A 120,404-nucleotide genomic window follows, 5' to 3' on the forward strand; every position below is an offset into this window, starting at 1 on the left:
GAATTCTGACCTGCTCCCCTTCTGACCTGAGCCAGTTCTCCCATCCTTAGGCAACCCGATGGCCCCCTGTTCCCAGGAGGTCACCATACTGATACTGAACTTAGTGCGGACACCTTGTCGGCATAATGACCGACACAAAATGCTTAAAAGGTAACCTGACTCTTTGTTCAGGGCTCAGTCCTTTAGATGTTAATCTGACTGGGCCAGTGCACCTAATAATATATATCCTCCTCAGTCTCTCTGATTCCTAAATTATGCTGCTGTACGGGGAGAGAGGCAGCAGGGTAGTGGAGTCATACCAAGCAACAAGACAGGGTAGTGGCCAGGCATGGTGGCTCACACCTGTAATCCCAGCAATTTGGGAGGCCAAGGCGGGTGGATCACCTGAGGTCAGGAGTTCGAGACCAGCCTGGCCAACATGATGAAACCCCATCTCTACTAAAAACACAAAAATTAGCTGGGCATGGTGGCAGGTGCCTGTAATCCCAGCTACTCAGGAGGCTGAGGCAGGAGAATTGCTTGAACCCAGGAGATGGAGGTTGCAGTAAGCCAAGATTGTGCCATTGCACTCCAGCCAGGGGGACAAGAGGGAGACTTCACCTCGAAAGACAGACAGACAGGCTAGTACGTTTTCCACAAATTTCAATTTTACTCTCTTCCCCCACCACACACACACACAAAGCATTTGAGGGATGGGAGGAAGAAACTGAGATCACAGGAAAAATTGTAAGAGACATTCAGAAGGACAGGTCTTAGAAATTTACTAGTTTTGGGGGGAGGTCAGAACAGGTGTATATAAAAGAATATTAAGACAGTTCCCAGGTTTAGGCATATGTGACTAGATAGAGTGCTAGGAGATGGATACGTGAAAATTTAAATATCATCATTTTGAACACCCATGTCACTCCAAGTGAGATTCCCTAAATATATGATATACAGACAGATATATGGGTTTGAAACTCTGGAGATGAATACAAATTTAGGAGTCCCTGGAACACAGGTCATGACTTAAGTAATGGGAGTCAAAGATTACTCAGAGAAAGCACAGAATGAGAAGAGAAGAAGTAGGACAAGGAAGAAGAGATCGGAGGAGACCAAGAAAGGGTGATAAGATCAAAACAGGAGAAAAGAATCCGACAGAAGTCTCATTTGATTATCATGTCCCTTCCCAGAGGACAGGGACATGTCTTTTTTGTCTTTTATACCCAATTATCACAGGTCCTGGTGCAGCAGACACACAGTTTTTTTTTTTTTAATTGTGTTGTACTATTCACAGTTTCCTGTATTCACCAGGGGAGAAAAAAGTAAGTATAAAGAAGCACAGACACAGATGTTTTTACACTGTGTACTAAAGGGGTCAGATTATACACAATATTTTATGCCTTACTTTTTTACTTAATATATCTTAGAAGTTTGCACGTGCTCTTATGGAAAGACTGGCTGCATTTTTTGGTCCACAACAGAACAACAGAATATTCTATTATAAAACGGTACACTATAATTTTTATTTAACCAACTCTTTATTGGTGGACATTAAGAATGGAGGAATGTTTCAACAAAGGAACAATCAACAGTATCAAAATACTGCAGAGGGGTCAATTTGGGGACTAAGAGGGGAGCCACTGGATTTGACAACTAGGAGATAAATTTTAGTGCAACGATGAAGGCAGAATCCAGAGTATAATGAGCTCAGTGAAAAAAGGTGAAGACATGTAGCTTATTCTCTCAAGAAACTAGGCTATGATAAACTGGCAGAGGCTCTAAGAGTGGGAGGTGAGTTGTTTTCTCCTTCATGTAAATATATTTACCTTTTAAACACTAGGCCCAATTTTATATCCTATTTCATTTAACTTTATGAACATATTTATGTATGTATGCATGTATGTATGTATCTCATGTGATGTTTTAGACACTGAAAAATAACTCATTTCTATTATAAAACTGATATCTTTAGATGTTCAGAAGCAACTTCCTAAAAGGAGGTAGCAGTAATGGAGCTATGTCTATCATTCTTTCCCATCAACCCCCTTGATGGAGATGTAAACATGTGTCCATCAAGCCTTTAATTTTTACCTCTTATCTTCATGGCTCTCCATACAAAACTTAACTCTTTTTTTTTTCTATTTGTATACGTATATTTATATGTATATCTATATCGAGAGAGAGAGAGAGAGAAAGAGTCTTGCTGTGTTGCCCAGGCTGATCTCAAACTCCTGGGCTCAAGCAATCCTCCCACCTTGGCCTCGCAAAGTGCTGGGATTACAGGCGTGAACCACTGTGCCCAGCCTCAGCCTTAACTCTTAAAATATCTTCAAACCAATATTCTTCTGTTCTAATTTTTAAGAATAGATGTGTTTAAACCAACTAACTTATTTTGACAAAAATTGGAGTTAAGACTCAGACTTCCTCAAATAGTTCTCCTAAAACCATTTACAGAATAATCTATCTTTTCAGTATTAAGTTAAAATACCACCTTTTCCTTATACTAAATTCTCGTTTGCATGACTCTGGTTCTAAACTTCCATTGCCTTTATCTGTCTGGCCCAGGGATAGTCCACAATATTTTATTTACTATCTGGTTGAAAGAGTCTATACTTTATTACTTTTTATTACTTATTCTTCTAAACAAATTTTAGAGTCGTTTTGTCAAGTGTCAAAAATAAATCTGCCAGAATTTGTACTGAAATTTGTGTGTGTGTATATATATAATACACACACACTATATATAAAATATAAAATGTATATATACAATTTATATATATAAATATTTATAAAATATGAAATATATATATATATACACACACACTTTTCTAGTTCTTTTTTTTTTTTTTTTTGAGACAGGGTCTCACTCTGTCACCTAGGCTGGAGTTCAGAGGCATGATCTCGGCTCACTGCAACCTCTGCCTCCCAGGCTCAAGTGCTCCTCCCACCTCAGCCTCAGAAGTAGTTGGAAATACAAGTGTGTGCCACAGACACCCAGCTAATTGTCATCTACCCGCCTCAGCTTCCCAAACTGTTTGGATTACAGGTATGAGCCACTGTGCCCAGCAGAAATTACATTTACAAATTAATATGAAGACATGGTGATAACTAACATATTTATAACATGAAATCTGCTCATCCAGGAACATAGAATGCAAATCTTTCATTCCACTCAGCAAAATTTTGTCCTGTCCTTGATAAAAGTCCTGCACATCTAAGTTTATTCCTAGGTATTTAATTTTTGCTGAAATACCTGAAAAAATACTTCATCACTATATCTTCTACGTGATTATAGCTAACACTGGGGAAGGCTATTGATTTTTATATAAAAGAACTTTTAACCACTAATCTTAAAAATTGTTTTTCTCAGTTGGTTCCTTTGGATATTTTTAGGTAAACAATCATGTCAACTGAAAATAATGATAAATTTTCTATAAAGACTATGACATCACAGGAAAATACAGTAAATACTTTTTAAAAGAATATAAAAGGGCCAGGCACAGTGGCTCACGCCTGTAATCCCAGCACTTTGGGAGGCCAAGGTGGGCAGACCATGAGGTCAGGAGATCGAGACCATCCTGGCTAACACGGTGAAACCCCATCTCTACTAAAAAATACAAAAAATTAGCCGGGAATGGTGGCGGGCGCCTGTAGTCCCAGCTACTGGGGAGGCTGAGGCAGGAGAATGGTGGGAACCCAGGAGGTGGAGCTTGCAGTGAGCCGAGATCACGGCACTGCACTCCAGCCTGGGTGACAGAGCAAGACTCTGTCTCAAAAAAAAAAAAAAAAAAAAAAAAAAAAAGAATATAAAACTATAGAGAATATGACCTCAACTATTAAGCATATGTGTAAGGGTTATGTATTTTAATAGCAAAGAAAAACTATATACTGGTAGAAAATGACCATCATGTCAACAGTCAATAGTGGTTATATTAGATAGAGAAATTATGGGAGACTTTAATTTTTTTCTTTTATCTTTTCTGTACTTTACCAATTTTCTCAACAATGGTTGCTTATGAGTTTTAAAATTAAAAAAAGGTTTTAAAAATTTTTCCAACATGGAAAGTTATATTTCTTTATATACTAAAACAAAAACAAAACTTTCTATTTGAATACCTATGGCAAAACCCTATCTCTACAAAAAATACAAAAAATTAGCAAGGTGGGGTAGTACACACCTGTAGTCCCAGCTACTCTGGAGGCTGAGGTGGGAGGATCACCTGAGTCCCCAGAGAATGAGGCTCCAGTGAGCCGTGATCATAGCACTGCATTCCAGCCTGGGAGACAGAGAAAGACCCCATCTCAAAAAAAAAAAAAAGAAAGAAAGCAAAAAGAAATATCCATAATGATCTGAAATGCCTATCTGTATGAGACTGTCCTTTGTTCACATTTTTTCAAGCAAATATCACACAATAAATTGAATGCAGGTACAAATGACATATCAAACATCAAAGAAATTTGCAAAGGACGTAAGACTGTACTACCTTGGGTTTAGAAATTTTCTTATCATAAAAGCATTTATAACAATATTTTGTGAGCTTTTAAGGAATATTTTAAGTATTTCTGATTTAATTTCTAGTGATAAATACCAATAGATATAACCTACATACACAAAAGCTCCTTGGGCCCTCAATATACTTTTAAGAGTGTAAAGGAATCCTGACCCCAAAACTTTGAGAACTGCTGCCTTCCCCTCCACTTTATTCCTTCCCTAGAATTTCTTCCTTGGAAGAAACATTCCTTTGCCATTCTATGTTAACTTACATAGTTCCATTGAGGCCAGTTTTGCTACCTCTCTCCCATCTTTCCACATCCCTCTCTTGACACAAAACCTGACCAAAGGACTCTACCGGCCCACCCCATTTCCAGTGATTAGCTGTCAGGTGGGCTAAGCCAAGAAAATCTGGGTTTTCCCTGACACTAGACCTCTCTTTCTGGGAGATACGGAATCACAGGGACAAGGCTGGCCCTGTCAGAACTCATCTTGTCTAAATGGGAAGAGGTTAGGCAAGTTTCTAGAATGCCAGACTGCTTTCTAGAAAGTCAAAGATAATTATACTTTCTGCCACGACTGTGAAAATGCCCATTTCATTGCACGCTTTCTAACATTTATACCAATCTGATAAATAAAAGCTGGTACCTAGAAGAAAAAAAGGCTGGGTATGGTGGCTCATGCCTGTAATCCCAGTACTTTGGGAGACCAAGGTGAGTGGATCACCTGAGGTCAGGAGTTCGAGACAAGCCTGGCCAACATGATGAAACCCCATCTCTAGTAAAAACACAAACATTAGCCGGGCATGGTGGCAGGCCCCTGTAATCCCAACTACTCGGGAGGCTGAGGCAAGAGAATCACTTGAACCTGGGAGGTGGAGGTTTTAGTGAGCCAAGATCATGCCATTGCCCTCCAGCCTGGGTGACAAGGTGAGACTTTGTCTCAAAAAAAAAAAAAAAGTTTCCATACAATATAATTTGTTCCATCTCTAAAAACCAATTCAGCAATAACTGAAAGCCACCACTTGGAAGGTTTCAAGGATTTAGCTCTACCTGTTGATGATGTCCAAAGCATTAGTTAAGGTAGAAAAAAAATATACACACACACACACACACACACACACACTCACCCCTATGTAGTCAGTACCAGGAAACACGAAAGACTAGATGGTACAGTCATCCAACACAAAGCACACAATAACTGAAGGCACTGTAGAGGAGTAACTTATGACACAGATCTACAATATTGAGTGAAAATGCAGATTACAAAAAAAAATCTGATTTTTTAAGGGAGAGGGAACACATACAAGCAAAGGAGAAAAGAGATGAGCAGATGACTGAAAGATACAAAATTCTGATAGTGGTACATTCTGAGTGGTAGAATTATCAGTATTATTTTCTAGTTTTGCCTAAAAATTTTCTAAATTTCTTAAGAACTTTTTGTTATCCATATTATCAAATATCCATCACCCCAGGAAACTTAACCTTGAGCACAAACTCTACAACAAGTTCAATGTTTGTTCAGTTTAATATTTAAGAGACAACCTATTTTGAAAGACATCTAAAATGATGACCAATATTTAAACCTATGCATTAATATTTTTCAATCATATCCTTCACATTTTGTAATTTTGATAAGGTTAAGCTTTAGATCCATCTTGAAAAGATAAGTTTTCTGTTTGTCTTTAAAATATGACCCACAATATGCCTGTTTTTAAACAGTGAATGATGCTCTAAAATCACAATATAAATTCAGGCAGTGCTCCTTACATGGAAAGTTTAAGTACTTCTAACACTGCTCTTTTTCACTTGTTATGAAAACACAGAACAATTATCTAAGCATCTAATTATTCAGGTCCTTTGTTTCTCCTCCAATCTATTAGTTTTATAGTAATTTTAGGGCCTGTGAGGATGAAGCTGTCTGTGACAGCTACCACAAAGGTTACTATAGGTGGACAAATTTCAAACAAGTTTATCACCACTACCATCCCCACCATAAAACTGTCTCAATCAAGGGCAACACAATTCAATATTAGCCAAGACAACCTCTTTACCTGTCACTGCTTAAGAAAAGGATTTTTGGTCTTATTTAGAAATAACTTTCTGTACCTATTTTTCTCCATAAATCCACTGAGACCAATGTGTGGCTCTATCTCAAGCACCAGCAAGCAAAACTGCCTGCTAGAAGGTTCAGTTTTTGTATCTTTCCAAATGTAGAACACAGCTATCTTCAAGGATTTCATAATTTTTTGAAAATTGATGCACAAACTTCTTGAAAGTTCAGAGACACAGCAGCTGTAATTCTTCTGAAGGCTGGTTATGGGACACATTACCTTCATACTTTGCTGTTTAAGAAATGTGGGGTGGAGAATCAAGTAAACTGATAGAATTTCCATATAAAATTCTAAGTGCTCTGAGAACAAAAGAAACTTAAAATACACACACACACACACACACACACACACACACACACACACACACACACGGTTTTCCCTACTAATCATTTTACAACTAAACAACCAAGTTGCTAAACCAGAGCCCACAAAAGCAGAGTCAAAGTTCTAACACTTGGTAAAAGAAAAATGCACACATACCCCTGTGAGCTAAAAAAAAATGCTTAAGTATTCAAAGACAGCAATTACAGCTACTGAGAACATCACTGTAAGCAAACTGAGGCAGAGAAAACAAACGTGCTGATGAGGATTTGAACCACCTAAGCTGCAGAAACCCACTGGATGGTTTCCTAGGTTCCGAGTTGGCATTATCTTTCAGAACAATCTTCTAGAAGAGATCACATAACACTGTTACAAAGGATCTGGAGAAAGGGACCCTGGCTTCATCACTGTGGCTCTCCAGTCATGCTTTACATTTGGCAGTGACTATCTCCATTCAACTCAATTCCCTAACCCTAAACTAGCTGACATTTATCAAATACTGCCCTTTACCAGGTCTAAGTAAGTTTAACTCCCCCCACCCCCACCAAAAAAAATTCAAGATACTAAGGGATATACTATTCACAAAAGGGAAACCTGTCTCCTCTTCATATACCTGTTCCTTTCAAGGAAGGGTATAAAAATGGGGATGAGGGAGGATAACCACTAGGAATTTGACCCTATATTATAAATTGGTCAGATAAATGAAAATAATTCCTCTGGACTCAAAGTGATATGGCTCTGAAAACGGGAGAAACATCGGGGTCCTTTGTCTCACGCCAGTTAAACGACATGGACACACAGGAGTGGTTTTAAGGAGCAGAAAGTTTAATAGACAAGAAAGAAGAAAGGCTCCCTGCGGTACAGAAAAAGGGGGTCTGAACAGAGAAAAAGCCCCGTGTGTGGCAGAACAGTACTCGGTTATATTGGGAGGCTGGAGGAGGTGGTGTCTGATTTGCACAGGGCCCAGGGCATTGGTTTGACCAGGCAGGTCATTCATGTAGCCCGAGAAAAACGTGGCCCTCCCACCCTAGCCTTTTAATATGCAAATGTAGGTCACCATGTTGTCCTGCACACATGGGGTCATCTGGAGGTGTCACCTTGAGGTGGTGACTAGAAGAAGAGGGTGGGAATCTCCATGTTGAATGGACACAGTTTCTAAGCGCTGGCATTTGCATATCAAAGCTTGGCAGCCTGTAGTCCCAGCTACTCAGGAGGCTGAGGCAGGAGATTCACTTGAACCTGGGAGGCAGAGGCTGCAGTGAGCTGAGATCACACCACTGCACTCCAGCCTGGGTGACAGAGCGAGATTCCGTCTCCAAAAAAAAGATAAAAAGAAAAGAAAAAGAAATGTTTCTGGAGTTGTTTCTATTAAAAGGGAAAGCCTTACTGAGGCCTCCTTACCCTCTCTATCTGCCTAGTATAATTTCTGAATAACTCCTCTATTAAAAGTACCACTGAGGTGCTTAATATGACATTTCTGATATTTCCCAATGCTCCTCCACAAATTCAATTTGGAAAGGTAATCTGTTCCAGGAGGGCAAACCAAAGAAAAAGTCCTAGGCTCCTGAGTCAAGGCTTGTTTCTTTCCTTTGTACAAGCTGACTACTTTTTAATCATAGTAAAAATGAGAAAAATGCAAGATGAAGTTAACAGCATTGCTTTATTTCCCATGAAAAGCTGTTATAAAGCATTCTCAAAATAAACTGTTATTCAGCCACAAATGACACCATCACTTTTTTATTCATAGGGCACAGTATCGCTGCCAAAGAGCTTTCCTCTATATGCTCTCTTGCAGGGCAAAAAATATTATCTATGTTATACAGAAACACAGTAAAAAAAGTGATTTACTTAAGGTCCTAACTACTAAATAAAAGCTAAACTACTCACTTCCTCCTAGATTCAGAGAGAGCTCCAACATTTTCTAAAATTTGGTATCTTGTTGTTGGGGTAGGCACTTTTTGGCAATAATGAATAGACATTTAATTAGCCAATCAAAAAAACTTATTAGGTACAGTAAGTTCCTCTTCAAAGGTTTAACCTGTTCAACTTCCTTGTTCTTTGTTCCTAAGAACAATTTCCCTGTACCTTCTCACCCCTATTTACCTGCTTAGTTATCTGCTCAGTTACCTGCCTTGTAAACAACTCTTCCCATCAGTCCCAACCTGTAACTCACATTCCCTCTCCCTTCCTTATTAGGGAGAATATTCGCGATAGCAAATCAAGTCTGCTTAGATTGTGTAGTCCGACTCCAGCCCATGTGGGAATGACAGAGAGGTAGGGACTGCGTTAGGGATATAAACTCCTGCTCTATCCCGCTCGGTGTGCTCTTGCATTCGTGACTAATGCAAACAGCACTCTTTTGCAGAAGTAAGTTGTCTTGCTGAGAAAACTTTTTTTCCTGAGTGCTGGTTCTTCCTTGCAGCACTGATCATTTGTTTCTTTTTTCTTTCTTTTTTTTTTTTTTTTTTGAGACAGAGTTTCGCTCTGTTGCCCAGGGTGGAGCACAGTGGCTTGATCTCAGCTCACTGCAAGCTCCACCTCCCAGGTTCACGCCATTCTCCTGCCTCAGCCTCCTGAGTAGCTGGGACTACAGGCACCCACCACTGCGCCCAGCTAATTTTTTTGTATTTTTTTTTTTTTAGTAGAGACGGCATTTCACCATGTTAGCCAGGATGGTCTCGATCTCCTGACTTCATGATCCGCCCACCTCGGCCTCCCAAAGTGCTGGGATTACAGGGGCGAGCCACTGCGCCCAGCCTGATCATTTGTTTCTAACAATCTGGGGGCTCGTCCGGAATTCCCATTCTCCTCTGAGAAAAGGGTCTCCAGTCACCAATAGTGAGGAGAAGCATCCCACTGCCTCATTGAGGTGGCCTCATGGTGAGGGATCAGGACCCACCCAGTGTGATGAATAAACCCGGACTCTCAGCAGTCTGGAAAGGAACAGACCAACAACTTAAGAGAAAAGGATCCTCACATACCATGGTGACCAGGTAACTATGTGCACAGACCAACGTAAGAAACATCACAAGAGCGACAAAGTATTTTCTTGGTGGTTGGGATATCTTGGAGATTGAAAGTGTGTGTTGAGACTCACAATTGAGTGCAAAGCAAGTGTTCAGTCCAGATCTGCAGTTCTGTGGTCACCTTATACAGCTTAAGGTAGCCCTTCTGTAAAGGAGTCTGGGTCAGGGGTTTCTACTGAAACAGCCATTGCTAAGAGGAAACCAACGTTCCCGTGAGGGAAGCAGCCAGAGAAGGATGAAGCGAAAGGAGAAAAGTGCAAGAAACCTCCAGCAGGGGGGTTGAGCCTCTAGGAAAGGAAAGGAAAGGAAAGGAAAGGAAAGGTGAGAAATCTCCAGTAGGAGAGGTTGAGCCTTATACAAACCTCTCGTAACTGGGAAGAAATTTCTAGTAGGGGAAATTGAGCCTCACCCCAATCCCTTTTCAAGATGGGAAATACCTCAAGTAATGCAGGGGAGAAAAAGGATAAAGCTAGCAACAATAACATTCCTCCTGATAGTCCCCTAGGGCTTATGCTAAAATATTGGAAAGAGAGTGAAAGGACTAAATACAAGAAAAAGCAGCAAATGATAAAATATTGTTGTTTCATTTGGACTCAGGAATCAATCCTGAAAAGCAAGTCAGAAATTAACTCCTCTGAGAAAGATAAGGTCCCTGTTCCTAGACAGCTCACCAACACATGGAACTTCCTCCACCACCTTCCCCCGTCCAATACCCCTAACCTCCCTCCCCCTCAAGCAGAGGCAGTTGTCCCAGACCCTTCTCCTACCCACATTGTTCCCCCTCTTTATAACCCTGCCTCTTGGGAATTGTCCCAACAGCCTGCTCACTATCACCCTAAGTACTCTTCCCTGAAAGGACTTCAATGTGAGATAGAGCAATGTAAAAGGGATATTCAGAACTTCCCCTTCCCCTCTACCTCGGGAGAATTAGCTCCACCTCTCTTCCCCTGAAGAGAGGTGTCCCTACGAGGAGGAGGTATTCACTTTGTAAATGCTCCTTTAACCAGCTCGGAGGTCCAAAACCTAAAAACAGAGTTCAAGCCACACTATTAGACAACTCCAGTGGAATAGCAGATCGAATTAACCAATTTCTAGGACCACAGTTATATATACTTGGGCTGAGTTAATGTCCATCCTAGGCATCCTTTTCTCAGGGGAAGAAAGAAGCATCATCTGTAGAGCTGCTATGGTAGCCTGGGAACATGAACACCCTCCTGGCCAAAACATTCATGCAGCGGATCAAAAATTCCCCAACCAAGACCCCTGCTGGGACAATAATAACGCAGCCCACTGAAGAGGATACGCAAGAACTTAGGGAAATGATAATAAAAGGGATTCGGGAGTCAGTACTCCGAACCCAAAATCTTACTCGAGCATTCGACATACAACAAAGGAAAGATGAAGGGCCTATCGAACTTTTAGACAGGTTGAAAGAACAAATGAGAAAATATGCTGGCCTAGATTTAGAAGATCCTCTTAGGCAGTGAATGTTAAAGCTTCATTTTGTTACTAACAGCCAGATATCACAAGGAAATTACAAAAGATAGGAAATTGGAAGGACCATCCCACGAACGAGCTTCTTAGAGAAGCTCAGAAAGTGTGTGTAAGGAGGGATGAGGAGAAGCAAAAAGAAAAAATGAAAATTATGTTATCCACCTTCCAACAGGGGGCCCCAAAGGATAAAACACACCAGTATTACTCTCTGTTACCCAGAGACCCACACACTCCCAAACAAAGCCTCCCGAGAGCCAAAACCTATAAAGATCCTAGGCCCCCACTTCCTAAGCCATATAAAGAACATAAGGAGGCAAAGCCGAGAAACCCAAAAATAGAGAGAAGAGACAGAATCAATGCTTCAATTGTGAGAAAGTAGGCCACTTCAAGAGGTATTGTCCCAAATTAAAATCAGAAAGAGAAGTCGTCCCACTTACGACCTTTGAGGAGGAATAGGGGGGTTAGGGGCTCTGTCTCTTTTACCTTGAATCCCACCAAGAGCCCTTGATAAATTTAGAAGTGGAACCCAAATCTGAGCTTATGACCTTTTTAGTAGACTCAGGAGCAGCCTGCTCCTCTGTTTGTTACCTTCCCCCACAATATAACCTGGTCCTCAGAGGAGCTTGTAGTCTCAGGGGTAAAAGGAGAGGGAATCAAACTAAAAATTTTAAAAGAAACAGAAATTAGATGTAAAAACTGCTCAGCTAATGTTGAATTTTTGTTAATTTCAGAGGCAGGAACTAATCTATTAGGAAGAAACTTAATGTTAAAATTAGGTATAGGTTTACGTATTGGCTCAGAAGGATTCTACACTTCATTAAACCTGCTCACCACTGCAGAAGAAACATACATTCATCCTGATGTTTGGGCAAGGGAAGGAAATTGGGGAAAACTCCAAATTCCCCCTATACATATAAAGTTAAAAACCCCTGGAGAAATAGTAAGAAGAAAGCAATATCCTATTCCTTTAGAAGGCAGAATAGGCCTGAAACCTGTAATTGAAAGCCTCATCAAGGATGGGCTCCTTGAACCCTGTATGTCCCCTTATAACACCCCAATACTGCCTGTGAAGAAACCAGATAGGTCATGTCGACTAGCATAAGACCTCTGGGCCATCAACCAGACAGTCTAGACTACCCATCCTGTTGTCCCTAATCCTTAAACCATTCTCAGTAAAATTCCATATGAACATCAATGGTTTACAGTAATAGGTTTAAAAGATGCCTTTTGAGCATGCTCCTTGGATGAGGACAGCTGAGACATTTTTGCTTTCGAATGGGAAGATCCCCATTCTGGATGACAGCAACAGTATCGATAGACAGCTCTACCCCCGGGCTTCACAGATTCCCCTAATCTCTTTGGTCAAATTCTAGAACAAGTGTTAGAACAAGTTTATACCCCAAAATGTATATGTCTGCTCCAGTACGTAGATGACTTATTAATATCCGGTTAGGCTATAGAAAAGGTATCTGCTTTCTCCATCCATATCCTTAACCATTTGTAAGGAGAGGGGCTATGGGTTTCAAAGAGAAAGCTTCAATTCATAGAGCCTGAAGTTAAATACCTAGGACACTTAATAAGTAACGGCAAACGAAGGATAGGGCCTGAGAGGGTTGAAGGGATTGTATCCATACCTTTGCCTAAGACTAAACAAGAACTCAGAAAATTCCTAGGGATAGCCGGATATTGCCGCTTATGGATTGACTCATATGCCCTTGTCATAAAGCCTCTCTACCTAAAAATCACCCAAGAAAAGCCTGACCCTCTCCTCTGGACTTCTGAAGAACTCCACCAGGTTGAGGAGCTAAAACATCTGCTTATAACTGCCTCTGTTTTAGCTTTGCCTTCCCTAGAAAAGCCATTTCACCTTTCTGTTAACATAAATAAGGGGGTAGCTTTAGGGGTCCTTACCCAAGAACACGGAGGTCACCAGCAACCCATGGATCTCCTATCAAAAGTTTTAGATCCAGTAACCTGTGGATGGCCTGAATGTTTCAATCCATTGCAGCTACCGCCTTGTTAACTAAAGAAAGCAGAAAACTAACCTTTGGGGGAAAGTTAGTTGTAAACATGCCCCATCAGGTTAGAGCCATCTTAAATTAAAAGGCAGGAAGGTGGCTTACTGACTTGAGAATTTTAAAGTATGAAGCTATCCTGTTAGAAAGAGATGATTTAACACTAACCACTGATAATTCACTTAACCCAGAGGTTTCCTGACTGGAGATTCAAATCTAAAGAGACCTGAGCATGAGTGTTTAGATTTAATGATCATACAAAAGTTAGGCCTGATTTAAGAGAGACCCCTTACAAAACGGGGCAGGGCTTCTTTATAGATGGCTCTTCCCAAGTAATTGAAGGAAAAAGGCGTAATAGGTACTCAGTAGTAGATGGGGAGGCACTTGAAGAAGTAGAGTCAGGAAGCCTGCCAAATAATTGGTCTGCCCAAACATGTGAATGAATTGTTTGCATTAAATCAAGCCTTAAAGCACTTGCAAAACCAAGAACGGACTATTTATACTGATTCCAAGTATGCCTTTGGGGCAGCTCACACCTTTGGAAAAATTTGGACTGAACGAGATCTTATTAATAGCAAAGGCCAAGACCTGGGCCACAAAGAATTAATCACCCAAGTATTAGATAACCTGCAGCTGCCAGAATAGCTATTGTCCATGTTCCAGGACATCAGAAAGGTCTTTCTTTTCAAAGCGGAAGGAATAACCTAGCAGATCAAATAGCCAAACACACTGCCGTTTCCTCTGAAAATGCCTGTTTTTCACTTAGCCCCTTGCCTTCCTCCCTCGACTGCAGTCCCCATCTTTTCTCCCGCTGAAAAGGAAAAATTAATAAAAATAGGAGCCAAAGAAAATTCAGAAGGGAAATGGGTGTCACCAGACCAAAGAGAAATGTTATCCAAACCCCTCATGAGGGAAATCCTCTTTCATCTGCATCAAGGGACTCATTAGGGACCTCAAGCTAAGTGTGATGCAGTCCTCGGGGTCTACAGATGTATAGGAATTTACATTTTGGCAAGACAAGTTACAGATAGTTGCCTAGTATGTAAGAAGACTAATAAGCAGATCCTCAGAAAACCACCTGTTGGAGGGAGAAATCCAGGATTAAGGCTGTTCCAAATTGTCCAAATTGATTATGCCGAAATGCCCCCAATTGGTCACTTAAAATATTTATTAGTGATAGATCACCTTACTCATTGGGTAGAAGCTATTCCCTTTTCAAGTGCAACTGCTAGTAATGTACTCAAGGCATTAGTTGAAAATATTATACCCAGGTTTGGATTAATAGAAAATGCTGATTCAGACAACAGGACTCATTTCACTGCACATGTTCTTAAGAAACTAGCCCAAGTACTAGATATAACATGGGACTACCATAACCCCTGGCACCCACCTTCATCAGGAAGAGTAGAAAGAATGAATCAGACTCTGAAAAACCACCTAACCAAATTAGTCCTAGAGACTCGGTTGCCATGGACTAAATGCCTCCCCATGGTCTTGTGAAGATTCCAAACTGCCCCTAGGAAAGATGTCGGCTCACCTCCTTATGAAATGCTGTATGAGTTGCCTTATCTACACTCCACTGCTGACATTCCTCGTTCGAAACAAAAGATCTGTTTCTCAAGAACTATATACTTGGTCTATCCTCCACTTTCTCTTTCCTTAGGACTAAAGGCCTCTTGGCACATACACCACCCCTTGAATTTCCAGTTCACCACCACCAGCCCGGACAGTGACCACATTCTCATCAAAGGTCAGAAAGAAAGGAAGCTCAAGCCCACCTGGGAGGGACATTATCTAGTGTTTCTAATGACTGAGACAGCCGTCCACACCACTGAAAAAGAATGGACTCACCATACCTGAGTCAAAAGAGCACCACCCACTCCAGAATCATGGACAGCTATTTCAGGGCCAATTCCAACCAAGTTAAAGCTAAAACGGGTTTGATCCTCTTATGCTATATTTCTTTTCCCCTTCTATTGCTAGTCCTCTCGTTATTAATGTAACTAGGTCGAGCTCACCCCAAACTATTACCTTTGATGCTTGCCTTGTTATATCCTGTGGAGCTCTCCAAAGTCAAAAGCAACTCTCAGCCTCAGAGAAGTATCTCCGTCCCTTTCAGACAAAAGCCTCCCCCATTACGACTCTTGTTCCTTAAGAAATGTAGGGAAACAGGCCTGCCACAGCTGGAATGATATTATGTGGACAACTGAACATCAGGGCTTTGTCAACAGGCAGTTGTAAGTCTCTAAAACCATGTTTGCTTTGTTAAAGGAAACATTCCCCACCCCCTGACTGCCAGTATAACCAATGTAATCCAGTGCAAATTTCTATTCTTATCCCCACTTCTGCCAACCCTAAACCTACTTTAAGTCGCTTATACGGCATAGGAGCCAAAATAGCAGGGACACATCTTATAGAATCCTTTGAAATGCATTTCATTACTTTCTCACCTCCTCCACCTCCTTCTACACTCTCTCTCAACGAAACCGCTGTTCTTCCTTCAACCAAGGATAAAATCAAGGTAAGCCATTGTAGAAGTTAAAAATTTGAAACAAACCATAGCAACTGAGACAGGGTACCAAGATGCAAATGCTTGGTTAGAATGGATTAAATATTCTGTCCGCACTCTAAACAAAAGCAACTGTTACACTTGTGCGCACAGTAGGCCAGAGGCCCAGGTTGTCCCCTTTCCACTCGGATGGTCTTCCAGCCAACTGGGCATGAGCTGTATGGTAGCTCTTCTCCAAGACCCCACAGCCTGGGGTAATGAATCTTGCCAAGCTCTCTCTCTGCTATTCCCTAAAGTCCAACACCCTGCAGGTCAGTCCCTGAGGGCCATCCAGCCTCCATCTATTGACACCAATTTTTACCTCGGGTCTCTCACAACAAGGGGAAAACTTGGCATTTCATGAAGACCTAAAGGGATGCGGTGAACTTAAACTCTCCCAAGAGCTTACCAGTCAGTCTGCCCTTGTTCATCCTCGAGCATACGTATGGTGGTATTGTGGTGGACCCTTACTGGACACTCTGCCAAGTAACTGGAGTGGTACTTGTGCTCTAGTCCAACTGGCCATCCCTTTCACCCTAGCATTCCATTAACATAATAGAAGAGAAAATCAGAAGAGAAGAAGTGACCTTCATGGGTCCTTTGACTCCCACGTTTATAAAGATGCTACTGGAGTTCCACGAGGGGTACCAGATAAATTTAAGGCCCGAAATCAAACAGCTTCAGGATTTGAATCTGTGCTGTTTTGGTGGTCAACTGTAAATAAAAATGTAGATCGGATAAACTACATTTATTACAACCAACAAAGGTTTGTTAACTACACAAGACATGCCATTAAGGGAACAGCCTCCCAATTAGGTCCCATTAACTAAATAGTCTGGGAAAACAGGATAGCCCTAGATACGATGCTAGCAGAAAAAGGTGGTGTCTGTGTCATGATTGGAGTCCAATGATGTACTTTTATTCCTAATAACACAGCCCCTGACGGAACAGTAACAAAAGCTTTGCAGGACCTAACCTCCTTATCCAATGAGTTAGCAAGCAATTCTGGAATAAATGATCCCTTTACAAGTTTAATGGAGAAATGGTCTGGAAAATGGAAAGGCTTAATGTCCTCAATATTTACTTCTCTTGCAATCGTTATAGGTGTGCTTATTCTTGTTGGATGCTGTATCATACCATACATTTGTGGACTACTGCAAAGACTCATAGACACAGAACTTACCAAAACCTCTCTTAGCTCTCCTCCACCCTATTCAGATAAGCTTTTCCTTCTAGAAAACCAAGCAGAACAGCAAAGCAAAGACATGCTAAAAAAGTTTGAAGAGGAAGAATTACAAAAATTAAGAGGGGGGAATTGTTAGGTACAGTAAGTTCCTCTTCAAAGGTTTAACTTGTTCAACTTCCTTGTTCTCTGTTCCTAAGAACAATTTCCCTGTACCTTCTCGACCCTACTTACCAGCTTAGTTACCTGCTTAGTAACCTGCCTTGTAAACAACTCTTCCTACCAGCCCCAATCTGTAACTCACATTCCCCCTCCCTTTCTTATTAGAGAAAATATTCACAATATCCAGCTGAGTCAGCTAAGATTGTGCAGTCCTACCCCAGCCCATGTTGGAATGACACAGAGGTAGGGAGTGCATTAGGGATAAGAACCCCTGCTCCACCCCGTTTGGTGTGCTCTTGCAATCATGACTAATGCAAGCAGCATACTTGCAGAAGCAAATTGTCTTGCTGAGAAAACTTTTTTGCCTGAGTGCTGCTTCTTCCTCACAGCACCAATCATTTGTTTCTAACAATCTCGCTAAAAGCAGCCTAGAAAGCAGCCACTTATGCAGAAAGAGTAATAATTTATGCTCTACAAGTCATATAAAAAATGAAGTTTCATTTGTTTACCGGCTAATTTACTTCCTGGGAGACATTTTTCATTCTAAAACAGTGATTCCCTACCAAGAGTTCATAGATGCCAAGAAGTCCATAAAAGGCGTAATGGAATTGCCAAATTATGTTAAATACTTCAAAAGGACTCAAAGCCATATACTAGTTCCCAATAGGCCTGCACAAGTTATTAGAACAAGCTGCTTTGCATTCTTGTGTGATCAGAACCAGTAACTAGATGGCAATCAGGTCTGTTACTGAAGATGGAAAAACTATACTTAAGTTTGTATAACAATCTTTCATAACATGGCTTCACAGAAAAGAAGTATAAAAAGGATTCCTTGGTTGAAAAAGAGTGCTCTTTTCCCTTCATTATTTAAGATTAGGACAAATTTATAAAACAGGAAAAAAATAGCACAAATCCCTTGGCAAACAGAGTAAAACATCTACTCTGTTTTGCTTTTTTTCACTTCTTACACTCTCTTTCATAGGAAGTCAATTTACAGACTTCCATCAAGCCCTTAGAGACCTTTTTGTACTATCCATGACAAGCTCTTGATGTTATCTCTGCACTTTTGACAAATTCTTAGCAGTTAACTTACAAGGCAGTTAAGATTTTTGTTCAAGCACAATATAGCTAGAATAGGCTCATACATTCAATAAAACAAATATTTACCAAGCATTTATTGAGTGGAAGATAAAAAGCACAAAGCATAATTATAAAATATTTTCCCCTGCCACCATAAAAAAATTAAACAGGCTTACAGAATACAGTGTAAGAAAACATGACCAAAGCAAAAATAGTAAGGACTAAAGAAGGGAGGAAGGGGAAATATCAACATGGACTGAATATGACCCAAAAGAGCCTTGATGGATGGTCAGACATGTAAAGGCAAATTGGTTAGGGTTAAGGGGTGGAGGTCAGGGCACGTTCTATAGGGAAACGGCAGCTGATACAGAAGCCTGAAAGGAAAAGCGGGCAGAGCACCTGGACAGGACTCTTCAGGAACGAGCACGCACGTGCGTGAAAAACAACTTAGTGAGGTACCGTTCACCCAAACATTAGAGAAACCGCGTAAAAATGCTTCTTGGTAAGCATGAAGAAGGCAGGGCTCGCCCTGTAGAAGAACTCAATAAACATTTGAACTGTCTAAAGAGTAAAAGTTAATGAATAGGCCAAACTCACTCCTTTCTTTGTTTTAAGAGCTACAACTTTAGAGAATAACAAATCACAAACCCAGTAGACAGGTCCTGGCATTTCAAATCCAACCCCATTTTTCCCTTAATCTTTCCCCTCTGAGCAAATGGTATCGACATGAACAAGCCATGTTGATTTGATCAAGACACTCATCCATGGTTAAAAGAGTCTTTACTTTCAAGAGATACAAACAGAAATATTTACATGGGCTAATTTACTGGGCAACAAGAGAGAAACTCCGTCTCAAAAAAAAAAAAGGAAATAAAAGCATACAAAGTGAAAACAAAGAAATTAAACTGCCCTTATTTGCCAGTGACATTACTGTCTATGCACAAAATTCCAAAAATCTACAAAAAAGCTTCTAGTACTAAAAATGAGTTTAGCAAGGTTGTAGAATCCAAGGTCAGCATATAACATAAAATCACCTTCCTATATACTAGCAATCACCAACTGGAAATTGAGAAGTATCATTCACAACAGTACCACAAACATGAAATAAATGTGTAAGATTACAAAATACAAGCAAGATCCAACTGCTAAAAACTACAAAACACTGACAAAAAATCTAAGAAGGTCTAAATAAATAGATATACCATGTTCATGGCTCATTATTAAAATGTCAGTTGCCTCCTAACTGATTTCCAGTTTCAATGCAATGTCAATCAAAAACCCCAGCAGGCTCTCACGCCTGTAAGCCCTACACTTTGGGAGACCATGGTGGGAGGATTGCTTCATCCCGGGAGTTTGAGACCAGGCTGGGCAACATAGAGAGACCCTGTCTCTACAAAAATAAAAAAATTAGCCAGGCATGGCGGTGCATGCATGTGATCCCAGCTACTTGGGAGGCTGAGGTGGGATAATCGCTTGGTTCAAGGCTGCAGTGAGCAGTGATCCTGCCACTGCGTTTCAGCCTGGGCAACTGAGTGGGACACTTTTTTTTTTTTTTTTGAGACAAGGTCTCGCTCTGTCGACCAGGCTGGAGTGAAGTGGTGCAATCTCGGCTCACTGCAACCTCCATCTCCTGGGTTCAAGTGATTCTCCTGCCTCAGCCTCCCAAGTAGCTGGGATTACAGGTGCCCGCCACCATGCCCAGCTAATTTTTCTGTTTTTAGTAGAAACGGGGTTTCACCATGTTGGCCAGGCTGGTCTTGAACTCCTGAACTCAAGTGATCCACCCGCCTCGGCCTCCCAAAGTGCTGGGATTACAGGCATGAGCCACCGCACCAGGCCATGAAACACTTTCTTCCACCCACGGCTTTCTCTTCTCTCCCCATTTACAGCAATAAGACAGCCTAACCTGGGAAAGAGAGAGAGAGGGAAGCTACTTCCAAATGGATGCCTGTCCCCATCAGTAATAACCAAGTCTATTCAAGTGCTAGATGTTAACTTTAAAAGAAGGAAGCATCAAAAGTCCAAGATTCACCCGGGTGCAGTGGTCCCACTCACGGGGGTACCAGCACTTTAGGAGGCTGAGGTGGGTGGATCACGAGGTCAGGAGTTCAAGACCAGCCTGGTCAATATGGTGAAACCCCGTCTCTACTAAAAATACAAAAATTAGTCAGGCATGGTGGCGTGTGCCTGTAGTCCCAGCTACTCGGGAGAGGCAGAAGATTCGCTTCAACCGGGGAAGCAGAGGTTGCAGTGAGCCAAGATCGTGCTACTGCACTCCAGCCTGGGTGACAGAGCGAGACTCCGTCTCAAAAAAAAAAAAAAGTCCAAGTGTCTTCGCCTAGCTTTGTCAGGAATGTTTTTACCCTCAGTCTGTAAGTGTGACCAAATATATTTTTTAAAGGTTTACCCTCTCAATCTGTTAAGTTCAAAGGTTAACTATAATCTCTTCATAAGAAAACTATTGGAAAGATGGAATAAAATACACAGAAATGTCCTTAACAGGTAAATATTTATTTTTCTTTCTTATTATTATACTTTAAGTTCTGGGGTATATGTGCAGAACGTGCAGGTTTGTTGCATAGGTACACACGTGCCATGGTGGTTTGCTGCACCCATCAACTCGTCATCTACACTAGGTATTTCTCCTAATGCTATCCCTCCCCTAGCCCCCCAACCCCCAACAGGCCCCAGTGTGTGATGTTCCCCACTCCCTGTGTCCATGTGTTCTCACTGTTCAACTCCCACTACAGGTAAATATTTCTAGAATGTATCTACTCCATCAGCTAGTGTAAGTATTCTAAACTGTGCTAGTATAGCTGCTTTAAATCACTGCTTTCTTCTGCAAATGGTGGCACCTTTAAAGTGTTATCTTGAAGGGGAAGTGAGTGATTTGCTCATGTCTCTGCTGAACTAACACTGTTAACACCCAGTCCAGTTCTACCTTAAACAAGTCTGAGAAATACAGACATAATCCATACTTGTTATTTGTCAAGACTAAGGTAAAATAAGGAAAGTTGGAACTCACTCATATCCTCTTATGACTGATGTACTGAAAACAATCCATCTCTCACCATTTCCTAAATAGCATAGTCACAAAGAGCTCTACCCTACCAAGTACTCTGCAAGTCCCACTCTCAAAGGAAGACTCACAGGTGACTGAGAAGATAAATTTGCTATTGTTTCCATTATCCTTCAGTTCATCTGACACCTTTGAAGAAACGCATTTGGATAAGACTCACAAGTCTCAGGGCCCCTTCTTTATGAAAGAAATAGCTAAGCCTCCATACTCAGAAGCATCAGACTTTTCAGAATGCTTAAGTCATGTAAAAACGTATCAAAATTATTATCATTACAGCTACCAGGAAATAGCTACCTACTCCATGTTAGATACTGCAGTTAAGTATCTCACACAGTTTCACTGATTCCTAACAACACTGCAAAGCATGTTACTAACCCTTAAGGAGTAGGAAGCTGAAGCTCTGAGAGGCTATGCAACTACTCAATGGAAATGTGGGGATCTGAACTCTACCTAGCTCCAAAGGGCGTACTTTTTTCTAAAATTTCTAATTTTTTTCCAATTTCACAATGGAGGCAGAGTTTTCACTACAATTTTAATAATTTCACCAGCTGGGTGGGGTGGCTCACGCCTGTAATTCCAGTACTGTGGGAGGCTGAGGTGGGAGGACGGCTTGGGTCCCAGGAAGACAACTGGGCAACAGTGAAGATTCTGACTCTAAAAAAAATAAGAATTTCACCAAAAGGGGGAACAGATTTCTAAATCGGAATCTCTTGTTAAAATCCTTAGAGCACTAGTTAAGCCCCACTTCTTTTCAAAAAATAACCGACAGATTAAAAAAAAGGTTAGAAGTCCTTTTAAAGTAAATTTCATCAGAGATCTGCAAGTGAATTGTCATTTTGGACAAGTCCCCAGAGTTGGTGGCCCTCTCCTGTGTACACCAGCTACCACTAGGCAGTAAAAGTAATTTACCCAATTCAAACACATACCGTGCCTGCACTATGTTAAAACCACTGGCAAAGAGGGTACAAAGTTAAATAAGGTCTATCACAGCCCTCAAGGAGTTAAAGGACTAGAGGAGGAGTCCATTTATAGTATAGTATGTGTGCAGTTACCATTTAGTCAAGGCAAACAAACTGTGAGAAATCCTACAACAATAGTACCTACAGTATAACATGCCATCACCGCCCACAGAAGGAAAGCAACTGGTGCCCTCGTCACGTTATGTTGTTAGTACTTGCTTACATGATGTCCCTCCCTGACAATCCCTTCCAACCTCTGTCAGCCTCCTTCCCCACAATCACACACACACACAAAACCACACTGCCAGGAAGGGAAGCCATTGAGTGAGTATTGTGAATCCTACAAGTGGCTCTGTAGTTTAAAAGGGCAATGCCTGTGCCTGAAGAAAATTTGTCTTTAGCTTCATCAGGTGAAGAAAATTGGTTTTATAACACAAGGCCCACCAAACCAGAAAAGCCCAGGAACGCTTCTCCAAAGGACTCACTTAGCACGAGAAATCACTCAGAGCAAACTGACGCACACAGTATTTGTCAAATTTTTCTTTTTCATTTAGCAGAAGGTAAGGTAAAGGACTACAACTGAAGTTAATAAATGACACTCTAGCCATTTTGATCATTTGTCACTATAAATGATAGACATTTAAGCTAGTTCCATCTGGGGAAGTGAAACAGAATCATGTTCATATAATAAGCCAGACGAACCAAATTCAGTGGAATACGTGCACCCAAAACTGGACCAGACTTGTACTTAATGCAGCCTGCAAATCCCCAAGAGTCCACGACAGAATACAAGAACAGTAACACTGGTTTATCTCAACTCATCTTAGCTCCCTCACAAACTTGCCAATAATGACCTTTCAAGAACTGCACCGTTGGTCCTCATCTGGGCAATCCCGTGGCTTAGAAAAACTGAATAAAGTGCTTCTTCGAAAAATAAAACAATGCGGGGAGGGGGGAGTAGTAACAAAAAAAAAAGGCACACTGGTTTTTACTGTACTGAAGCAATAAATTCTCCAACTAACTTCATTAATGAGTATCAGCAAAGAATGAACACCAAAATACCGCTCAATCCAACTTTCATCGTGAATTCTTGAATTCACAGTAGGATCATTAAATGTGACGGTATCACTCTGCTATAAAAACTATTTCCAAAACAAAACAAACCTATCTACCCCCTTTCTTGATTTAAAAAAAAAAAAAAAGAAGAAAGAAGGAAAATTTGAGGGTTTTTGCTTTTTTCAACTTCACATACCGGTTTGCCTTTGCAAAAAAAAAAAAAAAAAATGTTTAGTCTCAAAGTATAGCTGCAAGGTGGACCGGCTGCACGGGTCCCAGAGGGCCGCTCGCCTCCGACGGTCGCAGTTTCAGCCGGGCCGCGCCCGCGAGAAACAGCGGAGAGGCCCCAGCAGGCGGGCGCCGCCGGACAGGTTTACCGTCCGCGTCGGCCCCGGGGAACCGCTCCCTCGCGCCCGCAGCACTTGTTCGCGGCGCGGACTCCACACCGCGGCCGCCCGCCCCAGGGGAGGAGTGAGTCCGCCCCAGCGGCGCCAACCCGGGGACCCGGGGCAAGGGTTCGGGGCCATCCGCCGCCGGGCGCGCCCCCCATCCGGAAAGCGGCGACGGCCCCCAAGTTGGGCTGCGGAGTGGGAGGCGCGCCGAGCCCCAAGCAGACAATGCGGGAGAAGGGTGATGCGCAGGGAGGAGGGGTCCGCAAAGCTGAGGTCCCCGCGCCGCCCGGCTACCCATCCGTGCCGCCCGCCCCTGAAGCCCCGCGCAGCCCCCGACCCTCCTCTGGGGCCCGCCCCACCGAGCGGCCGCAGGGGACGGGCCGCGCTCCGCACCCCGACCCCTCCTCAAATCACAAAACTTCCCCCAACTCCGCCAACTAAGTTGCGCTCTCACCGTGCGGCTCCCGGGGCTCCCCCGCGGGCCGAGCCGAGACAGCTCCTCACCTTCGCCGCGGAGAAAGACAATAGGCTGCCTCTCCCCCGGCGGCGGCAGCAGCGGCTGCGGCTAAAGCGGCGGCAACCGAGGCGAGCAATGGGCACGGCGGTCTCGGCCGAGCCGAGGGGCTTCACCGCTGCTGTTCCGGCTCCGCGACAGCTCTGCACGTAGCCCCAGCCACCCCGCGCACCGGCTACAAGCCGCCCGGGGGTGGCCGGGGCACGCAAGAGGGCAGTAACGTCTGCGAGTCCTCCCGTGAGTACACGCGGAGCAAGGGCTGCGAGCTGGGATTGCACGGCAGAGCTGCCCATCCCGCTCCACGAGACCAATAGTAAGGCACCTGGGCGGGGCGCTCAGGTTGCTAAGGGAGGCTGAGGTTGACCGCCGGGGCTGCTCTGTGGCAAAGTGATCACAGCAGGGTGGCTGGCAGAGACTGCTCTGGGAAATGCCCACTCACGGTCTCCTCTCCGCCCTGTTTCTAGAAACTGCCCTTTCTCTGTGTGCTCGTGGTTACCTGAGCTGTAGCATTTAACCACACATCGTGAAATGATTTACTCCTCTATTTCCCCCACTTCAACTCAGGAAGTGGGGTTTAGTCTTCTGTGTCCACAGCCTAGGACAGTCTAAGGTATTAGGTATTAAATATAGGTATTAAACAAGTGTTGGATGGATGCACGGCGCTATGGCGGAATCACAATTGTGACAGTGCATTCCGTGAACTTTTGGCTACTCGATCACCACAGTCGTTCCGTGTTCAAGCTGCAAAGGACCTCAGAAATCATCGGATTGCTTTGAGAAACAAAATGTGGTCCGTGTACCAACGGCGGCCGAGGAGAATATATTAGCTGGTACACGGAGAAACTTCTTTTTTCAAATAGTTAAGTGTTTTAGTGCTCATTAGGAGGGAAATGCCTATCACGTCAAATCATTGTTTCATTAATGTTACTTCTTAGGTCAAATAAAAAGTGGCAAAAAACAAGTGTATTTCAAGAAAAGTGTTAAGTGAAACTTGAGACACTTTATATGCAGTTCAAGAATGTAAAATACTAGTTGACAGTGATTGAAGTAAGAACAGTTGGTTAGGTAGGAGGAGAAGATTATTGGCTGGGAAGGAGGAGGAGGGAACCCTCTGTGGTGCTGATTCTGTATTTTGACCTGGGTGATGGATAACAAAAGTATGTACATCAATAAAAAATACATCCAGTGCACTTTAGATTAGTGCACTTTACACATTTTATACATGTATTTTTAATGTCAATTTTTAAAAAATCTGGTATGGTATATACCCCCACAACCCCCCCCCCAAAAAAATGCAAAGATGCAAATGACTGCCATTTGGGAAACACTGATCCAGGCAGGCTCACTAGCAGTGACCAAACACCTGAGAAAGGGTATTGTGAATACCTGATGTATGTGCCAGGAACTTCCATGGTTGAATAGCTCCAAATCTCAGAAATGCTCCTAACCTAGTGTTGAGCTCTGGTGCATAGATATATTTTCTTTTCTTTCTTTCTTTTTTTTTTTTTTTTTTTGAGGCAGAGTTTCACTCTTGTTGCCCAGGCTGGAGTGCAATGGCACGATATCAGCTCACTGCAACCTCCGCCTCCCAGGTTCAAGCGATTCTCCTGCCTCAGCTGCCCGAGTAGCTGGAATTACAGGCACATGCCACCAATTCCAGCTAATTTTTTGTATTTTTAGTAGAGACAGGGTTTCACCATGTTGGCCAGGCTGGTCTCAAACTCCTGACTTCAGGTGATCCACCCACCTCGGCCTCCCAAAGTGCTGGGATTACAGGCTTACAGGTGTGAGCCTCAGCATCCAACCCAGAATAGCTTAAAAAAAAAAAAAAGCCAGGCATGCCCAGTTCTTCATGTGAAATTATTTCTGTATCACCTCATCATGCTGCTCACCCTCTTCCACTGTTCTCTAATTTGTCCTTGTTGATATTTAAAAGCTGGCACAAGGCCGGGCGCAGTGGCTCACACCTGTAATCCCAGCACTTTGGGAGGCTGAGGAGGGTAGATCACTAGAGCCCAGGAGTTCGAGACCAGCCTGGGCTACAGGTGAAACCCCATCTGTACTAAAAGATACAAAAATTAGCCAAACGTGGTAGCCCAAATCCCAGCTACTTGGGAGACCGATGTAGAAGGATCACTTGAGCCCAGGAGGAGAGGTTGCATGAGCCAAATCAGCAGGGCAGCTGCAGAGTGGGGTGCAAGGTCCTCAACCCAGAGGTTCCCTAGGCCCCACTTGCCCCAGCTCATGAGAGCCTGGTTCTGAGCTCTGCCAGGACCGGGGCTCAGCACTGCCCATGAAAACAGGCGTGGCAGGGAAGAAAATCATAACCAAATATTTGTAGTCATTCCAGAACCTCCCTTCTGGAAAGGGAGGTTCCCAGGTTTGTGGGCTCTTTGCCTCCTGGACATTATTGTGTAGTGAAGGGAGAAAGGTTGAGATGCAGAGTTGGAGAAACTAAGAGAGGCCGAACTGGTCCATTTGAGGAAAGATGACTGATCCCAGAAGGGGAGGAGGGGACACCCTGGGGAAGCAGGGGGCTTCCCAGATGGTCCAAGAAGGGGAGGGCAGGATATAGAAAGTCAGAGCATGGTTTTGAGTTTTGGAGACAACAAGAGAAAAGAGGGAGGGATTTGGACAACTATGGAGAGGACTGGGCTGTGGAGAGAAATGTTTAGAGATTTGGAAGATGGTGTGTCATGCGATGTATTGTGAAAACCCCTTCTTCATATCCCTAAAAGACCACCGCTGATGGTGATTCATGGTACAATTGATGATTGTATCATGATATAATTCAGTGCTTTTGCAGAGGGATTGGTGCCTTTTTAAAATAATAATGATGCTTTGGCTTGGCTCCATCTGAATTAGTAGAGACAGACATCTTGAGCAGGTTTTATCAGAGTTCCATTAGCTAAATATTGGGTTTCCTATTTTGTGGCTTGCTTTAAACCACTTTGTAGGCCCTTCCGCACTGAAAGCCACTACAGAAATCACCTCTTTGGTCTGCAGCTCCACGTCCCCAAGCTCTGGGCTTTCCTGAATGAGTGGCCTCATTCAGAAGATAATACAGCATCCCTCATCCGAAAATCCAAAATCTGAAATGCTTCAAAATCCAAAACTGTTTGAGTGCCGACATGATGTTCGAAGGCCAGATTCAAAGGAAATGCTCATTGGAGCATTTTGGATTTCAGATTTTCGAATTCCAAAATCTGAAAAAAATCCAAAATCTGAAATACTTCTGTAATTTAACCTGTAATAGACATTTGGTCCTGACCTTCCAGCTGAGGCAGCAAGCAGTCAACAGAGGCTCACCATGCATCCCTCCTGCTCCTCACCCTCCCACGGGCTTGTGCCTCACCCCCCAGCCTCCCTTGCACCTGCTGGGGAGGGGACAGGATGCTCCTGCTCTGCCTTCTTGGATCTCGGGCTACTGTGATAATTGCAGGATTCCAGCCAGGGAAAATGCTACAGGTAGAAGTACTTGGTACTCTCCATAGAGAAGTTTCCAGCAATGGCACATCTGCCCCAGGAAGTGTGCTGCCACACCCAGCTAATTTTAAAAACTTTCTGTAGAGGTGTGAATTCACTATGCTGCCAAGGCTGGTCTTGAATTCCTGGCTTCAAGTAATCCTCCCACCTTTGCTTGCCAAAGTGCTGGGATTACGGCATGAACTAGAGCTCCCAGCCGAGAGTTTAGTTTTGTTTGCTAGTGGTGTTCTTGGTATCTTTTCATATTTGAGGCTTTGGTGCTAGTGCTGAAGTATTACACTCACCATCCGAGGTTTGCAGGACTTTTGTTTCAGTATTGAACAGATGGAACTGTTTAGTTCTTCATCTTTGCAGGTATACCAAATGTGCCTACCAGGAGTCTGCTTTATAGCCATTGAAAAGCAAGAAGTAATATAGTAAAATTTTGCCTGGCTAGAGGCTTTGGAAGACAAGTATTTTGGCTTAATTCTATTAACGTGGAAGGATGAAGGTGAAAAAAATTCAAAACTTTAATATCCTGTTTATTGCAATTTGAAAATATAGCCAATGATTCCACTTTTCTTCTCCAGTAAGTTTGGACATTCTGATCTACTTGGTGTTTTATTACAGAACTGCTAGTGTGCCTGAGTCTTACATTGTGAAGATCCTTCTCTAAAACTTCACATGTAAGAGAATATAAATGATATTGGATAAGATCAGGCTGGATGAGAACTGATACCTGTAAATATGCGATTTAGACGAAATCTCTGATTGTTTTCTTATTTAACTCATAAAAATAAAACACATTGGCTGGAAGGTGGGAGCAGGAAGGAGATTTATGTCTTTTAATTGCACGTCATTGTTTCATATAGAGAAAACATATAGTATCCCTGGTTTTGGACCTACAGAAGGAAACACATTTTTCTACCTGCTGTATGCCAGAGGTTCTTGAACACCTGGAGGGATTACTGCAGCACAGATTGCTGAGCCCTACTCCAGAGTTTCTGATTCATCAGGTCCAGGGTGGGGCCGGAGGATGTGTATTTATAAGAAGTTCCCAGGTGCTGCTGGAGCTGCTAGTCCAGAGACTACATTTTTGAGAACTGCTCTCATATACTAACTGTAAGTTGCAGAGCTCTAGAAAAAAAGCTTAGTTTGGTGTGGGATAAGAAGCACACAGGTTATGGAGAAAATCATGAAAGATTCAACCCTTGATCCCAGCCTAGTGTGGATTTCAGGTAACAAGCAATACACAGTGACATAACAAATTCTTGGTTTTCATGACTGCAAGTGAGAGCCAAGTATCAAGTGAGAAATTCAGCTTCATTTGCAAGGCTTAGAGAGGCCAGGTGATTCTAGAAAAATGGGCCTTGTAATTCTCTTAAACCAGTAAAGAGCTTTAAGTGGTTATTAAATTGAAAGCTTTGTGTTCTTACTTATTTTGTATTTTATTTTATTTCTTTTGAGATGGAGTCTTGCTCTGTCGCCCAGGCTGGAGTGCAGTGGCGTGAGCTTGGCTCACTGCAACCTCCATCTCCTGGGTTCAAGTGATTCTCCTGCCTCAGCCTCCCAAATAGCTGGGATTACAGGCACCCGCAACCACGCCTGGCTAGTTTTTGTATTTTTAGTAGAGACAGGGTTTCATCATGTTGGCCAGGCTGGTCTCGAACTCCTGACCTCAGGCAATCCACCCACCTCGGCCTCCCAAAGTGATGGCATTACAGGCGTGAGCCACTGCACCCGGCCCAAAAGCTTTGTGTTTTTAAAGATATTAGACATGTTTCTTGTTTTTAAAAGAAATCTTAACAATAATGTAGGAGAATAAGACAAACATTTTTCCAAAAAAGAGAAATTGTTGTGATTATTTTGTCTTATTGGAATGTCGGATACTATAGTCGGCTTCATTAATCATCAAGCATGCTATGGATTTTCCATTTTTATAGGATCTATATCTCAGTTAAGGTAATACTGGTAATTCTTGTACTCCATTTGAAGATGAAAAATATAGGCCAAAATCACAGACTTTGCACAGAAGCTGCATAATGAAGACAGCTCTGGAGGAACACATAGATACACACACACAGACACACATATATATAAAGTATATACACATATATTTTTTAAAGTTTATTTTTTACAGTTTTAAAAGTTTTAAAGCAAAACCCAGCCCTTCCCCTCTCCCAGAGTGGGCGGCCCCTCCCCTTTCTCTGAGTGGGCGGGGACAGCGGTTGCATGGGCAGCTTTCCTTATGATGCCACAGGTCCCTCTGGACATGCTGCTGCCTGGCCACGCCTCCTTTCCCTTTCATCTTTCTCACTGACCAATGGGCTTGGAGCATTAAGGCCACGCCCCTATTCTGCGTTCCATTGGTGCCCTGGTTACGCCACCTGTGGCTCAGTTGCACAGCTGCCTGGTAGGTGACTGGAGGCATTGAGCAGTGCTCACTGGTATTTCGCTGATGTGGCCCCAACCCCGCCTCCCTCCCCACCCCGCGATGTCAGAAAAAACACAACAGGGGAAATTGGCCGCAGCCAAGAAAAAGGTAAAACACACCAGGTCATGGCCCCCAACCCAGCCACAGATCCCCTCCGATGACAAGACCTGTGCCAGAGTCCATACCACTCCTGAGGCATACCAGATGGGGCCCCCCAACCCCAGCCCCTCTGGGCTCCCCCAACCAAAGCCTAGTCAGTCAGCCCCACCCCTTCAGCAAGCAGCCCAGTCCCTGCCCTTGCCAATCACCCCAGGGTGACTTTGGGCAGGTGACTCCTGGGGCTCCCTGCTCCATAATCAGCTCTCACCTCCTGCCACCCCAAGCCCAACCTCCCTGGGCTCTTTGGGCTTGCGTCTCCCAGGACCTGGGTCCCCCAGCCCCAGGCCCTGCCCTCACCAGTCATCCCTGGGTGGCTTTGGGCTGGTGACTCCCGGGGCTCCCTACTGCAGACTCTGCCCTCCCCTCCTGCTGCCCCAAGCTCGACCTCCCTAGGCTTCTTGGGCTGGCGTCTCTGAGGACCTGGGTCGAAACCGTGTGTTTCCCTCCCCCATCGTGGAGCAGCGACTCGGGCATCGCGCTGATGTGGTCCCCTCCCCTGGGAGGAGTGGAATGCAATGATGTCACAGTGCCCCTAGGAACTGTCATTACTGCTGCAAGACCGGCCTTTGATCTTACAACCCAGTCCCCTAAGTTTTCTCACCCCATTTCTGGTTCCTCTGGTTGCAGCACAAATTTCCAGCTGGAAGGGGAGTGGAGACTATGGGACCTAGGAGCAAGAGGTTTCAGGCTGCCTTACTCCCTTAACATAGACATTGACAGTGGGAAAAGCCTACACTTCCCCTGTGAGCTCAAAATGTTCACAGTATCTCTGGGTGGCAATGGGAGAATGGGTTTGGTTTGGTTTTTTCCCAGGCTTCTACTTTCCAGAGAGACTTTAACATTTTTTTCTGAGTTCTCCACGGTTCTGGGACCAGACTGCCCTTCAGTCAGTGGCCTCTGAAGTGAGATTTGCTCATCTTCTGTGGAATAGATCTTGGGAAACTGAACTTGACAGCTTGAATCTTCCTCATATCGTCTCAACCTGGGGTACTTTGAGTGCCACAGGATAAATGTGGGACATCTTTCTGAAGCATCATTTCCCCTTGATTCTCTTGAGAAAATGCATTAATGTACTTAGGGATGACAGACACATAGGTTTCCAAGCGTATACCAGACTTCGCTCTGAAATGAGGCTTGGGTTGTCCTCTTTCTGATAAATTCCCAGATTTAATAGAAAAGCTGCCTTCTGCCATGAGGACACATTGATATGAAAGTGTGAGAGGTACTGGTACGCTTCTTCACGCTAGCAGACCTGTGAGGATGTATGACTCTAAACCACACGGCCTACAGTTCCTGCCTGCTTAATGTTTACTTTTCTACCTCTGCCCCTGGTTTTGGTCCCTGGAAGCTGCTGATTCATGGCAAAACCCCAGAGCTTGGAGTCAGAGGACTGAGTTTAAGTTCCAGTATTGCCTTTTTTGATCTTTCTTTTTTTTTTTTTTCTATCCATGATATCAATCCCTCTCAGTCACTAAGTGATTGTGACAACACCTTGTACAGTTGTTGGTGGCATTACATCAGATGGTATATAAGGGTATTTTGTCAAAACTGTAAAGGAGGATGTGGCTGTAGGGGCTGATCATTCTCATGAGTGTTACCGCTCTTCTTTCCCACAGTTAAAAGCATATTGGCAGAGGAAGAGCCCTGGCATTCCAGCAGGAGCTAACAGGAAAAAGAAAATCAATGGCAGTAGCCCTGACACAGCCACTTCTGGTGGTTACCACTCACCTGGGGATGTGAGTCTCGGCGGGCCAGGCTCCTGGGGACAGGGGGCCCAAGGGGCAGTAGAGGGTAATTGTTAAGATTGTAGATGGACTGTTGGGTACTGGTTAAGAATTCTGGATTTGAATCCTGCCTCTCCATCTGCTAAGAATTGATTAGGGATTGATTAGCATATGATTTAGGGCAAGTTGCTTGAGGTCTTTGGGCCTCTCTTTTCACATCTGTATAATAGAGGTGGTATTTTTTGACTTCCATTTGTGAAGTTTAAATGAGATTCGTTATTGTTGCTTTTATGTGAATCCTTAGTACATGGCCTGCTGCAAACACCCAGGACACCGAGGAAATGGTCGTTGCTGTTTGATTTTCCTCATCCCCAGTCTCAAGGGGAAGCCAGGCCAATGAGAAGAGCCACTTGCCATCAGGCTGTCCCTTTAGGAGTCACTGAAAGGGCCCCAGGGTGGGATGGTGGGGAGATAAGAACCACGAGAGAAGTTGGCACAAAGGAGTTATGGGAAAAAGGGTCCAAGATAGGCAGAAAAGAAGCTTTTGCCAGTTGATGGGGGAAGAAAGGAAGTCAGAGGGCTTAGACAGTGAGGGGGGACAGAACATCTCCATGTGCACTCTCATCTCTTGCAGTCAGCAACAGGTATCTACGGGGAGGGCCGTGCATCCTCTACTACCCTGGAGGATCTGGAGGTAAGAGGCCCTGGGCCGAGGTGCAGTGACCCTGCAGGCCAGCCCTCCAACCTCCTCCCACAGCAGGGGCTTGTTGCCCCTCTGCCAGCTGAGGCAGCCCACACACCCCCACCAGCCCTAATGATTATTCTCTCTACCCCTCCCCACAATCTTCCTCCAACTCCTTCTCTCTGCATGCACCTCAGAGCCAGTACCAAGAACTAGCAGTGGCCCTGGATTCAAGCTCCGCAATAATCAGTCAACTCACTGAAAACATCAATTCACTGGTAAGAGTCCAGTGGGGTCCCCTGATTACAGCTGGTCAATCCTGGACTCCAGTTTCCTCTTGGGGCCCTGAAGAAAGGAGCTAGGGGCCCCTGATGCCAAGGGCAAATGGGGAGCTGGGCACCCAGGTCTCACCTGGAGGGACCCCAGAGCACAGAACATGCAGCATGGGTCTTCTGCACTGCCCTCTTTGCTGACTCTCTCTTCTCCAGACACCCCTGCTCTAGTCCTTGCCACACATGCCCTGGGGTTGTCACCTCTCTGGGAAGCACTAGCCTGACTGGTTGTCAGGGGTCCATATTTCTGCCCTGCCTCAGTCCCTAATTTGCTTTTTGAGTCTGGACAAGCCATCTCTCCTCTTTATGCTCGTGTTTCTGGAGGAGGTAGAGAGTATCAAAGGTCTCGGTTAGCTCTGAAAGTCAGAGATTTAAAGGCCCCTAGAATGGAAACCTCAGGGCCAAGGGCTCCTGTCTGTCCTTTGCTGTTTTATATCTCTGCTATGAAGAACTGTACCTGGCCTGTACATGCTCAGTAAATGTTTGTTGAATGAATGCACGTTTCTAAATCACAAACTGGCAGAAGGGGGGTGGGCCCTTCTCAAACTCTGTCTCTGGAGGTTCACCAGCCCCTCCCTCCAGGGCCCTTTTCCCCCTTTGCTTTGGGCAGGTTCGCACATCTAAGGAGGAGAAGAAGCATGAGATACATCTGGTACAGAAGCTTGGGAGGAGCTTGTTCAAACTCAAAAACCAGACGGGTAAGATGGGGCTGGCATGACCTGGCAGCTGGACTGGCATTAGAGGGCTGTGGGGGTGACTTAGAATGCCCCAGGGAGGTGGGTGGATGGAAGGGCTTTGAGGCAGAGGGAAAGAGGTCTGTGCCAGGGGAGGACAAGTCTTGTCATCTCCATGAGCCTCAGTGTCCCCATCAGTAAAGAGGGAGGAGTGCCCATTGTCAGCCACCCACAGTGCTCTCTATCTGAAAGTGACTTGGAAGACTGGCTACCATCCGGGTGTGAGGAGTCATTAGCAGTGAGGCCAAGTTTGGGAAGCCTGAGAGGAGTTGAGGAGAGGCTACTTGAACAGGAGGAGAGGCTGTGTGAACAGGAGGAGAGGCTACGTGAACAGGAGGAGAGGCTGTGTGAACAGGAGAAGCTGCCAGGGCAGGAGAGGCTGCTGGAAGAGGTGGAGAAGCTGTTAGAACAGGAGAGGCGGCAGGAGGAGCAGGAGAGGCTGCTGGAGAGGGAGAGGCTGCTGGAAGAGGTGGAGAAGCTGTTAGAACAGGAGAGGCAGCAGGAGGAGCAGGAGAGGCTGCTGGAGAGGGAGAGGCTGCTGGAAGAGGTGGAGAAGCTGTTAGAACAGGAGAGGCGGCAGGAGGAGCAGGAGAGGCTGCTGGAGAGGGAGAGGCTGCTGGACGAGGTGGAGGAGCTCCTGGACGAGGTGGAGGAGCTCCTGGAGCAGGAGAGGCTTCGGCAACAGGATGAGAGGCTGTGGCAGCAGGAGACTCTGCAGGAGCTGGAGAGGCTGCGGGAGCTGGAGAGGCTGCGGGAGCTGGAGAGGATGCTGGAGCTGGGGTGGGAAGCCCTGTACGAGCAGCGGGCCGAGCCACGCAGCGGCTTCGAGGAGCTGGTGCGTTGCCCCACCTGGGGAGGCTGCCCTCTTCCCTAGCCCTCAAGGCCTTTGTTTCCCCACCTGTAAAATGGGGCATTGTAGCCTTCACATGAAATGGTACTTCTAAAGGCATCTGTGAGCCAGAGCCCCGCTCTGATGGCTGTGGGAGAGAGGGGATATTTTTCTAACCTGCCTCCACCCTTCCCGGTGCCATGGGAGGCAGACACTAAGTTCTGGGGTCTCCAGTTTTAGTGGGTGGCCACTGATTGCTTCTCTCTGTCCAGAACAACGAGAACAAGAGCACACTGCAGTTGGAGCAGCAAGTAAAGGAGCTGAAGAAGTCGGGTGAGCTGAAAGAGACTGTAACCTCCGACCCATCCAAGAAGATGTGGGAGGCGGGCACCAGCCTCTGGGGAGGGGAGGTGCCAGGCCACAGGCAGCTGCAGCCTGGGGACAGGTGACCCCAGCACCCTCCGGGGCAGTCCTATGACTGTTTCTTGCTTCCTGCCCTCTGACTTTTAGAGGTGGGTAGCCCTGGGGTCCTCCCAGGTCTGGACATCATCATCCCAGCTAGAGGCATGGAGCCCCCCAATCACAGAGGAAGAGACAGTGGTATAAGAGGCTCCTTATGTCGGGTGTGGTGGCTCACGCCTGCAATCCCAGCACTTTGGGAGGCTGAGGCAGGACAATCACTTGAGGTCAGGAGTTTGAGACCAACATGGCCAACATGGTGAAAGCTCATCTCTACTAAAATTAAAAAAAAAATAATAATTAGCCGGGCCTGGTGGTGCATGCCTGTAATCCCAGCTACTCAGGAGGCTGAGACACGAGAATCACTTGAGCCCGGGAGATGAAGGTTGCAGTGAGCTGAGATTGCACCACTGCACTGCAGCCTGGGACACAGAGTGACACTCTCTCAAAACAAAACAAAACAGACAAACAAAAAAGACTCCTTAGATTCAAACTGGATTCCGGCCTCGGTTCCACTGGTCATAATTCAACTACTTTGCATCTCTAAGTCTCTGTTTCTTTAACTTCAAAAGGAAGTTAGCCTTTTCCTTGCAGAGGTGCTGAGGATTAAATGAGATAATACGTGGAAACATTAGGCATGTAGCACACTTAGCAGATGGTGGTTGGCTCCGCCTGCTTTTCCACCAGTCTGTGGCCTACAGTTTAAATGCTGGGAAAAAGGACGTGAGATTTGATGCTAGGGAAGGAGGCATGGGGTTCTAGGCAAGGGAGACAGTCTCTTAGGCCTGGAGCAAGGGGCCAGGGGCCTGGGCAGGCCACAGAGCCCCACAGTGTCCTCGCTACCCTATTAATGGGCCAGGAATCTGGAAGCCAGCCACCACATGTCCTCATGCCCAGGGTCTTCCGGCAGGTGGAGCTGAAGAGCCAAGAGGCTCCGAGTCTGCAGCAGCAGCCAGACCAGTAGCTGGAGCCCCAGTCCCACAAGGAGCTTGGATGTGCGGACAAGCAGGGTGGTGAGTAGAGCCCTCAGGCGGGGTGGGCAGGCAGGAGCAGGGGAGGCTCGCACTGTGCCCAGATTCCCACCCCCCTCCCTCTCTCTGAAGATCTTAGTGGGCTGAGCCTCACTGATAGCATGGAGGCTGCACCGGGAGAGGACAGGGAGGGTTCTCCCCCATGACAACCCCACTGCACAGCAGATCCAGCAGCTGCTTCCTCTAATGCAGGACTCCCCAGGAGCACCCAGGCTTGAGTGGAGAAGCTGTTGGTACAGGAGAGGCGGCAGGAGGAGCAGGAGAGGCTGCATGCCATTCTTTTCGGGCTGCGGAGAACAGGGAGCTAAACATCACCATCATCTAAGAGCGGGTCAAGGAATTGAAAAAAAAAAACAAAACATTTAAGGGGTTAATATCCTACACAATTCATTTACTTCATTTGAATGTTAGAGCCACTTATGTTTATTTGTGTTTCTAATTTATAGTTTAAATTTATTTGTGTTTCTAATTTATAGTTTAAATTTATTTGTGTTTCTAATTTATAGTTTAAATTTATTTGTGTTTCTAATTTATAATTTAAATTTATTTGTAAAAAGTTAAATGAGAGTGGGTGTTTCTCTCATGTTCACTCTGGCATCTTTTAGCATTTTTTTAATTTGATAATTATAGGACGTTAGCATGCATATCGAGTTTGCCCTTATGTGGTGGGAGTTCAAACACACAAAGACCCACTGTATGCACACAACTGTTCTTGCTGGTTTGGGATAGGCTGCCATGCTTTTTTAATGTTAGTACAGCCTGTATATTCATTACGGAATTCAGATAAAATTTCCTTATGTTCTGCTGTTATGTTTGATCGAATCCTAATCACAGTGAGCTCTTCATTAGCTCAATATGCAGTTTGCCCTCAAGTGCGCGGTCTATTACTTTGTAATATGCCACTGTGAGTACTGACATTTACAGTTGTTTAAAGGTGGAGCACTGGAAACAGCCTTTCCCCCTTTTTCTGTGTATTGGGGATGGGAGTAATAACATTTTGGGGAGGTTTTTAAATCTCCCAGAAGAGGAAAGTGGCCTGCTTTGGCAGGTGTGTGCAGGATAGAATATGTTTCATTTGTTCCGGTGCCAAGAATGAGCGCTGTACTACGGTAGTTCCCTTAGGATTTGTATGTGCTCTGGGCTCATGAAGATACTGCCTCATGAGCTGTGGCAGTTGTACTCTTTTTTGATGACCTGAAAAGGGATTATTTCTGAGGAATGAAAGGCTCCCATCATGACTGTGGATGTGGAAAACCTTTTCTAGCTGAGAGCATTTATATCTACAATACATTTTAAAGTCAGAGTTCATGTTCCCTGTTTTAATCACATGACTACATGTCCCAGTACACAAAAGGGCACTGGTTGGCGTTCTCCTTAATGTATTTAGTAAAGATCAGAAGAAATCCTTTAAGAGTTTAAATGCCCCTGGAACAGGCATATACAGGCTCTAGTCAAGAATGAATTCGAGTGAAGGAAAGCTGTGTGACACCTGGCATTCCTCTGTGTTCATGGAGCTTATTTGAGGCTAGAAGATGGATTTTACCATCTAGACCTCTCTGGCTAATAGCTAGTCTTCAACCATCTGACATAGGAATTTACTTCTTTTCCTTGAATGGAGAACACTTTAAAAATAATAACAAACATTATTATAAACTAATATATGTGAGAGTACTTAGTTGAAACAAAAAGGAGTTTTAGTAGACAGTATTATACTACATTTGAAAATCAAGGAGCAGTTTATGCAACGTAAAATGTTTACAAACTGCAGCGCAATCTACTGTTTGTGACTGTCAAAGTGTCATGAGGAAAGTGTCTATACAATCACAGAGTTATATTTCCTCACAAAGTTCTTTACGAAGAGTGAAATATGTTTTTATACCTCTCAGTTTCAGTTAGAGGCATATTTTGTGTAATATTTATGGCTTAAAATGGACTAAAGGTCCTGTTCTTGCCTTTTCTGAACTTGCCGCTTTTGCATTCTTTGAGTTCAGTTTAAAGACACTTACTTTAACTCCATTTTAAACCCTCGGGCTAGAAATCGTACCACTGTTAATTAGCCACGTTATTTGGTCTAACAGTTTTTGTTTATCATTCTGAAACTGAGCTTATCTAATACATTGATAAATTATTTCAAAGGTATTTTTATAGTTCAAATCGCTTCACTTTTACCCTGACACGTATAAATGAATAGGAATGACCTTCAGATAGCGTTTAGCAACTGTAACCAATCTGACAATAATGTGTTCATCAGGTACCTGTGGATTAAATCACATACTGGCATATTTAAGATGAATGTCAGTCTGAAAAATAAATATACTATATTAATTCAAATACGACTCTTTGTGTAGGTATTTTGTCATATGTTTAAGAAAAAGCTAAAGAGAATGGAAATCCTATGACAATAACTCAAGTCTTTCTTCAAAGTGCATGCAGTCTTTTGCAGTACCTCATTCAGCCAAGTATTTGTTCTCTACCTCATTCAGTATAAGGCAGCCTTTAATTTGCTTAGAAGGCAACATTAGAAGGTTAGAGTTCAGCAGGAACATAGAATTTTAAAATGTGACTTCAACTGAATAAATTTGAATTTCTCTAGGGAGTAAAGAATCAAAACACCTATTTAAAGACTGCAAAATATGATAATTATTTTTAAAGTAATTGATTAAACCTGGTAGGTTTTCCCAAAATGAAAAACAATCAGTTCTAAAACCAAAGCTGATTTTTAGAAAATGTGAAAATGTAAATCAACCCTATCCATAATAGATTCTCTAAAACTTTATCTTACAGTCACTTTCAAATAACTATTCAAAAATGTAACTGCTATATTAACGTCTTAAAATAATTTAAAACATTTTAAAATATGAATACTGTAGTTTAAAACAAAGAATCTAGGGGAAGGAAAAGTAGACAAAGAAATGCCAATTCCAGTCCAAAGCTGTATTTGCCAAGTTTTCTTAGAATGACTTTTACCGATTTATGAATTCTTATAAACAGAATGCATAATGGAAATACTGATTTTTGTCTAAAGTGGCATTATTGACTGCTGCTGTGATGCTACTGTAATGTAATACATTATTAAATTGTTTCAAGGTGCTGTTTTGCCTAAAAATTTTGTGTGTCTTGAAAACTATAGTATTGGGTATTGAGACTCTGCAAATTCTCGGCATGCTTGGCATGAGGTAATCGGTTTTTATTCTTACAAAATTGTAACTATGTAAGTGTGTTTATTAAAAGAACACAAACTAAAAAAGTTAACAGGAATTAAAGTTGTGGGATGAAAAAGTTACAGGATAAAAAAATACTGTGGAAAAGTGGCAAAAAAAAGTTGTGGAAAAAAAGTAAAAAAAAAGTTTTATGAAAAGTTATTTTAAAAAGTTATGAAAAATTAGTTACAGGATTTAAAAAAAGTCATGGGATAAAAATAAAAATAAATAAAAGCAGGCCCCTGTCAGCATAAGCCTGGAGAAGTGGGTCTGGAGTCTTCACCCCCACCATGTCCCTACAACCCCTCCCCAGTCAGCCCTTTACCATTAGGGTAGCAAGACAAGACCCTTGTCTAATGGAGGGAGACAAACAGACCCTTTACCACCTTGACCAAGGCTGAGTCCTTACATTTCTGGATGATGATGTTTGTTATTTAAGAGCCAGAGGTTGGTGGAGTTGGTTTGTTTGGAGGAGGTCTGACGGCCTTCTTACTCTCACCAAAGCAACTTTTCCCTCAGGGGGGCTCCCATCTTCTTACTCAGAGAGGCAGCTGAGGCGGGACAGTGGAGTTAACTGTAGACCAGGCCAGGGCACAGGCTGCTGGGGGTGGCCCCCCTTCCCCCGTGTACATACTGTAGCTGTGTAACATTCTGTATCGTACCTAGCGGAGGTTGCAGCTGGCATATGAGGAAGAGGTTCTTATAATTATTCGCGGCTGGGAAACTTATTTATTGCTAGCATAGGAGCGAGGAAGGAGGCGGGGATGGGGTCATGGCTCCCTGGTGACGGGACTCCTGTTTTTGGTTTGTTGTTGTTTTGCTTTTGATTTTGGAATAAATGGATTTAGCCATACTGCTCGGCCTGTTATGTTCCCGTTTCCCTCACTGGGTCCTGCAGTTTTTCCCACTCAACGAGGAGCCCCAGAGTGTTTCAGCATGTCCAGCTGGGCTGTGGGGAATCTTCCAGGCCTGTTACCTGTATGCTGCCTGGTGACACCTGGTGGATTTCACGGGGACTGCCATGGCACCTACGGAGTACAGTCCGGCCCTGACAGTCAACAGGTTGAGAAGCCTGATCTAGCTGTGGCAGGGAAGACAGATACCAGTGCCCAAGGGCACTGACTTCCATCCACCCCAGGTGTCTTCCGTTCCATCCCCCTTCTCCCGTTCCTGTCTGCATCAGGTGGCCTGTCTGTCCCTCCAGAGTGCCGGCTGCCCCACAGGCTCCTTCCAGGCTGAGTTCAGGGCCCTGTCCCCTAGTGGCCAGAGCCGGCTTCACAGGATAAGAGCCAGCTGAGCTCCAGGGACTTTCCAGGAAAAGTGTCCCTTGAAAAGGGTGTGACCTTTTCACTGTTCCCAACAACACCCTAAAAATGGCTTGGCCTTTTCCCTCCCCTGAGCTCCATAGAGAACACAGCCAGCAGAGGACACATTCTCTGTCATCCAGAAATGGGTTTCTCAGCCGAGGGACAGCAGGACTGGTAGAGACTGTCAGGCCACACAGCTGCCTGCACAGCACCGCCATGCTTGGCCAGAAGGGCGGGAGGGATGGCGGGGGCTGGCTGTCCACAGGCCGCGCATGTCCCGGAAGCTCACTGGAGGTGGTGCACTTTGGAGGGGCGATGTCAGGAGACAGCTTCCTCTTGCTGGGCTACAAGACTCCACAAGCACAGCACGGGGACTGATTCCCAGTGCTAGAGGTGAGGCAGTCGGCCACGTGTATATATGTATATATGTGTGTGTGTGTGTGTGTGTGTGTGTGTTTGTGTATGTGTGTGTGAGAATTTATAGCTATTTATAGAACAGGGCAGGGGCATACCACAGAGGAGGCACAAGTTTTCAGCAACGGTCACACCTGGACGTGTCAGCTCACCACTACAACAGACTAAGTCACAGATGAAGGGGGCTGGCTTTGGGGCTGGGGGAGCCACTGTCAAGTCACAGGACACCCGCCCAGGCAGGCTTGGAAAGGGAGGTCTCTGGGAAGAGGGATCTGTTTAGACGTCGAAGTGGGGCCTGGGGCTCTCAGGACGGGATGGACTTGCCTGACCCGATCAGCTGGCAGTTGGAGAGAAAGCAGAGAGAAAACGGGTTAGAGAAAAGCCAGAGCTGGTGAGGCAAGTGCAGAGTATGGGTGCGCTGCAGCAGCTGTGGAGGGCCGGGGAGGGGAGGGCGTAGGTGTGGGCATGGCAAGGTTCCTGGAAAAGAGGGGCTGGAAGGAAAAGGGGAGGGAGATGGAGGGAGAAGCCGGAGCTTCATAGGTAGTGCCTGGGGACTGCGGCGGCCCTCCCCACCCCACACACGCTGGCCTGTCTCATGGAACCCAGGCAATCCACCCATCCACCCACAGTTCAGACCAATGCCAGCTCCCTCGGGCTTCCCTCTTCTGTGGTCCCCATGTCTTCCAACCCACTGGCCCAGGGCCACCTCTTGCTTGGAGAGCCCCATCCAACAGCCACCAGGCCTGATAGAGAAGGAACACTGCCTGAACCAAAATGGTGGAGCTATAAGGGATGGCTGGCTGGAGTGGTCGCCAGAGGCCCCTCTGGGCCATCAGAAAACCCAGGGTCCTCTGAGGGACCCTAGGGAAGGCAGGGAGGGCAGGTAGCCAGATGGCACTGGCCATAGACATATAAGTCTAAGAGGGGAGCCTCAACTGGTTGGCGGGGGGCTGCAGGTTGCATAGGTGAGGCTGGGCCTTTCCTGCTGGGAAAAGCAGAAGAGGAAGGCTAACTTTTGTGTTGTTTAGTAGAGAGTGGGTTTCACCATGGTGGCCAGGCTGGTCTCAAACTCCTGACCTCAAATGACCCATCTCTGCCTCCCAAAGTTCTGGGATTACAGGCCTGAGCCACCGCGCCCGGATCCAAGGCCCTTAAGCTTAAATGCCTCGTTCTTCAGTCAGGTTTTCCTTGTTCCCGCATGTTCAGCCAATCGTGTTTAAGGAGAAACTAACAATGAAAACGGACTCGTTGATGGAGGAAAAGTTGGAATGCAGCCTCTGGTGCTGTTTGAGCGATCCCTCTACCCCGGGTCGCTGCTGTGTTCTGGAAAGGCGCATTGTACCCTGGATGCGGCAGGTAAGAGTCCTGTCCAGGTGCTCTGCCCGCTTTTTCTTTCAGGCTTCTGTATCATCTATTTTTCCCCTGTAGAATGTGCCCCTGACAGCCACCCCCTAACCCTACCCAATTTGTCTTTACGTGTCTGACCATCAAGGCTCTTCTGGGTCATATTTAATTCATGCTGATATTTCCCCTTCCTCCCCTCTTTAGTCCTCACTATTTTTGCTTTGGTCATGTTATGCCTTATTCTATAAGGCTTTAAAAAATTTTTTTATGGTGGCAGGGGAGAATATAATTATGCTTTGTGCTTTTTATCTTCCACTCAATAAATGCTTGGTAAATATTTGTTTTATTGAACGTATGAGCCTATTCTAGCTATATTGTGCTTGAACAAAAATCTTAACTGCCTTGTAAGTTAACTGCTAAGAATTTGTCAGAAGTGCAGACATAACATCAAGAACTTGTCATGGATAGTACAAAAAGGTCTCTAAGGGCTTGATGGAGGCCTGTAAATTGACTTCCTATGAAAGAGAGTGTAAGAAGTGAAAATGTAAAGCATGACTGGAGAGCCAGAGTGATGAAGCCAGGGTCCCTTTCTCCAGATCCTTTGTAACAGTGTTATGTGATCTCTTCTAGAAGATCGTTCTGAAAGATAATGCCAACTCGGAACCTAGGAAACCACCTAGTGGGTTTCTGCAGCTTAGGTGTTTCAAATCCTCATCAGCACGTTTGTTTTCTCTGCCTCAGTTTGCTTACAATGATGTTCTCAGTAGCTATAACTGCTGTCTGTCTTTGAATACTTAAGCATTTTTTTTAGATGACAGGGATATATGTGCATTTTTATTTTACCAAGTGTTAGAATTTTGACTCTGCTTTTGTGGGCTCTGGGTTAGCTACGTGGTTGTTGTAAAATGATTAGCAGGGAAAACCGTGTGTGTGTGTGTGTGTGTGTGTGTGTGTGTGTGTGTGTGTGTGTGTGTGTGTATTTTAAGTTTCTTTTGTTGTCATAGGACTTCGAATTTTATTTTATATGGTAATTCTGTCAATTTACTTTATTCTCCACCCCACATTTATCGAACAGCAAAGTATGAAAGTAATGTGTCCCATAAGCAGCCTTCAGAAGAATTACAACTGCTGTATATCTGAAATTCTTTTTTTTATTTTTTATTTTGAGATGGAGTCTCACTCTATCACCCAGGCCAGAGTACAGTGGTGCGATCTTGCCTCACTGGAACCTCTGCTGCCCAGGTTCAAGCAATTCTCCTGCCTCAGCCTCCTGAGTAGCTGGGATTACAGGCACCTGCCACCGCACCTGGCTAATTTTTGCAGTTTTAGTAGGGACAGGTTTCACCATGTTGGCCAGGCTGGTCTTGAATTCCTGACCTCGTGATCTGCCTACATCGGCCTCCCAAAGTGCTGGGATTACAGGCGTGAGCTACCGCGCCCGGCTGAACTTTCAATAAGAAGTTTGTGCGTCAGTTTTCAAAAAATTATGATATCAAAAGATAGCTGTGCCCTACATTTGGAAAGATACAAAAACTGAACATACTAGCAGGCAGTTTTGCTTGCTGGTGCTTGAGATAGGGGCACACATTGGTCTCAGTGGAATTATGGAGAAAAATAGATACAGAAAGTTATTTCTAAATAAGACCAAAACATCCTTTTCTTAAGCAGTGACAGGTAAAGAGGTTGTCTTGGCTAACCTTGAATTGTGTTGCCCTTGATTGAGACAGTTTTATGGTGGGGATGGTAGTGGTGATAAACTTGCTGGAAATTTGTCTGCTGATGGTAACCTTTGTGGTAGCTGTCACAGACAACTTCATCCTCACGGGCCTTGAAATTAGTATAAAACTAACAGAATGGAGGAGAAACAAAGGACCTGAATAATCAGATGCTTAGATAATTGTTCTGTGTTTTCATAATCGGTGAAGAAGAACAGTGTTAGGAACACTTAAACATTCCATGGAAGGAACACTGCCTGAATTTATATTGTGATTTTTGAGCATCATTCACTGTTTAAAAACAGGCATATTATAGGTAATATTTTAAAGACAAATAGAAAACTTATCTTTTCAAGATGGATCTAAAACTTAAACTTATCAAAATTACAAAATATAAAGCATACTATTGAAAAATATTAATGCATAGGTTTAAATATTGGTCATCATTTTAGATGTCTTTCAAAATAGATTGTTTCTTAAATATTAAACTGAAAACATTGAACATGTTGTAGAGTTTGTGCTCAAGGTTAAGTTTCCTGGGGTGATGGATATTTTATAATATGGATAACAAAAACTTCTTAAGAAATTTAGAAAATTTTTAGGCAAAACTAGAACATAATACCAATAATTCTACCACTCAGAATGTACCACTGTCAGAATTTTGTATCTTTCCCATCATCTGCTCATCTCTTTTCTCCTTTGCTTGTGTGTGTTCCCTCTCCCTTAAAAAATCAGATTTTTTTTGTAACCTGCTTTTTCACTCAACAATATTGTAGATCCGTGTCATAAGTTACTCATCTACAGTGCCTTCAGTTATTGTGTGCTTTGTGTTGGATGACTATACCATCTAGTCATTCGCGTTTTCTGGTACTGAATACATAGGAGTGAGTGAGTGAGTGTTTGTGTTTGTGTGTGTGTGTTTTCTACCTTAACTAATGCTTTAGACATCAATAGGTAGAGCTAAATCCTTGAAACCTTCCCTGTGGTCGCTTTCAGTTCTCATTGCTGAATTGGTTTCTAGAGATGGAACAAATTATATTGTATGGAAAAAAACATTTTTTTGAGACGAAGTCTCACTCTTGTCACCCAGGCTGGAGTGCAATGGCATGATCTTGGCTCACTAAAACCTCCGCCTCCCAGGTTCAAGTGATTCTCCTGCCTCAGCCTCCTGAGTAGTTGGGATTACAGGTGGCTGCCACCATGCCTGGCTAATTGTTCTATTTTTAGTAGAGATGGGGTTTCACCATGTTGGCCAGGCTGTTCTGGAACTCCTGACCTCGGGTGATCCACTCACCTTGGCCTCCCAAAGTGCTGGGATTGCAGGCATGAGCCACCACACCCAGCCTTTTTTTCTTCTAGGTACCAGCTTTTATTTATCAGATTGGTAAAAATGTCAGAAAGTGTGCAATGAAATGGGCATTCTCACAGTCATGGCAGAAAGTATAATTAACTTTGACTTTCTAGAAAGCAGTCTGGCATTCTAGAAACTTGCCTAACCTCTTCCCATTTAGGCAAGATGAATTCTGACTATCCCTAGGTGGCCAATCTTGTCCCTGTGATTCCATATCTCCCAGAAAGAGAGGTCTAGTCTCAGGGAAAACCCAGATTTTCTTGGCTTAGCCCACCTGAGAGCTAATCACTGGAAATGAGGTGGGCGGGTAGAGTCCTTTGGTCAGGTTTTGTGTCAAGAGCGGGATGTGGAAAGATGGGAGAGAGGTAGCAAAACTGGCCTCAATAGAACTGTGTAAGTTAACATAGAATGGCAAAGGAATGTTTCTTCCAAGGAAGAAATTCTAGGGAAGGAAGAAAGTGGAGGGGAAGGCAGCAGTTCTCAAAGTTTTGGGGTCAGGATTCCTTTACACTCTTAAAAGTATATTGAGGGCCCAAGGAGCTTTTCTGTATATAGGTTATATCTATTGGTATTTATCACTAGAAATTAAATCAGACATATTTAGAATATTCTTTAAAAGCTCACCAAATTTTGTTATAAATGCTTTTATGAAAAGAAAATTTCTAAACCCAAAGTAGTACAATCTTACACCTTTTGCAAATTTCGTTGATGTTTGATACGTCATTTGCATTTCCATTCAATTTATTGTGTGATATTTGCTTGAAAAAATGTGAACAAAGGCCAATCTGATACAGATAGCCATTTTAGATCATTATGGATATTTCTTTTTTTTTTTTTTTTTTTTTTTTTGAGATTGGGTCTTTCTCTGTCTCCCAGGCTGGAATGCAGTAGTATGATCACGGCTCACTGGAGCCTCATTCTCTGGGGACTCAGGTGATCCTCCCACCTCAGCCTCCAGAGTAGCTGGGACTACAGATGTGTACTACCCCACCTAGCTAATTGTTTGTATTTTTTGTAGAGACAGAGTTTTGCCATGTTGCCTTGGCTTCTTTTTTGATACTCCATCAAAAATTGATTTTTCTTGAACTTTGGATCTTTTACCCTTGCATGGTATTATAACATCATGCATTGTTCAGTTCAGTTCAAAAATAATGGTTCACTGAGATCTTCTATATGTTGATACATTTGATTGTACAATATCAAAATACACTCATCAATATCACCATCAGTCTCATCAGAATACTTTTGGAAAGCGATGGTGGATATAAGTTTTCTAAAATTCTAATTTTTTGTTCAAAAGCTTGAGTTTTAGTATTAGCAATTGTATTGTTGAAATTTATTATGGCCTGTCTGTTGTTTTCCTTGAAATAACAGAATCTCCTTTTTTGAGAAAATGTCTCCCAAAACCCAAGCTGAAATAACATTTTTTGTCAGCCATCTTTTGGAATAAAAATGATATTCCATTAAAGTGGTTAATTCACTTCATGACTTAGTCTCATGAGGGTTTTTTCTCTGACAGTCTGTAGGTGTGCTCATGTATACTTCCCATTTCATCACTTGAAATATTAAAAAGATATATTCAAGGATTAAGATGTAAATTTTTCACTGCTTCATCATAGACATTGTTTTTATTTTTGAGACGGCCTTGTTCTGTCACCCAGGCTGGAGTGCAGTAGCATGATCACAGCTCACTGTAGCCTCAACCTTCTGGGCTCAATCAATCCTCCTGCCTCAGCCTGCCAAGTAGCTGGGACTGCAGTCATGCAACCACCATGTCCAGCTAATTTTTGTATTTTTAGTAGAGACGGGCTTTCACCGTGTTGGCCAGGCTGCTCTCAAACTCTTGACCTCAGGTGATCTGCCCGCCTTGGCCTTCCAAAGTGCTGGGATTACAGGCGTGAGACACCATGCCCGGCCCTCCCTTCCTTTTTACACCTTTAAACCTTTCCCGTGCACAGTAGTCATACCATGACTACTAGTAGTTTGGTGTTACTGCCTTTATTTATGCTAAAGTACCAGCATTTTTACCCACCATTGCATCTGCACCCTTACAGCAAATGTCACCATGTTAGTATTCCTGTCAAAACAGTTTGGACCTGGGGGTCTGAGGGCTGCACTTTGGGAACCACTGAAATAGGTACTTAAACCTACTATATATCATATCTTTTCATCTACAAGATTTTTAAAAACTTGATTTCAGTTAATGTTTTTGTAGTTTTTAAAATATGGTTTTGAGGGGTTTCAGTCCAGAGCAGCAACATGTATTCTACTTTGCTTATGCTGAAGTTTACTAGACAAATACTAACCTAATAGAATGAGGTCGTAAATCTAGTTGCATTTTCTTTAGCCAAAAAAAAAACCCAAACTAAAAATTTAAAAATGGTCCATATGGTGTATTCCCAATGTATGCTGAAGAATTTGAAGAAGAAAATGCAATAGTCAGTAAGTGGTATTCTTTAAGAATAGCATTGGGCCAGGCACGGTGGCTCACACCTGTAATCCCAGCACTTTGGGAGGCTGAGGCAGGTGGATCAGGAGATCAGGAGATCGAGACCACCCTGGCTAACACAGTGAAACCCCGTCTCTACTAAAAAACAAAAAATAAGCCGGACGTGGTGGCAGGTGCCTATAGTCCCAGCTACTCTGGAGGCTAATGCAGGAGAATGGCATGAACCCAGGAGGTGGAGCTTGCCGTGATCTGAGATCGTGCCACTGCATCCAGCCTGGGTGACAGAGCGAGACTCTGTCTCAAAAACAAAACGAAACAAAAAGAATAGGATTCATTCTGAAGAGTTTCTTTTAGCCTGTAAAAAGATTTGGGACACTGTAAGAGAGGAATGAGAAGAATGAGAATAGTGAAATAAATCATTATTGAAGAGATAGACTGTTAATGATGTCCTCCTTCAATACAACTTGTTTTTCTTTTCCTTTTTATTTTATTTACTTATTTTTTTTTTTTTTTGAGATGGAGTCTTGCTCTGTCACCAGGCTGGAGTGCAGTGGCGCATCTCAGCTCACTGAAACCTCTGCCTCCCGGGTTCAAGCGATTCCGCTGCCTCAGCCTCTTGAGTGGCTGGGACTATAGGCATGAGCCACCATGCCTGGCTAGTTGTTTTTATTTTGGTAGAGACAGGGTTTCACCATGTTAGCCAGGATGTCTCAATCTCCTGCCTCGTGATCCACCCACCTTAGTCTCCCAAAGTGCCCAGATTGCAGGCGTGAGCCACCGCACCCGGCCAACTTGTTTTTCTGGTTTTCCGTGGTTTTCATGGTTTTCTGGTTTTCTTGGTTTTCCTTGACTTGAACCTAGTTCTTCTGAAGCTAATATATAATAACAATTGCTTTTCGCCAATTTCTAATAGAAGACAGTACAATGCAACAGAGTAAATGTCTATTAGTGGGTGAAAGTGCATAATGCTTAGTTCATTAGCTTTTTAAAAAATCACATGTAATTGTGTCCCAAAAATATATGTATAATGCATTTATTCGTATTACTTGGTTTGTGTGATAGAATAAAATGTACGAATTTTATGGTGTTTGAATTAGTTATCTATTGCTCTGTAACAAATTGAGCAGCTTAAAACAACAAACATTATCTCACAGTTTCTGTGGGTCAGGATTCTGTCCAGTTTACCTTGGGTTCACTGGCTTGGCCTCTCACCAGGCAGTGAAGGTGTTGGTGGTGGCTGTGATCATCCCAAGGCAGGATAGGGAGAGAATCTGTCTCCAAGCTCAGGTTGGCAGGATTCATCTCAGAGGCTGCTGGACTGGGCCTCCGTTTCTAGATGGCTATTGGTCAGAGGCCTTTTACAATACCTTGTCACGTGGGCCTCTCCATAGGGCACCTCATCACATGGCAACTGGCTTCCATCAGAGGGAGCAATGGAAAGAGCAGGAGAAGGGTGACCAAGGCAGGCATCGTAGTCTCCTTGTAGCCTCACCTCAGAAGCGATGTTACTTTTGCTGTATTCTCTTTGTTAGAAGTGAGTCACTAGGTCCAGGGGTGGAATTTTACAAGGGTGTGAATGGCAGGAGGTGAGGGTGATCAGGGCCGTTTAGAGGCTGCCTACCAGTGTTGAAGAAAATTGTTGACTTCTATGAGCTGTAGCAGCAGACAGTGCTATGCAAGGAGAATGGCTGTCTCAGAAGTCCAGCTCCTCACATGGGTTTAAACGTGTTGCCTTTTCCCCCATACATTTTGTTTAAATCCATGGTCATCTTGCCATTTAGTGGTGTGGTTTAATTGCATATTTGGGTTAGTCTGTATGTAAACATTTAACATAGGTGTCTCTGGGTTAAACAGGAATCCTATTCATCTTCTTCACCGATATGGTTTGTGGACTCTGATGAGCCAAATCTGACATCAGTTTTGGAATGTCTAGAAGATGCTAAGAACAACAATTCGGTGAGGAAAGAAGCCAAGCTGTTTTCTCTTTTCCTTATAAACATTATATTTAGAAATTAAATGTTAAGAGATAATATGATAAAAAACATGATTAATAACTATAAACTTAGAGGAATTAAAGTCTGGGTATTTTAAGTCCTCCAAATCTTATTTACTACCTGGTTTCTCTTTATTATTTCCCACATGTATAACCTTAGTTTAGATTAGCAATTTGGGATCTCTTTTTCCCTGAATTCTAACCATTAAGCCAAGCAAGCATTTTGGGTGGAGACCACTAGCCAAGGTGGGAAGTAGAAAGAAGACCAAGGTGGAAGTGAAGGGAGAGATGGGGAGAATGACACCAAAACTACTGGGAGGGAATTGCCTTTTCTTTCAAGGGTCTGTAAGTCTGCAGTAAAAGTCAAATGTATTCAAATAGGAAGTTTTGTTTTTGTTCTTAGTTTATAAAGAAATATAACTTTCCATGTTGGAAAAATTTTTAAAACTTTTTTTATTATAAAACTCACAAGCAACCATTGTTGAGAAAATTAGTAAAGTACAGAAAAGCAAAAAGAAAAAAATTAGTCTCCCATAAATTCTCTACCTAATATAACCACTATTGACAGTTGACATGATGGCCATTTTCTACCAGTATATATTTTTTCTTTGCTAGTAAAATACATAACCCTTATACATATGTTTAAATAGTTGAGGTCGTATTCTCTATAGTTTTATATTCTTTTCTTTTTTTTTTTTTTTGAGACAGTCTTGCTCTGTCACCCAGACTGGAGTGCAGTGGCATAATCTCGGCTCACTGTAAGCTCCCCCTCCCAGGTTCACACCATTCTACTGCCTCAGCCTCCCCAGTAGCTGGGACTACAGGTGCCCACCACCATGCCTGGCTAATTTTTTGTATTTTTTAGTAGAGATGGGGTTTCACCATGTTAGCCACGATGGTCTCAATCTCCTGACCTCGTGATCCTCCCGCCTCAGCCTCCCAAAGTGTTGGGATTACAGGCGTGAGCCACTGTGCCCAGCCCTTTTATATTCTTTTAAAAAGTATTTACTGTATTTTCCCATGATGTCGTAGTCTATATAGAAAAATAACAATCATTATTTTCAGTTGACATGATTGTTTACCTAAAAATATCCAAAGGAACCAACTGAAAAAAACAATTTTTAAGATTACTGGTTAAAAGCTCTTTTATATAAAAATCAATAGCCTTCCTAAATGTTATTTATAATCACATAGAAGATATAGTGATGAAGTATTTTTTCAGGTATTTCAGCAAAAATTAAATACCTAGGAATAAACTTAGATGTGCAGGACTTTTATCAAGGACAGGACAAAATTTTGCTGAGTGGAATGAAAGATTTGCATTCTATGTTCCTGGATGAGCAGATTTCATGTTATAAATATGTTAGTTATCACCATGTCTTCATATTAATTTGTAAATGTAATTTCTGCTGGGCACAGTGGCTCATACCTGTAATCCCAAAAGTTTGGAAAGCTGAGGCAGGTAGATGACAATTAGCTGGGTGTCTGTGGCACACACTTGTAGTTCCAACTACTTATGAGGCTGAGGTGGGAGGATCACTTGAGCCTGGGAGGCAGAGGTTGCAGTGAGCCGAGATCATGCCTGTGAACTCCAGCCTAGGTGACAGAGTGAGACCCTGTCTCAAAAAAAAAAAAAAAAAAAAGCAGAAAAAAAGTGTGTGTGTGTGTGTGTGTGTGTGTGTATATATATATATATGTATATACATTTCATATTATATATATATTTATATATAAATTGTATATATACATTTCATATTATATATATATATAAATTGTATATATACATTTTATATCATATATAGTGTGTATATATATATACACAAATTTCAGCACAAATTCCAGCAGATTTATTTTTGACACTTGACAAAAACGACTCTAAAGTTAGTTTAGAAGAATAAATAATAAAAATTAATAAAGTATAGACTCTTTCAACCAGATATTAAATAAAATATTGTGGACTAGCCCTGGGCCAGACAGATAAAGTCAATGGAAGTTTAGAACCAGAGTCATGCAAATGAGAATTTAGTGTAAGGAAGAGGTGGTATTTTAACTTAATACTGAAAAGAGAGATTATTCTGTAAATGGTTTTAGGAGAACTATTTGAGGAAGTCTGAGTCTTAACTCCAATTTTTGTCAAAATAAGTTACAGTTGGTTTAAACACATCTATTCTTAAAAATTAGAACAGAAGAATATTGGTTTGAAGATATTTTAAGAGTTCAGGCTGCAGCTGGGCACAGTGGTTCATGCCTGTAATCCCAGCACTTTGCGAGGCCAAGGTGGGAGGATTGCTTGAGCCCAGGAGTTTGAGATCAGCCTGGGAAACATAGCAAGACTCTTTCTCTCTCTCTCTCTCTCTCGATATACATATACATATAAATATACATATACATGTAAATATACATATACAAATAGAAAAAAAAAGAGTTAAGTTTTGTGTGGAGAGCCATGAAGATAAGAGGTAAAAATTAAAGGCTTGATGGACACATGTTTACATCTCCAGCAAGGGGGTTGATGGGAAAGACTGATAGACATAGCTCCATTACTGCTACCTCCTTTTAGGAAGTTGCATCTGAACATCTAAAGATACCAGTTTTATAATAGCAGAAATGAGTTATTTTTCAGTGTCTAAAACATTACATGACATACATACATGCATACATACATAAGTATGTTCATAAAGTTAAATGAAGTAGGATATAAAACTGGGCCTAGTGTTTAAAAAAGTAAATATATTTACATGAAGGAGAAAACAACTCACCTCCCACTCTTAGAGCCTCTGCCAGTTTATCATAGCCTAGTTTCTTGAGAGAATAAGCTACATGTCTTCACCTTTTTTCACTGAGCTCATTATAATCTGGATTCTGCCTTCATCGTTGCACTAAAATTTATCTCCTAGTTGTCAAATCCAGTGGCTCCCCTCTTAGTCCCCAAATTGACCCCTCTGCAGTATTTTGATACTGTTGATTGTTCCTTTGTTGAAACATTCCTCCATTCTTAATGTCCACCAATAAAGAGTTGGTTAAATAAAAATTATAGTGTACAATTTTATAATAGAATATTCTGTTGTTCTGTTGTGGACCAAAAAATGCAGCCAGTCTTTCCATAAGAGCATGTGCAAACTTCTAAGATATATTAGGTAAAAAAGTAAGGCATAAAATATTGTGTATAATCTGACCCCTTTAGTACACAGTGTAAAAACATCTGTGTCTGTGCTTCTTTATACTTACTTTTTTCTCCCCTGGTGGATAAAGGAAACTGTGAATAGTACAACACAATTAAAAAAAAAACTGTGTGTCTGCTGCACCAGGACCTGTGATAATTGGGTATAAAAGACAAAAAAGGCATGTCTCTGTCCTCTGGGAAGGGACATGATAATCGAATGAGACTTCTATCGGATTCTTTTCTCCTGTTTTGATCTTATCACCCTGCCTTGGTCTCCTCCGATCTCTTCTTCCTTGTCCTACTTCTTTCTTCTCTTCTCATTCTGTGCTTTCTCTGAGTAATCTTTGACTCCCATTACTTAAGTCATGACCTGTGTTCCAGGGACTCCTAAATTTGTATTCATCTCCGGAGTTTCAAACCCATATATCTGTCTGCATATCATATATGTTAGGGAATCTCGCTTGGAGTGACATGGGTGTTCAAAATGATGGTATTTAAATTTTCACGTATCCATCTCCTAGCACTCTATCTAGTCACATATGCCTAAACCTGGAAACTGTCTTAATATTCTTTTATATACAACTGTTCTCTGACCGCCCCCCCAAACTAGTAAATTTCTAAGACCTGTCCTTCTGAATGTCTCTTACAATTTTCCCTGTGATCTCAGTTTCTTCCTCCCATCCCTCAAACTTTTTGTTTTGCAGTGTCTTCCTCATAATAGTAATTTTTAATTTAAAAAATTCTGTTGTAGCCCTTTCTGTGAGATCTCCTTCTCTTCCAAAGCCTTTGGCTCCTCTGTGCCCATTTTGGCAGGTTGTTCTTCGGGTTGGCTGTGCACATGTCATCTTGAGGTTTTTCTCATCTGCTCGCCTAGAGTACATCCATTGTTTCCTGGATCCCATGTCATCTTTCTTGGCTTTTCCCTTTGTCATTTTACCTGACTATGTCCTCAAGTAAAACCCTGAGAAAGCATGGAGTGGTATATTTTCTGATCTCTGGCTTCTGAAAAAATACAATCCAGTGTTTGGGTTTTGGAGCCAGTCTGAGATAGATTTGAATCTTGGTTCTACTACTTATTAGCTGTATGCCCTTGGGCAGATTCCCTAATTGCTCTATGCATCAATTTCCATTTGCAAAATGGGGGAACCGGTAATAGTATTAGTACCTATGTTTCTAGGGAGCTATGAGGATTAAATGAGTTGGTACATGTAAACCATTTAGAACAGTGCCTGGTGCTTAGCCCATCCCCATCACTATTCACTTTTGTCATAGTCTACCCTCACACTTGATTGATAGTTTGGTTGATTATGTATTTCTAGGTTGAGGATAATTTTACCTTAGAATTTCAAAGTCTGTGCTGTTGTCTTCTAACCAGTCATGGTGGTGAAGCCTCATGCCATCCTGAGTTTCACTCATTCATGCATGACTTTCTCTCTGGAAGCTTTTAGGAGTTTGTCTTTTCCTTGGTGAGCTGAAATAGCCACAACATTGTACTTAGTGTGTGTCTTTTTTCATTCACTGTGCTGGGTATACCGAATGGATAGGCCTATGGATCGGCTCTTTCAAAGTTGGAATCTTGAATCTTGTCATATTTTTGTTAACTTTCTCTTTTCCACTTTATTTGTTCATTCTGAAGTGTCTGTTAATTGGATTTTAGTCCTCTTGTCTTGAGACTTGTATGTCACATTATTTCTAATTTTTAAAAAAATTTTAAGTTCTGGAATATTTTTCTTATATTTTGACTTCTAGGAAATTTTATTTGGACAATCAACGTTAAGTTTTGTTTTGGTTATTTATTGTTGCTTAACCAATTTTCCCAAAACTTAATGGCATAAAACTATACATTTGTCTACCTGTCACTACTGTATGGGTTAACTGAGGATAGCTGGACAGTTTTTCTGCTGGTCTCGTTTGGCATCTCTCACTGTGCGGTTAGATGGTGTCAGGCACTGGTCATCTGGATGCTCAGCTGCAGTGGAATGTCTGAGACGGCTTCTTCACCCACAGGTCACCTGCTTTGGTGTTTCTTCATGTGGCCTTCCTCTCTGGCCTCATCATATGGCTTCTCTTTCCCCGAGAGATTAGTCAGTACTTATTTTGGCTACTAGAAGCGCAGATGTGGAGCTGCCAGGTGTTCTTAAGGCTTAGACCTGGAACAGGTCCAGTGTCATTTCTACCTAATTCTGTAGGTTAAAGTGAATCTTGGGGCCAACCCAGATTCACTGTGGGATGGGACTGTCCAAGGACATGATGCTGGGAGGTGTGGCTCACTGGGGACCAACTCCCAAGATGAACCCTGAGTTCTAAGAACTTTTTCTTCTCTGATTATTCCTTATTCATATTCTATTTTTGTTTTATTCATGTAATATATTCACAAGTGTCTTTATGAAGTGATTTGGATACTCTTTTGTCTTCTCCCTAGCATCTCTTTGTTCTTTAATAAATTTTTTTCTTAGTTTATTTTGGTCTTATTTTTCTTTTTAAAACCTTTCCTTAAATATCTATTCTATGTTGCTTATCATTTGTAGTCTTTTTTTTTTTTTTTTTTTTTGAGACGGAGTTTTGCACTTGTTACCCAGGATGGAGTGCAGTGGTGTGATCTCGGCTCACCACAACCTCCTGGGTTCAAGTGATCCTCCTGCCTCAGCCTCCTGAGTAGCTGGGTTTACAGGCATGTGCCACCATGCCCGGCTAATTTTTGTATTTTTAGTAGAGACAGGGTTTCTCCATGTTAGTCAGGCTGGTTTTGAATTCCTGACCTCAGGTGATCCACCCACCTTGGCCTTCTAAAGTGCTGGGATTAAAGGCATGAGCCACCGTGCCCAGCCTGTATGTTCTTTTTAATTCCCTTTTTTGTTCATTCATATTTGAGAGAGGTACTAAAAGACTGGGAGGCTGGACGTGGTGGCTCATACCTACAATTTCAGTGCTTTGGGAGACTGACGTGGGAGGATCACTTGAGCCCAGGAGCTTAAGACTAGTTGGGGCAACATAGTGAGACCCCACCTTCACAAAAAATAAATTTAAAAAATAGCCAGGTCTGGTGACACCAACCCGTAGTCCCAGCACTTGGCAGGCTGAGGCAGGAGGATCACTTGAGCCTGGGATGTTGAGGCTGAAGTGGGCTGTGATCATCCTGCTGCATTCCTGCATTCCAGCCTGGGTGAAAGAGCAAGACCCTGTCTCAAAAACATAAATAAATAAATAAATATATAAAAAAATAAATAAAAATAGAAATAAAAAATTGGGAGTTCTTCATGGCCAAGACTTGCCAACTGATAGCTTTTAGGGGGAATGTATGCTGATTCCTAATTGTCATCCTCTACCCCCCTATCTTATCTCCCGGTGCAATCATAAATGATGGCTGGAACTACTCCATTTCTCTGGAGGTGAAATCTACATTCTCTTGTCTGAGGTAGATATGTTTGCTTGGGTTCTGCTTAAGGAGATGGGGGAGAGCAGTGTGTTTCAGGGCCTGGAAAATGTGTTCTCTATATAGGCTTTTGGTTAATCTCTGTTTTCAGTCTTGCCTGTCAGTCCCACTCTCGGGGGTACCTGGTGTCTGAGTCTAGAACCTTTCCAGGTTGCTGTGGGACAAATTAGCTTCCTTGTTATCGGTGTCCCCCTGACCTCCACTTTGCTTTGCTTTGCTCCATTAATTAACCATTTTCCATTTACTGTCATTTTCTAATGGAGGTGAATTCTCTTCTGTGGGTAACCCCATTTCTTTTTTTTGTAATTGTGTGTTTATATATTGTTTATTCTTCACTGTATTTCTAGTGGAGCCTCAGGACAAAGAGCAGATGGTGGAAATATGTGTTCAGTGTTCAGTTTTTTTCTGTAAGACATCTGCAACTTGTGTTTTTCACTGAATATCACGTGGACTTAATGCATATAGAGCTACCTTGTTTTTCATGATTGTGCCTACAATTCTATGGAGAAATATAATTTGTGAATTACCTGATGAAATTTTCCTAATTTCGAATCATCCTTGCATTCCTATAATAAACACTGTTAGAATGGCTATGGTAATATTTTATTTTTGCATTTTTATTTCTGTATTAAATAAGATTATAGTTTTGTTTGTTTCCTTTCAGTTTCGTATTTCATTTCAGTATCAACGGTGTGCAGGGCTAACTCGGGAAGCTTTACATCTTTTTCCTAAGACCTAGGATGTAGATCTAGTTTACACAGTAGTTTTCAACTGCAGGAATATTTTGCCTCCCATGGGACATTTGGAAATATCTGGAGACATTTTTGTGGTCACAACTGGTCACGGTCGGGAGGTCTTATTGGCATTCCGTGGGTAGAGGGGATGTTACTAAATGTCCCACAACACACCAGGAGAACCCTCACAAAGAATTGTCTGGCCCAAGATATCAATATTGCTGAGGCTGACAAACCCTGGTTTAAATAAATGTCCAATTTGGAGGATGAGTCTGTCTTTTTCCTTCTTCTGCGTATTGGTCTCCAGATTTTCCATTTCTTCAGTTAGTTTTCGTAACTGTAGATTCTTAAAAGAAATGAACACTTCTCCCATACTTGTAAGGTGTTGTAAAGATGTGTAAAGTTTTCACTTTTTGCATCATATTCACATGTGGCTATATGCCCTTTTCTCTTCAAAGGTTTCTTTATCTTGATCACTTATCAGAGGCGTGACTGTTTCATTATCTTAGGCTTTTGAAAGAATCCTCCTTTAGTTTTATTTTTTAAATTTAGTGAGTTTTTTTCTCACATTTTCCTTATGTCTTAATTATTTCCCCTTTTTGTTTATTTTGCTTTTTCTAGTTTAGTGGATCAATGTAATTTAAATTGCTTTTTAAACAAACCTGTAATGGTATACATTTTCTTTGGGTGCTGTTTGACTTTATTGCACAAGTTTTTTAAATTTATTTTTTATTATACTTTAAGTTTTAGGGTACATATGCACAACGTGCAGGTTTGTTACTTATGTATACGTGTGTCATTTTGATGTGCTGCACCCATTAACTCTTCATTTAAAATTAGGTATATCTCCTAATGCTATCCCTCCCCACTCCCCCCACCCCACAACAGGCCCCAGTGTGTGATGTTCCCTTTCCTGTGTCCATGTGTTCTCATTGTTCAATTCCCACCTATGAGTGAGAATATGCGGTGTTTGGTTTTTTGTCCTTGCGATAGTTTGCTGAGAATGATGCTTTCTAACTTCATCCATGTCCCTACAAAGGACATGAACTCATCATTTTTTATGGCTGCATAGTATTCCATGGTGTGTATGTGCCACATTTTCTTAATCCACTCTATCATTGTTGGACATTTGGGTTGGCTCCAAGTCTTTGCTATCACGAATAGCGCTGCAATAAACATACGTGTGCATGTGTCTTTATAGCAGCATGTTTTATAATCCTCTAGGTATATACCCAGTAATGGGATGGCTGGGTCAAATGGTATTTCTAGTTCTAGATCCCTGAGGAATCACCACACTGACTTCCACAATGGTTGAACTAGTTTACAGCCCCACCAACAATGTAAAAGCATTCCTATTTCTCCAAATCCTCTCCAGCACCTGTTGTTTCCTGACTTTTTAATGATTGCCATTCTAACTGGTGTGAGAGGGTATCTCATTGTGGTTTTCATTTGCATTTCTCTGATGGCCAATGATGATGAGCATTTTTTCATGTGTCTTTTGGCTGCATAAATGTCTTCTTTTGAGAAGTGTCTGTTCAAATCCTTTGCCCACTTGTTGATGGGGTTGTTTGTTTGTTTCTTGTACATTTGTTTGAGTTCTTTGTAGATTCTGGATATTAGCCCTTTGTCAGATGAGTAGATTGCAAAAATTTTCTCCCATTCTGTAGGTTGCCTGTTCACTCTGATGGTAGTTTCTTGTGCTGTGCAGAAGCTCTTTAGTTTAATTAGATCCCATGTGTCAATTTTGGCTTTTGTTGCCATTGCTTTTGGTGTTTTAGACATGAAGTCCTTGCCCATGCCTATGTCCTGAATGGTATTGCCTAGGTTTTCTTCTAGGGTTTTTATGGTTTTAGGTCTAACATTTAAGTCTTTAATCCAACTTGAACTAATTTTTGTCTAAGGTATAAGGAAGGGATCCAGTTTCAGCTTTCTACATATGGCTAGCCAGTTTTCCCAGCACCATTTCTTAAATAGGGAATCCTTTCCCCATTTCTTGTTTTTGTCAAGTTTGTCAAAGATCAGATAGTTGTAGATAAGTGGCATTATTTCTGAGGGCTCCATTCTGTTCCATTGGTCTATATCTCTGTTTTGGTACCAGTACCATGCTGTTTTGGTTACTGTAGCCTTGTAGTATAGTTTGAAGTCACATAGTGTGATGCCTCCAGCTTTGTTCTTTTGGCTTAGGATTGACTTGGCGATGCAGGCTCTTTTTTGGTTCCATATGAACTTTAAAGTAGTTTTTTCCAATTCTGTGAAGAAAGTCATTGGTAGCTTGATGGGGATGGCATTGAATCTATAAATTACCTTGGGCAGTATAGCCATTTTCATGATATTGATTCTTCTTACCCATGAGCATGGAATGTTCTTCCATTTGTTTGTATCCTCTTTTATTTCATTGAGCAGTGGTTTGTAGTTCTCCTTGAAGAGGTCCTTCACATCCCTTGTAAGTTGGATTCCTGGGTATTTTATACTCTTTGAAGCAATTGTGAATGGGAGTTCACTCATGATTTGGCTCTCTGTTTGTCTTTTATTGGTGTAAAAGAATGCTTGTGTTTTTTGCACATTGGTTTTGTATCCTGAGAGTTTGCTGAAGTTGCCTATCAGCTTAAGGAGATTTTGGGCTGAGACAATGGGGTTTTCTAAATATACAATCATGTCATCTGCAAACAGGGACAATTTGACTTCCTCTTTTCCTAATTGAATACCCTTTATTTCCTTCTCCTGCCTGATTGCCCTGGCCAGAACTTCCAACACTATGTTGAATAGGAGTGGTGAGAGAGGGCATCCCTGTCTTGTGCCAGTTTTCACAGGGAATACTTCCCGTTTTTGCCCATTCAGTATGATATTGGCTGTGGGTTTGTCATAGATAGCTCTTATTATTTTGAAATACGTCCCATCAATACCTAATTTATTGAGAGTTTTTAGCATGAAGGGTTGTTGAATTGTGTCGAAGGCTTTTTCTGCATCTATTGAGATAATCATGTTGTTTTTGTCATTGGTTCTGTTTATATGCTGGATTACGTTTATTGATTTGCGTATGTTGAACCAGCCTTGCATCCCAGGGATTAAGGCCACTTGATCATGGTGGATAAGCTTTTTGATGTGCTGCTGGACTCAGTTTGCCAGTATTTTATTGAGGATTTTTGCATCAATATTCATCAAGGATATTGGTCTAAAATTCTCTTTTTTGGTTGTGTCTCTGCCAGGCTTTGATATCAGAATGATGCTGGCCTCATAAAATGAGTTAAGGAGGATTCCCTCTTTTTCTGTTGATTGGAATAGTTTCAGAAGGAATGGTACCAGCTCCTTCTTGTACCTCAGGTAGAATTCGGCTTTGAATCCGTCTGGTCCTGGACTTTTTTTGGTTGGTAAGCTATTAATTATTGCCTCAATTTCAGAGCCTGTTATTGGTCTATTCTGAGATTCAACTTCTTCCTGGTTTAGTCTTGGGAGGGTGTATGTGTCCAGGAATTTATCCATTTCTTCTAGGTTTTCTAGTTTATTTGCATAGAGATGTTTATAGTATTCTCTGATGGTAGTTTGTATTTCTGTGGGATCGGTGGTGATATCCCCTTTATCATTTTTTATTGCGTCTATTTGATTCTTCTCTCTTTTCTTCTTTATTAGTCTTGCTAGCAGTCTATCAATTTTGTTGATCTTTTCCAAAAACCAGCTCCTGGATTCATTGATTTTTTGAAGGGTTTTTTTGTGTCTCTATTTCCTTCAGTTCTGCTCTGATCTTACTTATTTCTTGACTTCTGCTAGCTTTTGAATGTGTTTGCTCTTGCTTCTCTAGTTCTTTTAATTGTGATGTGAGGGTGTCAATTTTAGATCTTTCCTGCTTTCTCTTGTGGGCATTTAGTGCTATAAATTTCCCTCTACACACTGCTTTGAATGTGTCCCAGAGATTCTGGTATGTTTTGTCTTTGTTCTTGTTGGTTTCAAAGAACATCTTTATTTCTGCCTTCATTTCGTTATGTACCCAGTAGTCATTCAGGAGCAGGTTGTTTAGTTTCCATGTAGTTGAGTGGTTTTGAGTGAGTTTCTTAATCCTGAGTTCTAGTTTGATTGCACTGTGGTCTGAGAGACAGTTTGTTACAATTTCTATTCCTTTACATTTGCTGAGGAGTGCTTTACTTCCAACTATGTGGTCAACTTTGGAGTACGTGTGGTGCTGAAAAGAATGTATATTCTGTTGATTTGGGGTGGAGAGTTCTGTAGATGTCTATTAGGTCCACTTGGTGCAGAGCTGAGTTCAGTTCCTGGATATCCTTGTTAACTTTCTGTCTCATTGATCTGTCTAATGTTGACAGTGGGGTGTTAAAGTCTCCCATTATTATTGTATGGGGGTCTAAGTCTCTTTGTAGGTCTCTAAGGACTTGCTTTATGAATCTGGGTGTTCCTGTATTGGGTGCATATATATTTAGGATAGTTAGCTCTTCTTGTTGAATTGATTCCTTTACCATTATGTAGTGGCCTTCTTTGTCTCTTTTGATCTTTGTTGGTTTAAAGTCTGTTTTATCAGAGACTAGGATTGCAACTCCTGCCTTTTTTTTGTTTTCCATTTGTTTGGTAGATCTTCCTCCATCCCTTTATTTTGAGCGTATGTGTGTCTCTGCATGTTAGATGGGTTTCCTGAATGCAGCACACTGATGGGTCTTGACTCTTTATCCAATTTGCCAGTCTGTGTCTTTTAATTGGGGCATTTAGCCCATTTACATTTAAGGTTAATATTGTTATGTGTGAATTTGATCCTGTCATTATGATGTTAGCTGGTTATTTTGCCCATTAGTTGATGCAGTTTCTTCCTAGCCTCGATGGTCTTTACAATTTGGCATGTTTTTGCATTGGCTGGTACCAGTTGTTCCTTTCTATGTTTAGTGCTTCCTTCAGGAGCTCTTTTAGGGCAGGCCTGGTGGTGACAGAATCTCTCAGCATTTGCTTGTCTGTAAAGTATTTTATTTCTCCTTCATGTATGAAGCTTAATTTGGCTGGATATGAAATTCTGGGTTGAAAATTCTTTTCTTTAAGAATGTTGAATATTGGCCCCCACTCTCTTCTGGCTTGTAGAGTTTCTGCAGAGAGATCAGCTGTTAGTCTGATGGGCTTCCCTTTGTGGGTAACCCAACCTTTCTCTCTGACTGCCCTTAACATTTTTTCCTTCATTTTAACTTTGGTGAATCTGACAATTATGTGTCTTGGAATTGCTCTTCTTGAGGAGTATCTTTGTGGCATCCTCTGTATTTCCTGAATTTGAATGTTAGCCTGCCTTGCTAGATTGGGGAAGTTCTCCTGGATAATATCCTGCAGAGTGTTTTCCAACTTGCCTCCATTCTCACCGTCACTTTCAGGTACACCAATCAGATGTAGATTTGGTCTTTTCACATAGTCCCATATTTCTTGGAGGCTTTGTTCATTTCTTTTTATTCTTTTTTCCCTAAACTTCTCTTCTCACTTCATTTCATTCATTTGATCTTCAGTCACTGATACCTTTTCTTCCAGTTGATTGAATTGGCTACTGAGGCTTGTGCATTCATCACGTAGTTCTCATGCCATGGTTTTCAGCTGCATCAGGTCCTTTAAGGACTTCTCTACATTGGTTATTCTAGTTATCCGTTTGTCTAATTTTTTTTCAAAGTTTTTAACTTCTTTGCCATTGGTTCGAACTTCCTCCTTTAGCTCGGAGTAGTTTGATCTTCTGAAGCCTTCCTCTCTCACCTCGTCAAAGTCATTCTCCACCCAGCTTTGTTCCATTGCTGGTGAGGAGCTACATTCCTTTGGAGGAGAAGAGGCGCTCTGATTTTTGGAGTTTCCGGTTTTTCTGCTCTGTTTTTTCCCCATCTTTGTGGTTTTATCTACCTTTGGTCTTTGATGATGGTGACGTACAGATGGGTTTTTGGTGTAGATGTCCTTTTCTGTTTGTTAGTTTTCCTTCTAACAGTCAGGACCCTCAGCTGCAGGTCTGTTGGAGTTTACTGGAGGTCCACTTCAGACCCTGTTTGCCTGGGTGTCAGCAGCGTTGGCTGCAGAACAGCGGATATTGGTGAACTGCAAATGCTGCTGCCTGATTGTTCCTCTGGAAGTTTTGTCTCAGAGGAGTACCTGGCAGTATGAGGTGTCAGTCTGCCCCTACTGGGGGGTGCCTCCCAGTTAGGCTAATCTGAGAACAATAAAACAATTTGAAACAAAAATGTCTCCAGGTCTCTTAAAAGGAAGCTGGGGCAGCTTTCTGTAGCGCACTTCCCAAAAATGGGCTGATTTACCTCAAGAGGCAGGGATTCTAGCCTACATGGGATACATACAGGAGAAAAAAATCAGAAAAAGAAAAGAGATTTAAATTAAAAAATGAAAATAACAGTTCTCCCTCATTATAAAGGAAATCATTCTTTTTGTAATAATTTAGATGACAAATATTAAGAAAAATCTTAAATTTGCCACTCAAAACATTCTGGTTTGTTGCTTTTTATATGTTTTTCTGCACATAAACCTTTTAAAAAGTAGAATCACAATATGTAGTCTTTTGTCACTTACTATATTTTGGGCATATTTCTGTGGCAGTAAATATATCCTGGCATCATCATTTTTAATAGCTGGATGTATATTAAGTTAATCACTGCCACCCCAGAGGTGAATTTTCTTATACATTCATTTTAATGGGCTCGAGCAAACATTTTTGGACTGAATTCATAGAAGTAGAATTTCTGGAGGAAAATAATTTTTAGGGTTTTTAATAGAAATTTTCAAATCATTCTCCAGGAAAAGTGACTCCGGTTATACTCCCACCAACAAGGACAGAGCTCCAGGTTCCCCTTTCCATTTGTCATCTTTCCTGCCTTTATACAGAAAATCTCATTGTTTTCATGACATTTCTTCGATTTCTTGTGCTTTTGAATCTTTGTATATGCCATTGGCCATTTTTATTCTTGTGAGAAGTGCCAGTTTCTCCATTGCCCATTTTGGTTGAAAATCATTTGTTTTTTATCTCAGTAATTTTAAAGATTTCTTTATAGTCTAAGGATACAAGCCTTTTATCTGTCATTGAGGTGACAAAACTTTCTCCCAGTAAGTAATTTGTCATTTCATTTTTTCTTCCTTCTTTTCTTTTTCCTTTCCTCTCCCTTTCTTTCTTTTTCTTTCTTTTTCTTTTCCTTGTTTCTTTCTTCTTCCTTCCTTGCTTTCCTTTTCTTTCTTGCTTTCTATTCTTGCTTTCTTTTCTTTTCTCTCCATCCCTCTTTCTCTTTCTTCTTTCTTTCCTCTTTCTTTCTTTCCCTCTCTTTCTTCCTTTCCTTTCTTTCTCTTTCTTTGTTCCCTCCCTCCCTCCTTCCTTCCTTTTTTTTCTTTCTTTCACTAGCCAAGCTCCAAAGTCACACATCACTTAATTTTTATCCTGCCAAATTTGAAAGCCTTTTAACTTCGTGATTTTAGTGTAAACAGGAGCAGGAGAAAATATAATTATCTAAGTCTCGCTGTGTCACCCAGACTGGAGTGCAGTGCCATAATCATAGCTACTGCAGCCTTGAACTCCTCGCCTCAAGCAATTTTCCCACCTCAGCCTGCCAAGTAGCTAGGACTACAGCTATGTGCCACCACACCCAGCTAATGTTTAAAAATTTTTGTGGAGATATGAATTCTCTATGCTGCCCAGGCTAGTCTTGAACTCCTGACTTCAAGTAATCCTCCCACCTCGGCTTGCCAAAGTGCTGGGATTACAGGTGTCAGCTACTGCTCCTGACCGAGAGTTTAGTTTTGTTTGCTAGTGGTGTTCTTGGTATCTTTTCATATTTGAGGTTTTGGGCTAGTGCTGAAGTATTACACTCACCATCCGAGGTCTACAGGACTTTTGGTTTAATATTGAACAGATGGAACTGTTTAGTTCTGCATCTTTGCAGGTATACAGAATGTGCCTACCAGGAATCTGCTTTATATCCATTGAAAGCAAGAAATAATACAGTAAAACTTTGCCTGGCTAGAGGCTTTGAAAGAATGGCGTATTCTGGTTTAATTCTATTACTTTGGAAGTATAAAGGTGAAAAAAATTCAAAACTTAAATTTCCTGTTGAATGCAATTTGAAAATATGGCCAATGATTCCACTTTTCTTCTCTAGTAAGGTTGGACATTCTGATCTACTTGGTGTTTTATTATAGAACTGCTAGTGTGCGTGAGTCTTACATTGTGAAGATACTTTTTTAAAACTTGAGATGTAAGAGGATGTAAACGGTTTTGTAGGAGATCAGGCTGGATGAGAACGGACACTTGTAAACATACTTTTTAGACTAAATCTCTGATTGCCGCTTGTTTTTCTTATGGAACTCATACAAATAAAACACATTGGATGGAGGGTGCGAGTAGGAAGGAGATTCTTGTCTTTTAATTGCATGTCATTGTTTCATAACAAGGCAGAACATATGGTAAACCCTGGCTTTGGACCTACAGAAGGAAACACATTTTACTACCTGCTGTATGCCAGAGGTTCTTGAACACTTGGAGGGATTACTGCAGCACAGATTGCTGAACCCTACTCCAGGGTTCTGATTCACCAGGTCCAGGGTGGGGCCTGAGAATTTGCACTTATAAAAAGGTCTCAGGTGCTGCTGGTGCTGCTAGTCCATAGACTACATTTTGAGAACCACTCTTGTCTATTAAGTGTAAATTGTAGAACTCTAGAAAAAAGCTTAGTTCAGTCTGGGATAAGAAGCACACAGGTTATGGAGAAAATCATGAAAGATTCAACCCTTGATCCCAGCCTAGTGTGGATTTCAGGTAACAAGCAGTACACAGTGACATAACACAATTCTTGGTTTTCATGATTGCAAGTCATAGCCAGGTATCAAGTGAGAAATTCAGTTTCATTTGCAAGGCTTAGAGAGGCCAGGTGATTCTAGAAAAATGGGCCTTGTATTTGTTTTAAACCAGTAAAGAGCTTTAAGTGCTTATTAAATTGAAAGCTTTGTGTTCTTACTTATTTTGTATTTTATTTTATTTTATTTCTTTTGAGATGGAGTCTTGCTCTGTCACCCAGGCTGGAGTGCAGTGGCATGAGCTTGTCTCACTGCAACCTCCATCTCCTGGGTTCAAGTGATTCTCCTGCCTCAGCCTCCCAAATAGCTGGGATTACAGGCACCCACCACCACGCCTGGCTAGCTTTTGTATTTTTAGTAGAGATAGGGTTTCTTCATGTTGGCCAGGCTGGTCTCGAACTCCTGACCTCAGGCGATCCACCCACCTCAGCCTCCCAAAGTGATGGCATTACAGGCGTGAGCCACTGCACCCGGCCCAAAAGCTTTGTGTTTTTAAAGATATTACACATGTTTCTTGTTTTAAAAAAAATCTTAACAATAATGTAGGAGGATAAGACAAACATTTTTCCAAAAAAGAGAAATCATTGTGATTATTTTATCCTCCTGGAATGCTGGATACTATAGTCTGCTTCATTAATCATCAAGCATGCTATGGATTTTCCATTTTTATATGATCTATATCTCAAAAGGTAAAATGTACCAGGTCATGGCCCCCAACCCAGCCACAGATCCCCTCCGATGACAAGACCGGTGCCAGAGTCCATACCACTCCTGAGGCATACCAGACTGGGCCCCCCAACCCCAGCACCTCTGGGCTCCCCCCACCAAAGTCTTCTCAGTCAGCCCCACCCCTTCAGCAAGCCGCTCAGTCCCTGCCCTTGCCAATCACCCCAGGGTGACTTTGGGCGGGTGACTCCTGGGGCTCCTTGCTCCATACTTGGCCCTCACCTTCTGCTGCCCCAAGCCCAACCTCCGTGGGCTCTTTGGGCTTGTGTCTCCCAGGACCTGGGTCCCCCAGCCCCAGGCCCCACCCTCGCCAGTCATCCCTGGGTGACTTTGGGCTGGTGACTCCTGGGGCTCCCTACTGCAGACTCTGCCCTCCCCTCCTGCTGCCACAAGCTCGACCTCCCTGGGCTTCTTGGGCTGGCATCTCCGAGGACCTGGGTCAAAACCCTGTATTTCCCTCCCACAACATGGAGCGGTGACTCTGGCATCGCACTGATGTCCCCTCCCCTGGGAGGAGTGGAATGCAGTGATGTCACAGTGCCCCTAGGAACTGTCATTACTGCTGCAAGACCAGCCTTTGATCTTACAACCCAGTCCCCTAAGTTTTCTCACTCCATTTCTGGTTCCTCTGGTTGCAGCACAAATTGCCAGATGGAAGGGGAGTGGGGACTATGGGACCTATGAGCAAGAAGTTTCAGGCTGCCTTACTCCCTTAACAATGTCTAATTGACAGTGGGAAAAGCTTACACTTCCCCTGTGAGCTCCAAATGTTGACAGTATCTCTGGGTGGCAATGGGAGAATGGGTAAGGTTTGGTTTTCTCACAGGCTTCTACTTTCCAGAGACTTTGACATTTTTTTCCGAGTTCTCCACAGTTCTGGGACCAGACTGCCCTTCAGTCAGTGGTCTCTGAGGTGAGATTTGCCCATCTTCTGTGGAATAGATCTTGGGAAACTGAACTTGAGAGCTTGAATCTTCCTCATATCATCTCAACCTGGGGTACTTTGAGTGTCACAGGATAAATGTGGGACATCTTTCTGAAGCATCATTTTCCCTTGATTCTCTTGAGAAAAAACATTAATGTTCTTTTTTTAAAATTTTATTATTATTATACTTTTAGGGTACATGTGCACAATGTGCAGGTTAGTTACATATGTATATATGTGCCATGCTGGTGCGCTGCACTCATTAACTCGTCATTTAGCATTAGGTATATCTCCTAATGCTATCCCTACCCCCTCCCCCAACCTCACAACAGTCCCCAGAGTGTGATGTTCCCCTTCCTGTGTCCCTGTGTTCTCATTGTTCAATTCCCACCTATGAGTGAGAATATACTGTGTTTGGTTTTTTGTTCTTGCGATAGTTTACTGAGAATGATGATTCCAATTTCATCCATGTCCCTACAAAGGACATGAACTCATCCTTTTTTATGGCTGCATAGTATTCCATGGTGTATATGTGCCACATTGTCTCAATCCAGTCTATCATTGTTGGACATTTGGATTGGTTCCAAGTCTTTGCTATTGTGAATAGTGCTGCAGTAAACATACTTGTTGCATGTGTCTTTATAGCAGCATGATTTATAGTCCTTTGGGTATATACCCAGTAATGGGATGGCTGGGTCAAATGGTATTTCTAGTTCTAGATCCCTGAGGAATCGCCACACTGACTTCCACAATGGTTGAACTAGTTTACAGTCCCACCAACAGTGTAAAAGTGTTCCTATTTCTCCACATCCTCTCCAGCACCTGTTGTTTCCTGACTTTTTAATGATTGGCATTCTAACTGGTATGAGATGGTATCTCATTGTGGTTTTGATTTGCATTTCCCTGACGGCCAGTGATGGTGAGCATTTTTTCATGTGTTTTCTGGCTGCATAAATGTCTTCTTTTGAGAAGTGTCTGTTCATGTCCTTCACCCATTTTTTGATGGGGTTGTTTTTTTCTTGTAAATTTGTTTGAGTTCATTGTAGATTCTGGATATTAGCCCTTTGTCAGATGAGTAGGTTGCGAAAATTTTCTCCCATTTTGTAGGTTGCCTGTTCACTCTGATGGTAGTTTCTTTTGCTGTGCAGAAGCTCTTTAGTTTAATTAGATCCCATTTGTCAATTTTGGCTTTTGTTGCCATTGCTTTTGCCTCATTTCAGAGAGAAGTCTGGTATACGCTTGGAAACTTCTGTGTCTATCATCCCTAAGAACATTACTGTTTATTGAGAGTTTAATAAACATTAATGTCCTTAGGGATGATAGACACATAGATTTCCAAGTGTATAGCAGACTTCTCTCTAAAATGAGGCTTGGGTTGTCCTCTTTCTGATAAATTCCCAGATTTAACAGAAAAGCTGCCTTCTGCCATGAGGACACATTGATATGAAAGTGAGAGGTACTGGTACGCTTCTTCACGCTAACAGACCTGTGAGGATGTATGACTCTAAACCACACGGCCTACAGTTCCTGCCTGCTTAATGTTTACTTTTCTACCTCTGTCCCTGGTTTTGGTCCCTGGAAGCTGCTGATTCATGGCAAAACCCCAGAGCTTGGAGTCAGAAGACTGAGTTTAAGTTCCAGTATTGCCTTTTTCTTTCCTCCTTTTTTTTTTTCTATCCATGATATCAATCCCTCTCAGTCACTAACTGATTGTGACAACACCTTGTACAGTTGTTGGTGGCATTAAACCAGATGGTGTATAAGAGTATTTTGTCAAAACTGTAAAGGAGGATGTGGCTATAGGGGCTGATTGTTCTCATGAGTGTTACTACTCTTCTTTCCCACAGTTAAAAGAATATTGGCAGAGGAAGAGCCCTGGCATTCCAGAAGGAGCTAACAGGAAAAAGAAAATCAATGGCAGTAGCCCTGACACAGCCACTTCTGGTGGTTACCACTCACCTGGGGATGTGAGTCTTGGCTGGCCAGGGTCCTGGGGACAGGGGGCCCAAGGGGCAGTAGAGGGTAATTGTTAAGATTGTAGATGGACTGTTGGGTACTGGTTAAGAATTCTGGGTTTGAATCCTGCCTCTCCGTCTGCTAAGGATTGATTAGGGATTGATTAGCCTATGATTTAGGGTAAGTTGTTTGAGGTCTTTGGGTCTCTCTTTTCACATCTCCATAATAGAGGTGGTATTTTTTGACTTCCATTTGTGAAGTGTAAATGAGATTCGTTATTGTTGCTTTTATGTGAATCCTTAGTACATGGCCTGCTGCAAACACCCAGGACACCCAGGAAATGGTTGTTGTTTGATTTTCCTCATCCCCAGTCTCAAGGGGAAGCCAGGCCAATGAGAAGAGCCACTTGCCATCAGGCTGTCCCTTTAGGAGTCACTGAAAGGGCCCCAGGGTGGGATGGTGGGGAGATAAGAACCATGAGAGAAGTTGGCACAAAGGAGTTATGGGAAAAAGGGTCCAAGATAGGCAGAAAAGAAGCTTTTGCCAGTTGATGGGGAAGAAAGGAAATCAGAGGGCTTAGACAGTGAGGGGGGACAGGACATCTCCATGTGCACTCTCATCGTTTGCAGTCAGCAACAGGTATCTACGGGGAGGGCCGTGCATCATCTGCTACCCTGGAGGATCTGGAGGTAAGAGGCCCTGGGCCGAGGTGCAGTGACCCTGCAGGCTAGCCCTCCAACCTCCTCCCACAGCAGGGGCTTGTTGCCCCTCTGCCAGCTGAGGCAGCCCACACACCCCCACCAGCCCTAATGATTATTCTCTCTACCCCTCCCCACAATCTTCCTCCAACTCCTCCTCTCTGCATGCACCTCAGAGCCAGTACCAAGAACTAGCAGTGGCCCTGGATTCAAGCTCCACAATAATCAGTCAACTCACTGAAAACATCAATTCACTGGTAAGAGTCCAGTGGGGTCCCCTGATTCCAGCCTGTGAATCCTGGACTCCAGTTTCCTCTTGGGGCCCTGAAGAAAGGGGCTAGGAGCCCCTGATGCCAAGGGCAAATGGGGAGCTGGGCACCCAGGTCTCACCTGGAGGGACCCCAGAGCACAGAACATGCAGCATGGCTCTTCTGCACTGCCCTCTTTGCTGACTCTCTCTTCTCCAGACACCCCTGCTCTAGTCCTTGCCACACATGCCCTGGGGTTGTCACCTCTCAGGAAAGCACTAGCCTGACTGGTTTTCAGGGGCCCGTATTTCTGCCCTGCCTCAGTCCCTAATTTGCTTTTTGAGTCTGGACAAGCCATCTCTCCTCCTTAGGCTCGTGTTTCTGGAGGAGGTAGAGAGTATCAAAGGTCACTGTTAGCTCAGAGATTTAAAGGCTCCTAGAATGGAAACCTCAGGACCAAGGGCTCCTGTCTGTCCTTTGCTGTCTTATATCTCTGCTATGAAGAACTGTACCTGGCCTGTACGTGCTCAGTAAATGTTTGTTGAGTGAATGCACCTTTCTCAATCGTAAGCTGGCAGAAGGGGGGTGGGCCTTTCTCAAACTCTGTCTCTAGAGGTTCAGCAGCCCCTCTCTGCAGGGCCCTTTCCCCTCTGCTTTAGGCAGGTTCACACATTGAAAGAGGAGAAGCATGAGATACATCAGGTACAGAAGCTTGGGAGGAACTTGTTCAAACTCAAAAACCAGACGGGTAAGATGGGGCTGCCATGACCTAGGAGCAGGACTGGCATCAGAGGGCTGTGAGGGTGACTTAGAATGCCCCGGGGAGGTGGGTAGATGGAAGGGCTTTGAGGCAGAGGGAAAGAGGTCTGTGCCAGGAGATGGCAAGTCTTGTCATCTCCATGAGCCTCAGTGTCCCTCTCAGTAAAGAGGGAGGAGTGCCCGTTGTCAGCCACCCACAGTGCTATCTGAAAGTGACTTGGAAGATTGGCTACCATCCGGGTGTGAGGAGTCATTAGCAGTGAGGCCAAGTTTGGGAAGCCTGAGAGGAGGAGCTGTGCACCGAAGGGAGGATTTTTTTTTTTTTTTTTTTTTTATCCAGAGGCCCTTATTGTCTGCTTCCTTTCTCAGCTGAACCCCTGGCCCCAGAGCCCCCAGCACGGCCCTCTAAGGTGGAGCAGCTCCAAGATGAGACCAACCACCTAAGGAAGGAGCTGGAGAGTGTGGGAAGACAGCTCCAGGCTGAGGTGGAAAACAATCAGATGTTGAGTCTCCTGAACAGGAGACAGGAGGAGAGGCTGCAGGAACAGGAGGGGTGGCAGGAGGAACAGGAGAGGCTGCTGGACAAGGTGGAGGAGCTGCTGGAACAGGAGAGGTTTTCGGGAGCAGGATGAGAGGCTGTGGCAGCAGGAGACTCTACGGGAGCTGGAGAGGATGCTGGAGTTGGGGTGGGAAGCCCTCTACAAGCAGCGGGCCGAGCCCCACAGCGGCTTCGAGGAGCTGGTGCGTTGCCCCACCTGGGGAGGCTGCCCTCTTCCCTAGCCCTCAAGGCCTTTGTTTCCCCACCTGTAAAATGGGGCATTGTAGCCTTCACATGAAATGGTACTTCTAAAGGCACCTGTGAGCCAGAGTCCTGCTCTGATGGCTGTGGGAGAAAGGGGATATTTTTCTAACCTGCCTCCACCCTTCCCGGTGCCATGGGAGGCAGACACCAAGTTCTGGGGTCTCCAGTTTTAGTGGGTGGCCACTGATTGCTTCTCTCTGTCCAGAATAATGAGAACAAGAGTGCACTGCAGTTGGAGCAGCAAGTAAAGGAGCTGAAGCTTGGTGAGCTGAAAGAGACGGTAACCTGTGACCCATCCAATAATGGCTGGGAGGCAGTCACCAGCCTCTGGGAAGGGGAGGTGCCAGGACAGAGGCAGCTGCAGCCTGAGGGCAGGTGACCCCAGCACCCTCCAGGGCAGTCCTATGACTGTTTCTTGCTTCCTGCCCTCTGATGTTTAGAGGTGGGTAGCCCTGGGCTCCTCCCAGGTCTGGACATCATCATCCCAGCTAGAGGCATGGAGCCCCCCCAATCACAGAGGAAGAGACAGTGGTATAAGAGGCTCCTTGGTGGGGTGTGGTGGCTCACGCCTGTAATCCCAGCACTTTGGGAGGCTGAGGTGGGACAATCACTTGAGGTCAGGAGTTTGAGATCAGCGTGGCCAACATGGCAAAACCTCATCTCTACTAAAATTAAAAAAAAAAAAATAATTAGCCGGGCCTGGTGGTGTATGCCTGTAATCCCAGCTACTCAGGAGGCTGAGACACGAGAATCACTTGAGCCTGGGAGGTGAAGGTTGCAGTGAGCTGAGATTGCACCACTGCATTCTAGCCTGAGACACAGAGTGACACTCTCTTAAAACAAAATAGAAAAACAAAAAAGACTCCTTAGATTCATACTGGATTCCGGCCTCGGTTCCACTGGTCATAATTCAACTACTTTGCATCTCTAAGTCTCTGTTTAACTTCAAAAGGAAGTTAGCCTTTTCCTTGCAGAGGTGCTGAGGATTAAATGAGATAATACTTGGAAACATTAGGTATGTGGCACACTTAGCAGATGGTGGTTGGCTGCCCCTGCTTTTCCACCAGTCTGTGGCCTACAGTTTAAATGCTGGGAAAAAGGACATGAGATTTGAGGCTGTGGAAGGAGGCATGTGGTTCTAGGCAAAGGAGGCAGTCTTGTACGCCTGGAGCAAGGGGCCAGGGGCCTGGGCAGGCCACAGAGCCCCACAGTGCCCTCGCTACCCTATTAATGGGCCAGGAATCTGGAAGCCAGCCACCACATGCCCTCATGCCCAGGGTTTTCCTGCACGTGGAGCTGAAGAGCCAAGAGGCTCAGAGTCAGCAGCAGCAGCAAGACCAGTACCTGTGTCACCTGCAGCAGTTCGTGGTTGCTTAGTAGCAGGTGGCTGCTTGTCAGCAGCTGGCCTCTGAGAAGGAGGCGCTGCACAGGCAGTTACTGCTGCAGACCTGGCTCATGGACCAGCTGCAGCAGGAGGAAGCTCGGGGCAAATCGGTGGCTAAGAGGGCCCGCCAAATGTTGCAGGAGACCCAGGGGAGGGAGTTGTTGAGGACAGGGCTCCAAGAGGGACAACCTGGCAACCTCTGTACCTTCTCACCCTCTTTCCTGGCCCCTTAGGAGAACCTGGAAGCTACCAGCCAGTAGAAACAGCAGCTAAAGCCCAGTTGAGCCTCATGGCTCTCCCTGGGGAAGGTATGGGAGACTACTCAGAGGAAGAGGAGAGAGCCCCAGGAGGAAAGGGGGACTGTTAGCAGCGTAGGATTGAGGAGTTGGAAGAGACCTTTAAGACAGCTGGTCATTATGCCAACTGGGTGTCCGCACTAAGTTCGGTATCAGTATGGTGACCTCCTGGGAACAGGTCATCGGCTTGCCTAAGGATGGGAGAACTGGCCCAGGTCAGAAAGGGAGCAGGTCAGAATTCCTGCACCAATCGGTAGTGGGACTGTGCCTGGGCAATATAGCAAGATCTTGGTTCTTAAAATTCAAAATAAAGAACAGCTCATTCCCCTCTGGGGAGGGGCTGGCTCAAGGTTACACAGTGAGTGTGGGGGCAGAGGCGGGCCCACTGTACCTCCCTTGTTGGGTTGTCTGAGGACCCCTCTGGCCACCCCCCACAGGAGATGGAGGAGGACATCTGGACAGTGAGCAGGAGGCGCCTCGGCCCATGCCGAACATCCCAGGGGACCTGGAGAGCCGGGAGGCCATGGTGAGCCTGACTTTCCCTGCCCCTACTTTGCCACCTTCCTCTGTGGTCCCTCCGAAACCCCCTTATGTTCTTGGTTTCCCCGCCTTCTGACTTCTGTGGACTTTCACTCCTCCTGGGAGCCAGTGGTCAGACACCATTTCACCTGTGACCAACAGGTGCACTCTGTGAGGCCCGAAAGGAGGGGGCTATGCTCCATCTCCCTGCCCCGGTTGTTATGTGTATACCCCTACAAGAATACTCACCTCTTGCCTTCAGGTGGCATTTTTCAACTCCGCTGGAGCCAATGCCCAGGAGGAGCAAAGGGTGTGCTGCCAGCCCCTGGCTCACCCAGTGGCCTCGTCCCAGAAAAAGCCAGAGGTAGCGGCCCCAGCCCCAGAGACTGGGGGTGAATCTGTGTGTGGGGAGACCCACCAGGCCCTGCAGGGGGCCATGGAGAAGCTGCAGGTGAGTAGTCCTGGCATGGGCCAACAAGGGTGGGGTCGGGACAAGGCAGGTGACTCCTGACATGTGACCCCATTATTTTGGCTCCACAGCGACTTTATGGAAGGAGAAGGTGGACCTGAAGGAGCGAGTGGAGAAACTGGAGCTTCAATTCATCCACCTCTCAGGACAGACAGACACCATAGTGAGCGAGAGGCTAGGGCACCGCTGGGGGGAGCTGCCAGGCCATCCGAGGGGCCCCAGCATCTGAGCCATGTCCTCCTGCAGGAAAGTACATCAGCCAGGGGGCAGTGTCAGAGACGCAGCACTGGGAGAGGAGGACATCGTCAGGCTGGCCCAGGACCAGGAGGAGATGAAGGTAGGGTGTGCAACATCTCGGTGGGGGTGGGGGTGGGGGTGAACGTGCGTGCCGGCACCGGCATGGCAGCTAACACCCCTTCCTCCAGGTGAACCTGCAGGAGCTGCGGGGCAGGTGTTGCAGCTTGTGGGCGACCACAAGGAGGGGCATGGCAAATTTTGACCATTGCCCAGAACCCTGCTGATGAGCCCACTCTAGGAGCCCCAATCGCCCGGGAGCTTGGGTGTGCGGACAAGCAGGGTGGGGAGTAGAGCCCTCAGGCGGGGTGGGCAGGCAGGAGCAGGGGAGGATCGAACTGTGCTCAGATTCCCACCCCCCTCTCTCTCTCTCTCTCTGAAGATCTTTGTGAGGTGAGCCTCACTGATAGCATGGAGGCTGTACCAGGAGAGGACAGGGAGGGTTCTCCCCATGACAACCCCACTGCACAGCAGATCCAGCAGCTGCTTCCTGTAATGCAGGACTCCCCAGGAGCACCCAGGCATGGGCAGCAACCCCTGCATGCCATTCTTTTTGGGCTGCCGAGAACAGGGAGATAAACACCACCATCATCTAAGAGCCGGGGAGGGGAGGGCGTAGGTGTGGGCATGGCAAGGTTCCTGGTAAAGGGGCTGGAAGGGAAAGGGGAGGAAGATGGAGGGAGAAGCTGGAGTGCCTGGGGGCTGTGGCAGCCCTCCCCACCCCACACACACTGGCCTCTCCCACGGCACCCAGGCAGTCCACCCACAGTTCAGACCAATGCTCAACCCCCTCAGGCTTCCGCTTCTCTGGTCACCGTCTTCCAACGCACTGGCCCAGGGCCACCTCTTGCTTGGGGAGCCCCACCCAACAGCCACCAAGCCTGACAGAAGGAACACTGCTTGAACCAAAATGGTGAAGCTATAAGGGATGGCTGGCTGGAGTGAATGCCAGAGGCCCCTCTGGGCTGTCTGAAAGCCCAGGGTCCTCTGAGGGACCCTGGGGAAGGCAGGAAGGGCAGGTAGCTGGATGCCATTGGCCATAGACTTCTAAGTCTAACAGGGGAGCCTCAACTGGTTGGTGGAGGGCTGCAGGTTGCATAGGTGAGGCTGGGCCCTTCCTGCTGGGAAAAGTAGAAGAGGGAGACTCTGTGGCAGTAAAGGGAAGTGAGCTGTCTAGGCGGAGCTCAGCTAGGCCAGCATACATTGTGGGCCCCTTGGCTGAATATCACAGGCGACCCCTAGAAGCAACAGGCCAAGGTGCGTGAGCCTGCTGGCCAGCAGTAGTGCTTCAGCAGGGGCCAGGGACCCTGCCTTCAGTCACACGCTAGCAGCTATGATGGTACCTGGGAGGGAGGGAAGGGGGCTGTGTGTCCTTGCATGGCCTATGAAGTGTGTTGTGGGATAACCATGTGTATAGGACTCTCAGGCTTTTATCCTAGATCACCACTAGATTGCTGACAGATAGAGGACGTGGGACCCTGACTATCACCCCTAATCTGCCGTGGATTTAGCTCTCGGCACTCCCAGGCTGGGAGCTGGATACCTGCCCTGGCAGCATGACTCAGACTGCGTGACAGGTACGGCGTGCCCAGGATGATGTTCCCAGGCCTCTGGCCGCCTGAGTCCAGCCCCCCACAGCATAAACCATGAGCTCTGTGCCCTCTCTGATGGCTCCACATCTGCCAGCTTGGGCATGGAGCCCCCAGGCTCAGCCTTGGAGACCTTGAGCACTGGCACTGAGTCCCGTGGCTCACAGGGAGCAAAGTGAGACAGCCAGCAGCACAAGGACAGAAAGAGGAAAGAGCAAGTCTGCAGCTTCAGAAGGAATGGGCAGGCCTGGGGGTGGGGGACACACACGCACATGCCCGAGTGTGCACACACATGCTGTGAGGCCCCACGGCCCGCATGCACACTCTAACACATGCCCACAAACAACACGCATACGTCGCCTTCCCCACCACCTCCCGGTGCCCAACACCCTCACTGGCCGGCACGTGCCGCGTGGATCTGGGGCATGCAGCCACACGGCACACTGAAGCACATGCGTGGGCAGAGTCACAACACAGATGATCACCCGCACACAGAGGCATTTGCACCAGCTGCCTGCACACTCGTGCCTGGCGTGCTCAGAGGACCACCCATGCTGCTCACGGAGACAGGGCTTGCTCACTAATGTCCGGCTGTCATTTCTCCACCTAAGAGCCTTCCATGGCTCCCTACTGCCTACAGCGTTGAATCCCAACAAGTCATACTCTTTGGACTTTGAAGGTTCTCCACCCTGTGCCCCACCCTCCCCACAGAGCTCTTCCTCATTCTGTCTCTGTTCCCTGCTTTGGCCAGTGGCTATCCTTGATGTGACCCACACTACACCTCTGCCCACACTGCAGCTCTTTACCCAGTTACCCTCCAGTTCCTCACAACGTATGCCTATCTCAGTCATGCCCTGGACTGCATTGAAGCCAGGCTGCCTTGAAGAAACTCTCCCAGACTGCCCTTTTACCCAAGGCAGGGTCATGATTTGCCAAAGGTTTCATTTGTGTTAGCAAGACTGGAGTCGGAGCAGGCATCAAACCTTACATCCCATATGTCACACCTCACCATAGATCTGGGTGCCAAATAGCCTGAAAAGTGTGAAATTATGTTGGCAGTTAGCAAAGTGCTCCTATGGCCGCATCTGCAGTTAACACAGCATCCCTATGACCACTGTCTCCCTTGATCCCCACAGCCATCCTAGGAGAAGGGCAGAATGTCGTCATTTCATAGAAGGGATGCTGAGGCTCTGGGAGGGAAAGGGACTTGCTTAAAGCCCCAGGGTGAAGCAGCATCTCTGGACTCCCAGTCCAGTGATCTTGCCCAATACTATGCTGCTTGCCTATACCCATCTAACTTGGTCATCAGCACGTCATAGGGCAAGCCCCAATCCCTGCTTCATTTTTGTATATGGGCGCTGGACCTACAGCCCCACTCTCCAGCCATTTGGAAAGGGAAACAGGGCACACTGGAAATCAGAGTGAATGTTCTTGGAAGAGGGTCACGGGTCAACAAGGCCCAGCCAAAGGATGCAGTAGAACCATTTTCCTTAGAAATCTTTGGGAGTGAAGTAGGCTTCAGCCACTCCCATCCCTGCCCTTGCAGCTACCACTGCGCCATTAGTTTAGACAGGGTTAGGGATAGAGGGGGAGGGGTCCAGATGTGGAGAAAAAATCAGATTGCCTGTGGGGACATCCGGGTAGCTGAAGGAAATCCACACACCCAGACTCTCAGACCTGAGGTAGGCTCCCCAGGGGCTGGGATAGGAGTTGGACAGAATGGAGGATGGAGGACAGCGAGAAGAAGAAAGGAAGAGAAATGCAACGTGTGGGCAGCCGCCAAGAGTGAAAATAGAGGGAAGTGCCATGCAAGTGCTGGACAGAAGGGGGCAGGTAAGACAAGCCCCACAGCCCCCTCAAAAACGACCACCTCCAGGAATCAGTGCTCCCTGGGGAGCAGGCTCCGCCAGCCCTCAGCCACACGTGGCTCCGGCACCCATGGTCCCAATGCCTTGGATGGAGGCGGCCAGGTCTGATGCTCTGGACTCCAGTCCCATTTCCTTCCCGGCCACGCCCGTCCAGCAGCCTCTTTGGCTGCATTCAGCCCCTACTCACTTGGAGACCCCGCGTGGGGCATGAGCGCACTTGGCGGGGTAGGGGCTGAAGGGATCAGGGGAAGCCTCTAGCCTGGAGGGTACGGGGCACGCTTCCCCAAGGGCGGACCTGGCAAGAGGAAGCCCAAGAGCTGGGCCCCGCCACCCAGGCCGGGCTAGGGACATGGTGGGGTCTGGGCATCCTGGGGCTGGACTTGGGCGACCTGCAAGGCATAGGGAGGGGAGAGATGGGTGGCTCTGCCCCCCTGAGGCCCCGCCCCGGCCACACCCATGCACGGAAGCTCCTCCCTGCCGTGCCCCGAGGCAGTCGCCCAAGCTTAAGCCCAGACCCCAGTGGTGAGAACATCCCAGCTCCACCCCGCCCCGCAGCCAGTGCTCCTTGGCAAGCTCCACCCCTCACTCCAGGTGGGAGCCACCCCGATGCAGGGGCATCCCTCTGTGCGGCCCGGGCGGGGGGTACTTTGGGGCTGTGGGGGGCAGGCCCTGGCACCTTTGTTCCTCAGAGATGCTCTGCACCTGCACCCAGGTGTCGTCCGCGGGCAGGGGCATGGGCATGCTGACGGTGGTCCTGGTGGTGTCACTGATGATGCTGAGCGCCTCCTTCAGCACGTGGTGCATGCGCAGCATCTCGTCGTGCCACTGTGCCTACTCTGCCCACTCCTCCATCAGTGTGTTCTGGTTCCCACGCGAGTACATATTGGCCAGTGGCTCCGAGATGATGAACTCCGTGGTCTGAGAGTGGACAAACAGGAAAGAAGGTCGGGACCTGATGCCTGTGCTGCCCTACTGGGACTGTGTGCTGGACTTGGAGCCCCTTGGAGTAAGGCTTTTCACACGGGCTTCTATACCGCTTCGACTGGAAGATCCACCTCCCCACTGCCTTTTCTCACTCAGATGGGGACACTGAGGTCCAGAGGAAAAGACACCTGTCAAATGTCACAGATCTGGGAGCGGACTTAGGACCTATCACGCCAAGAAGACACCTGTTTACTCAGTTTTCTTTTCGGAAGGGGGCACTGATAGGGTCTCGCTCTGTCACCAGGCTGGAGTACAGTGATGACTGCTCACTGCAGCCTCCATCTCCTGGGCTGAAAGTGATCCTCCAATGTCAGCCTCTTGCGTAGCTAGGACTACAGGCACGTGCCACCACCAAGCCCAGCTACTTGTAAAATTTTTGTGTGGAGACAAGGTCTCCCTATGTTGCCCAGGCTGGTCTCGAACTCCTGGGCTCAAGTGATCCTCCCACCTCGGCCTCCAGGAGTGGGAGTGAGACAAAACACAGGGTCCCGAGCTCTGGGGAGCAAGCAGTGTCCTCTGGTGCCAGAAATCCTGGACTTGCCAGCAGAAGTGTTGCCTCTTACTTGCCATGTGCTCTGCATACAGGTACCTGCCCTCCAGGAGCTTCAGTTTTCTTATCTGAAAAATGAGGACACCTGACCCCTTCCCTGCCCCGTTCGGTGTTGTGGGACAGGGCTGCTGTCAAGACAATACCCAGTTCTGCCCTCCTCCCTGAGTGGGCCAGGTAGCCCATGGAGCCTCTTCCCGGCTTTCCTGGGTGGCACTGCCAGCCTGGCCCCCTGGTGCCCATTCAATCTAGTCCTTCATCTTGCTAGGGCATGGGGAAGCTCTGAGTAACGTGGGACTATAGAGCGCAAGAGGGTTGCTGATGGTCTGGTCCCGTGCCCTCCTCATTCCTCGGCATTCTTGATGAAGGCTCCCAGCAACTGAGGGTACGCAGCAGCTGTAGACACCAGCCTGATGAATATCTCACTGTGGGGAGGGCACCATAGCAGGAGTGGAGCTCCGGGGAAATACAGAACCCAGGTCTGGGAGGTGCTGATGTGAGAGGCCCAAGAAACCTCGGCTTTGCACTTGCTGAGTACCATCTGCACCTCTCAGGAGGGAGAGTGCCAGGCTCAGGTTGTCCTTGCCCAAGCAAGGGAGCTTGAAAAGGGGGCTAGGGGTGGGCTCTGCCATTTTCAAGGGCTGGCAGGGGGACCCCTCTGGAGGTACTTGGGGCAGTGCTGCATGCCGTGGCTCCTGAATGACAGAGACAGCTCTGCGTCCCACAAGACCACTCCCTGCCCAGAACTCACTGTGATCATGTGCTGGGTCCAGATGCTCACGCAGCCTCCTGGTGGGAGCATCAGGTATGCTGCCTGCCCAGGACGGCCCACAAAAGAGTCTGCCCTGCTATGGAACAACTCCCGTTCTGCCTTTGGGGAGAGGTGTTCATTTAAACAATGACTGCTCTGGCCCCCATGGCACAATTACCACAGAGAGTCTGCCACTACCCATGGCTGAGAGCTCTAGTTCTTCTCTGAAGCCACCAGGACAGATGAACAGTGGCTTCCCCCTTTTGGCCGACTCAGCTGCCTTTCATCAGCTCATCTGCTCCTAGGATCCACTCTGCCTCTGGCTGGCACCTGATCTGAGCCCCAGGCTCACACCTCTGCCCACAGGCCCCAGCAGCTGTTTCACCTCCGACTCCATCCCCCACCAAGCACTGCCCCTCACCAGCTACTGGGGTGCCACTAGTGCCCCTACATGGTTCTCCCTCTCCAGACCCTTGGGTCCAGCTCTAACTTCCTTCTGGAAACCACACCCCAAGACCCCAGCCCTGCTCTAGGGCCCTGTATCCCCGACTTCCTGCATCCTTCTCCCTCCTTCTGGGAACATGAACTTGCCCCGCCAGCCTGATGACTCCTGGAGGGCAGGACGCCAGGGCCCTGGACCATGGCAGGCCCGGGAGTGTCTGCTGCCAGTGATGCTGGAGCTGGTGCCCATGTCCACATGATGTCCATGGCACAGTGGCCACCTGAGGCTGGGCGCATCTGAGTGGTGACTGCAGAGTGGGGCCCTTACCTCTCCCTGAGTGAAGTTCACCAGGTCCTCCCCTGTGAACTGCCCCCAAACTCACATTCCTGTTCTGTACCCTTGCCCGGAATGTTCCTTTTGCCTGGAATACCACTCCCCATTCCCTGCTCCCGATGGCCTGTGCTCTTCAGAGCCGGGCCCAAACACTGCCTCCTCCCATGAGGCCTTCCTGATGCCAGATCTGCTGGCTCACCTTGGGCCCCAAGCTCCAGATGCAGACCAGAAGGGTCTCTGAAATGAGCAGTGTGGGAGAGTAAGGCTGAGAGCGGGCAAGGACTGGCCTGAGGTCACAGGGCATGTCAGTGAGATCTCTGGAAGGCCCATGGCTGCTCTGTGGGGTTCCTGGATGAGCAGAAGCCCTTGACACACCCTCCTAGTCCTGGTCTGGGCTCTGAGAAGAGAGCGGGGTACACAGGGGTCTGAGGGGCAGCGGCCTGTCTCCACAGCCAGCAATCCCAAAAGTTCAGGACCCGTGATGCCCACCCAGGGAACTGACTGCAATGCAGATTCTCCGGCTCCACTTCAGAGATTCTGTAGGGCTGGCTAGGGTCCAGGAATCTGCACGCTCAGCCATGCCATGGACATGAGTGGGCACCATCTCTAGAGGCACACACCACTCCCCGGAGGATGGGTGTACAGCAAGCTCCCCAGAAACTCTTGGGAACACAACATATATGGGAGCACATCTGAGGCACGTGCACACACGCAACCTGGGACCACCACAGGCACAACCCAAGTCACATGTGTTCCCGGCAGGGAGGCTGGGAGGAAGGCCCTCTACCTGGTCCACACCTCCACTCACCACCCCCAGCTCCTCACCTCCAGCTGGTCTCTTCTGATCTCAGCTGCCTCTCCCTGGAAGATGTAGATCTTCTTGTGCCAGGCCAGCTTCAGTGGGGCTAGTGGGCCCTCTAGGGCAATGGTCACTTGTAGGGTGGCATCTGTGTGCACTGGCCCCACATCCATTGAGAAGGCCCCACATCCATTGAGAAGGCCAGGGTGTTGCGGGAGCTGAGGCTGCCATTGTGGCCAAAGAGAATGGCCCCAACCAGCAGGTCCTGCTGGGAGAAGGCAGTGCTGGCTGAGTGGCCTGCAGCAACTGTCCCCAGCGAGGGCTGTCTGTGACGTGGTAGTGGACCTCATCCCCGCTGCGGATGTCGAGGTTGGTGCCAAGGTGGAGCTCGGCCATGTTGATGGTACCCTGGTCTCCTTGAGGGACCATGAGGCTGGAGCCGTTGGCCACACAGAGGTAAGGCTCCAAGGCCTGCACCTCCAGCACCATGATGGCCTGGTGCTGCCTGTCGGACACCTGCAGCAGGATCCAGCTGTAGTCAGCCTGAGTGCGTGAACAGGACTCGCCTCTTCCTGAGGCCCCTCCTGGATGAAGCAGCAGATGGGCTGCATGGGCTCATCCGTGGCCATGATACTGCCAGAGAGGAGGTCCTTGTGGGTCAGCACCAGCTGGGCATCCACAAAGCCCGAATCAGCATTGCTGAAGGCCATGTTGTCTGTAGTCAGCAGCTGCCACCTACCCCAGGCCACATGGAAGACGCAGCTGATGCTCTGCACAGGGGCGTGGTCATTCACAGGCTGGATGGCCCCGTACCTCCTCCCAGGCCACGTCACCACTGCTCTGGTCCTGGCGGCAGCAGCAAATGGCATATCATCTTCCGTGATCTCGGAGTCATCATGCTGCTAGACCAGCTGGCCACGCAACAGGTCTCCATTGGTGAAGGATGTCACCATAGTGATCTTGTCCTGTGTCCCACGCTAAGAACCTCCCATGGCAGGGCTGCTACATGACCTCATAGAGGTACCTGGCACTGTTGAGGCTCTTGACGAAGAGCTGGTCAGCAGAGAGGACACACCCACCACCCTCGGGCACCACGAGGACATTGGTGAGGACAGGCATGTCTGGGTCACCGCCAATATGGATGGAGAAGGTACAGAGTGGGGAGAAATATGGTGGAGCTGTGACATGGAAACAGAAGGTGTCCTCCACTGCCACTGAGGCACGTGCCATGGCCCCATAGGTCACCTCTGCAGCCTGTACGTCATCCTGGGTGAAGCCCTGACCGTCTGACAGCATCGTGCCCTGTAGTTGAAAGTTGCCTTTCCTGGGAGCCTGAACCACCTCACAGTGGAAGGTTGGGGGGCTTGGGCCTGCCTCCTCCAGGGTGGCCTCCAGGTGGGCTGTGGTGAGGGCCTCCTGCTGGGTGTTCTGAGTGTGCAGTGGCTCCAGCTGCAGCATCCACACAGTGGCTCTCTGGATGGTCACTAGGAAGGACAGATTGCTCAGGATTTCCCAGCTCACCTGCACCTGCAGATCCAGGTTCTCCACGGTGTCCTCGGTGTAGTGCTGTGGGTCAGTGCTGCGGTACCTCACGTGGCCCTGCTCCACATCCTGCTGGTGGAACGCCTGTGTGACCCACCACTCAGCATCCTCCACCCCACCAGCCCCCTGCTTCTGCAGCTCCCTGAACGGCAGGCCTCCGGTGACATGGAACAGCACGGTCACATCCTGCCCCACGGCGCTGGTCTCCACCAACAGGTTGGTAGGCAAGATGGGCATGGCAGAGCCCTGGGCCAGATGCAGCCCTGTGCTGCGGTGGATTTGTATGGCCAGCTGGACAGCCACCACCTTCAGCATGGCCGGGGGGCTGGCCTGCAGTCCATTGCTGACCCGGAATGTCAAGTCCTGTGTAGGGCCACCACAGTGGACATAGACTAGGCTGCCGGCCTCCAACTCCCAGCAGGAGAACTCAGTCACCGGCTCCCCAGGCTGGTCTCGGTGATCCACGGGGAGGCCAGAGGGGGTGCCAAGGAGCTGGAAGGCGAGGCCCTCACAGGCAGAGTCCAGGTCATAGGCCTGGAGAACCTCAGGCCCCAGAGGCTTCTGTGTGTGTTCCAGGATCACCATAAGGCTGCCATGTGGGAAGATGATGTGGGGTGGGTCATTGACAGGGTTGACCTGGATGGGCAGGAGGTCTGTTTGGCCCCTCCGCAGGCATGAGGGCATGGGCAACCAAGCCATCACTGACACCTCCAGCACCAGCTGGTCAGAGGTGTCCTCAGGGCCATCGTGGATGAAGCGGGCCTTGCAGTTCACCACGTCCAGGAGGGTGAACATTTTTCATGCCTGGGCACCCAGGACATCCAGCTCGAGCTCGCTGTAGTGTGCCCCTCAGGTCACACTGAACAGCACCTGGGATTTACGCAGTTCAGCCTCCATCAGTGCCAGCATGGGCTGCACATGCCACCACTCAAGCCAGGCTGTGCCACCCTCGGTCACCACCACTGCGCTGATAGCAGCTGGATGAAATTGGCAAAGACAGGAGGTAGCCCTGGCTCAGGCACGCATGGCTCAGCTAGCTCCACAGACAGCCAAGCCTTGGGAGCCAGGGTGGAGAAAGCTTCATAATGGCCATAGGCATTGTCTACCTCCTCCAGTCTGCAGCCAGCCACCATGTTGTGCGTCAGCAAGGCTTCCCACAGCCCCTGCCTCTAGCCATTGACACTGAGGTCTTCCATGCAGCCAGCCCAGCAGGGAGGCATTGGCAGCCCCTGGTGTCAGGCCTGAGCGGTGTTCCTGGAGGTGATGAGAGGCCTCTGCAACCAGCTCCCCAAGAAGGAGACTGTCACGTGGCTCCAGGTAGCTGAGGACTCCTCAGTTCGTGTGGGGTACTGGTCCATGGAGATTTCTAGCTGGTGAATGTTGATGTGGATGCTGACCTTGTGGGGCTGTGCGTCAGTCACAGGCACACTGTTGAGGAGCAATACAGTACCCTGGCCCTTCTCAACCATGGACCACAGGTGGCCCTCAAATATGTCCACATGGATGAAGTCCCCATGCCAGCCTGCTGCCTGGAAGGCCAAGGGTGCCTGCCAGCTCTGTGTGGTGAGTGTAAACTCCAGGGTTCCTTCATCCTGAGTGCCCCAGGCAGGCAAGGCAGCCAGAGAGTGGGACCCAGAGAAGCCCAGGGCCACATCGTCATTGGCAGAAAACTCTTCAGCACAGCCCTCATGCTTATTGGGGGTCAGAGGCTGGAGGAGTCTGCGGCCATTGAGAGCGGCTGCATGGAGGCAACCCCTCAGGGGATGGCTGGTTCCCCTCAGGTAGGGCAGGCCAAGTCTCCCAGTGCTCCCAACAAAGAGCCCATAGGGGACTTCTAGGGGGGCTCCCAGGACTACAGAGGAGGCATTCAGAAACCCATTGACTGACAATGTGGGCCAGTCCTCTGAGACAGTCAGAACTGTGGTGTGGGGGACGGAGTCACTCAGTAGAATTTCTGCTGGGGTCTGCAGCCTCAGCTCCTCCTGGCCCAGGACAAGCCTGACCTGAGGAGAGACGGGGAATGGGAGATGGGGGGCAGCACTTTGAATCCATCATTTCCCTTATAAAAGCACAGTGGGTTCCCCACAGGGGGCCCCAGAGCAGAAAACCTAGGACAAGGGCCTCTGGTGCCACTCCTCTTGCCTTCCTGCCATCTCTTTATTCATCCTCCAAACACTCACCAAAGGAAACTCTGGGCCAGGCCTGGATGGGCTCTGGGGACCCTGGTGTGAATCAGATGTGGTCCTTGCCCACAAGGAACTGACATATAGCAAGATGCTCTTCTAGAAACCCAACCTGTATTTTTAAATTCTCCTCCTCTTTCCTTGAGTGAGAAGCACCAGAAATATTGTCTTGGAATCTAGATTTCACCCCTGGAATAATGGGTAACTGAGAATCCGTTGATCAGTCCCCCTAAGTTTGGCAAAGTTTCTCGAGGTCACTGAAGGAAGCCAGGCTAACTGTTCAGGGACAGGGAGCCCAGGCAGATGCTCTGTGTTCTGGAAAAAAAAAAAAAAAAAAAAAGCTGCCTGACCTGTGGTGGAGGAATATCTCAAGGAGAGATGAAGGACATAGTTCTGTCACCATGACATTGACACAAGAAATGGCTCTGGTATGGTGCTCCCAGATGCTAGAATAGGTGATGGCAGAGTATGGGAACTGCAGAACCAGAACACTAAGAACCATGATCTTGGAGTCCTGGTATGGTGCATCTCTGTAGGGATGTGGCATCACTACCTGCACAGCTCAGCAGCCATCAGCACCAGACTGCACCACATAGGTGTTCAACAGTGACACCTTGTGGCAATGAGCAGCAATGACAGCAGCAGACTGACCAAGCCCTAGTCCTCTTCCCACTGGGGTGTGGAAAGAGATGGCTGCCCCAAATTTGTTAATTTGTTTTTTTTTTTCCTTCTAAAATAGAGATGGGGTCTCATTGTGTGGCTCAGGCCAGTCTTGAACTCCTAGGCTCAAGTGATCTTTCCACCTTGGTCTCCCAAAGTGGTGGGATTATAGGCATAAGCCACTGCACCCAGCCTGCCCCAAATTTGGACTAAGACCCTGGGTTCTTAAACTCTTCCTGGTATGGGGTAAGACTCAAGTAGGAGCCACAAGACTCCTTGATAATAAAGCTTGTGGTGTCTTGAAGGATGAAATGGAAAAATGAAGCTGAGGCAGTACTGGTGCTGTTACTCTCATGGACAGACAGTGGTGCTGCAGATAAATTGGTGCAGTGCCACCAGGATGCGCAGGGGTCATGGGGGCCCAGGAGGGGGTCTCGCCGAGGAGGAGGGGATGCCCACACTGAAACTTCAAGGAGAGACTAGAGTTCGGCAGGTACAGGGAATGGGTGGGTCACACACCTGGCAGGAGGAGTGTGATGACCAAAGGCCTGGCTGCAAGTGACCATAAGATGGCCAGGAACTGAAAGCAGTTCAGTGCAGTCAGAGCACAAAGGGCCAGTGAGGGCTTGTGGTGGGAAACATGGTTGGAAGGAGCCGGTGGGCAGAGCCAGTTCATGAAGGATTTACCATTTCTGAGCTGCTGCTGCCCATCCCACAGTGGAGAACTTGAGACCCCAAGAAAAGTGACTTACACAAGGTCAACAGCCAGCTGGGGTTCACTCAAAGCTAGACAAGGAATCTCGCCCCAATCCCAGGGGGACGTCACTCACCTGCAGGTGTCCAGAGTAGAGCTGCAGCAGGAGGTGGTCAGCTGGGCCTGCTGCCAGGAGAAGGAGGGCTTCGGGTTGGGACATGGAGAACTGCAGCTGCAGGTCTATGTCAGTCAGAGCCATGGCCACAGTCACCTCCGGGTGGTTCTAACCAAAGAAGGAAGCTGTGTGAGAGAGGGAGCTGTGGTCAAGGCTCAGATTCTTGCCTGGAGGAGGCGAGGTGCTGCAGGGAGGGATGGGTGGGTTGCAGAAAGGGGTCCGTGCTGGTGCACCCTCATGGTTCTGCCATACGGTGCTGCCTCTGAGCACTGCCCAGATCCCAGCATTTCCTTGGTCCTGGCACCAGAAGGCACAGCCTCACCTTGTGTCCAGCCCAGACCTTGACTTGGCAGGAGGTCAGACCCAGAAATTCCCAGCAACTCAGGTCTCCTCCTTGGAGGTTCCTGGAGCCAGAGGCCTCTGCCAGCTCTGACTCACCTCCCCTGGGCCCCAGAGGAGTCTCCCTCCCAGGTCTGGCTCCCCGACCTGGCCCAAAGGGAAACATCACTGGCCTGATCACCTGGCTTGGTGGTCACAGCCCTGAGGAATGGAGTTTCTGGAGAATCACCACCAGGCCAGATCGATCCCTGCTCAGATTCCTTCTCCTAAGTGCTCTTGTGCTTGGGCTCCTGTGCAGCACCTGCCGTGCCATGCCCCACCTCCATGGGTTGGCTGGGGCCACGGCTGGGATCTGGGGGTGATGTCACTGCAGCCCACCTATCCCTGCTTCTCCCTCAGGCCATTCTTCCAGCTGCCATTGAGGGTGGGGGCAGGAGCTTATTGGCCTGAGTTTGCCAAGGAGTAAAGGCTCTCAGGCCAGATGGGGACCATATGCAGTGTCAAACCAAAGTGGGCCCACACTTCCTCCACTACCCCTGCTGTTGCTTCCTGCTAGAGAGCTATTCACAGTCCCCGCTGAGCAGTCAGATCCGGCCCCATTGTTTCCACCGTGGCCAAGGAACCAGGGATGAGAACAGCTCAGCTCCCAACCTCCCCAGGCCACCACTCAGTCTGAGGCTGAAGACAGGGCCTAGAAGGGGCTGAGGGTCTGCTGAGCAGGCCAAAGAGGGCCTCCCCAGGCAGAAGGCCATGTCTGGGCTTGCCTGGGATTAGTGGTTCTTATGCAGGGCCTGTTCTGTCCCACAGTGGGACTCCTCCTCTTTTGAGTTGCTGCTTCCTCCAGGCAGTTTCCCCAAATTAGCCTCCCTGACTTCCAACCCGATGCCATAATTTCTGGTTTATGCCTTTTGCGGTGATAAGAGCCAAATATAACTTTAACTTTGCCTGCAGATGTCCAGGGCTGGGGGGCAGACAAACACAGGTTAAAAACTGTGATTCATCCCTGTTGGGTTTCCCTCAAACCCCAAGAACAAGCACAGGCTGATGGCCTTGATGGGGTGATCCAGCACCGACCTCACATGCACTGGTCCCTAGCCAGCCTGAGCCAGCTGCCATCTGCTCGAGGAAGTAGCTTCAGCCATTGGAGGAGTTGGAGGTTTGTATACCCTCAGGGCAGCCAGTCCCACCTGGAGGGATATCCAGGAAAGATCCCGTAAGAGCCCCTCGGGTTGAGTTAAATCCCCTCTAGTTATCCCCTCCTCCTGCCAGCACTGCTGGCAACACCAGCACCTTGGCTGGGAAGCTAAGGGAATCAAGTAAGCCCCGCAGACCATATGCACGGGGGTGGCCCAGCAGTCTCAGCAGGCACAGCACAGCTTGGTGCCAGCAAGAGACAGACCAGGGAACTGCAGGTGGTGGCCAGCTACTGGGGTGCCTTATCTGCAAAGACATTGATTCCTAAGAGCAAAACACAGCACACTAAAGTGAGGGAGGCCATAGCACAAGGGGTGGGGGCACATGGCCCTGCAGGATGGAGCCACCACAGTCACCGGCTGGAACGGCTCACAGCAGCTGCCAGGAGCCAACTGTTGAATTTTCAGGAATTTTGAGAGGCAGGTGATACTGCCCACAGTGGGAATATTTATACCAGGAAAAGAGGCAAATACTGAAAATCAGGGTTCCCTCTCCCCAAGAAAGCCCTTTGCGAAACATTTACCTACCCAGCACCCACGGGGAAGGGGGCACATTTCCCTGTGCCTACCCACCTGTGTTAATCAGGGTTCCCTAGAGGGACAGAACTAATAGGAGATATAGACAGATATAGATATAGATATAGATATAGATATAGATAATAGATATAGATATAGATATAGATAATAGATATAGATATAGATAGATATATAAAGGGGAGTTTATGAAGTATTAACTTACACAATCACAAGGTCCCACAATAGGCTGTCTGCAAGTTTGAGGAGCAAGGAGAGCCAATCCGAGTCTCAAAACTGAAGAACCTGGAGTCCGATGTTAGAGGGCAGGAAGTGTCCAGCATGGGAGAAAGATGTAGGCTGGGAAGCTAGGCCAATCTTACCTTTTCATGTTTTTCTGCCTGCTTTATATTCGCTAGCAGCTGATTAGAAAGATGGTACCCACCAGTATTAAAGGTGGGTCTGCCTTCCCCAGCCCACTGACTCAAATGTTTATCTCCTTTTACAATGCCCTCACAGACACTTCCAGTAGGTCAATACTTTGCAGCCTTCAACCCAATCAAGTTGACACTCAGTATTAACTGTCACACCACCCTTGCACTAAAGGTATACATACACCCACTAGGGCATGGTCAAGGTCAGAGATCTGGGCCAGACAGGAACTGAAGTAGATGGTTGGCCCTAACCACTGAACCACCTGCCTGCGGCCTCCTCCCATCAGAAGAGAGTAGAGCCTGTTTGGCCAGAGTGGAATGGTGGCAGGAAGCAGAGGTACTTTCCGGAGCGCTGGGGTCTGAATGGGTCCATTGAGGCTGGGCCCTGCTGCTTCCTGTAGGGCTGAGTGGGAGAGGCTCACAGAGGCTGCCTTGTGCAGCTGGAGCGCATAGCCAGGGAGGCCCCCACTCCAACAGAGGCCTCTGAGGCCTTGCTGGCCGGGGCTTTGGAAACTCTGACAGCGCTGCTTCCCTCACCTCCTGATCTCCTTTTTCTGCCCCTCTTACACTCTCTGAGGGGCTGCAGTTGCAAGAACCCAGAATCTCTGTCTTGGAGGTAGTGGGGGGGGGCAGTTGAAGAGGGGCTTTGAATGGAGAGGGTCTGCACAATAAAGATGTAATAAGCTAGGAGTCAATCCAGAGGACTTCCTGGAGGAGGTGATGGTGGTGTAGAGTCACAGAGAGGGAGGAACAGGCAGTCTCAGAGGACAGCAGCAAGGCCAAGTGAGAGACTGGCAGAGGTATACAGGTCCCCGTTGGCTGGGGTGAGGAGGGTTTCTGCTCCCTCACCCCCCAGAGCCTCTGGCTTATCACAGGATAAGAGCCAGCTAAGCTCCAGGGGCTTTCCAGGAAAAGTGTCTCTTGGAAAGGGTGTGACCTTTTCATCGGTCCTGACAGCACCCTAGAAATAGCTTGGCCTTTTCCCTCCCCTGAGCTCCACAGAGAACACAGCCAGCAGAAGACACATTCCCTGTCATCCAGAAATGGGTTTGATTCTCAGCTGAGGGACAGCAGGACTGGTAGAGACTGTCAGGCCACACAGCTACCTACAGAGCACCCCCATGCTTGGTCGGGGGTGGGAGGGATGGCAGGGTCTGGCTGTCCACAGGCCGGGCATGACAGTGGGGCGCACTGGAAGTGGCGCACTTTGGAGGGGCAATGTCAGGGGAGAGCTTCCTCTTGTTGGGCCACAAGACTCCACAAGGACAGCACGGTGACTGATTCCCAATGCTAGAGGCGAGGCAATCGGTCATGTGTAGGTGTATGTGTGTGTGTGTGTGTGTGTGTGTGTGTGTGTGTGTATATACACACACATATGTGTGTATATATATATGAGGGTGTGTGTATGTGTGTGTATACATAATTTATTTATTTAGATGGAGTCTTGCTCTGCCACCCAGGCTGGACCTCAGTGGTGCGATCTCGACTCACTGAAACCTCTGCCTCCTGGGTTCAAGCAATTCTCCTGCCTCAGCCTGCCGAGTAGCTGGGACTACAGTCACCTGCCACCACACCGGGCTAATTTTTGTATTTTTAGTAGAGATGAGGTTTCACCATATTGGCCAGGCTGGTCTCAAACTCCTGACCTTGTGATCTGCCTGCCTCGGCCTCCCAAAGTGCTGGGATTACAGGTGTGAGCCACAGCACCCAGCTATTTATAGATATTTATAGAATATGACCTCAACTATTTAAACATATCTGTAAGGGTATAAGTACTTTGATAACAAAGAAGCAATACATACTGATAGAAACTAGCTATCATGTCAACAGTACTTATATTAGGTAGAGAAATTATGTGAGATTTTTATTTTTTTATATTTTACTAATCTTCTCAATAATGGTTGCTTATAAGTTTTATAATCAAGAAAAAAGATTTCTAAAGTTTTTGCAAAATGGAAAGTTATGCTTCTTTATATACTAAAGACAAAAACAAAACTTCCTATTTGAATACCTTTGACTTTTACTGCAGACTTACAGACCCTTGAAAGAAAAGGCAATTCCCTCCCACTAGTTCTGGTGTCATTCTCCCCATCTCTCCCTTCACTTCCACCTTGGTCTTCTTTCTACTTCCCACCTTGGCTAGTGGTCTCCACCCAAAATGCTTGCTTGGCTTAATGGTTAGAATTCAGGGAAAAAGAGATCCCGAATTGCTAATCTAAACTAAGATTATACATGTGGGAAATAATAAAGAGAAACCAGGTAGTAAATAAGATTTGGAGGACTTAAAATACCCAGACTTTAATTCCTCTAAGATTATAGTTATTAATCATGTTTTTATATAATATTATCATTTAACATTTAATTTCTAAATATAATGTTCATGAGGAAAAGAGAAAATAGCTTGGTTTCTTTCCTTACCGAACTGTTGTCCTTAGTATCTTCTAGACGTTCCAGAACTGATGTCAGATTTGGCTCATCAGAGTCCACAAACCATATCGGTGAAGAAGATGAATAGGATTCCTGTTTAACCCAGAGACACCTATGTTAAATGTTTACATACAGACTAACCCAAATATGCAATTAAACCACACCACTAAATGGCAAGATGACCATGGATTTAAACAAAATGTATGGGGGAAAAGGCAACACGTTTAAACCCATGTGAGGAGCTGGACTTCTGAGACAGCCATTCTCCTTGCATAGCACTGTCTGCTGCTACAGCTCATAGAAGTCAACAGTTTTCTTCAACACTGGTAGGCAGCCTCTAAATGGCCCTGATCACCCTCACCTCCTGCCATTCACACCCTTGTAAAATTCCACCCCTCGACCTAGTGACTCACTTCTAACAAAGAGAATACAGCAAAAGTAACATCGCTTCTGAGGTGAGGCTACAAGGAGACTACGATGCCTGCCTTGGTCACCCTTCTCCTGCTCTTTCCATTGCTCCCTCTGATGGAAGCCAGTTGCCATGTGATGAGGTGCCCTATGGAGAGGCCCACGTGACAAGGTATTGTAAAAAGCCTCTGACCAATAGCCATCTAGAAACGGAGGCCCAGTGCAGCAGCCTCTGAGATGAATCCTGCCAACCTGAGCTTGGAGACAGATTCTCTCCCTATCCTGCCTTGGGATGATCACAGCCACCACCAACACCTTCACTGCCTGGTGAGAGGCCAAGCCAGTGAACCCAAGGTAAACTGGACAGAATCCTGACCCACAGAAACTGAGATAATGTTTGTTATTTTAAGCTGCTCAATTTGTTACAGAGCAATAGATAACTAACTCAAACACCATAAAATTCTAATATTTTATTCTATCACACAAACCAAGTAATACCAAGTAAATGCCATTACTATACATATATTTTTGTAACACAATTACATGTGATTTTTTAAAAAAGCTAATGAACTATGCATTATGTGCTTTCACCCACTAACAGACGTTCCCGCTGTTACTTTGTACTGTTCTCTATTATAAATTGGGGAAAAACCATTATTATTATATATTAGTTTCAGAATAACTAGGTTCAAGTCACAGAAAACAATTTTGCACAAACAACTTTAGGCAACACTGCTTTGAAAACTGTAATCTGAGTTAAAGCTGAAGCCACAGAAACCAAATATTTACTGAAGGTTCCTTTTTAAGAAAAGCAAGATGGGCTGGGCACGGTGGCTCGCGCCTCTAATCTCAGCACTTTGGGAGGCCGAGGTGGGCGGATCACGAGGTCAGGAGATCGAGACCGTCCTGGCTAACACGGAGAAACCCCATCTCTACTAAAAAAATACAAAAAAATTAGCTGGGCGCGCTGGCGGGTGCCTGTAGTCCCAGCTACTCAGGAGGCTGAGGCAGGGGAATCACTTGAACCCAGGAGGCAGAGGTTTCAGTGGGCCGAGATGTCCACTGCACTCCAGGCTGGCGATAGAGCAAGACTCCATCTCAAAAAACAAACAAACAAAAAGAAAAACAAGTTGTATTGATGGAGGACATAATTAACAGTATATCTCTTCAATAATGGTTTATTTTACTATTCTCATTCTTCTCATTCCTCTCTTACTGTGTTCCAAATCTCTTTACAGGCTAAAAGAAACTCTTCAGAATTACTCCTATTCTTTTTTTTCTTTTTTGAGACCGAGTTTTCGCTCTTGTTGCCCAGGCTGGAGCGCAGTGGCACGATCTCAGCTCATCACAACCTCCACCTCCCAGGTTCAAGCAATTCTCCTGCCTCAGCCTTCCTGAGTAGCTGGGATTACAGGCATGTGCCATCATGCCCCACTAATTTTGTATTTTTAGTAGAGACGGGGTTTCTCTATGTTGGTCAGGCTGGTCTCGAACCCCTAATCTCAGATGATCCACCCACCTCGGCCTCCCAAAGTGTTGGGATTACAGGCATGAGCCACTGCGCCCAGCCAACCCTATTCTTAAAGAACACCAGTTCCTCAGTATTGCATTTTCTTCTATAAATTCTTCAGCATACACTGAGAATACACCATATGGACTATTTTTACACTTTTAATTTTCGTTTTTTTTTACTTTTGGCTAAGGAAATTTCAATTAGATTTAGGACTTCATTCTGTTAGGTTAGTATTTTCTAGTAAACTTCAGCATAAGCAAAATAAAATACGTGTTGTTGCTCTGGACTGAAACCCCTCAAAACCATATTTTAAAAATTACAAAAAAAAATTAACTGAAATCAAGTTTTTAAAAACCTTGTAGATGAAAAGATATGATATCTAGTACGTCTAAGTACCTATTTCAATGGTTCCCAAAGTGCGGCCCTCAGACCCCCAAGTCCAAACTATTTTGACAGGAATACTAACATGGTGACATTTGCTGTAAGTGTGCAAATACAATGGTGGGTAAAAATGCTGGTACTTTAGCACAAACAAAAGCAGTAACACCAAACTACTAGTAGTCATGGTATTCTTCATTATGCACAGGAAAGGTTTAAAAAGGAAGGGTGGGTGGGACATGGTGGCCTACACCAGTAATCCCAGTGCTTCGGGAGGCTGAGGTAGACGGATCACTTAAGGTCAGGAGTTTGAGACGAGCTTGGCCAACATGGTGAAACCCCATCTCTACTAAAAATACAAAAATTAGCTCGGTGTGGTGGTGCATGCCTGTATTACCAAATACTTAGGAGGCTGAGGCAGGAGAATCACTTGAACCTGGGAGGCAGAGGTTGCCTTGAGCTGAAATTGCACCTATGTAACTCCAGACTGGGCAACAGAGCAAAACTCCATCTCCAAAAATAAAAATAAAAAGGAAGGGCAACAAAAGGTCAGTTTCATTTAAGAATGTCTATGATAAGTTTGGGAATTTTGGCTCATGTCTGTAATTCCAGCACTTTGGAAGGCCCAGGCAGGGGGATCCCTTGAGCCCGGGAGTTCAAGACCTGCCTGGGCAACCTGGTGAAACCTCATCTTTACAAAAAATACAAAAATTAGCTGAACACAGTGGCTGCATGCCTGTAGTCCCAGCGTCTTGGAAGGCTGAGGCAGGAGGATTGACTGAACCCAGAAAGTTGAGGCTGCAGTGAGCTGTGATCACGCTACTGCACTCCAGCCTGGGTGACAGAACAAGGCCCTGTCTCGAAAATTAAAAAAAAAAAAAAAGAATGTCTATGATGAAGCAGTGAATATTTTACTATATCTAAATCATTGAATATATCTTTTTAATATTTCAAGTGATGAAATGGGAAGTATACATGAGCATTCCTACAGGCTGCCTGAGGAAAAACCCTTGAGTGACTAAGTCATGAAGTGAATTAACCACTTTAATGGAATACCATTTTTACTTGAAAGGCTGACTGACAAAAAATGTTATTTTAACTCGCATTTCTGGCAGATATTTTCTCAAAACATGAGATTCTGTCATTTCAAGGAAAACAACAGACAGGCTATAATAAAATTCAATAACAAAATTACTAATAAAATTCAAGCTTTTGAACAAAAAATTAGAATTTTAGAAAACTTATGCCCACCATCGCTTTCCAAAAGTATTCTGATGAGATTGATGGTGGTACTGATGAATGTATTTTGATACTGTACAAATGTATCAACATGTAGAAGATCTTAGTGAACCACTATTTTATAAGTGACCAATGCACGATGTTGTAATATCATGCAAGGGTGGAAGATCCAAAGTTCAAGAAAAACCAAGATTTGATGGAGTATCAAAAAAGAAGCCTAGGCAACATGGCAAAACCCTGTCTCTACAAAAAATACAAAAAGTTAGCCAAGTGTGGTGGTACACACCTGTAGTCCCAGCTACTCTGGAGGCTGAGGTGGGAGGATCACCTTAGTCCCTGGAGACTGAGGCTGCAGTGAGCTGTGATCACACCACTACCTTCCAGCCTGGGCAACAGGGCAAGACCTCATCTCAAAAAAATATATATATCCACAATGATCTAAAATGGTTATCTGTATGAGATTGGCCTTTGTTCACATTTTTTCAAGAAAATATCACACAATAAATTGAATGCAGAAGCAAACTGACATATCAATTTGCTAATGACATATCAAACATCATGCAAATGACATATCAAACATCAAAATAATTTGCAAAAGATGTAAGACTGTACTACTTTGGGTTTAGAAATTTTCTTTTCATAAAAGCATTTATAACAATATGTGGTGAGCTTTTAAACAATATTTTAAATATTTCTGATTTAATTTCTAGTGATAAATACCAATAGATATACCCTACATAAACCAAAGCTCCTTGGGACCTCAATGTATTTTTAAGAGTGTAAAGGAATCCTGACCCCAAAACTTGGAGAACTGCTGCCTTCCCCTCCACTTTCTTCCTTCTCTAGAATTTCTTCCTTGGAAGAAACATCCCTTTGCCATTCTATATTAACTTACATAGTTCCACTGAGGCAAGTTTTGCTACCTCCCTCCCATCTTTCCACCTCTCTCTCAACACAAAACCTGACCAAAGCATTCTACCAGCCCACCCCATTTCCAGTGATTAGCTGTCAGATGGGCTAAGCCAAACAAATCTGGGTTTTCCCTGAGACTAGACCTCTCTTTCTGGGAGAGATGGAATCACAGGGACAAGGTTGGCCACCTTGGGGTAGTGAGAATTCATCCTGCCTAAACAGGGAGAATTCAAACAAGTTTCTAGAAAGCCAAACTACTTTCTAGAAAGTCAAAGATAATTACATTTTTTGCCATGACTGTAAGAATGCCCATTTCATTGCACACTTTCTAACATTTTTACCAATCTGATAAATAAAAGCTGGTACTGAGATGAAAAAAAGGCTGGGCACAGTGGCTCACACCTGTATTCCCAACACTTTGGGAGGCTGAAGTGGGCAAATCACCTGAGGTCAGGAGTTCAAGACCAGCCTGGCCAACATGGTGAAACTCCGTTTCTACTAAAAATACAAAAATTAGCCAGGCATGGTGGCATGCGCCTGTAATCTCAGCTACTCGGGAGGCTGAGGCAGGAGAATTGCTTGAACCCAGGAGGTGGAGGTTGCAGTGAGATCACGCCATTGCACTCCAGCCTGGGTGACAAGAACAAGACTTCATCTCAAAAAAGAAAAAAAAAAAAGAAAAAAAAAGTTCCCATACAATATAATTTCTTCCATCTCTGGAAACAAATTCAGCAATGAGAACTGAAAGTCACCACGTGGAAGGTTTCAAGGATTTACGTCTACCTACTGATGTCTAAAGCATTAGTTAAGTTACAAAAAAATACGCACACACGCGCACGCACACACACACATACCCGTATGTATTCAGTACCAGAAAACATGACTGACTACATGGTAAAGTCATCCAACAGAAAGCACACAATAACTGAAGGCAATGTAGAGGAGTAAGTTATAACATGGATCTACAATACTGTTGAGTGAAAAAGCAGATTACAAACAAATATCTGATTTTTAAGGGAGAGGAAACATATACAAGCACAGGAGAAAAGAGGTGAGCAGATGACTGGAAAGATACAAATTTCTGACAGTGGCACCTTCTGAGTGGTAGAATTACATAGGTAATATTTTCTAGTTTTGCCTAAAAGTTTTCTAAATTTCTTAAAATAAGAAGGTTTTGTTTTCCATATTACAAAATATCCATCACCCCAGGAAATTTAACCTTCGGCACAAACTCTACAACATGTTCAAAGTTTGTTCAGTTGAATATTTAAGAGACAATCTATTTTGAAAGACATTTAAAATGACCAATATTTAAACCTATGCATTAATATTTTTCAATCACATTTTAAATTTTGTAATTTTGATAAGTTTTAGATCCATCTTGAAAAGATAAATTTTCTGTTTGTCTTTAAAATATTACCTACAATATGCCTGTTTTTATACAGTTAATGGTGCTCAAAAATCGCAATATAAATTCAGGCAGTGTTCCTTCTATAGAATGTGTAAGTGCTTCTAATACTGCTCTTTTTCACCAGTTATGAAAACACGGAACAATTATCTAAGCATCTAATTATTCAGGTCCTTTGTTTCTCCTCCATTCTGTTAGTTTTATACTAATTTCAAGGCCTGTGAGGATGAAGTTGTCTGTGACAGCTACCACAAAGGTTACTATAAGCAGACAAATTTCCAGCAAGTTTATCACCACTACCATCCCACCATAAAACTGTCTCAATCAAGGGCAACACAATTCAAGGTTAGTCAAGACAACCTCTTTACCTGTCACTGCTTAAGAAAAGGATTTTTTGGTCTTATTTAGAAATAACTTTATCTATTTTTCTCCATAATTCCACTGAGACCAATGTGTGCCTCTATCTCAAGCACCAGCAAGCAAAACTGCCTGCCAGTATGTTCAGTTTTTGTATCTTTCCAAATGTAGGGCACAGCTATCTTTTGATATCATAATTTTTTGAAAACTGATGCACAAACTTCTTCTTGAAAGTTCAGCCAGGTGCGGTAGCTCACACCTGTAATCCCAGCACTTTGGGAGGCTGAGGCAGGCAGATCACGAGGTCAGGAATTCAAGACCAGCCTGGCCAACATGGTGAAACCTGTCTCTACTAAAGCTACAAAAATTAGCCAGGTGCGGTGGCAGGTGCCTGTAATCCCAGCTACTCAGGAGGCTGAGGCAGGAGAATTGCTTGAACCTGGGCAGCAGAGGTTCCAGTGAGCCAAGATTGCACCACTGTACTCCAGCTTGGGTGATAGAGTGAGACTCCATCTCAAAATAAAAAATAAAAAAAAGAATTTCAGATATACAGCAGTTGTAATTCTTCTGAAGGCTGCTTATGGGACACATTACTTTCATAATTTGCTGTTCAATAAATGTGGGGTGGAGAATAAAGTAAATTGACAGAATTACCATATAAAATAAAATTCTAAGTCCTCTGACAACAAAAACTTACACACACACACACACACACACACACACACACACGCACACACACACAGCTTTCCCTGCTAATCATTTTACAACAACCAAGTAGCTAACCCAGAGCCCACAAAAGCAGAGTCAAAATTCTAACACTTGGTAAAATAAAAATGCACATATATCCCTGTCACCTAAAAAAAAATGCTTACGTATTCAAAGACAGCAATTGTAGTTACTGAGAACATCATTGTAAGCAAACTGAGGCAGAGAAAACAAACGTGCTGATGAGGATTTGAAACACCTAAGCTGCAGAAACCCACTGGATGGTTTCCTAGGTTCCGAGTTGGCATTATCTTTCAGAACGATCTTCTAGAAGAGATCACATAACACTGTTACAAAGGATCTGGAGAAAGGGACCCTGGCTTCATCACTCTGGCTCTCCAGTCATGCTTTACATTTTCACTTCTTACACTCTCTTTCATAGGAAGTCAATTTACAGGCTTCCACCAAGCCCTTAAGAGACGTTTTTGTACTATCCATGACAAGTTCTTGATGTTATGTCTGCACTTCTGACAAATTCTTAGCAGTTAACTTACTAGGCAGTTAAGGTTTTTGTTCAAGCACAATATAGCTAGAATAGGGTCATACATTCAATAAAACAAATATTTACCAAGCATTTATTGAGTGGAAGATAAAAAGCACAAAGCATAATTATAAAACATTCTCCCCTGCCACCATAAAAATTTTTTTAAAGCCTTACAGAATATAGCATAACATGACCAAAGCAAAAATAGTGAGGACTAAAGAGGGGAGGAAGGGGAAATATCAGCATGAATTAAATATGACCCAGAAGAGCCTTGATGGTCAGACACGTAAAGACAAATTGGGTAGGGTTAGGGGGTGGCTGTCAGGGGCACATTCTACAGGGGAAAAACAGCTGATACAGAAGCCTGAAAGGAAAAGCGGGCAGAGCACCTGGACAGGACTCTTACCTGCTGCATCCAGGGTACAATGCGCCTTTCCAGAACACAGCAGCGACCCGGGGTAGAGGGATCGCTCAAACAGCACCAGAGGCTGCATTCCAACTTTTCCTCCATCAACGAGTCCGTTTTCATTGTTAGTTTCTCCTTAAACACGATTGGCTGAACATGCGGGAACAAGGAAAACCTGACTGAAGAACGAGGCATTTAAGCTTAAGGGCCTTGGATCTGGGCGCGGTGGCTCAGGCCTGTAATCCCAGAACTCTGGGAGGCAGAGATGGGTCATTTGAGGTCAGGAGTTCGAGACCAGCCTGGCCAACATGATGAAACCCCATCTCTACTAAACAACACAAAACTTAGCCAGGCGTGGTGGCGGGCGCCCGTAATCCCAGCTACTCGGGAGGCTGAGGCAGGAGAATCGCTTGAACCCACAGACTGTCAAGAGATGGAGGCTGCAGTATGCCGAGATCGCTCCACTGCACTCCAGCCTGGGCGACAGAGTGAGACTCCATCTCAAGAAGCGCCTGCCACCATGCCCGGCTAATTTTTGTATTTTTAGTAGAGACAGGGTTTTACCATGTTGGCCAGGCTGGTCTAGAACTCCTGACCTCAGGAGATCCAGCTGCCTCAGTCTCCCATAGTGCTGGGATTACAGGAATGAGCACTGCGCCCGGCCAAAAAACCGAAAATCTTAAAGGCCTTTCCCCTTCCCTCACTGGGCTCAAACAACAGCGGGAGCCGCCCTGCCACGCCCCGTCGCGGTCCAGGGGAGCAGGCTAGCTGACTGAGGGCGATCATGGGCCCCAAAAGGTCTGCGGGCGACGCGGGCTCCCACCTCAGGGCGCAGCGACTGGGGCGAGAGGTGCCGGCAGCCCCCAAGCCAGCCCCGCGGCAAGGAGCCAGAGAGACGCGCCCTCCCCCTCCTCCCACGCAAGCCTCACACAGCGGGGCGGGCCAGACGCGGGAGAAAGGGGCGCGCTCGCCCCGCCTGGGGAACCGGGGCCTCTCCCGGGCAGGCTCCCCTTTGTCTCGGGACTCTGGGCGCCTCCTCTCCGCCCTCGCCCTGCCCCGTGAGGCCGCCACTGGGCGCCTCACCGTGATGTTGCAGTGGAGCGTGAGCTGCGGCGGCGGCTCCTGGTTCTTGTGGAAGATAGAGGCCAACAACCTCAGCTTGGCCTTGAACCCTCACACGGACATTTTACTCTCACCTCTGGCGGGAGGGGCGCGGAAGGTGAGCCCGTCGGGAGCCGCTGTCACGGCCGCAACCACCCGCGGGACCTCTCGGCGGCGCTCTCCCAGCTCCGCCTCTCCCTGATGCCTCAACTCTAGTCGGAGTAGGGCTGGAAGATGGCAAGGGGCACCGAGGCCTCTGCGGGGAGCTGTGTGGCGGCCTGGGCGGCTGCTCCCCTTGTAACAGACTCCACCGACAGGAGACGCTGCTCCTGTCAAGCCGCAGCTTAAAAGGGCAACAGCACCACAGTCCCCGCTACCGCCTGGGAAAGGGCTGCCCCTACCCCGCTCCCGTCCCTCTCGCCCCTCACACCCGTCGCCCCTCACCCCTCAACCCGCGCGCCCCCTGCGCACCCGTTTCGGCGGCTGCAGGAGTCCAGAGCATGCGCGCGCTTCCGGCTGCCCCCTCCTCGCCTTGACCCAGCACTGCTGGACCCATCTGGTCCGTTCTTCACACTCGCGGACTGGAGGCTCCGGGCAGCACAACCACCAACTCGTGTGTGTGTTGGGGTGGGGGTGGGGGGCAGAAAACCACCAACTCGTGTGTGTGTGTGTGTGTGTGTGTGTGTGTGTGTGTGTGTGTGTGTGTCTCCCAAGGGAACAGCACTGCTGAGTTCAGGCTATCAGCTCATGGACTGTCAGCAAAATACAGTCACAAGAAGGCTATGTGCTGTTTTGTCTCTTGCAGTGACGTCATGTTGCTCATGTTTTATGTTTTTCAGAGTTCATTAGTTTCTGTTTGCTCTCAGTTAATATCCAGCTCAATAGATTGTGTAAGTAGAATACCCCCAAACTGAAAGTCACCTACATAAAATATAGTGAAAAATATGTCACCCACTTAAACTATAGTTGAAAATATGTACTCATTAGTTTTGTGTAGCCAACACTGGATAATGGGTAAGGGGAAAGGATCCCAGGGCTAGACTGCCTGGGTTCAAGTTCCGATTTCCTGCTGGCTGTGAAATACTTGACAGCGTTCAGCCTCTGTTTCTTTTCTTTTTTTTTTTTTTTTTTTTAGCTTAATCCCAAATATGATAGTAAGTCTCAGTTTCTTGATCTGAAAAACAGAAATTATTCAATGACAGTCTATGTGAAAACTTTAAAGTTTTCAAAGCCACTATCTAGCTTAGGAAAGTCCTCAGCTTTAGGGGTTAAAGTTTTTAAAACCACTGCCTGGTTCAGGAAAGCCCTCAGCTGTAGCCATTATTAGCTATGATTATTATTGTGGTGGCTACACATACATTAATGAGGCAGGAAAATGCTCAAGGATAACAAGCAAGTATCCAGATTATCTCATCAGACCAAGACAGATGCATATGCATGCATGATCATGTTTTAGCTCAGAGCCATTTGTCTAAAAGGCTCTTGAACTCAGAGGCCCAGGAGTATCAACTTTGCTTTGCAGTGGAGCCATCGCTTTTGTTAATCAATGAAATTGACATAATGCTCTTCTTTTTTTTTTCCTTTTTAGCACCAACCATGTGCCTAGAGCTAACTGTGTTAAGAAGAGCATGCTTCAAGTGGCTGGAGTGAGCAATTCAACTTGTGGAGGAATGAGAAGTGACAGTGTTGAGACAAGCAACATAAAACCCCAGGGTAAGGTAGAAATCACTGAAAGTCAGGCAAAGGAACTGGCGTCCAGTAATGAGTCAGGCTTTGCCAGCCTCTGGCCCTACAGATGGCTCTTTGCAGAGGAAAAAATTAAGCCAGGCCCGAGGGCACAGATCCTAAGGGAATGCTGGCAGCTCTAGGCTGTCTATGAGAGTCCAGAGATGCTGCTTCACCCTGGGGCTTTAGGCAAGTCCCTTTCCCTCCCAGAGCCTCAGCATCCCTTCTAGCAAATGACGTTCTGCCTTTCTCCTAGGATGGCTGTGGGGATCAAGGGAGACAGTGGCCATAGGGATACTATGTTAACTGCAGATGCGGCTGTAGGAGCACTTTGCTAACTTCCAGCGTGAGTTCAGACCCTTCAGGCTATTTGGCACCCAGATCTATGGTGAGGTGTGACATATGGGATGTAAAGTTTGATGCCTGCTCCGACTCCAGTCTTGCTAACACACACGAAACCTTTGGTAAATCATGACCCTGCCTTGGGGAAAAGGGCAGTCTGGGAGAGCTTCTTCAAGGCAGCCTGGCTTCAATGCAGTCTGGGGCATGACTGAGGTAGGCATACATGGTGAGGAACTGGAGGGTAACTGGGTAAAGAGCTGCAGTGTGGGCAGAGGTGTAGTGTGGGTCACATCGCGGATAGCCACTGGCCAAAGCAGGGAACAGAGACAGAATGAGGAAGAGCTCTGTGGGGAGGGTGGGGCACAGGGTGGAGAACCTTCAAAGTCCAAAGAGTATGACTTGTTGGGATTCAACGCTGTAGGCAGTAGGGAGCCATGGAAGGCTCTGAGGTGGAGAAATGACAGCCGGACATTAGTGAGCAAGCCCTGTCTCCGTGAGCAGCATGGGTGGTCCTCTGAGCACGCCAGGCACGAGTGTGCAGGGAGCTGGTGCAAATGCCTCTGTGTGCGGGTGAGCATCTGTGTTGTGACTCTGCCCACCCATGTGCTTCAGTGTGCCGTGTGGCTGCACGCCCCAGATCCATGTGGCACGTGCCGGCCGGTGAGGGTGCTGGGCATTGGGAGGTGGCGGGGAGGGCGACGTATGCGTGTTGTTTGTGGGCATGTGTGTTAGCGTGTGCATGTGGGCCGTGGGGCCTCACAGCATGTGTGTGCACACTCCGGCATGTGCGTGTGTGTGTCCCCCACCCCCAGGCCTGCCCCACCCATGCATGTGACCTGCCATGTGATTTGAAGCTGTCTTTCAGAATCACTATCAGTGGCCCCTGAGGAGCGTCAGCCATGGTAGGTACATGCCTCACTGCCTGCTGCATGAATGGTCTGCCTGCCCCGCTGCCCCAGCTCCACACAGGGGGCATACCTGGAGCCTCAGAGCCAGGCTCCCTGCCCCTCCCTTCTGGAGCTGCAGACTTGCTCTTTCCTCTTTCTGTCCTTGTGCTGCTGGCTGTCTCACTTTGCTCCCTGTGAGCCACGGGACTCAGTGCCACTGCTGAAGGTCTCCATGGCTGAGCCTGGGGGCTCTTACAACAGGCTCCATGCCCAAGGTGGCAGATGTGGAACCATCAGAGAGGGCACAGAGCTCATGGTTTATGGTGTAGGGGCTGGGAGCTTGGAGGGGGTTGTGTGGGGGGCTGGACTCAGGCGGCCAGAGGCCTGGGCACATCATCCTGGGCACGCCGTACCTGTCATGCAGTCTGAGTCATGCTGCCAGGGCAGGTATCCAGCTCCCAGCCTGGGAGTGCCAAGAGCCAAATCCACTGCAGATTAGGGGTGATAGTCACGGTCCCACGTCCTCTATCTGTCAGCAATCCAGTGGTGATCTAGGATAAAAGCCTGAGAGTCCTATACACGCGGTCATCCCACAACACACTTCATAGGCCATGGAAGGACACACAGCCCCCTTCCCTCCCTCCCAGGTACCATGATAGCTGCTAGCGTGCGACTGAAGGCAGGGTCCCTGGCCCCTGCTGAAGCACTACTGCTGGCCAGCAGGCTCACGCACCTTGGCCTGTTGCTTCTAGGGGTCGCCTGTGATATTCAGCCAATAGTGCTGCTGGCCCAGCTGAGCTCCACCTAGAGAGCTCACTTCCCTTTCCTGCCGCGGAGTCTCCCTCTTCTGCTTTTCCCAGCAGGAAGGGCCCAGCCTCACCTATGTAACCTGCAGCCCCCCGCCAACCAGTTGAGGCTGCCCTGTTAGACTTAGAAGTCTATGGCCAATGGCATCTGGCTACCTGCCCTCCCTGCCTTCCCCAGGGTCCCTCAGAGGACCCTGGGCTTTCTGATGGCCCAGAGGGGCCTCTGGCATTCACTCCAGCCAGCCATCCCGTATAGCTCCACCATTTTGGTTCAATCAGTGTTCCTTCTCTATCAGGTCTGGTGGCTGTTGGATGGGGCTCTCCAAGCAAGAGGTGGCCCTGGGCCGTGAGTTGGAAGACAGGGTGACCAGAGAGGAGAGAAGCCCGAGGGGGCTGAGCATTCATCTGAACTATGGGTGGACTGCCTGGGTGCCATGAAAGAGGCCAGCGTGTGTGGGGTGGGGAGGGCCGCCGCAGTCCCCAGGCACTACCTATGAAGCTCCGGCTTCTCCCTCCATCTTCCTCCCCTTTCCCTTCCAGCCCCTCTTTTCCAGGAACCTTGCCATGCCCACACCTACGCCCTCCCCTCCCCGGCCCTCCACAGCTGCTGCAGCGCACCCATACTCTGCACTTGCCTCACCAGCTCTGGCTTTTCTCTAACCCGTTTTCTCTCTGCTTTCTCTCCAACTGCCAGCTGATTGGGTCAGGCAAGTCCATCCCATCCAGGGAGCCCCAGGCCCCACTTCGACCTCTAAACAGATTCCTCCTCTTCTCAGAGACCTCCCTTTCCAAGCCTGCCTGGGTGGGTGTCCTGTGACTTGACAGTGGCTCCCCCAGCCCCAAAGCCAGCCCCCTTCTTCTGTGACTTAGTCTGTTGTAGTGGTGAGCTGACACGTCCAGGTTTGACCGTTGCTGAAACTTGTGCCCCCTCTGTGGTATGCCCCTGCCCTGTTCTATAAATAGCTATAAATTCTCTCTCACACACACACACACACACACACATATATACATATATATACGTGGCCAACTGCCTCGCCTCTAGCACTGGGAATCAGTCCCCGTGCTGTGCTTGTGGAGTCTTATAGCCCAGCAAGAGGAAGCTGTCTCCTGACATCGCCCCTCCAAAGTGCACCACCTCCAGTGAGCTTCCGGGACATGCACGGCCTGTGGACAGCCAGCCCCCGCCATCCCTCCCGCCCTTCTGGCCAAGCATGGCGGTGCTGTGCAGGCAGCTGTGTGGCCTGACAGTCTCTACCAGTCCTGCTGTCCCTCGGCTGAGAAACCCATTTCTGGATGACAGAGAATGTGTCCTCTGCTGGCTGTGTTCTCTATGGAGCTCAGGGGAGGGAAAAGGCCAAGCCATTTTTAGGGTGCTGTTGGGAGCAGTGAAAAGGTCACACCCTTTTCAAGGGACACTTTTCCTGGAAAGTCCCTGGAGCTTAGCTGGCTCTTACCCTGTGAAGCCGGCTCTGGCCACTAGGGGACAGGGCCCTGAACTCAGCCTGGAGGGAACCTGCGGGGCAGCCGGCACTCTGGAGGGACAGACAGGCCACCCGGTGCAGACAGGAGAGGGAGGCAGGGGGACAGAACGGAAGACACCTGGGGTGGATGGAAGTCAGTGCCCTTGGGCACTGGTATCTGTCTTCCCTGCCACAGCTAGATCAGGCTTCTCAACCAGTTGGCTGTCAGGGCCAGAGTGTACTCCGTAGGCGCCATGGCAGTCCCCATGAAATCCACCAGGTGTCACCAGGCAGCATACAGGTAACAGGCCTGGAAGGTCCCCAACAGCCCAGCTGGACATGCTGAGACACTCTGGGGCTCCTCATTCAGTGGGACAAACTGCAGGACCCAGTGAGGGAAATGGGAACATACCAGGCCGAGCAGTATGGCTAAATCCATTTATTCCAAAATCAAAAGCAAAAAACAAAAAACAAAAAACAGGAGTCCCATCACCAGGCAGCCATGACCCCATCCCCGCCTGCTTCCTCACTCCTATGCTAGCAATAAATAAGTTTCCCAGCCGCGAATAATTATAAGAACCTCTTCCTCATATGCCAGCTGCAACCTCCGCTAGGTACGATACAGAATGTTACACAGCTACAGTATGTACACGGGGGAAGGGGGGCCACCCCCAGCAGCCTGTGCCCTGGCCTGGTCTACAGTTAACTCCACTGTCCCGCCTCAGCTGCCTCTCTGAGTAAGAAGATGGGAGCCCCCCTGAGGGAAAAGTTGCTTTGGTGAGAGTAAGAAGGCCGTCAGACCTCCTCCAAACAAACCAACTCCACCAACCTCTGGCTCTTAAATAACAAACATCATCATCCAGAAATGTAAGGACTCAGCCTTGGTCAAGGTGGTAAAGGGTCTGTTTGTCTCCCTCCATTAGACAGGGGTCTTGTCTTGCTACCCTAATGGTAAAGGGCTGACTGGGGAGGGGTTGTAGGGACATGGTGGGGGTGAAGACTCCAGACCCACTTCTCCAGGCTTATGCTGACAGGGGCCTGCTTTTATTTATTTTTATTTTTATCCCATGACTTTTTTTAAATCCTGTAACTAATTTTTCATAACTTTTTAAAATAACTTTTCATAAAACTTTTTTTTTACTTTTTTTCCACAACTTTTTTTTGCCACTTTTCCACAGTATTTTTTTATCCTGTAACTTTTTCATCCCACAACTTTAATTCCTGTTAACTTTTTTAGTTTGTGTTCTTTTAATAAACACACTTACATAGTTACAATTTTGTAAGAATAAAAACCGATTACCTCATGCCAAGCATGCCGAGAATTTGCAGAGTCTCAATACCCAATACTATAGTTTTCAAGACACACAAAATTTTTAGGCAAAACAGCACCTTGAAACAATTTAATAATGTATTACATTACAGTAGCATCACAGCAGCAGTCAATAATGCCACTTTAGACAAAAATCAGTATTTCCATTATGCATTCTGTGTATAAGAATTCATAAATCGGTAAAAGTCATTCTAAGAAAACTTGGCAAATACAGCTTTGGACTGGAATTGGCATTTCTTTGTCTACTTTTCCTTCCCCTAGATTCTTTGTTTTAAACTACAGTATTCATATTTTAAAATGTTTTAAATTATTTTAAGACGTTAATATAGCAGTTACATTTTTGAATAGTTATTTGAAAGTGACTGTAAGATAAAGTTTTAGAGAATCTATTATGGATAGGGTTGATTTACATTTTCACATTTTCTAAAAATCAGCTTTGGTTTTAGAACTGATTGTTTTTCATTTTGGGAAAACCTACCAGGTTTAATCAATTACTTTAAAAATAATTATCATATTTTGCAGTCTTTAAATAGGTGTTTTGATTCTTTACTCCCTACAGAAATTCAAATTTATTCAGTTGAAGTCACATTTTAAAATTCTATGTTCCTGCTGAACTCTAACCTTCTAATGTTGCCTTCTAAGCAAATTAAAGGCTGCCTTATACTGAATGAGGTAGAGAACAAATACTTGGCTGAATGAGGTACTGCAAAAGACTGCATGCACTTTGAAGAAAGACTTGAGTTATTGTCATAGGATTTCCATTCTCTTTAGCTTTTTCTTAAACATATGACAAAATACCTACACAAAGAGTCGTATTTGAATTAATATAGTATATTTATTTTTCAGACTGACATTCATCTTAAATATGCCAGTATGTGATTTAATCCACAGGTACCTGATGAACACATTATTGTCAGATTGGTTACAGTTGCTAAACGCTATCTGAAGGTCATTCCTATTCATTTATACGTGTCAGGGTAAAAGTGAAGCGATTTGAACTATAAAAATACCTTTGAAATAATTTATCAATGTATTAGATAAGCTCAGTTTCAGAATGATAAACAAAAACTGTTAGACCAAATAACGTGGCTAATTAACAGTGGTACGATTTCTAGCCCGAGGGTTTAAAATGGAGTTAAAGTAAGTGTCTTTAAACTGAACTCAAAGAATGCAAAAGCGGCAAGTTCAGAAAAGGCAAGAACAGGACCTTTAGTCCATTTTAAGCCATAAATATTACACAAAATATGCCTCTAACTGAAACTGAGAGGTATAAAAACATATTTCACTCTTCGTAAAGAACTTTGTGAGGAAATATAACTCTGTGATTGTATAGACACTTTCCTCATGACACTTTGACAGTCACAAACAGTAGATTGCGCTGCAGTTTGTAAACATTTTACGTTGCATAAACTGCTCCTTGATTTTCAAATGTAGTATAATACTGTCTACTAAAACTCCTTTTTGTTTCAACTAAGTACTCTCACATATATTAGTTTATAATAATGTTTGTTATTATTTTTAAAGTGTTCTCCATTCAAGGAAAAGAAGTAAATTCCTATGTCAGATGGTTGAAGACTAGCTATTAGCCAGAGAGGTCTAGATGGTAAAATCCATCTTCTAGCCTCAAATAAGCTCCATGAACACAGAGGAATGCCAGGTGTCACACAGCTTTCCTTCACTCGAATTCATTCTTGACTAGAGCCTGTATATGCCTGTTCCAGGGGCATTTAAACTCTTAAAGGATTTCTTCTGATCTTTACTAAATACATTAAGGAGAACGCCAACCAGTGCCCTTTTGTGTACTGGGACATGTAGTCATGTGATTAAAACAGGGAACATGAACTCTGACTTTAAAATGTATTGTAGATATAAATGCTCTCAGCTAGAAAAGGTTTTCCACATCCACAGTCATGATGGGAGCCTTTCATTCCTCAGAAATAATCCCTTTTCAGGTCATCAAAAAAGAGTACAACTGCCACAGCTCATGAGGCAGTATCTTCATGAGCCCAGAGCACATACAAATCCTAAGGGAACTACCGTAGTACAGCGCTCATTCTTGGCACCGGAACAAATGAAACATATTCTATCCTGCACACACCTGCCAAAGCAGGCCACTTTCCTCTTCTGGGAGATTTAAAAACCTCCCCAAAATGTTATTACTCCCATCCCCAATACACAGAAAAAGGGGGAAAGGCTGTTTCCAGTGCTCCACCTTTAAACAACTGTAAATGTCAGTACTCACAGTGGCATATTACAAAGTAATAGACCGCGCACTTGAGGGCAAACTGCATATTGAGCTAATGAAGAGCTCACTGTGATTAGGATTCGATCAAACATAACAGCAGAACATAAGGAAATTTTATCTGAATTCCGTAATGAATATACAGGCTGTACTAACATTAAAAAAGCATGGCAGCCTATCCCAAACCAGCAAGAACAGTTGTGTGCATACAGTGGGTCTTTGTGTGTTTGAACTCCCACCACATAAGGGCAAACTCGATATGCATGCTAACGTCCTATAATTATCAAATTAAAAAAATGCTAAAAGATGCCAGAGTGAACATGAGAGAAACACCCACTCTCATTTAACTTTTTACAAATAAATTTAAATTATAAATTAGAAACACAAATAAATTTAAACTATAAATTAGAAACACAAATAAATTTAAACTATAAATTAGAAACACAAATAAATTTAAACTATAAATTAGAAACACAAATAAACATAAGTGGCTCTAACATTCAAATGAAGTAAATGAATTGTGTAGGATATTAACCCCTTAAATGTTTTGTTTTTTTTTTTCAATTCCTTGACCCGCTCTTAGATGATGGTGATGTTTAGCTCCCTGTTCTCCGCAGCCCGAAAAGAATGGCATGCAGCCTCTCCTGCTCCTCCTGCCGCCTCTCCTGTACCAACAGCTTCTCCACTCAAGCCTGGGTGCTCCTGGGGAGTCCTGCATTAGAGGAAGCAGCTGCTGGATCTGCTGTGCAGTGGGGTTGTCATGGGGGAGAACCCTCCCTGTCCTCTCCCGGTGCAGCCTCCATGCTATCAGTGAGGCTCAGCCCACTAAGATCTTCAGAGAGAGGGAGGGGGGTGGGAATCTGGGCACAGTGCGAGCCTCCCCTGCTCCTGCCTGCCCACCCCGCCTGAGGGCTCTACTCACCACCCTGCTTGTCCGCACATCCAAGCTCCTTGTGGGACTGGGGCTCCAGCTACTGGTCTGGCTGCTGCTGCAGACTCGGAGCCTCTTGGCTCTTCAGCTCCACCTGCCGGAAGACCCTGGGCATGAGGACATGTGGTGGCTGGCTTCCAGATTCCTGGCCCATTAATAGGGTAGCGAGGACACTGTGGGGCTCTGTGGCCTGCCCAGGCCCCTGGCCCCTTGCTCCAGGCCTAAGAGACTGTCTCCCTTGCCTAGAACCCCATGCCTCCTTCCCTAGCATCAAATCTCACGTCCTTTTTCCCAGCATTTAAACTGTAGGCCACAGACTGGTGGAAAAGCAGGCGGAGCCAACCACCATCTGCTAAGTGTGCTACATGCCTAATGTTTCCACGTATTATCTCATTTAATCCTCAGCACCTCTGCAAGGAAAAGGCTAACTTCCTTTTGAAGTTAAAGAAACAGAGACTTAGAGATGCAAAGTAGTTGAATTATGACCAGTGGAACCGAGGCCGGAATCCAGTTTGAATCTAAGGAGTCTTTTTTGTTTGTCTGTTTTGTTTTGTTTTGAGAGAGTGTCACTCTGTGTCCCAGGCTGCAGTGCAGTGGTGCAATCTCAGCTCACTGCAACCTTCATCTCCCGGGCTCAAGTGATTCTCGTGTCTCAGCCTCCTGAGTAGCTGGGATTACAGGCATGCACCACCAGGCCCGGCTAATTATTATTTTTTTTTTAATTTTAGTAGAGATGAGCTTTCACCATGTTGGCCATGTTGGTCTCAAACTCCTGACCTCAAGTGATTGTCCTGCCTCAGCCTCCCAAAGTGCTGGGATTGCAGGCGTGAGCCACCACACCCGACATAAGGAGCCTCTTATACCACTGTCTCTTCCTCTGTGATTGGGGGGCTCCATGCCTCTAGCTGGGATGATGATGTCCAGACCTGGGAGGACCCCAGGGCTACCCACCTCTAAAAGTCAGAGGGCAGGAAGCAAGAAACAGTCATAGGACTGCCCCGGAGGGTGCTGGGGTCACCTGTCCCCAGGCTGCAGCTGCCTGTGGCCTGGCACCTCCCCTCCCCAGAGGCTGGTGCCCGCCTCCCACATCTTCTTGGATGGGTCGGAGGTTACAGTCTCTTTCAGCTCACCCGACTTCTTCAGCTCCTTTACTTGCTGCTCCAACTGCAGTGTGCTCTTGTTCTCGTTGTTCTGGACAGAGAGAAGCAATCAGTGGCCACCCACTAAAACTGGAGACCCCAGAACTTAGTGTCTGCCTCCCATGGCACCGGGAAGGGTGGAGGCAGGTTAGAAAAATATCCCCTCTCTCCCACAGCCATCAGAGCGGGGCTCTGGCTCACAGATGCCTTTAGAAGTACCATTTCATGTGAAGGCTACAATGCCCCATTTTACAGGTGGGGAAACAAAGGCCTTGAGGGCTAGGGAAGAGGGCAGCCTCCCCAGGTGGGGCAACGCACCAGCTCCTCGAAGCCGCTGCGTGGCTCGGCCCGCTGCTCGTACAGGGCTTCCCACCCCAGCTCCAGCATCCTCTCCAGCTCCCGCAGCCTCTCCAGCTCCCGCAGCCTCTCCAGCTCCTGCAGAGTCTACTGCTGCCACAGCCTCTCATCCTGTTGCCGAAGCCTCTCCTGCTCCAGGAGCTCCTCCACCTCGTCCAGGAGCTCCTCCACCTCGTCCAGCAGCCTCTCCCTCTCCAGCAGCCTCTCCTGCTCCTCCTGCCGCCTCTCCTGTTCTAACAGCTTCTCCACCTCTTCCAGCAGCCTCTCCCTCTCCAGCAGCCTCTCCTGCTCCTCCTGCTGCCTCTCCTGTTCTAACAGCTTCTCCACCTCTTCCAGCAGCCTCTCCCTCTCCAGCAGCCTCTCCTGCTCCTCCTGCCGCCTCTCCTGTTCTAACAGCTTCTCCACCTCTTCCAGCAGCCTCTCCTGCCCTGGCAGCTTCTCCTGTTCACACAGCCTCTCCTCCTGTTCACGTAGCCTCTCCTCCTGCTCTCCTCATGTTCACGTAGCCTCTCCTCCTGTTCACACAGCCTCTCCTCCTGTTCACACAGCCTCTCCTCCTGTTCACGTAGCCTCTCCTCCTGTTCATGTAGCCTATCCTCCTGTTCACGTTGCCTCTCCTCCTGTTCACGTAGCCTCTCCTCCTGTTCACGTAGCCTCTCCTCCTGTCTCCTGTTCAGGAGACTCAACATCTGATTGTTTTCCACCTCAGCCTGGAGCTGTCTTCCCACACTCTCTAGCTCCTTCCTTAGGTGGTTGGTCTCATCTTGTAGCTGCTCTACCTTAGATGGCCCTGCTGGGGGCTCTGGGGCCAGGGGTTCAGCTGAGAAAGGAAGCAGACAATAAGGGCCTCTGGATTCTCAAAAAAAAAAAAAAAATCCTCCCTTCGGTGCACAGCTCCTCCTCTCAGGCTTCCCAAACTTGGCCTCACTGCTAATGACTCCTCACACCCGGATGGTAGCCAGTCTTCCAAGTCACTTTCAGATAGAGAGCACTGTGGGTGGCTGACAATGGGCACTCCTCCCTCTTTACTGATGGGGACACTGAGGCTCATGGAGATGACAAGACTTGTCCTCCCCTGGCACAGACCTCTTTCCCTCTGCCTCAAAGCCCTTCCATCCACCCACCTCCCTGGGGCATTCTAAGTCACCCCCACAGCCCTCTAATGCCAGTCCAGCTGCCAGGTCATGCCAGCCCCATCTTACCCGTCTGGTTTTTGAGTTTGAACAAGCTCCTCCCAAGCTTCTGTACCAGATGTATCTCATGCTTCTTCTCCTCCTTAGATGTGCGAACCTGCCCAAAGCAAAGGGGGAAAAGGGCCCTGGAGGGAGGGGCTGGTGAACCTCCAGAGACAGAGTTTGAGAAGGGCCCACCCCCCTTCTGCCAGTTTGTGATTTAGAAACGTGCATTCATTCAACAAACATTTACTGAGCATGTACAGGCCAGGTACAGTTCTTCATAGCAGAGATATAAAACAGCAAAGGACAGACAGGAGCCCTTGGCCCTGAGGTTTCCATTCTAGGGGCCTTTAAATCTCTGACTTTCAGAGCTAACCGAGACCTTTGATACTCTCTACCTCCTCCAGAAACACGAGCATAAAGAGGAGAGATGGCTTGTCCAGACTCAAAAAGCAAATTAGGGACTGAGGCAGGGCAGAAATATGGACCCCTGACAACCAGTCAGGCTAGTGCTTCCCAGAGAGGTGACAACCCCAGGGCATGTGTGGCAAGGACTAGAGCAGGGGTGTCTGGAGAAGAGAGAGTCAGCAAAGAGGGCAGTGCAGAAGACCCATGCTGCATGTTCTGTGCTCTGGGGTCCCTCCAGGTGAGACCTGGGTGCCCAGCTCCCCATTTGCCCTTGGCATCAGGGGCCCCTAGCTCCTTTCTTCAGGGCCCCAAGAGGAAACTGGAGTCCAGGATTGACCAGCTGTAATCAGGGGACCCCACTGGACTCTTACCAGTGAATTGATGTTTTCAGTGAGTTGACTGATTATTGCGGAGCTTGAATCCAGGGCCACTGCTAGTTCTTGGTACTGGCTCTGAGGTGCATGCAGAGAGAAGGAGTTGGAGGAAGATTGTGGGGAGGGGTAGAGAGAATAATCATTAGGGCTGGTGGGGGTGTGTGGGCTGCCTCAGCTGGCAGAGGGGCAACAAGCCCCTGCTGTGGGAGGAGGTTGGAGGGCTGGCCTGCAGGGTCACTGCACCTCGGCCCAGGGCCTCTTACCTCCAGATCCTCCAGGGTAGTAGAGGATGCACGGCCCTCCCCGTAGATACCTGTTGCTGACTGCAAGAGATGAGAGTGCACATGGAGATGTTCTGTCCCCCCTCACTGTCTAAGCCCTCTGACTTCCTTTCTTCCCCCATCAACTGGCAAAAGCTTCTTTTCTGCCTATCTTGGACCCTTTTTCCCATAACTCCTTTGTGCCAACTTCTCTCGTGGTTCTTATCTCCCCACCATCCCACCCTGGGGCCCTTTCAGTGACTCCTAAAGGGACAGCCTGATGGCAAGTGGCTCTTCTCATTGGCCTGGCTTCCCCTTGAGACTGGGGATGAGGAAAATCAAACAGCAACGACCATTTCCTCGGTGTCCTGGGTGTTTGCAGCAGGCCATGTACTAAGGATTCACATAAAAGCAACAATAACGAATCTCATTTAAACTTCACAAATGGAAGTCAAAAAATACCACCTCTATTATACAGATGTGAAAAGAGAGGCCCAAAGACCTCAAGCAACTTGCCCTAAATCATATGCTAATCAATCCCTAATCAATTCTTAGCAGATGGAGAGGCAGGATTCAAATCCAGAATTCTTAACCAGTACCCAACAGTCCATCTACAATCTTAACAATTACCCTCTACTGCCCCTTGGGCCCCCTGTCCCCAGGACCCTGGCCCGCCGAGACTCACATCCCCAGGTGAGTGGTAACCACCAGAAGTGGCTGTGTCAGGGCTACTGCCATTGATTTTCTTTTTCCTGTTAGCTCCTGCTGGAATGCCAGGGCTCTTCCTCTGCCAATATGCTTTTAACTGTGGGAAAGAAGAGCGGTAACACTCATGAGAATGATCAGCCCCTACAGCCACATCCTCCTTTACAGTTTTGACAAAATACCCTTATATACCATCTGATGTAATGCCACCAACAACTGTACAAGGTGTTGTCACAATCACTTAGTGACTGAGAGGGATTGATATCATGGATAGAAAAAAAAAAAAAAGAAAGATCAAAAAAGGCAATACTGGAACTTAAACTCAGTCCTCTGACTCCAAGCTCTGGGGTTTTGCCATGAATCAGCAGCTTCCAGGGACCAAAACCAGGGGCAGAGGTAGAAAAGTAAACATTAAGCAGGCAGGAACTGTAGGCCGTGTGGTTTAGAGTCATACATCCTCACAGGTCTGCTAGCGTGAAGAAGCGTGCCAGTACCTCTCACACTTTCATATCAATGTGTCCTCATGGCAGAAGGCAGCTTTTCTATTAAATCTGGGAATTTATCAGAAAGAGGACAACCCAAGCCTCATTTCAGAGCGAAGTCTGGTATACGCTTGGAAACCTATGTGTCTGTCATCCCTAAGTACATTAATGCATTTTCTCAAGAGAATCAAGGGGAAATGATGCTTCAGAAAGATGTCCCACATTTATCCTGTGGCACTCAAAGTACCCCAGGTTGAGACGATATGAGGAAGATTCAAGCTGTCAAGTTCAGTTTCCCAAGATCTATTCCACAGAAGATGAGCAAATCTCACTTCAGAGGCCACTGACTGAAGGGCAGTCTGGTCCCAGAACCGTGGAGAACTCAGAAAAAAATGTTAAAGTCTCTCTGGAAAGTAGAAGCCTGGGAAAAAACCAAACCAAACCCATTCTCCCATTGCCACCCAGAGATACTGTGAACATTTTGAGCTCACAGGGGAAGTGTAGGCTTTTCCCACTGTCAATGTCTATGTTAAGGGAGTAAGGCAGCCTGAAACCTCTTGCTCCTAGGTCCCATAGTCTCCACTCCCCTTCCAGCTGGAAATTTGTGCTGCAACCAGAGGAACCAGAAATGGGGTGAGAAAACTTAGGGGACTGGGTTGTAAGATCAAAGGCCGGTCTTGCAGCAGTAATGACAGTTCCTAGGGGCACTGTGACATCATTGCATTCCACTCCTCCCAGGGGAGGGGACCACATCAGCGCGATGCCCGAGTCGCTGCTCCACGATGGGGGAGGGAAACACACGGTTTCGACCCAGGTCCTCAGAGACGCCAGCCCAAGAAGCCTAGGGAGGTCGAGCTTGGGGCAGCAGGAGGGGAGGGCAGAGTCTGCAGTAGGGAGCCCCGGGAGTCACCAGCCCAAAGCCACCCAGGGATGACTGGTGAGGGCAGGGCCTGGGGCTGGGGGACCCAGGTCCTGGGAGACGCAAGCCCAAAGAGCCCAGGGAGGTTGGGCTTGGGGTGGCAGGAGGTGAGAGCTGATTATGGAGCAGGGAGCCCCAGGAGTCACCTGCCCAAAGTCACCCTGGGGTGATTGGCAAGGGCAGGGACTGGGCTGCTTGCTGAAGGGGTGGGGCTGACTGACTAGGCTTTGGTTGGGGGAGCCCAGAGGGGCTGGGGTTGGGGGGCCCCATCTGGTATGCCTCAGGAGTGGTATGGACTCTGGCACAGGTCTTGTCATCGGAGGGGATCTGTGGCTGGGTTGGGGGCCATGACCTGGTGTGTTTTACCTTTTTCTTGGCTGCGGCCAATTTCCCCTGTTGTGTTTTTTCTGACATCGCGGGGTGGGGAGGGAGGCGGGGTTGGGGCCACATCAGCGAAATACCAGTGAGCACTGCTCAATGCCTCCAGTCACCTACCAGGCAGCTGTGCAACTGAGCCACAGGTGGCGTAACCAGGGCACCAATGGAACGCAGAATAGGGGCGTGGCCTTAATGCTCCAAGCCCATTGGTCAGTGAGAAAGATGAAAGGGAAAGGAGGCGTGGCCAGGCAGCAGCATGTCCAGAGGGACCTGTGGCATCATAAGGAAAGCTGCCCATGCAACCGCTGTCCCCGCCCACTCAGAGAAAGGGGAGGGGCCGCCCACTCTGGGAGAGGGGAAGGGCTGGGTTTTGCTTTAAAACTTTTAAAACTGTAAAAAATAAACTTTAAAAAATATATGTGTATATACTTTATATATATGTGTGTCTGTGTGTGTGTATCTATGTGTTCCTCCAGAGCTGTCTTCATTATGCAGCTTCTGTGCAAAGTCTGTGATTTTGGCCTATATTTTTCATCTTCAAATGGAGTACAAGAATTACCAGTATTACCTTAACTGAGATATAGATCCTATAAAAATGGAAAATCCATAGCATGCTTGATGATTAATGAAGCCGACTATAGTATCCGACATTCCAATAAGACAAAATAATCACAACAATTTCTCTTTTTTGGAAAAATGTTTGTCTTATTCTCCTACATTATTGTTAAGATTTCTTTTAAAAACAAGAAACATGTCTAATATCTTTAAAAACACAAAGCTTTTGGGCCGGGTGCAGTGGCTCACGCCTGTAATGCCATCACTTTGGGAGGCCGAGGTGGGTGGATTGCCTGAGGTCAGGAGTTCGAGACCAGCCTGGCCAACATGATGAAACCCTGTCTCTACTAAAAATACAAAAACTAGCCAGGCGTGGTTGCGGGTGCCTGTAATCCCAGCTATTTGGGAGGCTGAGGCAGGAGAATCACTTGAACCCAGGAGATGGAGGTTGCAGTGAGCCAAGCTCACGCCACTGCACTCCAGCCTGGGCGACAGAGCAAGACTCCATCTCAAAAGAAATAAAATAAAATACAAAATAAGTAAGAACACAAAGCTTTCAATTTAATAACCACTTAAAGCTCTTTACTGGTTTAAGAGAATTACAAGGCCCATTTTTCTAGAATCACCTGGCCTCTCTAAGCCTTGCAAATGAAGCTGAATTTCTCACTTGATACTTGGCTCTCACTTGCAGTCATGAAAACCAAGAATTTGTTATGTCACTGTGTATTGCTTGTTACCTGAAATCCACACTAGGCTGGGATCAAGGGTTGAATCTTTCATGATTTTCTCCATAACCTGTGTGCTTCTTATCCCACACCAAACTAAGCTTTTTTTCTAGAGCTCTGCAACTTACAGTTAGTATATGAGAGCAGTTCTCAAAAATGTAGTCTCTGGACTAGCAGCTCCAGCAGCACCTGGGAACTTCTTATAAATACACATCCTCCGGCCCCACCCTGGACCTGATGAATCAGAAACTCTGGAGTAGGGCTCAGCAATCTGTGCTGCAGTAATCCCTCCAGGTGTTCAAGAACCTCTGGCATACAGCAGGTAGAAAAATGTGTTTCCTTCTGTAGGTCCAAAACCAGGGATACTATATGTTTTCTCTATATGAAACAATGACGTGCAATTAAAAGACATAAATCTCCTTCCTGCTCCCACCTTCCAGCCAATGTGTTTTATTTTTATGAGTTAAATAAGAAAACAATCAGAGATTTCGTCTAAATCGCATATTTACAGGTATCAGTTCTCATCCAGCCTGATCTTATCCAATATCATTTATATTCTCTTACATGTGAAGTTTTAGAGAAGGATCTTCACAATGTAAGACTCAGGCACACTAGCAGTTCTGTAATAAAACACCAAGTAGATCAGAATGTCCAAACTTACTGGAGAAGAAAAGTGGAATCATTGGCTATATTTTCAAATTGCAATAAACAGGATATTAAAGTTTTGAATTTTTTTCACCTTCATCCTTCCACGTTAATAGAATTAAGCCAAAATACTTGTCTTCCAAAGCCTCTAGCCAGGCAAAATTTTACTATATTACTTCTTGCTTTTCAATGGCTATAAAGCAGACTCCTGGTAGGCACATTTGGTATACCTGCAAAGATGAAGAACTAAACAGTTCCATCTGTTCAATACTGAAACAAAAGTCCTGCAAACCTCGGATGGTGAGTGTAATACTTCAGCACTAGCACCAAAGCCTCAAATATGAAAAGATACCAAGAACACCACTAGCAAACAAAACTAAACTCTCGGCTGGGAGCTCTAGTTCATGCCGTAATCCCAGCACTTTGGCAAGCAAAGGTGGGAGGATTACTTGAAGCCAGGAATTCAAGACCAGCCTTGGCAGCATAGTGAATTCACACCTCTACAGAAAGTTTTTAAAATTAGCTGGGTGTGGCAGCACACTTCCTGGGGCAGATGTGCCATTGCTGGAAACTTCTCTATGGAGAGTACCAAGTACTTCTACCTGTAGCATTTTCCCTGGCTGGAATCCTGCAATTATCACAGTAGCCCGAGATCCAAGAAGGCAGAGCAGGAGCATCCTGTCCCCTCCCCAGCAGGTGCAAGGGAGGCTGGGGGGTGAGGCACAAGCCCGTGGGAGGGTGAGGAGCAGGAGGGATGCATGGTGAGCCTCTGTTGACTGCTTGCTGCCTCAGCTGGAAGGTCAGGACCAAATGTCTATTACAGGTTAAATTACAGAAGTATTTCAGATTTTGGATTTTTTTCAGATTTTGGA

General features: G+C 46.1%; 2 protein-coding genes, 2 long non-coding RNA genes and 7 pseudogenes across 4 annotated transcripts; 7 read left to right on the top strand and 4 right to left on the bottom strand.

The window, feature by feature from the left end:
- The first annotated feature begins 9,572 nt into the window (after nucleotides 1-9,572).
- Nucleotides 9,573-15,392, top strand: LOC105370936 (uncharacterized). The gene is made up of 2 exons (XR_932562.2): nucleotides 9,573-9,901; nucleotides 15,107-15,392. It is a non-coding gene; the product is annotated as an uncharacterized LOC105370936 (long non-coding RNA).
- A 14,663-nt stretch (nucleotides 15,393-30,055) lies between these two features.
- On the top strand, nucleotides 30,056-39,356 carry LOC102724093 (golgin subfamily A member 6-like protein 4; annotated as a pseudogene).
- Nucleotides 39,357-40,401: 1,045 nt separating this feature from the next.
- On the top strand, nucleotides 40,402-71,797 carry LOC105376722 (uncharacterized). Its single transcript, XM_047433431.1, has 5 exons — nucleotides 40,402-40,570; nucleotides 42,408-42,542; nucleotides 69,595-69,785; nucleotides 70,404-70,463; nucleotides 70,649-71,797. Exons 1-5 carry the CDS (start codon nucleotides 40,402-40,404, stop codon nucleotides 70,811-70,813), a joined length of 720 nt encoding a protein of 239 aa, XP_047289387.1. The 3' UTR covers nucleotides 70,814-71,797.
- LOC100288367 (golgin A2 pseudogene) lies at nucleotides 71,849-75,279 on the top strand (annotated as a pseudogene).
- RN7SL417P (RNA, 7SL, cytoplasmic 417, pseudogene) lies at nucleotides 74,006-74,270 on the top strand (annotated as a pseudogene).
- Nucleotides 79,376-79,624, bottom strand: DNM1P51 (dynamin 1 pseudogene 51; annotated as a pseudogene).
- CSPG4P5 (chondroitin sulfate proteoglycan 4 pseudogene 5) lies at nucleotides 82,380-86,102 on the bottom strand (annotated as a pseudogene).
- On the bottom strand, nucleotides 92,702-100,709 carry UBE2Q2P11 (UBE2Q2 pseudogene 11; annotated as a pseudogene).
- On the top strand, nucleotides 102,453-105,816 carry LOC103171574 (uncharacterized). Its single transcript, NR_120379.1, has 4 exons — nucleotides 102,453-102,577; nucleotides 103,276-103,400; nucleotides 103,669-104,656; nucleotides 105,744-105,816. It is a non-coding gene; the product is annotated as an uncharacterized LOC103171574 (long non-coding RNA).
- A 73-nt stretch (nucleotides 105,817-105,889) lies between these two features.
- On the top strand, nucleotides 105,890-106,754 carry DNM1P44 (dynamin 1 pseudogene 44; annotated as a pseudogene).
- Nucleotides 108,293-117,956, bottom strand: LOC102724117 (golgin subfamily A member 6-like protein 4). Its single transcript, XM_047433424.1, is given in 10 exon segments — nucleotides 108,293-111,191; nucleotides 111,402-111,504; nucleotides 112,541-112,601; nucleotides 112,868-113,395; nucleotides 113,398-113,726; nucleotides 114,109-114,196; nucleotides 114,861-114,941; nucleotides 115,127-115,186; nucleotides 115,809-115,928; nucleotides 117,596-117,956. Coding segments are annotated over 10 exon segments (1,587 nt in total). The 5' UTR covers nucleotides 117,680-117,956; the 3' UTR covers nucleotides 108,293-111,058.
- Between the last annotated feature and the right edge of the window lie 2,448 nt (nucleotides 117,957-120,404).

Source organism: Homo sapiens, chromosome 15 (genome assembly GCF_000001405.40).
Source record: "Homo sapiens chromosome 15, GRCh38.p14 Primary Assembly".
NCBI classification, from domain to species: Eukaryota; Metazoa; Chordata; class Mammalia; order Primates; family Hominidae; genus Homo; species Homo sapiens.

What these genes read in the sequence shown, in the direction of transcription:
- LOC105376722 (XM_047433431.1), top strand. Translation starts at nt 40,402, where the DNA reads ATGTCCAGCTGGGCTGTGGGGAATCTTCCAGGCCTGTTACCTGTATGC. An exon ending in GTTACCACTCACCTGGGGAT is followed by an intron (nt 69,786 to 70,403) that starts GTGAGTCTTGGC and finishes CATCGTTTGCAG; the next exon opens with TCAGCAACAGGTATCTACGG. An exon ending in CTACCCTGGAGGATCTGGAG is followed by an intron (nt 70,464 to 70,648) that starts GTAAGAGGCCCT and finishes CATGCACCTCAG; the next exon opens with AGCCAGTACCAAGAACTAGC.